The 144,179-nt window shown below is 43.4% G+C and overlaps 6 protein-coding genes and 2 long non-coding RNA genes across 10 annotated transcripts in view; 3 read left to right on the forward strand and 5 right to left on the reverse strand.

Annotated features, from left to right (window-relative positions):
- Positions 1 to 5,356: 5,356 nt before the first annotated feature.
- Positions 5,357 to 19,792, reverse strand: LOC306922720 (dihydropteridine reductase-like). The gene is made up of 7 exons (XM_079500517.1): positions 19,666 to 19,792; positions 19,442 to 19,534; positions 18,888 to 18,984; positions 17,560 to 17,700; positions 10,297 to 10,405; positions 8,558 to 8,641; positions 5,357 to 6,370 (listed from the first exon to the last, which is right to left on the reverse strand). The coding sequence occupies exons 1-7, from the start codon at positions 19,750 to 19,752 to the stop codon at positions 6,268 to 6,270; spliced, it is 714 nt and encodes a 237-aa protein (XP_079356643.1). The 5' UTR covers positions 19,753 to 19,792; the 3' UTR covers positions 5,357 to 6,267.
- A 5,532-nt stretch (positions 19,793 to 25,324) lies between these two features.
- Positions 25,325 to 28,096, reverse strand: LOC306922646 (ADP/ATP translocase 1-like). Its single transcript, XM_079500386.1, has 4 exons — positions 27,884 to 28,096; positions 26,236 to 26,716; positions 26,001 to 26,141; positions 25,325 to 25,737 (listed from the first exon to the last, which is right to left on the reverse strand). The coding sequence occupies exons 1-4, from the start codon at positions 27,992 to 27,994 to the stop codon at positions 25,580 to 25,582; spliced, it is 891 nt and encodes a 296-aa protein (XP_079356512.1). The 5' UTR covers positions 27,995 to 28,096; the 3' UTR covers positions 25,325 to 25,579.
- Positions 28,097 to 30,276: 2,180 nt separating this feature from the next.
- On the reverse strand, positions 30,277 to 40,352 carry slc25a43 (solute carrier family 25 member 43). The gene is made up of 5 exons (XM_079500259.1): positions 39,817 to 40,352; positions 35,904 to 36,145; positions 35,324 to 35,496; positions 32,972 to 33,106; positions 30,277 to 31,815 (listed from the first exon to the last, which is right to left on the reverse strand). Exons 1-5 carry the CDS (start codon positions 40,086 to 40,088, stop codon positions 31,603 to 31,605), a joined length of 1,035 nt encoding a protein of 344 aa, XP_079356385.1. The 5' UTR covers positions 40,089 to 40,352; the 3' UTR covers positions 30,277 to 31,602.
- Positions 40,353 to 47,537: 7,185 nt separating this feature from the next.
- LOC306922800 lies at positions 47,538 to 49,377 on the forward strand. The gene is made up of 2 exons (XR_013789966.1): positions 47,538 to 48,899; positions 49,223 to 49,377. It is a non-coding gene; the product is annotated as an uncharacterized lncRNA (long non-coding RNA).
- Positions 49,378 to 63,428: 14,051 nt separating this feature from the next.
- Positions 63,429 to 70,164, reverse strand: LOC306921975 (tripartite motif-containing protein 16-like). Its single transcript, XM_079499322.1, has 6 exons — positions 68,481 to 70,164; positions 66,608 to 66,703; positions 65,947 to 66,180; positions 65,319 to 65,475; positions 64,441 to 64,506; positions 63,429 to 64,289 (listed from the first exon to the last, which is right to left on the reverse strand). The coding sequence occupies exons 1-6, from the start codon at positions 68,847 to 68,849 to the stop codon at positions 63,775 to 63,777; spliced, it is 1,437 nt and encodes a 478-aa protein (XP_079355448.1). The 5' UTR covers positions 68,850 to 70,164; the 3' UTR covers positions 63,429 to 63,774.
- Positions 70,165 to 74,205: 4,041 nt separating this feature from the next.
- Positions 74,206 to 96,516, forward strand: LOC306921743 (transmembrane 9 superfamily member 2-like). 2 transcript variants are annotated; one of them, XM_079499020.1, is made up of 18 exons: positions 74,206 to 74,556; positions 75,589 to 75,656; positions 75,770 to 75,863; positions 76,019 to 76,146; positions 76,733 to 76,862; positions 77,880 to 78,007; positions 78,810 to 78,918; positions 79,038 to 79,117; positions 79,986 to 80,091; positions 80,360 to 80,410; positions 81,556 to 81,688; positions 82,832 to 82,951; positions 83,075 to 83,132; positions 84,286 to 84,445; positions 85,381 to 85,532; positions 86,917 to 87,028; positions 89,413 to 89,584; positions 95,469 to 96,516. In XM_079499020.1, the coding sequence occupies exons 1-18, from the start codon at positions 74,413 to 74,415 to the stop codon at positions 95,534 to 95,536; spliced, it is 2,013 nt and encodes a 670-aa protein (XP_079355146.1). In that variant the 5' UTR covers positions 74,206 to 74,412; the 3' UTR covers positions 95,537 to 96,516. The 2 variants fall into 2 exon arrangements, with proteins under 2 accessions (XP_079355146.1, XP_079355147.1); XM_079499021.1 differs by lacking the exon at positions 80,360 to 80,410.
- A 4,428-nt stretch (positions 96,517 to 100,944) lies between these two features.
- Positions 100,945 to 102,273, reverse strand: gpr101 (G protein-coupled receptor 101; the record flags this gene model as incomplete). Its single annotated transcript, XM_079499441.1, has 1 exon — positions 100,945 to 102,273. The coding sequence occupies one exon, from the start codon at positions 102,271 to 102,273 to the stop codon at positions 100,945 to 100,947; it is 1,329 nt and encodes a 442-aa protein (XP_079355567.1).
- A 3,557-nt stretch (positions 102,274 to 105,830) lies between these two features.
- The window catches only part of LOC306922851, a 171,727-nt gene continuing 133,378 nt past the window's right edge, over positions 105,831 to 144,179 (forward strand). The window contains exon 1 of one of the 2 annotated variants that reach the window (XR_013789971.1): positions 105,831 to 106,113. This is a non-coding gene — a long non-coding RNA (uncharacterized lncRNA). The remainder of the gene's footprint in view (positions 106,114 to 144,179) is intronic. The other variant, XR_013789972.1, reaches the window with a different exon arrangement.

Below are 144,179 nucleotides of genomic sequence, written 5' to 3' on the forward strand. Positions count from 1 at the left end.
TCATGCTATATCAGGCTCTGGTGGGTTGCAACACCTTAACCCATTTTGACCTGGGAACGATTCTACAAAATGTCTTCTAAATCATGACAGTTTTCTGAAAATCCCATGTTTCTATGTCAGTGGTGCTCAACCTTTTTCATGTCAAGGACCCCCAGAATTATCTCTATTGGGCCACGGACTCCCATCTCAAAATGTGTTGTTCCAGGGACCCCCCAGAAGCCAATATTTTAGTTAAAAATGTTCGCTCTGAAATATATTCAAAGATTTGCGGACGCTTTTTCACGACTTTTCAAAAATAGCAGACCTACAAGCTCGTAGCGCGCCACTCGGTGGCGCGCTATGAGCTTGTAGATCTGCTATTTTTCAATAGCTTAAAACACCAAAAGGGGTTCCCGCCCAGAATGGGCTAAACATGCGATAATCTTTGATCAGCTCAAACCCTTACTGCGATAAACACCGCGGGGGATCCCCATGGGCAATCACTCCAACGTTGGCATCGTGGGAGCTAATGTATGCGCTGGCGTCTTGAATACGCCGCAGGGCCTCGCACACACACACACACACACACACACACGCGCACACACACACGCATGCACACGCTAGACTAGATGAATTGCAATGCCACCACGTATAAATACACATCATCCACAGTAAGCTAGACCGCTCCTATTAATCCTCGCTGCAGTGATTTATTGCAGTGGGCTCCTCAACGGCCCACCCCATATATACCGTGGCCAGCCAGGAGAAATTGCAGGAGTTTAAGACTGAGACCCAGTAAACGTTCTATCTATAGTCTATTTATGTGCATTGCTAAGTGTGAATATATGAGTCAGCAACAAGAAGGTTTTTTTTAATGCAGTTGCGGAATGGACGAGGCTGTAAACAAACAAACAAACAAACAAACAAACAAACAAACGCGTTACCTGGCTGCTAAATGTATGTTTCTGTTGCCCCCCCCCCCCCCCCTTCCTTCTCGCTTTGGAAGGTTTGTCATTTTGCCAAGGTGAATGGGCCTGGAATGGCTAAGCAGTCGTATAAAGATCTGTGCTGAGAAATCAGAATGTTAGTGTTTGAAGGTAGGTACAGTGGCGTGCACAGATAGACACTAGGTGGTGCTAGTGCACCTGCCCTTTGCCCTCTGGACAGCAATGTGACCTTTTGGGGAAAAAAAGGAGAAAAAAAAGATAGGTTTTTTTGTACAGTGTGGACCATGGTGATATTAAACAATTCTTGATAAAAAAAGCTTCTAATATATTGTTGTTGCTGCGAGAGTGAGGTCTAGCCAACACCAACTTGGGATTCCTGGATCGCTGCCCTCCACAAATTCCTATCCAACAATCAGGTTCTTGAGCTCTGCAGTGTTGTTAGTCAAGCTGTCGCACCGCAGCACGTCTACATAGGTGCGGTACGCTTCTTTCCCCTCCTGGCTTTGCCCTGGGTTGGCTTCCATAGAGTCAATTTACTTGCCTCAAGTTCTGGGTGCCTGACGCAGTGCCCTGCCAGCCTCATTCTTATCTCTCTGACTTTGTCCGTGACGCATGGTAGGTCCCCATAGAGGTCCACATTTCTGATGCGGTCCGTCCATGTGACACCTAGTGCCATTCGTAGCATTCTTGTGTAGACTCCATCCAGGGCTTTTTCCTGTTGTACTGTGAGGGTCCATGTGTATAAATTATATATTATTTATGCCCCAAAATCTATAATTCTCACTATTAACCCTTTTAGACCTGAGGACGATTCTACAAATGTCTTCTAAATCCTGACCGTTTTCTGAAAAATCCATGTTTCTATATCAGTCGTTCTCAAACTATTTCATGTCAAGGAGCCCCAAAAATATATACAGTAAGTATTTGGCTGCCGACCTCCATCTGAAAATATGTTGTTCCCCAGAAGCAAAGATTTGAGTTAAAAACGTTCGCTCTGAAATAATATATATTCAAAGATTTGCGCTACATTTTCACGATTTAAAAAAAAATAGCAGATCTACAAGCTCATAGCGTGGCACCGAGTGCCGTGCTATGAGCTTGTAGATCTGCTATTTTTCCATAGCTAAATTATGACATGATGCTTAAAACACCAAAAGGGGTTCCCGCCCAGAATGAGTTAAGCCAAGGCAACCGGCCGGTTCCACGCGCTGCACAAGGTGCCCTTTTCTTTCCACTTGAGCACCTGCCCCTCTAAATGTCTGTGCACGCCACTGGGTGGGTAGTTAGGCAGGTAGGTAGGTAGGCAGGTAGGTAGGTAGGTAGGTAGGTAGGTAGGTAGGTAGGTAGGTAGGTAGGTAGGTAGGTAGGTGTTACGAGGTCCTGCCATGTGCATGACAGCACCCGTTCAGTTCCAAGAATAAACTCATCCATTTGATTAACAGAGTGGTTCTTGTTGGGGTGGGAGAAAAATAAATTCTATGGGCTCCATGCCATTGAGGGTTATGAATGAGTGCCATCTGGTGGTGGGATAAGACATGACAACTTCATATAAATCAGATCCATAATGGTGATGCGATAAATTGTATGTAAGTTGTATGCAGTTTATAATAAAATAGTTTTCATAAGAATCATTTAGCGATGATGATGATGATTACATAGTAGATAGATTGTATTTTAACTCATTTGCTTCAGAATTCAGTTTAATTACTTGCCACAAGTGACAGTATTTTATAGTCTTAATAGTATTTCCATATAGACTAACCATAACCATAACCAACCATAGATAACTAACCCACATAACTAACATAACCCATTCTGAACGGGAACCCCTTTTGGTGTTTTAAGCATCATGTTATACGTTAGCTATTGAAAAATAGAAGATCTACAAGCTTGTAGGTCTGCTATTTTTTTTTAAAATCGTGACAATGTGGCGCAAATCTTTGAATATATATTCATTCACAGCGAACGTTTTGACCTCAAATCTTTGCTACTGGGGGGGTCCCTGGAACAACATATTTTCAGATGGGGGTCGGCAGCCAATGTCATATATTTTGGGGGTCCTTGACATGAAAATGTTTGAGAACCACCGACATAGAAACATGGGTTTTTCAGAAAACTGTCAGGATTTAGAAGCCATTTTTAAAATTTCGACGTCAGGCCTAAGTGGGATAACTAACCATAACCATAACCAACCATAGATAACTAACCCACATAACTAACATAACTAACCATAGCTCCACAGCTTTGATTCCTGCAACACCCATTGTGTCCATCAACAGCTGTGTGTTCCACAACATACAGAATCTGGGGGGAATATAGAGTAGGAGAAAAAAAAGTCTCATAAAGTGTCCAAATTCAAAGCTTAATACAACATACGTGTCTTTATTTTTGACGATTTATTACTGTAAATGTGATACAAATACAGAGAGGTTACTAACGATAGCAAAGACTAGACACAATCACCAGCTCGTTGACACAAACACACTGTACTGTATGAAAATTAACAATATTATAATTATAATAAAACATATGTTTAAAATGTTTTGTTAAAGCACTTGAACCCCCCGCATCGCTATTCAGGGAGAAACATTCACCAAAAAGTACCAATCTACAAGCTCACAACAAATGGGTTGCGTTGGAAAGCGCTGAGCTTGTAGATCTGCTATTTTTGGTGTGGTGAATCGAGAGTGAGTGTGAACTAAGAGCGTACCGAATGCACAAAAAATATATGTTAATAGCGTTTAGAAGATTTAGAACACTTTCCTGGAGGTCTTTATGGGTGTAATATGTGGTTTTAGATATTTTAGATTTTAGCAGTGAGCCCAGTGTCTCTGATGTCATGGACACTGGGCTCACTTACTTCCTGGACTACATGTTGTCTCAGTGAGTCAGCCCCCCCGGCCATGCACTACCAACGAACTCCGGGGAGCACTTCCAGGGGGACCCGCGCTCCGTGGGTCCCCGAGTACCCACCTTTAAAAGGAGGAGCAGTGCCCCAAAGCATTATGGGAATTCTAGTCCAGGAAGGAAGTGAGCCCAGTGTCCATGACATCAGAGACACTGGGCTCCACCCAAGAGGAGAATTAGCAAGAGAGGCCAACTTTGCTTTACTTCCTGTATCTGCGTGAGGTGGGCGGTAACATTATTAGGAGACAGGAAGAATGTTGGAGTCTATTCATTTCCAATGGGAGAATGAACGTGAACACAGCTTCTGAACCATTCCTTAACTCCATGGTCACTGAACTAAATACTGGACCAAATCATCACAAGGCACACAATATTTACAAGATATTCATAGTAAAATGGCTTCTTTTAGCGAGACAAATCAGGAGAAAATCTACTTTGTTAATGACATTTCTTTATCCCAGCAACAAACTCTCGCGAGATTTGAGATGAGTCTGGAAGCCTCTCTCTGTCCATCTGCAATTTCACGGACAACACATAGGGGGCTCTGACCCCATATTTAAGATGATAATATGTGAATATTATAATGTAAAATGAATGGACATAAAACGATTAGAAATTATCCTTATGTGCCCAAATTAGAGCTGGCATACTTGGTTTGCATATTGAGACAGGCAGATATGTAGGCACGGTTGAGGAGGATAGATTATGTAGTCTGTGTGATCTAAAGGAAATTGAAAATGAAAAGCATTTCGTTTTTTATTGTCCATTCTACAACTCTATTAGGGAGAGACTTTTTAATGAGATAGATCCAAATCATGAATTTATATTGTTGGAGGACTTCGAGAAACTAAAACGACTATTTCAAAAGTACACCTTGTCAGTTGTTTTCAATGTACTTTGTTAAATGACTTGTCAGTGTTGTTGTCTTCTTCTATCGGGTTTCATGGCGGTTGGCAAACCTAAATGGTGCATTACCGCCACCTACTAGACTGAGTGTGGAAACAGTGTTGTTGTCAGGGGGGAGGGTGGAGGTCGGGGAGAAGCAAACCACGCCTACTATATTTAGGAGACCATTTGTAGGCTTTGTGTACCATTTCGCCTCTAGTGGCTCCAATGAAGTTGGCCCATCTTCATACATAAACCATCTTTGGCTCCACTGCTGGGCCCAGTGTCTCTGATGTCATGGACACTGGGCTCACTTCCTTTTGCTTTGGGGCACTGCTCCTCCTTGTGGATAGGGGGGCTGACTCACTGAGACAACATGATGTGGGCTCCACTGCTGAATCCTGACGTCACTCGCTCATCCCCTGGTTCTGCCTGGTTCACGGAAGTAATTTCTCTATGGAGAATAACATGGGCTCATCTTTAAATCGTTTCATATAAGCATTGTGGTCCCAAAAATAAACAAGCTGTCTCGGACGTTATTGTCAGGGAGGTGTCACTGTATTGTTTACGACGGTCAGTCACTCGTATATGATACAGTCTGTTTCTAGCGAAAATGTAACTAATTTAGTAGTAGTAACAATAGCGTTTTCCCTCAGTCAGTTGATTCTTCATATCCATGTGAGAGTAACGGCCGGGATGACATTAACATGTTTATTTTTCAAACACAGTTCTTATATGAGGCGGTCTAAAAATCCCCCTATGGAGATTACAATGCAAATAAAAAGTACATGAACCCGTGGATTTGCGGCCCTCTACCGATATTGACATCAGACTTCGGTGCTCTATACAAACATACAATTACACAGACACATGTTTACATACGTCAGGTACTATTTCTGTACATATGGAAAACTACAGGCACAATGTTGTTCAAATGTGTGTTTGTTTTTTTATTCAAGGTGGGTTTGATGTGTATTAAGGCTTCCCACCACACTCAAACAATGAAATGTCACAACCGAACAAAAACAAATTTTATTCCGTGTTTCATTCATATAAAAGAAAAATAAACATGAAATCACCCCAATTAGGGCTGGCTTGACGAGTGTGTCTGTAATGTTGAAGTTAAAAAGCTAAAAAAAAGAAGAAATTTGAACAGCTATTGTAAACCACAGCTAGATGGCACTGTGAGGCAGCGTATTTGTAAGGACCTGCGTCCCCATTCTCTGCCACCCCGTCTCACCCTCTAGGCTATAAACACTTAGTCGAATGACCATGTTATACAGCAAATCTTCTGTTGCCGACACGTTGTTCTTGTCACACGACACTGTCGTTCAACAAAGTGTAAAATTTGCCTTAAAATACCATCTCAACCTGCTTCCCTCCTACCTACCGCTCCTCTTCAATATCTCCTTGTTCACTCTCCTTTTCTCTCTACCCTGCCTCCGTCTCTCCTTCTCTGTTTCCCTCACCCCCGCCTTCTCTCTCTCTCTCTCTCTCTCTCTCTCTCTCTCCACCTCCCATCATCTCCACAGAGGTGTGTGTGTGTTGTTTACTGTGTGGCTACAGATTCGGTCTCTCCTCCAGAGGTCAAGAGCTGCATCAGGCTGCCGGAGGCGGGCCGGTTCGCCCCACAAGCCCAGCCGAAGAACATCCTTGGAGCGAGAGAGAGTAAAAAAAACAAATAAAATGTTAAATAATTAAAAGTAGATCCAAGATATGTTTTTTTTTTCTTCTTTTTTTTAAAGAAACATTATACCCTTCTTCCAACACGTCACTCCACCTTATCTCGTCATAAAGAGACAAGAACTCCCTCCAGATTGTTTTCCAGGCATTCATCTCTTTTCTCAGGGATTATCACACTGGATCAGATCTCTAATCAAATCCCCCCCTCCCCTCCCCGCACGCGTGCACGCACACACGCACGCACAGAGAGAGCTCTGGTTTCTAAACTGAATGGAAGTCAACAGGGAGTCTGTTCTGTATGTCTCGATGTGCCAGCAGCTTACTCTAGTCTGGCATTAATTCAGACTCCCACGTTTGCCGTTTCTAATTTTAATCAGTCAGGGAAATCCAGAGAACACGATATCTCCTGACACAACAAATTCTATTTTTGTAATTATTTTTTTAACATGATGTAGCCCCGATATTGTCACTTTGTTGTTTCCAAAGCAGGACAGCCTCTGTTCTGAATGGAAGTGATTATTTAATCGTATAGGCTAATTGATTAATTGTTCCTATTTGTCTTTATATTATGATCGCTGCTGGCTCCTAATCCGGTTGGAAATTGGTGTTGTTTTGTGTCGTGCATTGTCAGCAAAGCCACAATGTATAATTTAACCCATTTTGGGCGGGAACCCCTTTTGGTGTTTTAAGCATTATGTTATACTTTAGCTGTTTAAAAATAGCAGATGTACAAGCTCATAGCGAGCTTGTAGATCTGCTATTTTTGAAAAATCTTGAAAATGTGGCTCAAATCTTTGAATGTAGCCTATATTCTTTCAGAGTGAACTTTTTCAACTCAAATCTTTGCTTCTGAGGGGTTCCTGGAACATCATATTTTCAGATGGGGGTCTGTGGCCAAATACATATAATTCTTGCGGTCCTTGACAAGAAATATTGAGCACCACTGATACAGAAACATGAGGTTTTTCCGAAATTTTTCATCATTTAGAAGACATTTTAAAAATGTCGACGTCAGGCCTAAACGGGTTAAGCGGATAACATAGTCAAATTAATATCATCAGTGTGTAGTAACAAGTAACAATAGATAAGCAGATCACTTGCGTTCTTAAAACTGAACATATACAGTAGGGGAGATGGAGACAAACCCAGCATTCTGTGTGGATCAATTTTGCCATCTAGTGGTGAAATAGTGACATTTCACTCCCCTGTATATTATGTTTTTAGTCACATATTAACCCATTTAGGACATTTTTAAAAATGTCTTCTAAATTCTGACAGTTTTCTGAAATACGTGCTCAATATTTCATGTCATGGACCCCAAAAATGATATGTAATTGGTCGCCGACCCCCATCTGAAAATATGTTGTTCCAGGGAACCCCCCAGAAGCAAAGATTTGAGTTAAAAACGTTCGCTCTGAAAGAATATATATTCAAATATTTAGGCCGCATTTTCACGATTTAAAAAAATAGCAGACCTACAAGTTCATAGCGCGCCACTCGGTGCCGCGCTATGAGCTTGTAGATCTCTTATTTTTCAATAGCTAAAGCATAACATAATGCTTAGTTAAAACACCAAAAGGGGTTCCCGCCCAAAAAAAAGAATATACATTCAAAGATTTGTGCCGCATTTTCACGATTTTTCAAAAATAGCAGACCTACAAGCTCATAGCGCGCCACTCGGTGCCGCGCTACGAGCTTGTAGATCTGCTATTTTTCAATAGCTAAAGCATAACATAATGCTTAAAACACCAAAAGGGGTTCCCGCCCAGAATGTGTTAGAATAATTCATAATCCTAGTGAGCAGAAGGTGTGATCAGCCGTTATTCTGATCAGATGATATGTAGGCACTGTGCGATATAAAACCTGCCGAGCATGGTGTTACAAGGCCACTGTCCGATATAAAACCTGCCGAGCATGGTGTTACAGGGTGGTGTTACAGCATGGTGTTACAGGGTGGTGTTACAGCATGGTGTTACAGGGTGGTGTTACAGCATGGTGTTACAAGGCCACTGAAATTGGTCAGCCATGTTCTAACTCAAAATACTCAAAATATGAACGCTCAGCCCTGGACAGAACTGAAACATTCTGAAACACAGACAGTGTGTGTGTGTGTGTGTGTGTGTGTGTGTAACGGCGATGACATCATCAACACTCACTCCACGATGTACTCCAATGGGGTCCAAGAACCAAAGTCTGCGTCAGGCATGAATTTCCTGTTCATCGGCGTATCCAAGGTAACCCTGTCAAAATGAAACCAGATGATAATCAGGGAGGAGAGGAGAGGAGAGGAGAGGAGAGGAGAGGAGAGGAGAGGAGAGGAGAGGAGAGGAGAGGAGAGGAGAGGAGAGGAGAGGAGAGGAGAGGAGAGGAGAGGAGAGGAGAGGAGAGGAGAGGAGAGGAGAGGAGAGGAGAGGAGAGGAGAGGAGAGGAGAGGAGCAGCTACAGTACCAGACTGCAGCATTTCACACTGTGTAAAAGGCACCTTGCATATTCAAATAAAAACATATTTATATACAGTAACACACACTCAACTGTGTGTTGTTGTTTTTTTACTCAGACATTCATGATTAGAATTTTGCGAATACATTGTCGGCTTGAAGAAGCTTGATGGACAATAAAAAGCATCAAGAAGAAAAGTATTTTACACGTAAACAGTAAAAACATCATGTTAAGTAGGCTTTGTAATGCATGCACACACAGTCAAACAAACACACACACGCGCGCGGTCGCGCACGCACGCACGCACACTACTGCTCTGCTCTGGGTTTGCTGTTGCAGAAATGCAAGTCATGGGCTAATGCTGACCAGATGTGACAGCTAGCTGGAGGGGTGGACTTCATTCAGCCTCTGCATGATTGCTAGATACATGACCGGGTAGAGCGCTGGAAAATACACTCCCCCCCCCCCAAAATACTCCAGAACTAGCTTCTCACGATGACAATGCAGAAATACCGGTCTACATAATGTGAACCAATCAATAAGGCCACGTGAAAGAAACACAGATTCCATATTCCTCTTCTAACTCTTCTATATGTATTTCTTAACCAGTATGTACGTTTTATATTATACATGATCGTTTAATCTATTCTATAGGGACACGTGTTGCATCCGATATTAAAGCGCTGTGGTTTTGATCTTTGCACACTTTACTATTGGTTGCTATGTTAGAGAGAACATGGCTAAAGTGAACAAGCCATAGCCCATAACCAAAATGTGCCATTATTTGACTTGTTGTGGCTGTCTAGTATTAAAGACCTGGTGCAATGGCTATTTCTGCAATTTTGTTTTGAAGTTTGAAGTCTGAAACGGAAAGCTGTACGTTTCTGATCGGAACGTCGCATCCCTCCAGGCTGTTGGGACATATAGCTCTGTTACATGCGTGACGCATGCACGCGCATGCACATTTATTTCTTTATGAACATGTTGCAATTTGCATTATGTTGAAAGTGAGATTTAAGCAATATTACACGAGAGGGGGTGGTTTAACGCCATTAATGCACGCCTGCGATGCTGCAGGAACGAGCCGCACAACAGTTACCCTTAAAACTAAGAAAATCGCTGAAAAAACATATTTTTTTAATGACAGATGTAGTCACTAACCCGACCACAAATGTCCCAAGAAACTAGCTAGCCTAGCCACCGAGTTTGCTGCGCTCTGGGAGAACAGAGCAGCTGAATTCTTTGTTTCGATTAGGTGTGGAGTGGTGCTCGTTTGAACCACGGCTAGAAGGCTGTTTCAACCAATCAGATTGCTTCCTCGAAACGACCTGTTGTATAATTGCTGAGCCACCCCAACTACTCTTAGACAATAAAGCATGATTAGAATAGTGCTCTGGATCAGAAGCAGTTATGCAGACCTAAATGCTGCGTGGCATGCGCTGCAAGCAGTACTCACGGCAGTATGGCCACAGCGGTAGCCCCAGAGGGAAGCCCACCGTCGTCTCCAGCTAGACTCTGACACAGCTGATGCACAGCAGCTTTAGCCATGCCATAGCCCACCATGCCTAAGGGAGACAAAGACACAACGCAAACATACAATGTCAGATGTTATCGTTTTCCGAGGGAAGCTCGCCTTCCAAAAAGGGACAGAAAACAACAGTGAGCATCATTCACACACACACAGCCGTGGACAACATGCATTTGCAACATTAGTGAATGTGAATAATGACCGCTTTAGAATGGGTCACAGGGGTGGGGGACTGTGGAGAGAGGTGACTAAAGACAAAAGATTTGCTGACTGGCCTTTCTCTCCACACTATTTCACTGTATGTATGATGGCTTGAACAAGACAACAAAACAAAACAACATCTTGTAGAATATGAATCGCTAATCATTAATTAATTGTTTGTATGTTATCTCTATCTGTGCCCTTTATTTGACTTTGAATCAGAATCGGGAAGCAACTCTTTATTTCCAAAAGCAGGTTCACAACAAGGAGTTTGTTTTAGTGACAGCTCCAATGTTTAAACATGTAACCAACAGAGTACTGTACCTGCAGCCCATTAAGACCTGAGGCCTACAAAGAATGTCTTCTAAATACTAAAGGTTTTCTGAAAAACCTATGTTTTCAGTGGTTCTCAAACTTTTTCATGTCAAGGACCCCCAAAATGATATGTATTTGGCCATCAACTCCCCCATCTAAAAATATTTTGTTCCAGGGATCCCAGGGATTTGAGTTTGCTTAAAATAAAATTGATTTGCACAAATCTTAATGATTTCAAATATATATCCAAAGACATCTAAAATGACACAGATTTCCCAGTTTTAATGGCTTTACAGGAACCAGACAGTGCAACAAGATATTACAGAACATCCAGTCTGGCAGTGTGCCGCGGGTTCGACTCCCGATCCCGACAGCCTTCACTCTCTCCCCATTTCCTGTCAGCCTACTTTCATCTATCCCTCTATCAATAAAACAAATCACACCCGTGTGAACTGAGTGGTGTAGGGTCTTATATAGCCTGTCTGACGTAATGAAATCATGTCTGACGTAATGAAATCACACCCGGGTGAACAGGGTGAACATAGCAACCATGCTCATTTTTTCTGCACAGACTAACAAAGCCAGTTGTAGGAGTGGTTTACACCACTCAAAAAGAAAAAAAGGCGAGAGCAAAAACAAAACAAATCTTTTAAAAAAAAAAAAAAAAGAACATCCATCCATCCAGGCAGTAGACTACACAAATACCAAACCACTCGCCCCTTTACCAACTCGCCCCCGCATTTTTTTTAAATGTAGTTAACAGTTAATTTAGTATTTCCCTCCCTCTCTGAAATTATCTTGTATACAGATTTATTTGATTGTATAGTAGTTGATCTCTATACTATACTAAAAATTTAGAAAGACCAACAAGCGACAGTGACTGCTTAATTAAGTTAATTTAGGACCTTCTAGCAGTTAATTTCGTTTGTATTAAATACTTCTATGTAGCCCATGTTTTGTAATGGCATCATCATGCTATTATGCCTGTGGATATACAGAGTGAACTTAACAATGATAAATGAATATGATAATACCTTTTATATAATCACCAACTTGAATTATGTTTGTTATTTACAGCTAGGTAGAGTAGTGGGGCGAGATGGAAAAGGGGCGACCGTACCTGTTACAGACTACACTAGATAGCAGACAATACTCTTGTCACATGATTGTATATTAACTAATTTAGCTGGGGACCCCCTTGTACTCCCCCAAGGACCCCTGGGGGTCCCGGACCCCACTTTGAGAACCAAGTTCTTAGTCCATTTAGACCTGAGGCCGATTTTAAAAACAACTTCTAAATCAAAGTTTTCTGAAAAACCTCAAAAGCGTAAAAAAATAAATAATAATAATGTTGCTACAGTATATACCGTATATAGCAACAACTACACAAGGAGGTGTTGAAACAACAAATACTGTAGGTGTTCCAGGTTGAAATGGATTAAAGTAGGATATTAGATAACAAATGTTGATCAGATTAGAAGTGTACGTAGTAGATTACATTAGATTAGCTCTGATTAATTAGCTAGGGTTAAAACCGACCTGCTGCTTGATCTGTTGTATGCAGTGTTTGTCTATGGTTTACACACCGTGACACCGACTTATTCCAGAGCCCCAGGCTTGGCTTAATTGTGTGAATGCTTTGTACTTAAAAAAGCATCTGGAATCAATAAGTGGCCATTTTCCATTTAAACAGGGTTTTAAAAGAATGCAAAGATTTTCTCCCACCCCCTACGCCAATCACATGACGGACATACCAAGCGACCTTTGAAGAATTGACCAATGGGAGAAAGGGGTGGTGTGTTTTTTTTTTCCATTTTGTTGCTAGGGTTCCCAAGGGGCAAAAATCCAAGGCAAAAAAACCCCAATTGAATATTATTTTGCACTGTACAATGCAAAATAGTTTGAATGCCTCCAAACAGCACATTTTTAGAACTTTTATTTAGGCAAACCAACAATTGGCTTAAAATCTTACAGACTACACTACAGAGCACAAAAACTCTTCTTCTGGCAGCAACGGTAAGCATGTGATCAAGTCAAATATACACGTATAGAGAATGAGAAGGGGTCGCATCATAATCACCTGAGCACAGGCAGGTGTGTGGACTGGTCTCTGATAAATAAATACATCAATAAAGATGGAAACTGAAAACTCATGCACGCACATACTGTACAAATATAGGCCTATACATGCAAAGACATACATGCAAACGTGCACATTGTTAATTTGTCTAAACAAAAGCTGTTTGAAAGCATTCAAACAATTATTTTTGGATTGTCCCTCCTCAATTGTTTTTTGTTTTTAACATAAAATCTGTGAAGTGGAAGGAAGGAATGATGGGGGGGGGGACGTTCGCCAAACATAGCCGATCTACATGCAACGCATGTAGATCGTTGTGAGCTTGTAGATCTGCTATATTGAGTGTACCAAATGCATTCTGTACAGGTCCATTTCATCTAAGTACAGTAAGTACTGAAATTGCAGCTCAAAAAAGCTAATTCATTCTAGTATGACAAAGGGCAATTTCACGATAAATTCAAATCTCTGTGATACGATTATTGTGAGCGTTATTTTTTTTTGATCCTGCTAAATGATAATGATCACGATTATCGTCCCATCCTTATTTCTATCATTTATATGCAGTCAGTGTGTCAGCCAGCAATCAGTCAGACTCAGCATATCAGTATGGACAACTATACTGTAGGACATTCACTTCTAGTCATTTTTACTAGTTGACTAGTTGCCTAGTTTACTAGTCGACTAGTTATTTAACTACCTATTATGTTTTTTTGTACATTGGTGACTATAACTATAATCTACCTGATCTTGAGGCCTACAAAATCGGGATTATTATTATTTTGTTTTTCTTATCAACTAGTCAACTAGTCGACCAACAAGGTCGACTAGTGGATTTACTAGTCGACTAGTTGAATAGTCGACTAGTTGCTTAAAACCCATTTTGGGCGGGAACCCCTTTTGGTGTTAGCATTATGTTGTGCTTTAGCTATTGAAAAATAGCAGATCTACAAGCTCATAGCGCGCCACCGAGTGGCGCGCTACGAGCTTGTAGGTCTGCTATTTTTTGAAAAATCGAAGAACGACTGACATAGAAACATAGCTTTTTCAGAAAACTGTCAGGATGTAGAAGACATTTTTAGAATCTGATCTCAGGTCAAAATGGGTTAATATTCAGGGTAAAGAGGAAAAGAGGGTTATTTTCCATTATCATACTAATTCATTATAGCCTGGTTTCCAGCCCATAAACCCCGCCCACTCCACTGAGTGAACGGCTTCAGGAAGCTTCAGAGTCTGATAATCAGGCTAAATTCAATCATTACCAACTGACTGTCCACTTTGAAAATAAATAAAAACACTTCAAATAAATGTGATTAACAACCTGTACTACCACAAAATGTTGTTGTAACGCGGCTCACGTGCAATAGGCTAGACGTTTGAGACACCTCCTGGGGTTCAAGCTGAATTCCACATCATACATATTAGGCTAATAGGTCACAAGGTCACTGGCTCACATGGTTTGTTAAACCGTTACTTGACTTCACAACTTTCAAATCCTCCTTTTCCAGTCTGACTTTGTCGTTTACAATGAATGAGCCTGATTCTGCTGTTGTGGCCGCTAACTCTACGTCACTCAGCTAAATGACAAAACTTTGTAAATGTGAAAGTTATATTTAAAAAAAGAAAAACTCAGTTTACGGTCGATCTATGTTGCCCTAAGTTTGTCAAGGCAAACTCCTCCCCTGCTTTCCACTGCAGACCATCGATCTGGTCATTAGATCAACATTGTTGTTTGCTCAACATGTTTGATCAAAGCCTACTGAGAGGGGGAGGGATCGGTACAGAATACCACCGTCTGTCCCTGTGCTTCTCTACTATGTCTGTTGGGACAATTTAGGGCTTTTTCATTCAATATTTGTCTCTTAACGTTGCCTCGTGTGACCTGGTATTAAAACAGAATTTGTCTACATGACTTTTGGGGTAAATAAATTAAACACACAAAGAATGAACATGTTTCAATGCAAATATAAATGTACACCTATTCTAAAACAATCAGTCTTGGTAATGGTTGCAGGTGTTCCTACTTCTATGTAACGTCCAGTTCCCTAACCTGGTTCAACTACTGGTATACAGTTATGTTAGGATATGAGCCAACATGTCAATAACGGTGCATCCCTAGTTTTGGAATACAGAGTCATTGTTTTTTTTTTAAATTCAGTGTTTATATAAGCCTTTTTTCAGAATGGACAAAATTGTTATAGTTTTTGAATACATGTCGATCATCGGTTATATCGGCCATCACAGCAATTAATTATATCGGATATCGATATCGGCCAAAATGTCTCATCGGTACATGCCTTGATCCCCCCCCCCCTAATCAGAGCAGACACGTGTTTACTTGTACTGTGAAGATTCACATGACATCAAAACATCACTAAATGTTAGTGTACACCCATGGAGTGTAGGAGCTCTGCAATCCCCTGACGACAGCTGCTCTCCATTTGAACAAAGCATCGCAACACCGTGTCCTGTCTGCGTCCACATGTGAGGACTAGGATAATATGGTGAACTACAACAGCTGAGTCATCCCCCAACACAACCAATGGGATTGTCTGCTGTGCTGCCGACTGCTGAGCGAGAGGGTTTGTATTGTACTAACTGTCGTACTATACAGTGTATTGTAGGATCTAAAGCACATCATATAGCCAGCATGGTTAGCCTGGCCTTGTTCTGTTATCCCACGCCACCCCACTTCGCCCCTCATGTGCTATGTATGTTGTGTGTTCTGTCCACTATGTTGTGTATGCGGCGTGTACAGAATACATAAGTACAATGAGTTTCCCGGAATGTGTTAAATGTGCAAAACATAAACACGTCACATGGATAAGATTGGTTACGAGGGGAGGGGGGGGGGGGGGATGGGGCCATCACATGAGTCCACACTCCACAGCAGCTTGAGTGCAGCAGGGAATCAAATCGGAAGGTTTATGTCCCATGGCTTCAATGGACAAGAATGCAATATAGAATATAAACTGAGGTCTGCGTTTTGACAGAGTGAGTCTCAATTAATTAGTAATACAGCGAGTTAATATATCAAAATAATTGGAATATATATTCTTTCAGAGCGAACGTTTTTAACTCAAATCTTTGCTTCTGGGGGGGTCCCTGGAACAACATATTTTCAGATGGGGTTCGGTGGCCAAATACATACAATTCTGGGACTCCTTGACATGAAATAGTTTGAGAACCACTGACATGGGTTTTTCAGAAAACTGTCAGGATTTAGAAGACATTTGTAGAATCGTCCTCAGGTCTAAATGGGTTAAGTTATACTGTAGCAATGGATTCTTCTTGAGGTACGGCGTGTAGGATGCAAGCTGATCGGTTGACACTTTTTTCAGCACTGTGATCCCGTTACTCTCTCTATACACAAAGTCCTCAGTTAAACCAACACTGGGGGTGTTGCTGTGAACAAGGCTATAGGAGGCCCACTTTACACAACCACCAGAGATTCATCAGCATCAGTCTTGTGTCTTGTTTTCTTCCTAATTGTCTGGACCGTTTCCCATGCCACTAATGACTATGTCAATGACTATTACCATTAAGTGGGCAGACTACTTGCCTTTGTATTTGTTAAGCTTGTTTCTTTATTGAACCGGACAATAGGAAACATTAGAGGAATAAATCACAGGATGAACCCATATACTCCACAATGCATCAATTGGTCAGTGTTTTATGACCATCTCTATCTCCTGATGTTGTTTGTGGGTTTGGCAGTGGACATGTACCGCTAGCCGCTGTCTGTCAAATTATCAAAAGCTGATGGTGTCTGCAGTGGCTCAGCTCCGTGACTTAACCACTTCAATCCTATCTAGTCTACTTTGTTGACTGGAGGCCACACAGGTGCCGCCTCTTTGCCGTTCCCGCACAAAGCCAGCCACGGCCATACAGTGCTGACGTGCCCATGATGAGCAAGACACTTACGGTTTATGCTAACCCCTAACCGAGCGCTCATCAAAGCCATCTGAGTAGCCATCAGCTGGGTGAAGCTGACAACGGATTAACACGGTTTCCATTACAGTAAGCCCAGAAAGGTTATCATATGGATATTGGATATTAGTAGTAGTACTAGCCAATATCATGTAACAGTGGTTCGCAAAGTGGGGTCCGGGGACCCCCAGGGGTACATGAGGGAGTTCCAGGGGGTCCCCAGCTAAATTATATTTAGGAACCAAATGGACCCTTAGGGTCTGTAACTCAGAGATTGTACACTCTCAGAGTTACAATATACATTGGGGTCCCAGAGCTAGAAATGCTATTAAATAGGGGACGGTAGCCTAATTCAGGCCCTTGAAATGAAAATGCTTGAAAATCACTTCTATGGTCGTAAATATCTTCTCTTATGGGGGTCCTTGGCATATGTTTTCAAATGTGGGTCCGCAGGCTAATTGGTGTCAATTTGGGGGTCCTTGGCATGAAAAGGTTTGGGAACCCCTGATGTACCGTGTACTGTACACATTATGATATAATAGCTATAAATCCTGACCAGTGACATTTAAACAAATTTGCTTTAATAGCCTGGCATTGCGTGGGCTCACTAACACGGTTGTGGGGAACGTATCAGTGATCCTACGTGATCAGTCCATCTGCTTGTTCCTTACCACTTGTGCCGGCGAGGGATGCCTTAGCCCCGGGAAGAGTCAACAGACCTCCAGGCTTCAGGTGGAGAGCAGCTAGATGGCTGGAGACCGTGCACGTCCACACACTCTGCTTCCACATCATGTCTGTGTTCTTGTAGAAGTCTAATGCAGACACGTATGTGAAGTGTAAGAGTACAGTTTAATAATATGGATGCAAATAAAGGTGTTAAAAGTTCCATTGCGAACAAATCAATTCTAAAAATGAGTGATGTATCGGCCACATAATCGGACTCTGCAATCGACATTAACTGATGGCAGTAGCTGATGTTTATCTGTTACATTTTGCATTGGCTATGTTGGTATGTTGGTTATCTGTAGTCTGTGGCAACTTGCAAGCTGTAGATTCTGAACATTTATTTCTTGTATTGAACATGCATTTGTTTCTCTGGCACAAAAGGGGGAAATAAAAACAACAAAAGCTAAATAAACATTTATCGATATCAGTATCGGCGGTCGGCTAAATTGTTATTTTAAACATCGGTATTGGGCAAGGATTTCCATATCAGTGTATTCCTAATAAAACATATTTTTTGGGGGACATTTTTGATCTACAAGCTCGTAGAGGAGGAGAGACCCGCACACCGCCACTTGCTGGTTCAACAGTTTTAATTTAAATAAGAGTCTACACGTTTTCTGCTCTGCCAGGACCTATACGCACCTGCTGTAAAATGAAACCGGGTGTGCGGAAGTCATCTATCCAATGATCTACAAGCTCGCATTTGCTATTTTGTATAAAATAATATAAAAGGTGTTTATGTGTCTCACTGTCAGACAAATCAATTCAGTCAATAATTAAAAGAAATCTATTTTTTAACCCATTTTGGGCGGGAACCCCTGTTGGTGTTTTAAACATTATGTTATAATTTAGCTATTGAAAAATAGCAGATCTACAAGCTCATAGCGCGCCACCGAGTGGCACACTACGAGCTTGTAGGTCTGCTATTTTTGAAAAATCATGAACATGTGGTGCAAAGCTTTGAATATATACTCTTTCAGAGCGAATGTTTTTAACTCAAATCTTTGCTTCTGGGAGGTGGTCCCTGTAACAACACATTTTCAGATGGGGGTCAGCGGCCAATATCATATATTTTTGGGGGTCCTTGACATGAAATATTGAGAACCACTTATATAGAAACATGAGGTTTTTCAGAAAAAAAGACATTACATTTCGGCCAGGCCGAAATGGGTTGAAGTTGATTCATTGATACGTATATCCTTCTCGATTATTCAATGTAAAGGCAAAAAGGACATAATAAGTGATGCTGCAACGCCGTGCATCCTGCTCTGACCTTTAGAGCTGCAGTTTCCTCCGGCCCAGCCTCCAGCCACACACAAGATGGCATCCACTTTCTGTTGCCCTAGCAACTGGGCCACATCTGCTGTCACCTAGAGATAACACGTCTTGTTATTAAGCCCAGAACCACACCAATGGGTCGCCATGAAACTCCCGTTTTTACCGTTTGGTTGCAAAGGAGTTGCATGGCGACCGATTGGAGTGGTTTTGGGCTTTTAGGCCACAAAGGTTTAAATATGCTGGACATGGACACCCTACCCTATAATGGACTGGGAAATTATTTATTTTATAAAAACCTATGAATTCACTGCAGGCAATAATTAAAATAGTTAATGTAAGAAAAATAGGCAAAGCCTACCACGATTTAGTGTTTTCCAACTTTTAGCTGCATGCTCGTAGCCTATACTTATTATGGACTCTCGGTCTGTCATACAACCTAATCAATCAAAAAGCCAATTAACACTCATTTATTAAAGAAGTTGTTTAAATCTTAGTTCTGGCCACATTGGGGGAGCTTATGAGCAGCATGTTGTACTAAGTTGTACCTACCTGTCCCGCCTGCTCCGTAAAGCATTCGGACAACTTGACAGGCACATTTTCATCTGCGTCCTCGTTTGCAGTGATGTCGATGCTGGCGACCCACTATATTGAGTAAAAACAGTGTAATAGTGTAATTAATTACACATGAAAATAAAAGTTCGAGTAGCAACAAACAAAGCATGCAGTAGTGTAGCCTGCTGCCTACTGAACCCAACTAATCAACACTCACTCACCCATCCTTTGGATTTGAAATGCTGAACAATCTTAGAACCCAGTGCTCCTCTTCCACCGTAGACGATAACCCGCTTCTTCTCAGCCATGCTTTCCTCTGACGAGCTCTCTGAGCAATAAGCGTTAAGCTCAGCTGCTTTCTAGCTGTTCCAGCGCAAAGCAGAGGATATAAGAGAGAGAGAGAGAGAGAGAGAGAGAGGGGGGCGGGGAGAGAGGAGAGAGAGAGAGCGAGACGGGGGCGGGGAGAGAGGATGAGAGAGAGAGACAGAGAGAGAGAGAGAGAGGGAGGGAGGGAGGGAGAGAGAGAGAGAGAGAGCAACAGGTTGGCTTTAGCCTTTTGCTGTAGGCATACATTTAAAACAATCACACCTGTGTGAACTGAGCGGTGCAACTATACAATTTTTGTTATAGGTACTGCACTGTGCTGTGCTCTGTACTGTACTGTGATTATTTTTGGAAGAAATCTTTGAGAAATGACAGTTACCGCGTGGGGGTCCCCGAACATCCAGACCTCTGGGAACTCGCCCAGGGGGACGGGCCAGTTCCAGCGAGCCTTCCCGCGTCCGAAACGGTCGAGAAATGACAGAGTTATCGTGTTGCAGCTTTCCGTGCTCACGTGGCGTAGACTAGACAGGGACACACATAGCTGCGTAATGGAGTGGAGGCACCGCTCAAAAACAATTCCATAAATAAAGTAAAATAAATAAGAATAATGTCCATAGATAAATAAGAACAAGTTAAAGAAGTATTCGGTCAGATAACTCACGAATATATTTTACCAATATTTATTATAGAATGAGAATACAAGTGTGCATATTATATTTTATCTTGGCGTTCGGCTCTGCTACATTTTTCTCCCTGCTCGGCACAATTAAACACCATCATTAAACATTAAGAGCGCAGAGATAGATATACAATTTCAGAGCATACCTATTTACACGCACCATTGGGTGCAGGGCCAATAAGGCAATTATCCCGCACACCATTCTTTTGGTAAATAATTACTTTATTGAATAAACAAACAACGTTTCGATCTTGACAGATCTTCGTCAGGTCAGTATACAGATGAAACATGTGCATCTGTATCTCAAAAATGGGCCTTAGAAGTCACAGAATCCTGAGGTCTGAGGCGGAGGCATCGGTTCTAGGCTTAACTCTATGGTTCTAGGCTTGGTAGCAGGGACGTGCAGAGTGTTAGAGAGGCAGGGGCTGAATTTTGAAATCCTGTAAGAGGGCACTTTTGGACCAAAACAAAAAAAATGCGAAAATAGCTGATCTACAAGCTCTCAAAGCATCGCAAACCCAGCACTCTTTAGCTAGTGGAGATGCGGTGTACGACATGGATTTCTAAAAAAAAATGTTCAACGCAAAAATGCTGTGTTCATGTTCAGGAGACTTCGGGAAAAAAGCAATTCTCCTGAATGCTGCCTTCCGGCATGGCATGGAAAGGCGTGGCATTTGCATTTCTTTCACCATAGTAAATGCTGCATTCATGGTCTGGAGTCTGGAAAGGGCAGTGGTTTTACAGACAGGTTAAAGGGCAGCAGCCCCCTTTGATGTCTATGTGTGCACGTCCCTGGCTCCTGCTTGGTAGTCTGTGGTTTCACCGGTTTTGCCAACTCCTTTGTGTAGAAACAGGAACTCAGTTTGGCTCCTCAGCTTCCTGTGTGCTTTGAGTGTTTATGAGTCTTGAGAGATGACAATCTTATGTACAAGTCATATCGCTTATTAGAAGAATACATTGTAACAATAGAACTTAAAAAGTATAGAAATCATCATTTTTGGTGTTGGACCTGAGGAGAAAAGGGTATACACTGATGTTGGTGGAGGAAGAAGGGTACCCCCACCCATCCCTCTCTGCTGAGGCTTTCACTTTGACAAGATGCTACATGCTCCGCGTGATCTAGTCTTCTTCCTGGCTCCCAAGCTGTGGAATAAACTCCCCTCACAGACGGTATACTGCAGACTCACTCCCGAACTCCAGAAAAAGAAAAAACGGGTATTTGAAATCAACTGCAGTAACCCAGAAAATGCACCTTTAGCCCATTTTTAATTAATTTTGTAGTACATTTCATAATCCCAGTTCCTTATTTTATACACCAAAGTTGGTGCACTTGAAATGAAGGGTTTGAAAACTATGCTTTTACTAGCCTACAAGAGATTCAGATTCCTAGGAATGCCCTTAAAAAGTAACCGTTTTGAATTTTCACTACTACAGATTTTAATTCTACTTCTCTGGAACTTGGTTCTTGTTCCCACAGTTCCACCTTGTGGAATATTTGAGTAATTACAGTTTGTAGGGAAATATAGGTGAGCTGATTTGATACTAACCTGACTCCGCCAGATGGAGCCCAGTGTTTGATTGATTGATTGAAGAATTTATTAACAGTTTGCAGAATTACAGTACATTTCAAGCACAAACTTAATACAAAGGCTGTTAACTGTGAGTGGACGACCCAATTAAGCATTACACTTGTTTCCAATAGGGTCCACCATGTTCAAATCATCAAAACAGAGACGTACAAATAGACACTTCTATAGACAGAACAGGAATTCATCATAAAGGAGGTAAAAAGGGAAAAGAAACATATACAGTGAGGGAAAAAAGGGGGTGGGCGGTGGGGGGGATTCACGTTCAGCTCCGTTAATTTGTTTGTTTTCCTTGGAGGAGCTGCGTTGGGTCCCCAAGTCGGCTCCATGGCCGTACCTTGAGTTGGCTGTGTGTTGTTACAGGGGCCAGTTTCGAATTGCAGCCGTCCGTAGGTGCCCTTTGAGAGCGGTTTTGAAGGAGTCAAGGGATTCGCATGTCTTAATGACAGTTGGTAGGGCGTTCCACATTTTGGTGGCATAGGAGCGAAAAGAATTTAGTCCCTTGTTTGTGCCGAATCTGGGTTGTACATGGTTCGTTGCACTCCCTCTGGTGTTGTGGGTGTGGACTTCGTTAACATTAAGGAAGTATCTAGACAGGTACATGGGTATCTTGGTGGTGTATCGAATCTTGTGGACCAGACCCATTGCAAGATGCTGTACTCTGTCGTCGACCCTAAGCCATTCCAGCCTGTCGAAGTGGGCAGGGGTGAGGTGGGTTCGGGGGGCGAGTTCAAGTAGGAGCCTGACCAGTTTGTTTTGGGAAGTCTGGAGCCTGGTTTTAAGGGCCTTTGAGGTGCTGTGGTACCAGGAGGTGCATGCATAGTCAAAGAAACCCTGTACAAGGGCTCCTGTTAAGGTCTTCAAGGTGTTTTTGTTGACCAGTGAGGAGATCCTGTAAAGGAATCTTGTTCTATGGTTGATCTTTTTGATTACGTTGGTGGCCATTTTATCACTGGAAAGATTAGCCTCCAGGATGGAACCTAGGTAGGTAATTTCATCTTTACGTGTGATAACATTGTCACCCACTCTAACCAAGAAGCCATTTGCCTTGCTGAGATTACTATTAGAGCCAAAGAGAATGGATTCAGTTTTTCCCAGGTGTAAAGATAGTTTGTTATCAGCGAGCCAGGTGCAGATTCTACCGAGTTCAGAGCTGAGGGCCTTTTCAACCTGCAGTTTGTTCCTGTCCGAGACTAGCAGTGCCGAGTCATCTGCGAACAGGAACAAGTTGCAGTCACAAGCTGAAGTCATGTCGTTAACATATATTAGGAACAGTAATGGTCCTAGTATGCTCCCTTGTGGAACGCCACAGCTCACTGGGAGGGGGGGGACAGTGTTCCATTCACCTCCACCATCTGTTCTCTCCCCTCCAGGTAGGATTGCATCCAGCTCACTGATGTGCTATCGAAACCAATTGCCTTTAGCTTGTTAACCAGTATGGAGTGGTTCACGGTGTCAAAAGCCTTTTGGAGGTCCAGCTTGACCATGCCGCAGTATTTGCCAGCATCCACCTCATGTTTGATGTGGTCGCTCAAATAGAGAAGGCATGAGTCAGTGGAGTGGGACGTTCTGAAGCCAGATTGGAACTCGTACATTAATTTATTAGTGGCAAGATACTTTTCAACCTGTTCATAGACAATTTTTTCGAGATGGAGCTAAGAATAGAAATAGGGCGGTAGTTGCCGGGGTCTAATTTACTCCCTTTCTTGTGCAAGGGGGTTACTTCGGCCAGTTTGGAATCTTGGGGGACCTGTCCCTGTTTGATGGAGAGGTTTACTATGTGGGTGATGATTGGAGCTATAGAGATGGCTGAGTCTGAGAAATTTGGAGGGAATATTGTCATGGCCTGTGGCCTTGTGGGGTGTACCCTCTGCTGCATTGGAACAAATTGCTCTAATGCAGATTTCAGAGATTTTAAAGCAGGTCCTCTTCTTTGAGAATCTGTATTGTAAATATGGATTCAAAGTTTTAATACTAGAGCAAAACCTACTCACAGCTGTTCTATTCCATTCACCATAATGCCCCCACTGTATCTGTCCATGAGTTTAATGTTTATATAAAAAGAGAGTGTATCAGGTTCGATGTAGTAGTGGGAACAAATTGACATGCAACAGTACCGTTGTGACATGAGTCAACATGCAATTATAATATGCACTCTAAAATAATTCCTTTTAAGATGGTAATGAGCATCTTACTTTTATATTCAAATGGTACTCCCAAAATATTACATATAAATACGACAATAAAATGTACAGTCACAATATGCATCTGTGGCAAACAATTTCTCCTAGGTCCAGGGTAGGCATCTACATGCTTGTTCCCCAAAGGTTACCCATCTCCGATTGGATTTTACAGTATACTGTGGTACTATCCTTAACCATTACGCTGTGCTGATCACTTGACAAGACATGGTAGTTAAGCAGTCACGAGACTGCAAGGTTTGTAGCCAGCTACTACAGGACTGGCACTTAAATATGACCCCTGTGATAGTTGAGGGCATGAATACTCCACCGCTAGGCTATGTTGACAGACATTTGGCTAGAACCCCACACTACTTTACAACTGGTGTGATCATGAGTCATGTTTCATCACACTCCGAGTAGGATAGTCCAGACATGTCAACAGCGACTCAAATGTCATCCAGCACGCAACGCTACCCTTTACAGTCCTGTAGTTGATTATGTTCTGGGAACATGCACTGAATATTAGTGCGTTGTCCTTGACTGTTAGTGACTTTACTGAAAACAGGTGTGTCACTCAGGCAAGCAGCACAAGGTTAAAGTCCTGATTCACAGATTAAAGTCAGGAGGAGATAAGATATATGGAACAAGCCACACAGTGGCAAAGGCAATCCTGGTGCACACCACTATTCAGCTTTTTACAAGCACTAAGGGCCGATTCATACTCCTATTTTACCGCTGTTTCGGCGCTGTAGTGCCGAAATGATTTCGGCTCGTCAGAAATTTTCAGTAGCACCGAAGAGCCGACTTTAGGACGGTACCCGGCCCCCCGAACGTCAAATGACGTCACCGACTTTTATTCGGCTCTAAAATAGGAGTATGAATCGCGCCTTAAGGTCCTCAAATTAGCAAAAATGTGTATTTACAAGCATGTCACACTGCTGCAATATTCCCATGTTATCTCCAACACTGCAACACCAAGTCTGACCACCCTCAGTGAAACTACTACCCCAGGAGACCATCCAAAGAATCCAGCAGAAGTCTAACTGGGTTTCAGGTAGGGCTACTCATGAACAAACAAAAAAAACATTAAAACAGGCAGGAGATTCACTAGTAGGTTAATTGCTTTTATTAACTTTTTCCGACAATGTTCCTGTGTTCAGGGAATGACATTCTGGTGAGGGGCAATGACAAAATACTAAACAGAACATGGGCCAAGAAACAAATTCTAAATGGATTCCCCTGGTACAACTAGTAATAAAATACTAGCTGGTCCCTATAAATATTGCAGCATTAAGTCCTTCCAAATGTACAAGGTATGTTACAGTTACACTTCACGACATGAACAGTGGACATACAAAATGATTTACATGACTTTCTTCAGCTCGTCATACAAGACAAGCACAAAGGCACCGCCCATGCCTCTGAGCACATTGGACCAGGCTCCCTTGAAGAAAGCCTTGCTACCTTCATCACGGGCAATCTTCCTCCAGCAGTCCATGGTGCCACTGTACATGATGTCCGCTGAGGGGGAGGAAATACAAAGACTCATCACAAAAGTTGCAAGGTTTTGTTTAAGCTTAACAATGTTTCAGATTCAACCTTTACACGCACATCCAATCCCATAAATTGGGCAGGCGCTGAACATACGGATTAGAAAAGCCAAAAAAAATGGATTACACACAGTGCCTGTGTACATAGGCACTTTGTGGGTGCAATAATGTTTTTGGAAACTGGCACTAAAGTGCATGAGCATTTTGTCTTTTCCCCGTCAGATTTTAACTTACCTCCTTTGCGTCCAGACTGCATCATCATACGACGGCGGACGGTATCGAAGGGGTAGGAAACGAAACCGGCGCAGGCAGTCACAGTCTGAGCGATTGCCCAGCTGACAACAATGTGTGTGTTCTTGGGATCTGGCAGCATACCTGTGGAAAAATGATGCAAGAGGATTAGGACCGTCCAAGAGTTCAAACACCCAAAACCTGGTGGACATTTTGCCAAGAAATAATTTGAATTTACCCTTGGCTGTGTCATAAACGCCAAAGTAGGCAGCTCTGTAGATGATGATGCCCTGCACAGACACACTGAAGCCCTGGTACAGGCCCCTGAGGCCGTCTGTCTTGAAGATCGACGCCAAGCAGTTTCCGAGGCCACTGAATTCACGCTGTCCAGCCTTGCCGACGTCGGCGGCGAGGCGCGTTCTGGCGAAGTCAAGGGGGTAGACGAAGCAGAGGGAGGTGGCACCTGCGGCACCGCCGGAGGCCAGGTTGCCGGCGAAGTACCTCCAGAACTGGTCCTTGTTCACGCCGTCGAGGAAGATTTTCTTGTACTTATCCTTGAACGCAAAGTTGAGAGCCTGGGTGGGGAAGTATCTGATGACGTTGGCCAGGTTCCCTCTCCAGAAGGCCATGAAGCCCTGTTCCTTGGGGATACGATACATGCAGTCCATGATGCCCTTGTACTGTTGGGCAACCGAGATCTGTTTGCTGGCATGTTGTACCTGGAATAAGCAAAATGATTTGAGATTAATTTCAGCATTAGTGATTAAAAAAAGGCTGTTCTCAACCACCCTACTATTCAAGGGTCATAGTTTTGTATCACATTTTGAGGAGTCACAATTCAATCATCAATTTGAAGTTTAAACTGTGAAAACTTCAAAATATAATATGCAAAACAGGTAAACATGTTTTTACTTTTAAAGGAATCAATAAATACTGTTACAAGTAAAGGTCTGGAATTCAATTTACTAAAAGTATTGGTATCAAAATCTACCAAAAGTAGACTAGAAAGTACTCATTATGCACATTTCCAAATATATAAAAACTTTTGAAAATAGCATAGGATAGCTACAAGCTCATAGTGACGCATTGTGAACTTGTAGATCAGCCACTTTCAAATGGGCTGAAGCAGTTCATAATGTTCATTTTTTGAATAATCTAAATCTACAAACTAGTAACTAAAGCGGTCAAATAATTGTAACGGAGTAAAGTACAAACTTAAGTTACACCGCGCTGACTAATAGCCATGCATATGGCAGACTGAAATACTAGTCGTTCAGTTCAGGCCTACTACGCATAGCAAGCCCATTAGCCTACTACTAAAAACTTCATGGCAGCCATTGACCAAATTCACAGCCCCGCCTCCTGCATGTAATTTGAGCCTCGACGCACCATGCCATGCGCCGCTAGTACAGACTGGCAAACTTTCAAACATGGGGACCGACGCTAACCCCTTTGAGTTGACCTTGGTGGTCATTTGACACGAACAATGTGAATTCAATAACGTATCAGTCAGGAAGTGTAAAAAAAAAAATAGCCATTAGCCAACACAACTGTTCATTTTTGCCCCATTAAAAAAAAAAAAAACATTTCCCCCTCTTTTCAAGTTGTTCTTTTCTACGAAGCACATTATTGTTGCACCTGTGATATTGTATATAAAATGGGGCCTACAAATACAAGCTTAATTATCTTCAACCTTTTAGACCACAGCAAGAAACAGGAAGAAGTCAATGTCGAATTACATACAGCTACAGCCCATGAGCTAGCTGACGTTAGCATTGAGAGACGGTTGCACAATAAGGCTCATTCCGAATCCCAAATACCCGCAGTGGGAGAAGAGAATAAAGCTCCATTGTTCCCCAACAACTTATGTAACAAGTATTACTAACCTGGAGAAGGAGCTTCACTCTCTCAATGGGAGCAACAGCTGTCTTGGAGATGGCAGCGGATATGCCACCAGCCAAGAAGTCCTTGGCGAAAGAAATGGCCGTTTCGTTCATTTTCTCAGATGTTGTCAAATGTCCTCCCCGTTCAGACAGCCGCAGGACTCACTCAGGACAGGACCGGTAGGGTATGCCGACAGAGGTGAAGTGAACGCTCTGCTAGCTTTGACAGGGCGTTTAAGAAGGCTGGACGGCGAGGAAAAAAACGTGAGCCTCACACTCAGATTTAATTGGTTGCAAGCTGTGTGAAGTGAAGTTGTGGGCGGGGATAAAATGTCCTTGGACACATTTGGCTGTCTTCCTCATGACTCTCAAGTCAGAGCAAATAATAGCAAAGTTTGGGGGTCGCAATTTATGGCACCACGTGACACAATCTATTCATAGGGCTGCTACTTGTTTTGATATTGTCAGTTTTAAATACACAGTGCCGAATTGGAGGGTATATGGGTTTATTTATCATCATGTCATGTTCTTTAACTGGATCAAGGTCAAATCAAATGTCAGCTTTGTGCAGCTGAGGCCCTCTCAATTGGGTCCCAATAGTAAGGAAAGGTCATCTCACCAGTCCATGTCCTCCAATCTTCAGTTTCTCATAATGATTTTATCTAATTGTACGTTTTTAAATGAATATACTAATCAAAGTTAAGAGAACCCAATTAACATGTGAGCCCAATTCCAGCAGTTTTCCAAAAAAATATTTAACATAATTTCACATAATTATTTTGAGAGAAAGTAAAAAATGCAGTTCAACCATTGTATGGTATTGTATGGTTAGTTGGAAAAGCAACACTTGCATGCAGGCACTTCAAATAGGATTAGTGACATTAACAGGTGTACACAGTTGGATCACAGGTGTCAGACAAATGGGGGGTAATATATAGATGCTGCATGTTGTTGTTGAGAGCTTACTGGTAGTTCTATTTTCCCCTTTTTTTTAACCCATTAAGACCTGAAGCCAAATGCCTTCTAAATAAGTTTTCTGAAAAGCCTATGTTTCTAATAGCATCTCTGTCGGGCAGAAACCCCTTATCTCCATATTTATCTCCACCAGGCCGAAGGCATGGCCGGGGAGAGAGCATGTTTTGCAGTCCGTCCGTGTGTGTGTGTGTGTCCATCCGTCCGTGTACAGCTAATCTCCGGCACCGTTGGCCCGGCAGATGCTAAACTGGGACTACCTTTTACGCAGAGCCTCGGTTTCGATGGGCGCTGATGGGACGCTTGTTTTACAGCGCCGGCTACTACCTACCTCAAACCCTAACCCTAACCGCAAGCACGGAGCAGCGCATCCCTCACCAACCTTAATCCGGTCGTTTTAACGGACCCCTCACCAACCTTAATCCGGTCGTTTTAACGGACCCCTCACCAACCTTAATCCGGTCGTTTTAACGGACCCCTCACCAACCATAATCCGGTCATTTTAACGGATCCCTCGCCAACCTTAATCCGGTTGCCTGTAAAACAAGCGCTCCCTCAGTGACCACCATGAGGCCGATATATACTAAACACATTACATTACATTACATTACTAATTACTACATATTTTAACCATACATCACGCAAATCGGTATACACTATCTCTATAGTCATGTGATCAACACGGATCTGTCCCGTTTGCCATATTCCATCCCGATTGGCTAAGATTGCCTTCTAAAGCTTGCAGGATTGGTCTGTTTCGAACAAAATGCCACAAATCATGAACACAGCATGCCATTTACGTGAATGCACATTCCTAATAGGCCGAGGACAAAATGCCACTTAATTTTTTTCAAATCAGCCTCAGGCGCTATAACAGGCCAATTCCTGTTTTTACCAATAATGTCACCGATCTGTGTACAGTCAACTTTGTATGCGCACTCCCTAGAGGGCAAGGAAAAACCTTTGCCCTGCATTTTTCACATCTGCCTGATTTCTTTACATTACTCGTAAACATTTTATCCATCATCACACAAATCGGTATACACTATCTATCACAAACACTCTTCTCCTCCTGGTAGAGACCTGTGCCCCAAGGGGGCACTTTTTCTAGTTTAACTTTGTGTTTTTTCGTAAATTAACACCCTATACTTGTTCATACTACAGCATCAAACAAAAAGTATCAAAAGTAGCAGATTCACAAGTTCAAAACGCGCTGCAAAAGCAATGTTTTGAGCATGAAGATCTACTACTTTTGAATTTGAATCCTGAAACGTAACAGCATTGGACACATGAGGTTTCCACCCGGCGCTATATAGCTCAGATCTAAAATGACACGTATGCTTTCCCTGTTTTAATGGGTTAAAACAATCTAAAATGACACGGATGCTTTCCCTGTTTGAATGGGTTAAAACAATCTAAAATGACACGGTTGCTTTCCCTGTTTTAATGGGTTAAAACAATAATAAAAACGGTTTTGTACATACACGGTTTCCACCCGAGGGCGACAAAATGAAAACAATCACTAGTGACCACATGGAAGACAAGTCTCACTACAATGCAATGCGATGGTTTATTAGAACCCCACAATGCTATTGTTGACAGTCCAGAATCAAGTATGTAACATATTGAAATGTATTTTCATACAGCATGATGATTTTTTTTTTTTTTTTAAACAACACGTCAAATTTCCAGGGTTTGTACAGGTGAAACATAGAGCAGCCAAATGGCATGTGAACAATTACTGTTCTACATTCATTCATTATAACATCAGCCTGAATGTCAGGCCAATACTGTAATGTTAGGAAGCTTACTGTATCATAGTAATAAACAAATCAAAGTCTGCACACCGGTTCTCAGCTACACTTCTTTTTTTTTTTAAATGTATTTATTGCTGCTGGTTCTTCCTGATAGAAGATCTTGTGATCGTGTGCATTGGATACCAATACAAATAAAGTGGAGCTGAGAACCGATGTGTGGACCTCACTCATTTTACTGTTGAACTTCTGTTTGTCCAGCACCTTGACTTTAGATTGGGATGTCTTTCTAGCCTAACTGCATTGTAACCTCATAATAATATCAGTCTCATCTTCTGGATTAAGGCCAAGTTGTGCAATTCTAAAAACACTACAAAAAAATAAAATAATAATAATAATAATAACACCCAAGGCACATTACAACCATGTAGCAAACCATGTTACTATGGTTTAAATACAAATAGTAGTTACAGAAATATTAAGAAAGATAAGAAAATGTATATAAATTAAAGTTTGTGCTTTGCACCATGTAAGGCCATGGTCAGACCAAGATTAGTAATACATTGAGAGATAATACTGTTAGAAGAATAACTGTTGTGATAGAGGTAGAGCTTTGCTGGCAGAAATACATGATAGTAGATGTCAAGTCAAGTACGTATAATATCATTGCCATGAACACATGAAGGGTGCAGTCACATCAAACTTAAATTCTGCCTATGGGGTCAGATTCTGCCAATGCTTTTCAATGGGAGTCTTTTTTCCCCCGCTTCATTTCCATTGGAAAGCAATGGCAGAATCCAACCGGAGATAGGCCGAATCAAAGTTCGGTAGGACTGCACATGAAAGCTGAAATTCAGGAGAATAGGAGGATTAGCTTCTGCCATAGAAGCTAGTAAAAGGTTCAAGGCCCATTTGGCCAGTCCATGTCTTATAAAATATTCACCAGTGTGGTGAGGAGGACTATATTCCATAGAAGACAAAATTCCTCGCGCCGTGTCACCAACGATTTTCAAAGGATGACTCCTGTGACCGAAAGCTCCTGTTTTTCACACGACGCTTCACCTCTTCCAACTCGTAGGGCCTCAGGCTTTGGTCTACCCCTGGTTTGCGTGTGTAGCTCAGCGGCGAGACGATGTACCCGTTGCGGTAAAGGCTTATCTGCTTGCACATCTCAAAGCAGGTGAAGAGAAGGCCAGAGTAGGGAACAATCTGTGGAAGAAAGGGGTAGACATTTTAGAACACTGGTTCTCAAACACTGGTGGATGGGTGGTCGGGACCCATTTGCACGGCTCAGTTTGTTTTTTGTTTCCTCCATTTAGTTTTTAATCCATTCTGGGCGGGAACCCCTTTTGGTGTTTTAAGCGTTATGTTATACTTTAGCTATTGAAAAATAGCTCATAGCGCGGCACCGAGTGCCTTTTTAACTCAAATATTTGCTTCTGGGGGGTCCCTGGAACAACATATTTTCAGATGGGGGTCGGAGGCCAATTAGATTATTTTTGGGGTCCTTGACATGAAATAGTTTGAGCACCACTGACATACAGTAGAAACATAGGTTTTTCAGAAAACTGTCATGATTTAGAAGACATTTGTAGAATCGTCCTCAGGTCTAAATGGGTTAATTACAGTTGTTTCAAAATGTGTGAATTTAAAACTAATTCAAACATTATTCAAAAGAATAATTTCATGACTAAATTAGGGAGAAAATAGCAGATCCTCAAGCTCACAACACGTTCTGAGCACTTACATCTTGGGGCCACAAAACCGCCATCAAATGACATTTGGAGGTGGAATAACAGAACAGAGCATGCTATGCCAGAAATAGAAGCTATGCCCACCTAGCGTTGTGGCATACCTTTATGAATTACACGTAGAGCTTTGCTTTCCAAACCCCATCCCACACCCACACACGTCTAATGTATACTCCGCCACACGACGGTATCTCTTGGCAAAAATACAATAATTCAAGGTAATGCTACATTCACACCGACGGCTACAAAGATACAGGATACCATTCATTTTCAATGTAAGCCAGCGACATACAGTCATATATATATACTGTGTATATATATATATATTAGTTGCTACAGAAGCTACAAAAAGGTTGAGCTGGTTTCAAGTTAAGTTTAACTTTGTATCTGCCAGTGTAACGCCCCTTGAACTCAGCTGAACACGTGGAACAGAGGTTGTAATTATTTAATGTAACAGACAAAGTACGATTTTGATGCATGTGACTGTTGTGACATCAAGCTCACACTATTGATATGAACGGCCATGTGTACAATCGTGTCTTACTTGACAAGTTGACATGAATAAACAAGTATGGCAATTGATAGCCAACATATACCGTCAAGTCAAGCCGTACCTTTATTGCATTGGCAGTAAAGCCACTCCAAAGTGAGAGGATGCCCTTGTTTTTCACCACTTGTCTAAAACAGTCCACCATTCCGTTGAAATGAACGTCAACTCCACCAAAATGGGGCAGCCGGGCACTCTGCGCCTGAGAGGAGAATGAAAATGTCAGTCAGTAAAGTGTCATGAGGTATCTAATAAACCAAACTTCAAGAAGAAGGTGGCATATTAAAAGACAGATTAAGTAAGTGCAGTTGGGTTCACGGCAAATGTGATGGACACAAACTCGGTGTATTATTACATTACTGTCATGAAGGAAAATGTAAGCTTCTGGTTCCACTGAGTAAGGCTCATTCATGGACCAATTGGTACATGATTAACTTGCAAAAGTTAAAATGTCCATTTAACATCACAAAGATACTCTGGTTTATCTTTTCTTTTTTATGTGGGCAGATCGAACAATAAGAACATTCAAATTTGTGATAGTTGTGAACACAACAAAGTGACTACAAAATATTTCAATGGATAATGTTGACCTAATAGCCTAGCATAGCAATCGGTAATATTCTGCAGAACAGAAAAAAACTTCAAGTTCAGTTATCACGGTTTTGCTGGGAATAGCATAATTCAGTTTTACAATCACACTGTATGACCTTTTGTTAAGGTACAGGAATGCTAAGCAAACTTATCAGTTAAACAATACCTAGGTTAATCTACTACTACAAAGATTGCGTTTCTATTGTCCATTTCTCACTGACACTTAACTCCGAGCTGTTGATGACAGAGGAACTGTGGATAAGTCTCACGTTATGTAGATATGAGAGAGTTTTTCATTGTAGTAACTATCACATCTGAAAGGTGTTTTGTTGTTTGATATACTAGAAACAAGTGACTCCCAACTAGCCGACTGTGTGAGAGTTACTGGCTATCTATAGCTTCAGCAGACCAAAGACTACATTTGCATTTTGCATTCTCAGCTGCTGTTGAACCTTGTGGTACGGTAGCTAATAATAGGCTGATAACACCGGAAGTAGTATTCTGCCCTTCGAAGACCTATTGTTCCCCATGTGTGCTGTCTGTCTGGGGAGTACATTTTAACCCGTGCTTATCCAGGGAGGACTCGCTGTGCATGCAAATTCTCCATCAGTAACACCCTACATTATACTCCCACGGTTATACTCATTCACAAGTGTGTGTGTGTGTGTGTGTGACACACACACACACACACACACACACACACACACACACACACACACACACACACACACACACACACACACACACACACACACACACACACACACACACACACACACACACACACACACACACACACACACACACACACACACACACACACACACACACACACACACCTGCTGATAGCCTAAGCCTATATTGTTTATAGTGTATTATGAGTTTTAGACGCACACAAAAGTAGAGATAAATCAGACAAACTTCTTTACTGCGCTGCGTAGCTAAACTAACGTTTGCTTAGGATGATATCTTCTTTTTTTTTAGTCCCTTATATTTTTGTTTCCTAAATTTTTTTTTTTGTAAACTTTTTTTACATTTCTTCACATGACATATACAACCCCCCCCCCCTCCCCCCTGATGATATCTTCTTTGATAGGAGGAGGAGGGGGGCATTCTTGTTGCATGCAGAACACAGCAGGCTACTGGAGCCATACTGCTATCACTGCTGTGCTGTGTTGCTTACCGTGTATCGTAAACAGTTAAACGTGTTGTTATGCAAAGTGGTAGCATTTGATTTGGGCACGGTACTTGACACGAGGGGGGCGGGGCGCACCCACCGCCAGTAAAACCTAGACCACTGGGTACTTGGTGCGTCTTGTGAGCCGTGACCCGAGGTCAGGTGCGTCTTCTCTTGAATCTAGGCCGGGGGACACGTTCTAGCATGCATGTGCGTGCACCGTTCCGTTCCATACCTACGCGTGCACATCACTTTTGTTTTGGTACCACGGCGTGGTACTGCGTTCTACGAGCATGACACCACTGCTTATAGCGCGTATGGTGCTATATACATATATATTTATATAGCACGGAAAATAAATATGACACTGATCCACCAAGTAGTTTGTAAGATTAGCTGTGGAAAGACAGACAGACACATGAAAGCGTGCACTGCACACACATGCGTGGATGGAGATAATTTTTCATGTAGTATTAATTTAATTTTCTGAAATTGAAACCCATCTAACTTCACTACTTTTCAAATTCAATTCAATTCAACATACTATTTCTTACTGTGATTTCAAAATTATTGTAGGCAAAAGAGCGAGAAACAATAGCCATACATGCAAATTGCATGCAATGAACAAGATCAATAGCACAGTAAACTTACTTGCATCTTCCTTTTGACCGTTTCAAATGGGTAAGACAAGGTTTGTGCCACTCCTGCAGCAACACAGCCAATAATGAAGTTCTGGAGTGAAGTTAAACGGAAAAGAGGCTGCTGGCACAGCTTGTCCAGGTTCATGTAAACCGCACAGCACCCAACAGAAAAGGGGAATGCTCCTGTAGTGAAAGAAAATGCAGGTTGCCAAACTTAAGACCTGAGGTCAATTCTACAAATGCCTTCTAAACCAGTAGTTCTTTTTCATAATTCCAGATAATTCAAAAAAATTCAAACACTTCTAAAATGTTCAAAAATAGCAGCACAAGCTCACAGCGTGACACAAAGTGAGCTTGTACATCTGCTATTTTTTAGCGCTAAAAAAAATGACACAGATCCTTTCCCGGTTTAAATGATTTAGATTAGAACACACTGAAGCTACATATTACAATTTCTGAATATAAGTGGTCAGCAATGAAACAGTCAACCTCCAACATTATCTTTATCATTGGGTACACTCATGACACAACCTTAGGATCACCTTATTGTAAATGAATGAATGCTATTTGTGTATTAATGTTTAGTTTACCTAAGACCGTGAGAGAGAAGCCCCTGTAAAGTGTCAGAAGTCCTTCGCTCCGGTAGATCTTTGTGAGAGTGCGAACCACACCGACGTACGTGGGCTCCCTGCAGTTCTGAACTATGAGCCTGGTCTCTGCCACCTCCAGAGGGTACGTGACCAGGGCGGCCGCTATTCCCGCCACACTTCCAGCGAATATAGCCCTCCACTGAGATATGTAGCCCAATTCATCCATGTGCAGGTGGACTATCCTGGAGATGGGAGAAAGCAAAAATATAAACACTCGGAAGGTGGGAACGAAAAAAAATCATACAGTCACGTTAAAAATTGTGAAAGGTGCATTTATATAGTGCCTTTTTGAGTGGTGGAACCACTCCAAGGAACAGCTTTGTCCCTATGTCCCAACCTATGTCCTAACCAGTAACCTATGTGACTATGTCCCTGTGTCCCGATGTTTAGAGTACCAATAGGGGGTGCTGTTGCACCACTCGCTTCAGACTGGTCTGATTTTATACAACATGTATATTACATTCACCCATTCACACACTGATGGTGGAGGAAACTATGCAAGGCACCAAACCTGCTAATCGGGAGCAGTTTGGGGTTCAGTGTCTCTTGCTCAATGCCTGGAAGAATTCTGCTACATTGTGCATTTGAATGTTGGCTTGCGGTAGTTTAACAATACAGTGACTTACAGCTAATGTTCACAATTACTGAATATGGACAAAATGTAAACACAGCGAGTCGCTGCCGGCTTGTACATCTGCCACTTTTGAACATGAAACATTTCTGAATAATTTTGAATTACTTCTTAACACAAATCTTTTCTTCTGGGTGGTCCCTGGCACAAAACATTTTCAGATGAGGCTCTGCGGCCAAATGCATATAATTCTGGGGTTCAATCTAAACTACTGATTTAGAAGGCATTCGTAGAATGGGTCTCAGGTGGGTCGTAACGGGTTAACAGCTGATCATTGTGTGGTAGAGGGTTGTCACGTGGACGTGGTGGGATGTCAGCTATATGGGGGATGGCCGAGAGGTGGCACCCGTGCAGCAGGCTTTTTGTAGAATGTATGGAATGTGTCTCAACTCTAATGGGCCTGGTTTTGCTTTAAAAATCCTGACAATCTCAAAAAAACATCTCACTCTTAATGCGGGATGAAACTCTAGGCTGATTTTGACCTTTGTGTTCCAGTTCAGGTTAAAAAGATGTAGGTGTGTCTGTCACTGTCAATGTGCTTTGACAATACAGTTGACTATATACACTTGCAAATTGGAACACCCATGGCTCTAGGCACATTAGGCCCAAACCGCACCAATGCAAGTCCTTGCAACTGCCACTGAGGAGTGAGGATACTGATTTCATGCAACTACATGCAACTACTCGCAACCGTTTGGTTGAAAGGAGTTTCATGGCGAATCATTGGTGCAGTTTGGGCCTTAACACACCCATAATTAATTGTATTTAGCTGCGTTGCTTACAAGCCTGCCATGATCTTATCGGCTGTACATAGTTTTTTAACCTGAACAAGAGAACAAATTACAAAATCAGCCTAATTTCGTGCCTGTGAAAAGACCAAGCTGTCTTTTCCTGACTGTAACTGTGACTATGTCAGGAGGTAAGGTCGGGTGACGTCACATTTCTTGGGTAAAAGTAGCTCCACACCACAGTACACACACACTGCACAGACTACAGCTGACTGTCGTCGGACTGCCACCGTTCTGCGCCTGCGTGAGAGAACATAACTCCCCTTACTGTAAATGAATAATGTATAAAGTTTTATCCCTTTACCACCACAATTAATATTTGCACATTTTTCAAATGTGGGAAACCCTGTAATAAAATAGGCAATTGATTCCTTTCCCACAATAGCAGAGTAAGTCTTTCTGTTTGTTTCTGGTGTCACGTTTACCCAGATGTTTGTCATTATGGGGCATTTGTGAAGTACATGCCAGTCTCTTGTCCACTAATAAAACCTGACTGCAACAGCACAGGACAGTAGGACACAGCACTGTACATATATAAAAAAAAGGTGCCACAGTGTTTAGTTTATAAACAGAAGAGCATGTTTAAATGCCATGATTTCAGGCTAGTCCTGTCCGCCTCGGCAGGTTCTGTGTTTTGTCGCTGGGACGGCGGAAGGTTTCAACGGCAGGCTGGCAGCCAGGGTGTTCTTGCTGGTGGTGGTTTCATTCATTGTGAACAAGTAGCATAATAAAGCAGAGTAGCCTACAGTAGCCTACTGTATGCATGATGCACCCTTACCTACCTGTTAAGCACCCAAATTAGCATTTCAATGCCTGATCTGCATGTGTACACGTGTTGGTAAAAGGGGACACGCAACGCGGTCCACCCCCCACCACCCCCCACAGTGAGAAAAACAGACGTGTTAAGGTGCCAGACTTGGATGGTTAGAGCGGCGCAATTACAAAGTCAATGCAAGACGAGAATTGCGCGAACGGGCGCGACCTGATGTGGCACAAACGGGACGAACCGAGGCGAATATATATTCAGGTCCAATTCCTCATGGGGGCCGAGATCCCTGGTCCAATTCCTCATGGAGGCCCTGGCCCCCCGGCCCCCACAGACTCTACGTCACTGAACTGTAGAATCGATCTAGTCAAGTAAAATCTTATGATATTCAGTCAACTAAAACTTAGACAAATGTGACTTGACTAAAACGAAATTGTCTCAGGCAGGGCATCAGCAGACAAGGTCAGGGGGGTTTCAAGCAAGAGGTCAGAGGTTTTTTCCGGGGGGGGGGCATCAGCAGAGAGAGAAGGCCGGGGGGGAGGGGGGATTTCAGGCGTCGGCAGCCAGGGACTGAAAGCAGACTTTCCGGCAGGGGAGTCGGCCAGGGGTCGTGTGATGACAGGGGTTTTTAGGCGGGGATATGCCGGGAGGGGTTAAGATATAGTAGGGCGTTGGCTGGGACAGTCGAGGAGAGAGGGGATTATTCAGGCATGGCATAATTGTTTTTAAGCAGGTTTGCAGATTTGTGTCATGGTTAAATATGATATCTAATATTAGGCCACGTACTGTTTATGAGGGATACTCATAAAACAGAAGAGCTCTTCTCTGCAGGAAGGAACATTGTGTACAGAACAGAACAATCATTTGCAGAGGGGATGGGGTGTGTGCTGTGTGGTGTTGTTTACATATGATATAACCTACACGTGCCTTCTTCACCCATCATGACGTAGGCTACAGCAATAACTACTCTATTAAAGTACTAACCTTGGGTACTAACTAGATGACACGTGTTACACCTCATATACTATTATTATTTATATCCCCGATAGTCTGTTTACAATCAATAGCTGTACCTTTCGGAGGGGTTATTTTTTTGCCCTACAATGACACCAAAATCGTCCGAGTAAATCTTAGCGTTCTGATTGGACCAATAGTGAAGGCGTGACACTCGCATTCCAGAAAACAGGAAGTAATGTATGTGTTTAGTAGAAGCTGCTAGAAGTGTGATCAATATTATGATCACACGTTGTTCCATTTTAAAGTACACAATGCATTTCCTTCATTTGCTGTCCAGTCCAAATTAGACACAATTAAAGACACAAACAACCATGCTTGCAGTAGTTGTATATGTTCAAGCTATTATCCACTGTTTCAGCTGACTTTCTACAAGACACTGGTAGCTTTTTGATTGATTGAAGCATTTAACAGTTTGCAGAGTTACAGTACATTTCAAGCACAACTCAATGCAAAAAACGGTTAACTGTGAGTGGACGACACCATAAAAAAGCATTACACTTGTTTACAAGAGGGTGCAGCTTTCTTTCTACCCCACTGTCCCCCCAGTAGTTAACAGTTTGAATGTGTCCCACAGGCTACAACCTATTAATATGTTTACAATATTTCATATTTATAATATTTGTGTGAGTGTGTCTGTCTGAATTCGCTTACTTTTTGTACGTTGCTACGTGCACCGCGCTGTAGGGAAACAGTCGGAGACAGGAGACCACATTCCCTTTCCAGAATCCCCGGAGTCCCTCGTTCTGGGCGACGAGGAGAAAAGTGTGCCAGAAGCCCCTCTTGCAGTGGAAAGTGCCCACCTGGCTCTTGATCTTCACCACCTCCAGAGGCGACGTGACGGTCTTGCTGAAAAACCCAGCGAAACCGACGCACAAAAAGCCCTGGTAGTTTGTCAGTCTGACGTCTTGTGTAACGGTTGCCATTATTATTACTTCTGTCTGCTGCCTGGCGCTGCTGCTATGGTGGCTGCGTCCAAAATCGCTTCTTCTTCTTCTTCATCCGAAGTGTGATGATCTAATCTTCTTCCAGGAACGAGTGGGACACAGCGGTTGTTTACCAGGATTAAGTTGCAGGTATCCGTGGTGTAATGTTGTTGTGCCTTCTTGAGCCAGCGGCGGGTATTATGTGACACTGTGTGGTGTGGTCTGACTGACTGACACAGACACAGACACGACACTAGTGGTCAGTGATCGTCATGACAGAGAGAGCCGAGCACGGTGATATTCCAGCAACATAACACTAGATGGTAGTGTTTGGTCCACTTTTGGTGCTCGGAACTTCTGCGTTGATTTGATTGATTGATTGATTGATTGATTGATTGATTGATTGATTGATTGATTGATTGATTGATTAATTGACTGACTGACTGACTGACTGACTGACTGACTGACTGACTGACTGAATACTTTATTAACAGTACAGTACTGTGCAAGTACATTACTAGACTAGTACGATTATTTATACAATGGTGCTAAAAGGATATAACACAAAAAGGCCTGAGGGCTTATTTCCATTGTGGACTGGTCCTGACTGTCAATTCATAGAGACATTTAAACTAGACATACAATAATACACCAGACATAACATAATCAGCAATAAAATGTAGCCTACAGTAAACAGTTGGGGGTGGTAGTGTGTGTGTGTGTGTGTGTGTGTGTGTGTGGGGGGGGGGGGGGGGGGGTAATTTCTGGTGTTGAGATTAATAGGACCAGTTAGTTACCATTTGCAGACAGATAGATGCTCTTTTGTGGAGGTTTTGATGGAGGGTAAGCAGTCACGCTTTCCGATGGCTGTTGGTAGAGCATTCCACATTTTGGTGGCATAGCGGTAGAACGTATCTGACCTCGTGATTGATTTATTGATTGATTGATTGATTGATTACTTTATTAACAGTTTTCAATTTGTAGAGGTCGGGGGAGGGGGGATTTCAGGCGTCGGCAGCCAGGGACTGAAAGCAGACTTTCCGGCAGGGGAGTCGGCCGGGGGTCGTGTGATGACAGGGGTTTTTAGGCGGGGATATGCCGGGAGGGGTTAAGATATAGTGGGGCGTTGGCTGGGACAGTCGAGGAGAGAGGGGATTATTCAGGCATGGCATAATTGTTTTTTAAGCAGGTTTGCAGATTTTTGTCATGGTTAAGTATAGCAACAACAAAAAAGTTGCTGCTGGCTGTTTCATTCTGTTATTTACAAACAATAATCAGGATTTGTATTTGCTGACAAGGCATCCAGAAAGCACATAATAGTGGCTCTTGGGTGTCTGAAAAGCAGCATCAACAAAACTATTATTATTAAACAGGTCATTATTATTCATTAGTGTGCTAATCAACCATCTAATATTAGGCCACGTACTGTTTATGAGGGATACTCATAAAACAGAAGAGCTCTTCTCTGCAGGAAGGAACATTGTGTACAGAACAGAACAATCATTTGCAGAGTGTGTGTGTGTGTGTGTGTGTGTGTGTGATCACTGATGTGATTGATTTAAGCCAGCAGTCAGATGTACTAGGTGTTATAATCAGCTATCGTGGCACCAGTGTGTGTTCAAGCACTTATTGGGATCCATACCTTCTCAGGTTGTGACTAACATCGCCTCACCAGGCTTTCCACCTCGGAGGAAAGCCTGGTCTCTGTTCCAAAAGTGCTGTGTGATCCGGTCTGGAGCGGATGATATCCTTACGTCATGTTGTAGTATTGTTTTATAGTCATCAGGATGATATCGTTACGTCATGTTGTATTATTGTTTTGTAGTCATCAGGATGATATCCTTACATCATGTTGTAGTATTGTTTTGTAGTCATCAGGATGATATCCTTACGTCATGTTGTAGTATTGTTTTGTAGTCATCAGGATGATATCGCTACGTCATGTTGTAGTATTGTTTTGTAGTCATCAGGATGATATCGCTACATCATGTTCTAGTATTGTTTTGTAGTCATCAGGCAGGAACAATCAAACGGGACTTCCTTTTCCCTCAAAACGGAAGAATAACAATAAAAGCTGTCGTAGCCTGTAGCTTTTATTGAGAACAATCGATTTGAGGGAAAGGAAGTTCCGGAAGATTGATGACTACAAAACAATACTACAACATGACGTAGCGATATCATCCGCCCCTGACCAGATCATAAACCCGAAATGGAATGGTGCCCAGGCTAGGTTGTGACTCTACCAGAGCTTTTCATGGCAAATGCATTTTGTGTTGCTTGTTGTGAGAAAGATTAGATTAGATGTCCTTTATTATCCATCCAGGGAAAATCATTTTGCGTGGATCAATGCATACATTCAAGACAAGACAATACATAATTTTATACACCACAATTAAAACACCAAGCAAAGTTGGGAAATATGTTTCTTTTTTTTTAAGAAAGCAATGTCCTCTCCACACTTGGGGAATGCCCTAATGTGTTTGTGTGTAGCTTTCATGTGTGTGTGTGTGTGTGTGTGTGTGTGTGTGTGTGTGTGTGTGTGTGTGCATGCATGCAATGATGCACAATGGAAGCAATTAGCACACCGAGTCCAGCTCATCCAGGCACGCACGTGTGTGTGTGTGTGTGTGTGTGTGTGTGTGTGTGTGTGTGTGTGTGTGTGTGTGTGTGTGTATTCATGAAGGGGGGGGGGGCAAGTCCAGTTGGACCAGTTGAGCTGGATCAGGTATTAGGGAGTTTGTGTTTATTAATTAAGGAGCCTGATGGCTGTGGGGATGAAACTGGCACTGCCCTTTGCCTTCTTGAGAGAGGCACCATTATATCTTCTATAGAGAGTATGCACATGCATGCTTTTCCAATCAGGACACGCCCCCCTCATCTAGACTGAGTGGCAAAACCTTGAGCAGCATGGAGTGTTGGAGTTTGGAAGCGCTCGTTGGAAATCACTCAACCGTCCTGCGTACCACCTGTTTCTAAATGTCACATAATGCAGGAGGCAGCAAAATGTTGTGTTATTGAAAACAAGCACTTCCAAACTCTGACACTTAGAAAAATAATCAAATGCAGGGCATTTCTTGACAGAAAGTAGCTCATAATGTTTCTATGGTGGATTTTCATGAAACTAAAACTTTGCAGATAGAAAGAGGATAATTCAAGCTTTTCGTACAGCTGCAATGTTGGTGAGTTTAACATTGTTTAATGCAATCAGACAGGACTTTTTTGTTTGGATGAATGGGCTGGCAAGGCCAGAAAGTAGTTTTTTGCCACTCAGTGGGCGTTCCCGCATAACTTCCAGGTACGATGATGTCATGCGCATACCCTCTATACCTGAGGACAGGACCTTAGCAGGAGCTGAGTTTATGAGTTGGGTCTCTCTCGCTATATCTTTCCTGCTTTCTTCACTGTCCTCTGGTGGGACAGCTCTGCCCTTCAGAGATGCTGAAGTTAGTTAGTTGCTGCGAGAGTGAGGTCTAGCCAACACCAACTCGGGATTCCTGGATCGCTGCCCTCCACAATTTCCTATCTCAACAATCAGGTTCTTGAGCTCTGCAGTGTTGTCAGCCAAGCTGTCGTGCCGCAGCATGAAGGGGTTAATATGCATTAATTAATAATGCATTAATCATAAATGAAATACACTGTGCATCTCCACATTCATGAACACTGTAGAAAGCTAATTTGATGTATTCAGATCAAGTATCTTGCATGAAATATCATAAAACTCTATTTTGGGTGGATCTTTTGTGTTTTGGACATTAAGGGGTTAATAACTAAAAATGCCCAAGGGATATCACTGGGTACCCTCTTGAATTATTAAGAGGTGACCCCAAGCTACAAGAATCGTTTTAAAAAAAAAGATCTGACAACCACGTTCACCCCAACGGCTCCTGGACTATAATTAGGTTACCTGAACATGTTATCTCCCATAAGTCGCTAGCGGTACCAGAGTAAGTCCATTCCTTTGTAATGCAGTCTTTTGCCACATCCTCAGATCCTTTACAGTTGGAAATGGTGTGCCACACATCATGGCGTTTAGAACCACGTCTGCGTTTTAAGTCAAGAGCATGGCCACAGCCCAGCTGTCTACACACCACATGTGAATCCTCCATGTCCCAGTCCCTATACCGATCAAACGTAGGTCTCCACACTTTCCAGAGTTCCATCTCCAGTACACCGTCACAGTAACTTGTTCCTCCCACCAACCTGAACTCTGTATACAGATAGACGACAGAATAAACAGTGAAGGAAAAAAAGAGAAAGAAAAAGTAATGATTGATGAAAACCTTGTGGCTACAATCAATAATGTTCAGTTGTTTTGAGTTTAGTTATCTGCCGCGTGGTGTGTTGAGAGAGAGAGAGAGAGAGAGAGAGAGAGAGTGTGAGTGTGTGAGTGCAACTGGTTGGCTTATTTGTTGAAGGACATGATTTGCTGCTCTTTATTTGATATTCACTGGGTGGGAATTAGTAACATATGTGTAGAACACACATACCACATGCACACACACACAGACACCATAATAATTAAAAAAGCGTATAGTTGATATTTTACCTGAACAGGTCAGTCCAACAGCCTGGTTAGGTGAGCAGGTGTTTCTAGTTGAGTTTGAGGTTTTACAGTCCAGGATAACGGACTCGTTGCCTTCACAATGGAACCCTCTGGTCCACATTGGAACGTTCCCTTCTCCATAGAGCGCCGACTGGAGGACTGCATGAGTTCCCCCGCCAAGCTGCCTGCACACCACCTCTGCCTCCTGCTGGTCAAAGTCACCTTCACACACTGAGACCCACGACTGGTTAGACTTCACCTCCACTCTGCCTGCATATTCACTAGGCCCGTTCACCAACCTCACAGACTCTGGGGGTGGGGAGAGAGAGAGAAAGAGTCTGGAACACACAGGACACTGTATGGCATAATTTGGCAAAACAGAATGGTTGGGATTGAGGGAACATATGACTGAGGGAACATATGCATGACCCCGATTTGGGAATGCTATGTTGATTCATTGAATAAAAGGACCACAATGGAAACAAGTTCCCAAGACTTGTTCTGTTATCCTTTATAGCAGTATATAGTATTCAATCAATAAAATAAAATACGAGGGGGAGTCAAAACCTTTGATCGGCTGTTACCAGTGGCGTGCACAGACATTTAGAGGGGCAGGTGCTCAAGTGAAAAAGAGGGCACCTTATGCAGCGCGTGGAACCGGCCGGTTGCCTTATAGTGAGATTTATAGATTTTGGGGCCTAAATAATATTAGAAGCTTTTTTTTATCAAGAATTGATCAATGTCACCATGGTAGACATACTGTACAGTGTACACTGTACAAAAAGTTATTATTATTATTTTTTTCAAAAGGGCACATTGCTCTAGCACCCCCTAGTGTCTATCTGTGCACGCCACTGGCTGTTACTGCGTCATCTGAGACTGCTGGTGAGTGACCACCTCCACCCGCTTCAGTCCGTGTACCATTGATGAACATGCCCTTCGCACATCTTGACACCCAGGGCAATGCCATGACAGACAGACAGACAGACAGACAGACAGACAGACAGACAGACAGAATCTGTTATACCCGAACAGATCATCTTGGTGATTTTAGGGTCCCAGCTCCATTTCCCGTCGATATTTTGCGTCGAAACGGCAGTGCCACAGTCCAGCAGTCGACACACTTCGTGCGCCGTCCTCAGATCAATGCCGTGATCACGATCCTGAACCGTAGCCCACTTTCCATCCTCTTTCTTCTCCAGCGTGCCATCACAGTCACTGGTACCTCCCGCCAACCTGAGCTCTGTAGTATAGACATGAAGATGTTGTTGAGCATATCAGAGGGCCACTACACGAGGACGTCGCGGGCTGTTCCCCGCCTAAGTTTGTGAACGATATAAAACTTTACTGCGTCTACATTGCGGTTATGTTAATTATGTTTGCCTTACACACGAGACCGGTAAACTGCTCCGTTTTCAAGATAAAGATGCAGTACACATGGCTGGCCTGTAGATGGCCACAAAAAAAAGAAAAAGCTTATTCTAAAAGTAGGCTATATGAAAGTGTTGGTATTTCACACAGGTGTTGCCAAATAACTAATTATCTTGATCAGATGCGCATATGCGTCATATCAATTTAATGAGCAGAGCAGTGCTGCTTCTCTCTCTGAGTGCACACACTGACTGACCAGCTAAAGTGTATGCCTACTAAACCATAATATATGACAAACCTTGGATTAATTCTTCTGAAAACAGCAGCAAGCACAAAGTAAGTGTGAGAGAGAGAGAGAGAGAGAGCGTGCGCACCAGGGCCGCTTTAAGGGTAGCGAGTGGTGCGGCCGCACAGGGCCTCGCGCATGCGAGGCCTCGCGCTAGGCAGTGTTTTTTTTTTTTTTTAAGAAACAATAATCGCATCGCAGCCCGTTCCGTCGCAGTTGATTTTTCACCTATTTAAGCTGCGGTCGGTTTGGAGCCGCCAAAGGTCAAATATAACACTTTCCCTCTATCTGTGATCAGCTCCTCACACACAACTCCTCTCTCGTGCATGCCTGCTCAATCTCAGCAACTGTTTGCGTGCGTGCGGGCTGCAGATCGGCTATTTTTGGAGAAGAGATTTATAGACATTATGTGCAAATATAAAATAGCTGTGATACTTATATGTAAGTGGTTATGGTGAAATAAACCATTAACACTGGTTAGTTTGGAGGGGGCGAGGGGACTATGACATCACCGTTTCAGCAAATTAGGCGGCATTCGCTGTACACACGGAGACGTGAAAGTCGCGTCTCCAAACTTTCCCACTCTGGAAGGTAGTTTCAAAATTAGCTGTTAAAGTCCCCCAAAACGCTGTCTCCGTGTGACAAAAAGGGCAGATCGGCTAATTACTTGCCCCAGAAACACCGAAATCGTCCTCGTCTGTACAGGCCCTACTGCAGTCTATATAGCCTGGCTCCTCCCATAGATGCCTTTCATTGTTTGCAGTGGTGGAAAAAGTACGCCATTGTTTTACTTAAGTAAAAGTACCAATACTGCAATTTAGAACTACTTCGTTCGTAAAAGTACGGAATTGAAAATGTACTTGAGTAAAAGTACAAAAGTATCGGCAGTATCGTTGCAGAATGTCCCATTTCACAAGTTCAAAATGTGTAGAAAATCTATTGAAAATACGCGACGCATTGAAAGCTTGTAGATCAGCTATTTTCAAATGGCCGAAATGTATAGGGTTGAAGTGGTTAATGTATGTTTTTATTAAATCAAATTTTAAATCGCCAAAGTAACTAGTAACTAAAGTTTTCAAATAATTGTAGTGGAGTAAAAGTAAAAATTTTGGCTCCGAGATGTAGTGGAGTAGAAGTAAAAGTATTGGAAATTGGAAAAACTCAAGTAAAGTACAAATACCTCAAAAAGTACAGTGCTTAAGTAAAAGTACTTAGTTACTTTCCACCACTGATTGTTTGTTACCTAGACAGATCAACTCCACTCTGCCATTATGATAGATCCAGATCCCAGAGGGAGCAGAGCCACAGTCCATCTGCCTACACAGGTTCTTTTCCTTCATCAGATTCCATATCTGATCACTGTTATACAGATGTGTCAACCCTCCATCGTGTCTCTCGAACAGTTTACCAAAACAGTTGCTGCTTGGTTCCACCCACCTGTAATCTGATAGAGACAACAGGAAAAAAAACAAAAACAATCACACCCGTGTGAAGTGAGGGGCGCTCTTATCATCATACATCATCTCATTCCGGCCCAATCACAATTTGCGTACTCACCTTCGTCTTCAATGTTTGTGTTTTATGTGACGGGGTCGGTTTTGATTGAGCCAGTGCCAGAATGGTTTCTGAGAGCTGGTGATTAGGAAATCACCGGCACCTGCTTAATTGGGTGGAGCCTTGCAGTGCAGAGAGAGAGCAGTCCAGAGAGAAGCAAGTTGTTTTGGTGGAGAGGAGCAGAGGGCAGAAGAAGGAGCTGGCTGGAAGGAAGGAAGGAAGGAAGGAAGGAGAGCGGCCATGGACGGGGCCACCCGCTTCGAATGGGATCAGTGTATTGAAACGGGGAAAATCAGGTGCAATCAGGCCTTTCAATAGACTGAGTAGACGTCTACCCGTCTACTCAGGTGCTCAGTAGGTTGATTCCTTCCGATTGTGTCGGTTGATCTGTGCAGTTTAATGCATCGCATGCAGCTACTGGAGCGGTGCCGTGTCGTTAGTCAGAAGGTTCCTTGTTCCGAAATTACTATCCCTATCTCTAATCCTAACCTAAACATAACCGCAAGCACGGGAGCAGTGCATCTCTAATCCTAACCTAAACATAACCGCAAGCACGGGAGCAGTGCATGTTCGATGTTACGGCTGCATTGAAAGGAATGATCACCTACTGAGCTCCAGTAGCTGCATGCGATGCATTAAACTGCACAGATCAACCGACACAATCGGAAGGAATCAACCTACTGAGCACCTGAGTAGACGGGTAGACGTCTACTCAGTCTATTGAAAGGCCTGATTGCACCTGATTTTCCCCGTTTCAATACACTGATCCCATTCGAAGCGGGAGACGGGGCCAGAGTCGGGGCACCGAGGACAGGGACACCCTAGCCGTAGACATGGTTGCTGGACACCAGGCGGGGTGTGTGCCCTGTCCGCCCATGGTAGGACGTCTGTGGAGGCGCTGAGGGAGGACGCCAGAGGAGGGAAGGCCCGAGTGAGAGGACCCAGTGAGAGGACCCAGTGAGAGGACCCAGTGAGAGGTGGCAGACGGTGAAAGAGGGGATGCCAACTCAACTCAGCAGATCGGGCCAAGTTTCGACTAGCCCCTCTTTCGAGCCAAGTATACCCCTCTATGACCTTGAAGCTGATATTGACGGCGTGTGCACTGTGCAGTCGAATCATTGAATGGAATCAGTTTAACCATTATTTTAGTTATAGTTCTTATATTTTTATTGTCAGCGTCCACCTGTTTGGGAAAATTGATTCACTGTTTGTTTGGGACATGAACCTCTGCCCTGTGATTTTATTATTATACTGCATGCTTTTGTATTATTTTAACTTCAATGTACATAAGTTATTTTGTGTGAAATGATTGTGAGTTTTGTGGACAGTAGGCCATTGTAGACCAATTAAACTCACGTGAATTATTGCTTGACCCTTAAGGATCCCCTGGGAGGAAAAAGGACAGAAGGCTGCTATTGGACTATATGGACTGTTGCCCACCGAAGAAGAACTGTATGGACTTTGCCTAGAAGATGATGATTGATCGTTGTTTAATCATTTGTGTGTTTCACAATAAAGCTGTTTATTGCACCCTTGACCATGCCTTTTTCACTCTGCTCAAACCTGGTAGAAGAACCTGTATGTTTTGATGTCATTTATTTGAAGGGATTAAGTGGAGTCCTGGGCTCCACAACCTCCAGGTGGCGTAGTCGGCTACTTTAGCATAATGTACTTTTTAACCTTGCCACATTTACACAATGTTTGTGTTTACACACACACACACACACACACACACACACACACACACACACAAAGCTGGCCATTCATTGTCAATGACATTCAATGTTTGGGTTAAGACAAAGTTTGTGTTTACACAAACCCCCAAAGCTGGACATAGGAGGGGCTAGCAGCTCCTCAAAAAGAAAAAAGAGCACAGCGGAGTCTGCACATTTGAATCCACCGCGGTGTGCCTCGAGTGTACCGTCTATACGAACAGCATATGATGGGTGCGTATAGCTGCGTATTTGGTCCAGAAGCCCTGGTTGTCCCAGGTTCGATTCCAGGCCAGACCAGAAATGTGTCGATGTGTATCCCTGAGCAAGACTCTTAACCCCTAATTGCTCCCCGAGCGCCGGCTCTCTGAGCAAAAGGCTGCTCACTGCTCCTAGTTGTTATAGGGACAAATTGCACGTATGTGCAAATATGCAGTGAAAAAAAAGGAGTGGGGACTACCGGTATTGTATTTTTGTATTCTATTGGCCCGTGTTCGGGGGAGGGAAGCCGGGCGGGGAGGATTATATTTGTCACTGCTTGTACTCCTATTGGCTGGGGGCGGAGCCTGTCAGCAGAGAGTGTTAAAGTGTTAAAACTCATTACCTGCCTAGAACGAGTTATTTTACCTGAACAGGTGAGTCCAACAGCCTTGTCAGGTGAGCAGGTGTTTCTAGTTGAGTCTGAGGATCTACAGTCCAGGAGAACAGACTCACTGCCTTCACACTGGAGCTCTTTGGTCCACATTGGAAGATTGGCTTCTCCATAGAGCGCCCCCTGGAGGACTGAAGGAATCCCACAGCCAAGCTGTCTACAGACCACCTCTGCGTCCTGCTGGTCAAAGTCATCTTCACACATTGAGACCCACGACTGATTAGACTTTACCTCCACTGTGCCTGAACACACACTGGTCCCATTCACCAACCTCACAGACTCTGGGGAGAGAGAGAGAGAGAGAGAGAGAGAGAGAGTGTGAGAGAGAGAGAGAGAGAGAGAGAGAGAGAGTGTGAGAGAGAGAGAGAGAGAGAGAGAGAGAGAGAGAGAGAAGAGAGCATGGTGGCATGGATCATGGACTACCTTGCAGCATGTGAGACTGTTGCCTGTTTTCTTTTTTGTATCAGATAGATAGATAGATAGATAGATTGATAGATAGATGTGGGTTCACCTCAAGCTGAACCCAGACAAGACTGAGCTTCTCTTCTTCCCAGCTAAGTCCTGACCTATGCGGGAGCTAACTATTTCCGTAGACAACGCCCTGGTAACGTCTGTCCCAACAGCCAGGAACCTTGGTGTTGTCCTGGACAGTCAGCTCTCGTTTAAAACTCACATCACAGCTGTCACTCGATCCTGTAGGTTCACACTCTATAACATACGACGAATTAGATCGTTCCTCACCCAGAAATCAGCCCAGCTCCTAATCCAGACAACAGTCTTGTCAAAACTTGACTATTGTAATTCGCTCCTTACTGGCCTACCGGCATGTGCACTTAAGCCTCTCCAACTGATCCAAAATGCCGCAGCTCGTTTGGTCTTCAACCAGCCAAAATTCTCACTTGTCTCCCCCCTGCTCCGCTCCCTGCACTGGCTCCGGGTCGCTGCCCGCACAGAATACAAAACTCTGATGCTGGCATTCAAAGCAAAGCAAAGCAAAAGCAAAGTTACTATATTTACCCAGGGTAACTGGACTAAGCATCAGATACTTGTTTACAGCCAGGCCCTGCTCATAGAACATTTCATGGTAGTGGTTCAATGCCTTGCTCAAGGGCACTTCAGCGGTGGTAATTTTAACGTGCCGGTTCGGGGATACGAACTGGCGACCTTCCGGTATCAAGACCGCTCCGCAAACCGTTCGGCCACCGCTGCCAAAGGTATGGCTCCGCCATATCTTGCAAGCATGAATGAACCCTACAAACCCTCCCGCGCACTCAGATCAGCCAACACAGGAAAGCTGGAAGTACCCTCACTAAAAACGCCGGGACAACGCTCCACACGTCCCAAACTCTTCTCCCTTCTGGCCCCAAAACTGTGGAATGCACTCCCCGTTGCAATCAGAACTGCAGCATCACTCCCAATCTTCCGCCGTAGTCTGAGGCCCACCTTTTCAGACTCCATCATGGCCCATAGCACTTATCCTACCCCCTTAGATAGCACTTTTTAGCATTTGAAACAGACTTATAGCATGTCATGTAGACAGCACAATAATTGCATTGCACATCATAGTACATATGTATAGCATAGTATAGTATATATGTATAGGTTATATGTATAGTGTCATTATATAGATATGTTACGTTCTTAGCTTACGCATGTTTCATGATAAATGCATTTTATATATGTGATGTATTCCCATGCTTTTGTTCTTGCCTAATGTAAGTCGCTCTGGATTAAGAGCGTCTGCTAAATGCCTAAATTGTAAATTGTAAATAGATAGATAGATAGATGTCATTGTTTGTTACCTGAACATATCACCTCCACTTTAGTGGGTTTACCGTCGGGCTCAATTTTACTGGTTTTTGTTGAAACAGCAAGACCACAGTCCAGCTGTCGACATACTTCTTGTGCTGCCTTCTGCTTAAACATTTTATCATTATCATGCACTGGACTCCACTCTCCATCGAGCTTCTTCTCCAGTGTACCATTACAGTCACTGGCTCCTCCCACCAACCTGACATCTGTAGCATGGAACATGAGCATTTTGTTGAAGAGAGGCTGACCTCTCTGAAGATTTGAACCGCAGTTTGGTAACTGTTTTAGAGTATGTGTCATCGTTGAAGTCGTTGTTTGTTACCTGAACAGATCACCTCCACTCCATGACTCTTCGGGAACCAGAACCCAAATGACTCACTCGTTCCTGCTGAAGTAGCAGAGCCACAGTCCAGCTGTCTACACATGTGATGTGTTTCCATCAGCTCCCATATATGGTTATGACTGCTGTCATACGGATACACGGTTGTCCACTCTCCATCGGGTTTGTACTGTAGTGAACCAATACATTTACTGGTTTCTCTCACCAACCTGACCCCTACACAGAGGCAACAGAATAGACAGTTCAAAATAATATTACTTTGATTAGAAGTCTTCAAAATCCTGACAGTTTTCTGAAAAACCTTATGTTTCTGTATCAGTTGTGTTCAATATTTCATGTCAAGGACCCCAAAAACTATATGTAATATGCCTCCGCCCCCCATCTGGAAATAGGTTGTTCCAGGGACCTCCCCAGAAGCAAAGATTTGAGTTAAAATGTTCACTCTGTAATAATATATATTCAAAGATTAGAGGCACAATTTCACGATTTTTCAAAAATAGCAGACCTACGAGTTATTTTCAATAGCTAAAGTATAACATAATGCTTTAAAACACCAAAAGGGGTTCCCGCCCAAAATGGGTTAATAGGCCGCAATCTATAATATATTAGCTGTTGGTTGTTTTGCACCTGTTTTGCGCCGTAACAGGAGCCCTCATACAAGGTTACATACAAGACAGTCTTCAAAGTGATTTTGTTGACCAGTGAGGAGATCCTGTATACAGGACTCTTGTTCTTTGGTTGACCTTTTTGATTACATTTGTGGCCATTTTATCACAGGAAAGATTTGCCTCCAGGATGGAACCTATAGGTAGGTCATTTCATATCGTCACCTACTTTAACTGAGAACCATTAGAACCATCCATGGGAACCACAAAACAGCACAAATATTATATAAAGCTTCCAGATAACATCCAAAATTGGTTCAGGGATAGGGACGGGAGGTATGAGCTGAGAGGGGTACTAAACTTCAAACAACCTAGTGTTAGTACCACACTGAAAAGTATGTGTATCTCCGTTCGCGGGGTGAAACTATGGAATGACCTGCCGGATACAATTAAACAAAGTAAAAACATTATACAATTCAAAAAAAGGCTCAAAAATGCTATATTGGACAAATACAAAAGTGAATGACTGAAGCATTATTGATTTAACTGCTTGAGTTTTATTTTTGTACTGTTTGATTACTGTGTTCAATAATGTGTTTCTTCTTCTTCTCTGACTGTTTGTTTGTTAGTTGTTTTTTGTTGTTTTTTTTTTTGTTTTTTTTGTCTTTGTCTTTGTTTTTTGTTTTGTTTTTGTTTTCATTTTAAATTCCTCTTACAACTGTACAATGTATTAAGGATAGGCACTAATAAGCTCCCAGCTTCCGCCTATACCTTTTCGATCATGTCATATGAGTTTAAAACATTCATCTTGTAATGTACTAACGGCATAAGATCGAAATAAACCATTCATCATCAACCATTCATTATTGTAAGTTGCTCTCGATAATAGCGTCTGGTAAGACAGGTAAGGTAAATGCCTAAACTGTAAACTGTGAATATAAATAACCTAAAGTGTCAGGGACGTAGCGGACCATTTGGTTTCCCTACTCGTAGGATATTTCTGCTGCCCCTCCCTCCCGACAAGAGCGCTGCATTTCCTCATTCAGATCGGCTATTGTCACCGTTTGCGAGGACGCACACACGGCCGCTCGTTATTACGCGGCAGGGCCGCGGGGAAATTAATTATTATGAGGGTCGGCGTGTTGCCCTACTCACAGTGCGTATTGCACGAATATGTAGCGACGGCACTGTAAAGTGTAGTTGATATTTTACCTGAGCAGGTGAGTCCAACAGCCTTGTCAGGTGAGCAGGTGTTTCTAGTTGAGTTTGAGGCTCTACAGTCCAGGAGAACAGTCTCATTGCCTTCACACTGGAACTCTTGGCTTAACATTGGAACATTGGCTTCTCCATAGAACGCCCCCAGGAGGACTGGATAAGTCCCACAGACAACTGAGCCAAGCTGCCTGCACACCACCTCTGCCTCCTGCTGGTCAAAGTCACCTTCACACACTGAGACCCACGACTGATTAGACTTCACCTCCAATCTGCCTGAACACAGACCAGTCCCATTCACCAACCTCACGGACTCTGTAGAGAGAGAGTTTTCAAAAATAATTTAAAATGTACTTTTCCTAGATAGACAGGAGTTACATAGTTAGTTACAGATCAAGATTAGGAAAAGCAACTGTTTAAGTCATTGTTTCTTACCGGAGCAGATTATCTCCACGTAGACTTTCCAATTTCTCCCAATGGTTTTGACTGAAATAGCAGGGCCACAATCCAGCTGTCGACACACTTCATGCGCTTCCTTCACGTTCACCGCTACCTTAACCTTAGCCCACTTCCCATCATTTTTCTTCCACAGTGCACCACTGCAGTGACTGGATCCTTTCACCAACTTGACATCTGTACAGAGACAACAGAATAAACAGTGTAGGAGAGAAAGAAAAATAATGTTACCTTGATCAGAAGAAAACCTTTTTAGGCTACAATGTGTACATAATGTGTTGTTGTTGTTGTTGTTGGTTCATCTTTGTTTACCTGGTGTTGGTTTTGGTGTTGGTTGAACCTGGAGAGCTGAAGAGAAACAACATCAAATATATATGAGCGTGACGGTCACAGAGTACACATGGGGGGCATTAGGAGAGAGAGAGAGAGAGAGAGGGGGGGGGGGGGTCCCGCAGGTGGCAGTGAAGTGACAATTTAAGGACTTTTAAGAACTTTGATGCACCTCAATAAAAGAAAGAAAAAAACAAATGCCATTATACTGCATCAAAGTAATCAACAGTACACTATAACTGGTCAAACATTTGCTAAATTCTTAGATAATATAAGAGGCAAACCACGGTCGACCCAAACGCTCCTTAACACTGAATGTGATATGAAATGGAACAATTACACCACCACCCTAAAGACCATGCATCTTTGACAACTGCATTGAGTGATCTCGGTACATGGAAATTGATTTATTGGAGAACATAGGCTACATTTTGTTTTGATCGTATTGTTCCACTTTTTTCTTTGGCAATGTAAACGTATGTTTTCTCATGCCAATAAAGCCCTTGGAATTGAACTGAATCCGGGCCTTCTCTGTTGCTTAAGGTCAAATGCTTCTCAAACTTACTATTACTACTTACTACAACGTACTATAAATCAATAAAGTGGTTAAAATTATTGTGACGCTGTATTAACACATTTTCACCCATCCACTCTTGGTTTTTTTTACATTGCAAACATGTGACGTACGTGACAATAAAGCTGATTCTGATGCAGAATTTTTGCTTCTGACAAAACGTTGACGAGAAACTCTCAGAACTGAACATATTACGAGGCTACTAAACCACCCCCATGGTGAACAGTTATTTAGAAATCAACACTTCTTCTTCCACCCCCTGCCCACATGCATGGTATCAGCAGGTGGTGGATTGGATCTACTTACAATGCACTGAATGCAGCTCCATGGTTAGAGAGGAAAGGAGCAGAGAGGTCACACTCAGCCACAGTACCATCTTCATCCTGCTGTCTGCTCGGTCTCTGAAGCTCTACGGATACCTAAAGCCACTGTTTGCTCTGTGTCCGAAGCATAACTGCACACATTCACTAATAATTAATTGAAGTAGAGCACTCCCAAATGCCCCTTGCTGTCCCCTCAGCAAGCCAAAAAACCAAAGGCGACCGGGCCTTTTCGGTAATTGCCCCCAAACTCTGGAATAGCCTCCCATTGCATATCAAATCCAGCCCAACCATCGAAAGCTTCAAATCATCCCTAAAAACTCACCTTTTCTCCATTGCCTTCAGCTCCTAGTTTCTGTGATAGTTTTAAACCTCTTTGTAATTGTTATTAGTAGGCCATTTGTTGTTTCATGTTCCTTAAGATGTTGTTAAATTGTATTTTTAATTTTTAATTTATTGCTAAAAGTTTATGTGAATTTTGTATTTTATGATGTAATTTTTGAGTGGTGTTTTTTTGATTGATTGATTGAAGAATGTATTAACAGTTTGCAGAATTACAGTACATTTCAAGCACAAACTCAATACAAAGGCTGTTAACTGTGAGTGGACGACCCAATTAAGCATTACACTTGTTTCCAATAGGGTCCACCATGTTCAAATCATCAAACCATTAAGAGACGTACAAATAGACACTTCTATAGACAGAACAGGAATTCATCATAAAGGAGGTAAAAAGGGAAAAGAAATATATACAGTGAGGGGAAAAAGGAGTGTAAACCACTCCTACAACTGGCTTTGTTAGTCTGTCTGTCTGTCTGTCTGTCTGTGCAGAAAAAATGAGCATGGTTGCTACGGTCACCCAGTTCACCCGGGTGTGATTTCATTACGTCAGACATTACGTCAGACCACAGCTGATCAGGCTATATAAGACCTTACACCACTCAGTTCACACGGGTGTGATCTTTTATATGGAAAGCACTTTGGGTCAACTTCTGTTGTTTTTAAAATGTGCTATATAAATAAAGGTGACTTGACTTGACTTGACTATTTGTACAGCATGTTTAAAATGTGGACAGTTCAGAGTCCACATAAGCCAAATAGTGTGCGGGGGATTACGGATGGAAAATGTGCTTCTGTTCTAGCTAAATCCAGCTTGTTTACACAGATTGATTGACTGGATATCTTTAAAGGTATACAGGCAGTACGAGTTCAAAACACGCCAAATGGATAACACACAAAAAGCCAGAGGCTTGTGTCCATGTTACCACATTGAGCGCCGCCTGGTGGACAAAAGTGGTGGTGCTCATGGGTGCCTGGTGATTTTAGGCCACTATAGACGTGCATCCGCTTTTGGCTTCCATCTTCGATGCTAAAGCTTGGCATCAATGCTAGCGAGCTAAAATGAGGTCCACTCTTGCTCTAGAACGCCAATGTTCCCATCGCGCTCACCGGATAATCAGAAAAGACCTCCGGACATCGTCAATCTGTTCAACACCACGGACAGCGCATTAGTTTCAGAGAAAAAAGCTTGCAAAGGCGCGGCCTAAAAAAGGGCAGAGTACAACACTTTTTTTTTTCTAATTATTTTATCGGACCAAAACATTGTGTTTATTGTCATGATTTGTCATAAAAAGAGTTGGCTTTGTCCGTGGCTTAAAAGGTCTTTAAAAAAATAATTGTCATGTCGTCGCCATGAAAGGGGGCGGGACCGTGGCGCTCTATTGTAGGCCTACGTGTTGGCTCACTGGAAACACACTGCTGCACTAGTGTCCTTGAGTCAGCGCAGGCACACTTTAGCGCCACGAAGATGTTTTTAGACAGCTGGTGGATGGAAAATAAAGCTTGCGCACGGCTTCCATTTGCCGCGGGGACAAGCGTCTCCGGGAATCTGGCCGACTTGGCATTCTGCCGTGTGGGTGGAGCTTAATTTCCATCCACCAGCTGTCTAAAAACCAGGAAGAGACCTGCCAAGAGCGGCTTTTTGCCGTGCATGGAAGCCCAAGTGTGCTTACACCCAGTGGGTTCCAATTGGCCCTGTACGGGTGTGTAACTCTTTTTTTTCCCCTTATAATTTTTATCCCACGATTTTGTAACCCATTTTTCACCCCTGTGTCAATTATCTAATGTGATCCTGGGCTCTACACACCCTCCCCCAACCTGGGGAGAGCAACGGACTTGAACTCATGCTTCCTTCATGCCTGAGTGTCCAGGTTGCTCCTTTACACCTGACAGGGGGGAGTTTCCCTGGCTGGACGTAGCGCGTGGAAGGAACACGTTATTCCAACCAGTTCCTTTCTCCTCCATCAGGCGCCCCGGCTGGCCAGGGGGAGGCAGTTTAGAGACCAGGATTACTGCATATTTTTTGTGAGGGTATACCTACCCTAGGGGACACGGGGAGAACATGCAAACTCCACACAGAAATGCCCTTTCGCCAACCCCGCCTCGGGTATGGGCACTGATGACGCGGAGGAGAGGACACGCCGCCAGTGCATACAGAGTGCATACGAGCGGGAATCGAACCCAGGACCTTCTAGCTGTGAAGCGACAGCACTACCGACTGTGCCACCGTGCCCCGACGGGTGTGTAACTCTGAGACCCCTTTTCCACCGGTTGGTTCCCAATGGGAGTGGGCAAAAACTATACCTATATTAAATTGTTTATAGGATACAGTAAGTAAATTAATATATGATTCCCTTCCACAGTAGTAGCTTCTTTTTTTGGCATATTTTCCTATATAATGCAATTATTATTATTAATGCAATATAATATATTTTGTAATACAATAAATCATTGTCTTCGTGTAAGTAAAAAAAAAAGATGAAAAACTACATACTATAGTTCACAGAAGACATACAGTATACTGTTGTATGTCTTTTTTCCTGATTTTGAAGGATATAAAAAATCATGAAAAAACGACATAACATAATTCATGGTTTCGGAAGACATACTATTGTATGTCGTTTTTCATGATTTTTCAATTCAATTCAATAGCCTTTTCTTGTCTCCGAGGAGAAATTTGTCTTGGGCACCAAGAGACTGAGTTATACATTACATAAATACATACACACATACACACACACACACACACACACACACACACACACACACACACACACACACACACACACACACACACACACACACACACACACACACACACACACACACACACACACACACACACACACACACACACACACACACAGTTCATAGTACAAAAATACAGTTCATAGTACAAAAAATAATTATCCTACCCACACTGTGCAAATATATCAAGGTTCAAGTATTGCAGTATTGCACTCTCCCAATAGTTAGTTATCTGTTATTGAGTGCTTTGATTGACAGTGGAACAAAAGAGAATTTATATCTGTTTAGCTTGCAGAATGGTGATCTGTACCGTCTGCCAGACGGCATCAACTCATATTCCTTATGGAGGATGTGGTTCGGGTCTCGGGTGATTTTGAGGCCCTGCTTCCTCACTGTACTCTCAAATATCTCTTGAAGAGAACATGGGGGCTGCATGCCTATGATTTTCCTAGCCCTCTTGAATAGGTTTTGAAGTTGGGATTTGAGTTTGACGGACAGGTTACCAAACCATGTGGTGATGCCATAACGGATAACGGATTCTATGTTTGATTTTGAAGGATTTAAAAAAATTATGAAAATCAGGAAAAAAACGACATAGCCTACTATGGCACAGGTAAATCAGATGAAATCTGTAGAATTCCTATATAGAATTGTGCTGGTCTGTTCAAACACACTCTGTAGGAGGGTGCTGGTTCAAATCATCATGTTTTGACATGCCAAAATCTGCCATTGACCCCCATTCTAAATGTCTCAAATTTGAAAGCACTATATTTCTAAAACTATGAAAAAATGACATACTATAGTTCATGGTTTCAGAAGACATACTATAGTATGGAGTTTTTCCTATATTTGGAGGATTTAAAACAATAATGAAAAACATGAAAAAACGACATAATATAATTCATGGTTTCGAAAGACACACACACACACACACACACACACACACACACACACACACACACACACACACACACACACACACACACACACACACACACACACACACACACACACACACACACACACACACACACACACACACACAGAAAAACAAATCAGGGTAAATGAAATAAAGTTAATGAAAAAATATTCAATTTCAATTCAATTCAACTTTATTAGCAGACTCAGGTCCATAGGGATACATACACGGGGTTAACATACAAGAGATACAACAGGCAATAAAAATCATAAAAGAATGTAAAACAAATACATAACTTACATAACTTAACCCACAGGCAGAACATACAGGCTTTTTAGCCAGTGTACCCCTAATCTTGATTGATTGATTTTGATTGAAAATTGTATTATCAGTTTGCAGAATTACAGTACATTTCAAGCACAAACTCAATACAACGGCTGTTAACTGTGAGTGGACGACCCAATTAAGCATTACACTTGTTTACAACAGGGTCCACCATGTTCAATTCATCAAAACATTTAGAGACGTACAAATAGACACTTCTATATAGACAAAGAACAGTACAGGAATTCATCATAATGGAGGTAAAAAGGGAAAAGAAACATATACAGTGAAAAAGGGGGGGGGGCGGTGGGGGGGGATTCAGATTTTACGGGGGCCAGTTTCGAATTGCAGCCATCCGTAGGTGCCCTTTGAGAGCGGTTTTGAAGGAGTCAAGGGATTCGCATGTCTTAATGACTGTTGGTAGGGCGTTCCACATTTTGGTGGCATAGGAGCGAAAATAATTTAGTCCCTTGTTTGTGCCGAATCTGGGTTGAACATGATTCGTTGCACTCCCTCTGGTGTTGTGGGTGTGGACTTCGTTAACATTAAGGAAGTATCTACACAGGTACATGGGTATCTTGGTGGAGTATCGAATCTTGTGGACCAGACCCATTGCAAGATGCTGTACTCTGTCGCCGACCCTAAGCCATGCCAGTCTGTCAAAGTGGGCAGGGGTGAGGTGGGTTCGGGGGGTGAGGCCAAGTAGGAGCCTGACCAGTTTGTTTTGGGAGGTCTGGAGCCTAGTTTTAAGGGCCTTCGAGGTGCTGTGGTACCAGGAGGTGCATGCATAGTCAAAGAAGCCTTGTACAAGGGCTCCTGTTAAGGTCTTCAAGGTGTTTTTGTCGACCAGTGAGGAGATCCTGTAAAGGAATCTTGTTCTTTGGTTGACTTTTTTGATTACGTTGGTGGCCATTTTATCACCGGAAAGATTAGCCTCCAGGATGGAACCATAGGTAGGTAATTTCATCTTTACGTGTGATAACATTGTCACCCACTCTAACCAAGAAGCCATTTGCCTTGCTGAGATTACTATTAGATCCAAAGAGAATGGATTCAGTTTTTCCCAGGTGTAAAGATAGTTTGTTATCAGCGAGCCAGGTGCAGATTCTACCGAGTTCAGAGCTGAGGGCATTTTCAACCTGCAGTTTGTCCCTGTCCGAGACCAGCAGTGCCGAGTCATCTGCGAACAGGAACAAGTTGCAGTCACAAGCTGAAGTCATGTCGTTAACATATATTAGGAACAGTAGAGACCCTAGTATGCTTCCTTGTGGAACGCCACAGCTCACTGGGAGGGGGGGGGACAGTGTTCCGTTCACTTCCACCATCTGTGCTCTCCCCTCCAGGTAGGATTGCATCCAGCTCACTGATGTGCTATCGAAACCAATTGCTTTTAGCTTGTTAACCAGTATGGAGTGGTTCACTGTGTCAAAAGCCTTTTGGAGGTCCAGCATGACCATGCCGCAGTATTTGCCAGCGTCCACCTCTTGTTTGATGTGGTCGCTCAAATAGAGAAGGCATGTGTCAGTGGAGTGGGATGTTCTGAAGCCAGATTGGAACTCGTACAATCATTTATTAGTGGCAAGATACTTTTCAACCTGTTCATAGACTATTTTTTCCATCACTTTCGAGATGGAGCTTAGAATAGAAATAGGGCGGTAGTTGCCGGGGTCTAATTTACTCCCTTTCTTGTGCAGGGGGGTTACTTTGGCCAGTTTGAAATCTAGGGGGACCTGTCCCTGTTTGATGGAGAGGTTTACTATGTGGGTGATGATTGGAGCTATAGAGATGGCTGAGTCTCTGAGAAATTTGGAGGGAATATTGTCATGGCCAGTGGCCTTGTGGGGTTGGAGGGCACTCAGTTTCTTAACTACCTCATCAGTTGTTACCATAACTAATTTAAAATCGTCTTTACAAACACCTAGGTTTCTGTAGAAGGTTTTAATGTGCTCTACACCAAAGAGCCCAGAGTGGGAGGGCACTCTCTCCCCATGCCTTCGGCCTGGTGGAGACAATGAAATAAAGTTAATGAAGTTAAAAATATTCAATTTCAATTCAATTCAACTTTATTAGCAGACTCAGGTCCATAGGGATACATACACAGGGTTAACATACAAGAGATACAACAGGCAATAAAAAAATCATAAAATAATGTAAAACAAATACATAACTTACATAACTTAACCCACAGGCAGAACATACAGGCATTTTAGCCAGTGTACCCTTAATCTTGATCTATAACGTGAACAGCTCACTAAGGGTCTTGAAAGCGCTACAATGATACTGTTTGTTGACACATCCAGCCTTTTCATAAACTTAAACATTAGATTTCTTAGAAGTGCTTTAAAAGTCCTCACTCCAGCAGTGACAACCATCTGGCTAGCACTGCCCCCTCTGGGTTGTTTAAGGAGTATTCTCATGGCATCATTATATGCAACTTGCAACCTGTGCATGCTAGACTTTTTATAACATGACCACAGGTGTGCAGTATAAAGCGGTGTGCAATATGCCTTGAACAAGGACACTTTCACTTTAGTGGAACAATGACTGAACTTTCAGGCAATAGTGTTTGCTTGAGCATACAACTTCCGACATTGTCTGTATATATCATATTGATTACCCGATGGTCGCAAAGTCCTCTATATGAATTAAAATATTCTTTCAAAGTCTAATTGAACTGGGGACCCCCCCAAAATAATCTAAATTAACTGGGGACCCCCCAAAATAATCTAATTGAACTGGGGACCCCCCAAAATAATCTAAATTAATTGGGGACCCCCCAACATAATCACATTTAAACTGTCAACCCCCAAAATAATCTAATTGAACTGGGGACCCCCCAAAATAATCTAATTGAACTGGGGACCCCCCAAAAGAATCTAATTGAACTGGGGACCTCCCAAAATCATCTAAATTAATTGGGGACCCCCCCAACATAATCACATTAAAACTGTCAACCCTCAAAATAATCAAATTGAACTGGGGACCCCCCAAAATAATCAAATTGAACTGGGGACCCCCCAAAATAATAGAATTGAACTTGGGACCCCCCAACATAATCACATTTAAACTGTGAACCCCAAAAATAATCAAACTGAACTGGGGACCCCTCAATATAATCATATTTGAACTGGGGACCCCCCAACATAATCAAATTGAACTGGGGACCCCCCAACATAATCACATTTAAACTGTGAACCCCAAAAATAATCAAACTGAACTTTGAATTGTAGGAGTTGAGGCATTATGTTTAGTTTGAATCAAAAACAGGTGTGTGTACTGTTGAATGAGAACACAATGTTGCACCCCCGGGGGGTCCTGACCCACAGTTTGAGAACCAGTGCATTACACTATAACCAATCTACAGACTGACAGAGGGCTCTGTAGTAACATCAACAAGATAACAGGGAATATACTGTAGAATGATTGATCTGCAAAGAAATGCATTGAGCGGAACACAATCAATTGATCCATTGATCATGATGGTGACACATCATTCTAACACACGCTTCATCTATAAGGGAGAGTCTAGAATCAAATGAAGAAAACTCAGTTTCCAACTGAATATCGTCATCAGTGTTCTTAACCATGTCTACCATGTCTTACACAGCTCTGCTGTATCTCCATAGACCCCCCAAAGCGTTATCCCTGGATAGAGAGGTTGTCTGAACGAGGTTTGAACTGTGTGGAGGAGGGTCATTGTGTCAGAAACACTGTAGAAGGACAGAGTACCTGCCTTGTGATCCAGGTACACCCCCACTCTGGAGGAGACAGGCCCTGACACTTTAGTCTCAACACTGTTGTGTATGATCGTGTAGTCTTTATCATAGCACTCTAAACACCAGGATTTATCATTGTCTCCAAAGCCGGTATGTCTGTCTGTGTCTTTATAACAGACTGCTATACGAGCCCATCTACCACTCCTCTCTACTTCCCAGTAACGACGTTCAGACAGACCCTCTTTAAACAACACCTGACGGTCAGTAAATCTCTCTACATGATCAGGGTAAGGTTGTTGTTGTGTTGTTGCAGTCACCTTCCTATTCTCCTCTGACAGGGAGAGACGTTTGCTTATTGTGTTGATGTCCAGAGACAGAGGAGAGGAATCTGTGAGAACACGACAAGAGAAAATCCAAACCTCATGAACCTCATTGTGTTTAGACTAGTTAGTCTCTCAGATCAAACTCATTAGAGCTTTAAATGACAACACATCAGAGTGAAACGTCAACGTTCAGAAACAACATCAACATGGACTCACATTGTAAGAAGTCCTTCCTGGTCTGAGGCTCAGCCTCCGCTGGATGTAAAACATCAACTGCACACACTGGAGACACAAGAAATGGACGTCATCATGACGTCACACTGAAGAATGGATCCAACTCAAGTGTTTGGTCAAAAGGTTAAAGCTATTACAGCTCCATAGTATCAGATCAGTCATTTCACGCTTGGTTTCATGCTGAAAATAGCAGACCTACAAACTCACAACTTGTCTCAGCGTGACGTGTTGTGAGCTTGTAGGTCTGCTATTTTCAGCATGCAACCAAGTGTAAAATCAGCTATTATGACACCATAAAGGCCTGCCAAAATACATTACATAAAAACATAAACATAAAATTGTATATTTAGTCGACTAAAACTAGACTAACAGTAAAATATTTCAGTTGACTAAAATGGGACTAAAACTAAATGAACATGAATTCAAAAGAGTATGACTAAAACTAAATCAAAATGTGCTGTGAAAATCAACACTAATTGGTTGACTACTATAACAAATAGCAGATATACAAGCTCATAGCGCGTCACTCTGTGCCCCACAAACATACTGTACGGGCCCCATACTACAGTATAGGCTTTAGTAGCCTATCCTTCCAAGACATACTTCCACCTGTTTACAATCCATTCAACACTTAGAAATGTACTGTACAGTAGAGCCTGCTTAGAAAAACTATAAACACATTGAAATGTCACCTCTCCTTTGAGTAATATTCTTACTTAATTATTACATGTTACTGTCCAATCTGACTGACAGCCAACCTGTGTACCATCAGTCTGTTCTAGTTCAAACATCTCCAGTTCCCTTCTGGCTTCATCCATCCATGTTTACTATGAACAACTAGAAACACATGTAAATGTCACCTCTCTCTGCTATCTGTGGCCAAGTTGTCTTCAGGAGGTTGTCTAGTTGGTCTCTCAGACCAGACACGACATCAGTCACTGTGAAGGACCTCAGAGGACAGATGAGCACACTGGGTGAGACTGGAGATCCAGTGGAACTGGAGAGAGACTGGAAACTCTGGAGAGAGACAAGCAGAGAGACAAGTAAACCACTTTAGACAGGGATGGAAGATCAATAGATTAGTGCATTGATCACAATTGGTGGAGTTGAGCTGATGTCCTCGTTCAATCAGTAACGACACGCACGCACGCACGCACGCACGCACGCACGCACGCACGCACGCACGCACGCACGCACGCGCACGCGCACACACACACACACACACACACACACACACACACACACACACACACACACACACACACACACACACCTAATCTATTAACCATATTGATCTAGATATATCTAATAATTTTATACTCTCAAAATCTTTAAAAATTATCTACAAGCTCGCCATCTGATGTTGTAGGTCTGGTGTGTCTGTAAAATGTTTGAATGATATGATGGAGTGGAATGAAATCCTGTACTATGAAGCCCATTTGTCCTAAAGGAGTGGAAACCAAAGTGTCAAAAAGCCACGCGTGGAACCTGAATGAAAGTGATGTTGTCCTCAGTGTTGGACAGCTCCTCCAGCTCAGCATGTCTCCTCTCCAGCTGCTCCAGGGTCTGTTCCTGCTGTCTCAGGAGAGCCTCAGTCGGAGCCACTGCATTCTGCTGCTGGTCTCTGATCAGTTCGTTAAGCTCACCACGTCTTCTCTGAATGGAGACCATCATCTCACTGAAGATCCTGTCACTGGCCTCCACTGCTGCTTCTGCAGACCTCTGCTTAACACACACACACACACACACACACACACACACACACACACACACACACACACACACACACACACACACACACACACACACACACACACACACACACACACACACACACACACACACACACACACACACACACACACACACCTTGTGTTGTCAAAATGTTCTGTGTACTTTAGTGCAGTGGACAAGGGTCCTCCAGGGGGTCCCCCAGAAAAATGAGGTTTAACCCGTTCAGTTCAGGAAAGCAGCAGAGTCATTTTAGATTGACGTCATAATCATTTCAACCATATTTTATACTTTGGCTATTCAAAAGCAGCAGATCTACAAGCCCATATCACGACACTTCGTGGCCTATAGAAATTACTGCAGCTGTTACTGAAACATTTGTGGGTTTCTGGCAACTATTATCAGAATATCAGCTCACGTTCAGGTCCTCCAAGACCTGTCTCAGGTCTTTCAGCTCCTTCTTTTTCTCCTGGATATTCTGCTGGACTTCCTCCTGACTTGTCACCAGCTGTTTCTGCAAGAAACAGGAAGAGAGAGAGTTTGACTTGTAAACATTGTGGACATTTTAATGTCGGGATACCAATTCTATCCAATGAGGATAGAGAGAGAGAGAGAGAGAGAGAGAGAGAGAGAGAGAGAGAGAGAGAGAGAGCTCACAAATTGTGTAACTTCCTCAAAATATACTTTTGCAGAGTCAGAATATTAATGGACATGAAATATGATTCATGAAAAGTTATCAATCCCTCCGTTTTTTGATTAGTCCTTTAGCCCATTAAAACCAGGAAAGCATCTTTGTCATTTTAGATAACTTGGCTTTCAAGAAACCCGAGGACGATTTACAATACAGAAAAATAAACAACAAACGTAAAAGCGACCTTGGGTCTCTTGAAAGTAACATGTTATTATTGACATTTTAAAATTTATAACAATTGTTTTTCAGAAAACTCTTTAGTATTTAGAACAGTGGTTTAGAACAAACTTGGCTCTCATTCTCAAGCAGATCTACAAGCTCATAGCACGGCACTTTGTGCCAAGCAGCAAGCTTAATTTTCTTTTCTTTTCTAAAAAATATTTTAACACAAATGTTCTCTTCTGGGGCTCACTGGCACAAAACATTTTCAGATGGGGGTCCGTGGCGAAATAAATGTGAATTTGGGGATCCTTGGCACACAAAGGTTTGAGACCTACATAACTACTGTTTTAGAAGGCTTTGTAGAATGGGCTCCAGGTTTTAAGGGGTAATTAATTTTTATTGTACAACACTCTGATTTGTACTCTGTCTCTGACATTGTTATTTAGTGTTGCTTCCATCTTTATGATCTCATGATTTGTCTTCAAGTGATGGTGGTTGTTGAGTCAAAACTCAGAAATGGACCACAAATATGGTCAGCATGACATCCCAGACCTAAAAAAAACTACATCTCCCAGAATGCAGCAGCAAGATGGCTGCTCGTTACCTGTTAGGAGCACCTTAAAAGGAATGGAGCTTCAGTCATTCAAACAAAAACCAGATGCAAACAGCAAAGACAACTCTTGGGTTCTACCTCCAAAGACGCCAATGGTCGGTGATATTGTATTTTATTTACACTTATGTATGCACTGCAGTACTGTTTGTTGTGGTTAAAATCTGGCTAATTGTGTTTAGTAGCTTCAACTGCTTCAGTCTGAAGTGTGGAAGGAACACATTAACTTGCTTGAGAGTTGGATTTCATTTATGTTAAAGTATCTCTTTACAAAATAAGACCAAGTTAGAAATGTTAAAATGATTTAAGAATTTAAAAGACTACTAAAATGTGGACAATTCATGTTAAAGGTTTAAAATGCCTTGTTCAATTAGAGCTGATCTACAAGTTTAAAGTTCAGCTATTTTCTTTAACTACTTTAAAATGCTAGATGTTTACTTAACTTGAATCATTTATCCAAGCTTAAAGGGTAAATGTTGACTTTAATAAGTTAATTTAAAAGACATTTCATTTAGGCATTCATTGTTTAAGAACACTAATTGTTTAAAAAGACTTGATTATTTAAGAATATTTAATGTTTAAAATCAAGAATGGTTAAAAAGAGAACCTGTTTTGAAAGGATTATCATTTGTTGTTTGGCATGTTATTAATCTTTGTTTCTTTGTGTTCGAAGGTTTTCAACCTAACTGAAATGACCAGCCAATCACCAATGAAGCCAACACTGAGCTTAAAAGTTGGAAAATAAAAAAATTATTGAGTTGGAAATTGGAGTTGTGTCCTTTTATGTCCTTTGGAGTGGAACAGAGTTGAACTTTACAGTGGTGCTACCTGTTTCTCTGCCTTCTCTGCAGCAGCTGACACCGTGTCATGGCCCTTGTGTTCATACATGGTGCACAGATAGCAGATAGACTGTTGATCTGTGCGACAGAACACCTCCATCAGCTTGTCATGACTGGAGCACATCTTCTCCTGCAGTTTGTTGGTGGCTGGGACCAGCTTGTGCTTCTTCAACACAAGAACATTGCAGTGAGGCTGGAGGTGAGTCTCACAGTATGAGGCCAGACACGCCAGACAAGACATGACAGCTTTACGACGTCTGGCTCCGGTGCAGAAATCACAGGCCACGTCTGCTGAACCGGCGTACAGCGGAGCAGCGGCGGCAGCAGGAGACTGAGCTCCTGTACTGCTCAGTTTCATCACCACCTGGAAGTAAAGAGGAGGGGAGGTCACTCACTGAGGACAAATACAACACAGTCATTGACCTGGAAGTAAAGAGAAGAGATGGGGAGGTCACTCACTGAGGACAAATGCAACACAGTCATTGTGAGCTTCATGGTGATAAACTGATCGTAACATTAGCTTAACACTGCTTCAGAACTTTGCATCTAACTATAAATACGCCACATCACTGTCGGTGGCATACACCGTTCTCCAGAAATACCACAAAAGGCTCTGGTCAGGCTCTCCAAGTGGCCCTAATGAGCCCAATTCCCCTCACCTGTGCAATTTCCATCCTCTGCCTCAGCCAATTTATTGCCATGGCAACCCCACACCTGCCAATTGATTACTTAACCAGTCCACTTAGTTTGCACTCTTCAGGCACAGGCAGACATACAGCTACAGAGATCTCCATATACAGTAGGGACACAGACAGATAGTTAAAACGGGTGCTATGACAAGTTGACAACTGGTATTATTAGGTTCCCAAGTTGCATCGTTCTCAAGTAGGCCGATGGGCACATACAGGTCTAGTTGTATAAAGCTAGAGTTGCCTTGTTAAAAATGTATCCTACAGTGTAAGCATTTAGCAGACACTCTTAACCATTATGTTTGCCCTAATATACATGGGCAACTGGTGGCCCAGGGGCCACATGCTGCCCCCACCTTCACTTAATTTGGCCCTCAGGTTAATATCAGAATACTGATATTATTGATTTCAGCTGTTACAATTCTAAATATGCAAACATGACCCGCTTAAATTATTTCAGTCAATATTAGTAGCTTAATTAGTATTACAATGTTATTGTCTTTACGTCCAATGTATTTAGTTCATAAAGTTAACATAACTAGGCATTTGAAATTAAATACAAATGTTACTTTTCAGGATTTCAATTCAAATATTAGCAAAAATAGCTTATCTACAAGCTCAAAAAGCAGCGCAGTGTGACGTGTTTTGAGCTTGTAGATCGGCTATTTTTGCTGATCTACAAGCTCAAAACCTATAAATATATATATATATGTTTACAGTGGCTAAACAGACTGTGATGCTCTATTAACATTTTTTGTGTGGACCCCCTGGAACCACTTCTGGGGGTCCCCAGACCCCACTTTGAGAACCACTGGTCTAATACTGTATCTAAATAGCATTCTTAATATTATGGACAAACAATGTAGCCTATATCATTATCAACATACAATGTGAACAAGTAACCATATAGCCTACATCATGTGCATAGTAGAACTGCTGTAGCAGAAAATGTAGTTTTATGTGTGGTTGTAACTTGTAAGGTCATCTCACCTCAGCCAGCATGGTGTTCTTCCTCAAAACAGGTCTAGGACTGAAGCTCTCTCTGCACTGGGGACATCTGTAGACTCCAGTCTCCTCATACTGGTCACGGGTGTCCCAGTAACCTTCAATACAGCTGCTACAGTAACTGTGTCCACAATTTAGAGTCACTGGTTTCTTTAGAAGGTCCAGACAGACAGGACAGCAGAACTGGTCCTGGTCCAGCTCACATCCCTGTTGTTGTTCTGCCATTTTGACACGCAGCCACACTCACACTGTTGTGTTCTGAAGAGAGACTGACAACAGAGAGAAAAACAACAGCTCTGACTTTAGTTTCCTCTGAAGAAAACTAGGAGAGGCAAAGAGGGTGGAACTTCCTGGATTTTTGCCAGAGGCAGTGGTTTAACTGGTTTTAAGTAGACACAGACAGTATCAGCTTGTGGTTGAACTGGACTCTCTCTCTCTCACACACACACACACACACACACACACACACACACACACACACACACACACACACACACACACACACACACACACACACACACACACACACACACACACACACAATGGAGTTTTTCATGTTTTTGGAGGATTTAAAAAAATCATGAAAAATACAGTGGCTCCAGTGAGCCACTGTGCTTGCTGTGTATAAAAAGCCAAATAGATAATGACAGAAAAGCCAGAGGCTTGTTTCCATTGTGATTCATAAACATTCGAACATGATAAACAACAGCACAACAAACGATATACAAATCTCCTGTTATTTTTTCGTATCAATGTTGTTACTCAACAGCAAAAGGAAGACTGTGTTATGGCAGGTAGCAAGTAACTCAGTGGGTTAGGACTGGAGTTAGGACAGTGGCTACATGATCTGGAGGTTGTGGGTTCAAACCCTACTCAAGTCATTACTTTAAAGACCCATTTCCAAAAGAACAACTTCAAAACTGTAAAAACAAGCAGTGTGTAATGGCTGGTATATGGCGCTGTGGGCTAGTCATACGAGACACCACAGGATACCCCAAAAATTGGGGGTGCAAGGCTCATGAGCATATAAATATTCATATAAAAAAAATAAAAGCAGCACAATTTCAACGGCACACATTAGAGCACATCGAGCACTAAAAAAGGAGACCATTTGAGTGCGATTTGGAGCCAAAAAATTGGGGGTGCAAGGCTCGCAATGCTCACGACCTATAACTTAAATTATCTCAAAAATGATACCAGCACAAATTATTAAATTTACGGCACAATTCAGCACAAATGCAGCACTAAAGAATGACACCATTTTTATTTATTTTTTCATCATATGGAAAATCACGGGGTGCCAACTTCACGGACCATCCACTTAAATTCATGTAAATAACTGCCAACTGGTGATTAGGGCTTCTTTTTGAAGACCCAGAATGTCCTATCCAATTAGTAAAAGGTGTTTTGAATTGAGGATGGACAGTGGACACTGAGACATTTGTGTAGCTCTCTATACTACCACTCGGTGGTCACACAGTGTCAGTGCCACTGTTTCCACCTCGGCAGAGATTTCCTTGCAGTCGAGTCTACTCGATGGATCATTCATTGATTCATAACTTCCTAATATGGAGAAGTACTGTTACTGTACTGTACATGTTCAACTGTTTCTTGTTTATCACATTCTGTAAATTTTCCTGTTGGAAATCACTTACTTGGATCAGGATGTCATGTTGATGTTTACCTATTTTATGTAGTGTAGTTTTTATTTTGTTCTGTTTTTTATTTTAAATTGTATTTTTAGTTGTACATTTGTATTGTATTTGTTTTATTCAGGACCCCGGGAAGACTAGAGGCTCAGTCATGTGTCTCTAATGGGGATCCTTCAATAAACATAAACATAAACATGTGTCCGTTTGTTATCAGACAATGCTCTCTTCCTTCTTTATTCCAACGAGCTCTGAGCTCGGAATGTGGTTTTACCTCACTTCTGCTTTAATAATGTACATTTACTGGTGTTTGTTTGGCCAGAATATCCACCTCTCATTTCCCTGCACACCAACATGACCCGGAACCCACGTGTTGTCGTGCCTTTATTTACTATTCCATTGTCATAAATATTTATATTTCACTGATTAATCATCTGAATGCGGATCTTCCCCTTCTGTCAGACTGCATAGGCGCATTGTTGCCATCTACTGTTCAGAATCAGAACAGCTGATTTCGATTTACTGTTTTTTGATTGATTGATTGATTTATTGATTGATTGATTGATTTATTAACAGTTTGCAGAATTACAGTTTGATTGATTGAAATTTGTATTAACAGTTTGCAGAATTACAGTACATTTCAAGCACAAAACTCAATACAAAGACTGTTAACTGTGAGTGGACGACCCAATAAAGCATTACACTTGTTTACAAGAGGGTCCACCTTGTTCATCAAAATATTTAGAGACGTACAAATAGACACTTCTATATAGCCAAAGAACAGAACAGGAATTCATCATAAAGTAGGTAAAAAGGGAAAAGAAACATATACAAGTACAACTCAATACAAAAAAACGTAACTGTGAGTGGACGACACCATAAAGCATTGCACTTGTAAGAGGGTCCACAGTTTTCAAAACATTTATAGACGTACGAATATACACTTCTATATAGCCAAAAACAGGAAATCATCATAGAGGAGGTAAAAAGGGATTAAAAACATATACAGTGAGGGGGTGGGTGAGGGCGAGGGGGCCAGTTTGGTTTCAGCCGTCCGTAGGTGCCCTTTGAGAGCATCCGGTCTAAAGCCCGCCTACTGTATTCGGATTTTTTCCCCCACCCACATACATACAAACACAGAGATGGCTTCCGTATCTGCTCTAGATCGGATCAGATCGGATATGCAAACTGCAAAGTTTAATTAATTACTGCATGAGTGGACCTTCCGGGCGATGGGATGACGTCCTCGGATCTCCTGTGGCCAGTGTTGCCATGTCTGCATATTATCAGAGACCTGGGGCATGTTTTTTTCCTGTAAAGTTGCAATTGTAAATAATGTGTTTTTAATTGGCTGTGTGTGTGTGTGTGTGTGTGTGTGTGTGTGTGTGTGTGTGTGTGTGTGTGTGTGTGTGTGTGTGTGTGTGTGTGTGTGTGTGTGTGTGTGTGTGTGCGTGTGTGTGTGTGTGGGGGGGGGGGGGGGGGGGAAGGACATACTAAATCCAGGTTTAGGTTTGGGTATAATTTTACTGAGGTTAGGGTTAGGGTTAGGTATAGTTTTACTGAGGTTAAGGTTAAGTTTAGGTGTACAACACAGACTTCCCAAAACAAACTGGTCAGGCTCCTACTTGGCCTCACCCCCCGAACCCACCTCACCCCTGCCCACTTTGACAGGCTGGAATGGCTTAGGGTCGACGACAGAGTACAGCATCTTGCAATGGGTCTGGTCCACAAGATTCGATACACCACCAAGATACCATGTACCTGTCTAGATACTTCCTTAATGTTAACAAAGTCCACACCCACAACACCAGAGGAAGTGCAACGAACCATGTACAACCCAGATTCGGCACAAACAAGGGACTAAATTATTTTTGCTCCCTATGCCACCAAAATGTGGAACGCCCTACCAACAGTCATTAAGACATGCAAATCCCTTGACTCCTTCAAAACCGCTCTCAAAGGGCATCTACGGATGGCTGCAATTTGAAACTGGCCCCCGTAAAATCTGAATCCCCCCCACCACCCACCCCTTTTTCCCCTCACTGTATATGTTTCTTTTCCCTTTTTACCTCCCTTATGATGAATTCCTGTTCTGTTCTTTGACTATATAGAAGTGTATATTTGTACGTCTCTAAATGTTTTGATGAATTGAACAAGGTGGACCCTCTTGTAAACAAGTGTAATGCTTAATTGGGTCGTCCACTCACAGTTAACAGTTTTTGTATTGAGTTTGTGCTTGAAATGTACTGTAATTCTGCAAACTGTTAATAAATATTTCAATCAATCAATCAATAGGTTAGGTATAGTTTAACGCGATCATAGTCAGACCTGATTGCTTGTTTCTTTCGCAGTCGCAAACCAGACCTGGCAACCCCGCCTGTGACAGTCATGAGTGGAGCCAGGTCAGCAGAGAGCAGCAGAAGGAAGGAGGAGGAGGCGGCTAGTATTCACCACACAGCGAACAAACGTTGTTTTCTTCTAGTGGAATTCTGGAAGTAAGAGCGGATCAAAAAGTCGCAGTTCCACAAGAAGATCACCACGGAGCCGCCGAAGCGCTCCGTTCCTTCCGAGACACACAATGAAGAGGCGGATAGAATCGGATCTAGTGTTTATATTCCTGTTGTTGTTATGTGCGTGCAGTGTGTGTTGCTCGGCGTTCTACCTTCCGGGTTTAGCCCCCGTGAGTTTCTGCAAAGAGGGCGAAGGAGGTGACGACTGCCAGGTAAACAAGGAACTGTCTGAGAAAACTGCTTTTCTTCTACTTTATATACGTGTGAATTCACGTGTAGGCCGCATCATTTAACATGTTCGTTATTGTATTCTTTGGCATTCTTTATCCAGCTTTTAGTATTAGCTTAACGTTACCTTGAGGTACCGTTTAGGCCCGAGACTGACTGGATCGGAGAACTATTAGCTGGTCAGCTTGTCCCAACAACTTGGCATCAGATAACATGCAACAGTATCGGCACAATGCTCGGGGCGCTTAATATAATGTTACGTCAGTGTTGTTAGAGAATAGATATCTATACCGCAAACAACTGGGAATGAATCTATGATGTTTTGAGTTGTTTCTGGCTCTTCGGATAGACAGCGGGTCATAAGGTGCTGCTGGGCCATTGATACGTGTCCAGAAAATAGATTTTTCATTCAAAACAAAGCTGTGATTATGTGGGTAACTACTAGTAACACGGGGGAAGGAGAAGTACCGGCAATCAGCGCACACCTTCATGAAGATGCATCGGTATGGTATCCATAGCAGTAAGCAGCATCATCGGGTCCTGACTGAGCTCGGAAGTAGAGCACTTATTATGACCTGCTTTATATCTATGGCTCGGCTAGCCTAAGATGTAGACTCTCGTGGATGTATTCGATCGATTCTGACATTTTGATTCATTTGATTCAAATTCAATAGATTGAACATGTCAGAATCGATCAAATACATCTACGAGAGTCTAAATCTTAGGCTATGGCTAGCAGGCTAGGTCACTAAAATGATCTTCCACTGTCCACATGTTATGTAGGTGTATGAATGGATCTCTAACATGGGTTTACGGTACTGGGCCAGATAGAGCTCACGTATACATAATATAGAACGAGGTCCTCAGTAGGTCGTCTACATTTCATGAGCTTTCATTAGTCAGGTCTCACCTGACAAAAATGGTTATTTGTACAGTACCTCCATGCAATAACCAAGTAGGCAGGTGCTCTCTAAGTGGAGAGTGGATACTAATTTGACCATTTCCCCCCTTTACAGACTAACATCCAGCTGTTTGTAAATCGCTTGGACTCAGTGGAATCAGTCCTGCCTTATGAGTATGACGTGTAAGTAACAGTAGCTGATATAAGCTGTTTTATTTTTATTTATTTTTACTTTTATGAATGCCTGCATGTCAGCAGCCCATAACAATTATTGAATTCTTCTTAATTTGTTAAAGGTTTGACTTTTGCAAAGATGACAAAGAGAAGAGGCCGTCGGAGAACCTTGGGCAGGTGTTATTTGGTGAAAGAATCGAGACTTCACCATACAAGGTGAGAATCATTCTGGAATATATTTAAAAAAAAATCTGTAGTGTTTATTTATTTTTTATTTCGTATCCTTGTGTATTCAATATTCTGTGAATATCTCTTCCTGGAAAGAGAAGGTCACACACCGCACATATCTCTTCCTTCCACATTTTTTGCAGTTCAACTTCAATGAGAAAGTGACGTGCAAGGAGGTGTGCACAAAATCGTATAAGAAGGGTAACGAGGATGATGCGGCCAAGCTTGATTTTCTCAAGAGAGGAATGCAGTTAAATTACCAGCACCACTGGTAAGTTGCTTTTGGGTGTGGGTGTCTTGTCCTGTGGGTGTGGCGTATATATTCAAATGGCATGTCATTGTCTGAAGCCGGTCATACTAGTATCACTGGTAGTAATGCAAGATGTCAAATTTCTCTTTTAGGTCTCGAGCTAAAATGTCTGTGGACCACTGATATACAGTGCAAAATAAGAGTAACCTGACTGTGCAAATGGAACAGGGTTCATTTGGTTCCATTTATACACTGTCAAAAGAGTTAAATGAACCCTGATGATTTTACAGTAGAAATTGTGTCGTAGTCCTTGAAATTCAAATGGTTGAGAAACTCTGGTCTAAACAACATGCCATCTAAATAACATTCTTAACATTTGTGGTCATCAAGCAAAACTAAATGTTAATCACAAACAATCGTGAACAAGTAACTAACATACAGTATATTTGCAATGCACTGTATAACTAGCATCTTCAACAGGCTGTTCCTAGAAGAACACGCATGCACATTTTAAGTTATTAAGCAGTTTTTTCAGTTCAACAAGGTGTCATTTGCATGAAAAGAATGCAGACCAGTCTGACAATTAGGCATACTTAATCAATTTCAGGATCGTTGACAACATGCCGGTGACATGGTGCTATGATGTAGAGGATGGTCAGAAGTACTGTAATCCCGGGTTCCCCATTGGCTGTCTTGTCACTACGGATGGCCGAGCTAAAGATGCCTGCGTCATCAATGTGAGTCCAATTTCCCCTGTCATTCATAAACTCTCGTTCAGCCTCTTAACCTCTTTAGCCTTGTTGATTAATTAATTTGACATGGTAGATGTCCCTGGTGACCTTTTTTGTTGGACAAATCATTATAGGCACACAAAAAAATGAAACATTTTCGAAACTTTTCATATATAGTGGAAATTGCAGACCTAGTATGAAGTCTCAGCTGTGAGCTTGTGGTTAGGCCTAAGTGGAGTCTGCATACTTTACAGACACCAGAGTCTATTTACGTTACCTGTAAGGTCACATTCCCACCTAATACGGTAGACTCGATGCGAATGGGTGGAGAAGTTGGGATTCTTGCACGCACTGTTCCTTTGGGCATAGAGGCACAGCTCAGCGCACTGAGCACAGACGGACAAAGTCCCTACTCCCCACACACCACACGGTGACAGCACTCCATGTTTACGGCACGCACAGACAGACAGAATATTCTGTAGGCTACACTGCAGTGTTATGCGTTTCCTTAAGCAATTGATTAATGTACTCGTCCTCATCAGGGCTTCGTCCGATCAGGGCTTCAGTCTCCTCATTCATTCTATCCACGGTAACGGGATGCGCTGCGTAAAATATGCCTTCTCCGTCTCCAACTGTGTTTAGCTCCTCACCCGCCACATTGTTTGCTTCATTTCCTTTATTTGCTGCGGATTGCATTCCCACCTGCACCGAATCGTAATCAAGTGCGATTGGAAGCGAAGCAAAACCCCCGTTTTTGGTCGGAGTAGAATGCGGTTCTTTGATGCGCATTAGGATTCGAATGAGCCTTCACACCTGCCAAACGAAATGCACTTTCCGACAAAGTGCAGCAGGATTCGTTTTAATCGCAGTAAAGCTTTCTGATGTATCAGATACTGTATGAAAGACAAATTAATTATGAAAGATATTAATTGTTATCTATTATGATTTGTACTGTATTGTGTTACACTATGTGCGAAATAAAATGAAATGAAATGTGAAGGTCACCTAAATGTTGTTTTTCAGGCTGACTTCAATAAGAAGAACACCTTCTACGTCTTCAACCACATAGACATCAAGATCACATACCACAGTGGAGCAAATGAGGGATGGAGAGGGGCTCGGCTGGTAGCCGCCACTCTGGAGCCAAAGAGGTTAGTTTATTGACCATGACAGTCCTACATCATGTTGCTGTCGGGCAGAAACGTCCATTTATGTTTTTCATATGCCCTAGTTCGTCGTACCACATTGTTGCACAGAAGTAGCGAAAATAGCCAAGTTGTGACACATTGTGAGGTTTTTGAAAGGGTCTGTGTTTTGTAAATATTGAACCAATGGAAGGTATTAACAAGAGCTTGTGACTAAATAATACCTATACTGGATCCATTGGAACACAGGTTAGTTTATCCATTTCCTGAAAAGGTTTTGGACATACAGTGTTATAATGATAATGTGTTACGGTACCATGAGAGCGCTATAGAGCGTCGCAGTCCCGCCCCCTACCATGGACCAGGAAATGAATCCCAATGCATTTTTCCCATAGACATTTCAAAAAGTATTTATTTAAAGACGGTTACGCCGCGGACAAAGCCAACTCGAGTCGTGACAACTCATGACAACACAAACAATATTTTGGACCAAACAAATAATTACAAAGAAGAAAAACAACAACAAAAGTGTTGTAACCTGCCGTTTTTTTCTTCTTTCTAATTATTTGTTCGGCCCAAAAAATTGTGTTTGTTGTCATGATTTGTCACGACTCGAGTTGGCTTTGTCCGCGGCGTAAACGTCTTTAAATAAATACTTTGAACGGAGAATCATTTCCTGGTCCATGGTAGGGGGCGGGACTGCGACGCTCTATAGTGCTTTTCTGCTTTATCGTGTTGCTTTTGGTTGGACAGCGCTCAATAAGGCCTAGACTTCTTAATGAGTGTTCCATGCATTCTGTGTTAACAGCATCCAACATAAGGATCCGATAACGTGTGAAGGTGGCCCTCCCACAGAGCTCCCTGGAGAGTTTGACAGCGATGTGCAGATAAAATACACATACTCTGTCTCTTTCGAGGTAGGACATAACATGTCTTCTTACTACACCATGAAACCTGCGGTTGAGGCTTTTTCAAATGGGCATTTGGGGGCCATTACATATTTTATTGCAGTATTTATACATCCTCTCTTTAACAGGAAAACAATGACATCAAGTGGGCCTCTCGGTGGGATTACATCTTGGTCTCCATGCCACACACCAACATCCAGTGGTTTAGGTATGAGTGATTCTTCCATTCCTTTAACCACTTAAACCTCCAGGGTTCAATACTACTAGGTACGTTCCTTTGTTCCCTCAACAGTACAATTAAACAGCCCTTAATCCGGAGAGGGTGATAATTGGCACTGCACGTAATCATACTGGCTTGGGCTGCTCCTTCCAGCACGGAATGTTGGCCGGGAGGAGTAGGACGAAGGCTGCTGCACCTAAATGAAATGGTTAGGCGCACCAGTGCAACCAATGTACAAAGTTAGCTTGGAGTCCTCTTAAATCTCTTTGCTGAAAACATTTTTTGTAGGGATGCAAGGGTTCACGTGGACAGGTTAGTCCTGTTACTTAGTACGGTCTGGTGCCCGAGACGTAGATTGATACAAAACGACAGAGATTAATGATATCAAAACCGGTCGCATCGCTCCACAGCCTAGGAGCGCCTGTTGCGCAATCCTCGCTGTTGCGCCACAGTGAGACGTCATCGAAAATGTCCCCCCCCCCCCCTGTTTAGCCGACGAGAACGGAAATCTTAAAACGTTAACTCCCACCTAATTATAAAAAAAAGGTTATGTGTTAGACGGGCCTCCACTGTCCAGTCGCTAGTCGCGTTAGATTTAATCTTACCTCCCGTTGTTGTCGAACGCATCGATAGTGTTTTGGCTACACTTAGCTGCTACAGTCACATCCGGAACAACATCCGGTCCGTCGGTAAAAGTGCTCCGGGTGCTATAAACGCTGGGCACATTTTATTAATGGATTAAATAACCCCGGGCAATAAATGTGTTAAGGAAATTCTGGCTTGTTGTTGAGGCCTTTTGGGTCGTTGACACTCATTGGCTAATGGTGCGGTTTGTTTTGTTTTGTTTGTATTTCAGCATCATGAACTCCTTGGTGATTGTCCTATTCCTGTCTGGTATGGTGGCCATGATCATGCTAAGGACCCTGCATAAGGACATTGCCAGATATAATCAAATGGACCAGGTATTGCAGATTAACCCATTACATTAGTACATAAGAAAAGATGTGTTGAAGGTCCACTTAGTAAGAGTTAGACTAATTTGAAATACAAAATATATATTTGCAACTGAAAGTCTGAAACTCAAAAGAAAAAGAAAGGAGTGAACAGCAATGCAATGGGAAAAAAGGATATTCAGTTACCCTATGTTGCAAGTAGATGGCAACAGGCAGGTTAGTTGGCTATTTCTATGCAGAATACTCAGAATTGTAAACCTTTGCTAACACTTCACAGGCAGACATTATAAAAGTTCCAGCACCACCAGGAAAAACCTCTGTGCCCTACGTATGTAACCTTGTTGAAAGCCATTTTATTCACAGCCCCTTGTGGTGTTTCGGTCAGCTTATGGGTGGTTGATTTCTCGATGGAGTGCACATGGTAAAATATGGTGTGGCTTTCTTTCCTCATTTGCAGGACAGTATAAAAAATAAAATCATCAGCATGACCGGCAGTAATTGTTATTCACACCATATTTTACAGCCTTCGGCAAAGCAGCGTACTGACTTGCACCGCTATGCTAGTGTGTGTGTCAGACTGTATTTGTGAGACATGGTGATCAAGTGCCTGGTGATTGTCGGCTGACCACTGTAATCACTGTCTGGTGATTGGCTGACCTCTTTCTTATGTTGTTTAACCCTAGCATCCCTATAGTCTCCCTATTCTGCGGGAAACATTTTCATGAAAATAGCAGATCTACAATCTCACAACGCGCCGCTGCAACGCGCTGTGAGCTTGTACATCTGCTATCTTCGGTGAAGAGAGTTGGAGTAGAGGTAAAAAGAAAATCACACCCATGTGAACTGAGTGGTGCAACTCCCCTTTCCCCTCTCCCCTCTCCCCCTGCCTCTCTCTCTCTCCCTAGGTGCTGCCAGACTTACTAAAGAGCCGCGCACGTTCTCGGCTGTGCGCAGCTTCTTTTTCCGGGTTTTAGACAGCTGGTGGATGGAAATTAAGCTCCACCTCCGCGGACGACTTGCGCGACGGCCAGATTCCCGGAAACGCTCTCCTCCGCGGCAGTCGTCCGCGGAGGTGGAGCTTCTTTTCCATCCACCAGCTGTCTAAAAACTCGGAAAATAAGCTGCGCACAGCTTAAGATGTGCGCGGCTGTCGACCGTTTTGCGCTTAGGTGTCTCTCTCTTTCTGTGTAATTAGCAGGCAACAGTGCAACACTATCTCTCTCTCTCTGTTTCTGGCACAACAGCGCCACTTTTACTCAGTCAGGTGAGGACGGTCCTTAGGGACGGACGGACATTGCGGTTCCTTGGAGTGGTTGCACCACTAAAAAAAAAAAAAAAAAAAAAAAGCTGCCCTGGGGGACCCCGGCCAACTCTATTAATTTACTGGGTCCAGAGGGTTTTAAGTGATTTAATGTGTCAAGAGCTTCCCTGATTTCATCTCGTCTTCATCCCCCCCCTCCCGCCCAACAATAGGAGGATGCTCAGGAGGAGTCCGGGTGGAAACAGGTGCATGGAGATGTTTTCCGTCCTCCCAGGAAGGGCATGTTGCTGTCTGTGTTCCTGGGACAAGGCACCCAGATCTTCATCATGACCTTCATCACCCTCTGTAAGGACTCTTGTACAACAGTCGGTTCTGTTTGGTTAACCCATTTTAGGCGGGAACCCCTTTTGGTGTTTGAGCATTATGTTATACTTTAGCTATTGAAAAATAGCAGATCTACAAGCTCATAGCGCGGCACCGAGTGCCGCGCTACGAGCTTGTAGGTCTGCTATTTTTGAAAAATCGTGAAAATGTGGTGCAAATCTTTGAATAGATATATATATATATATATATATATATATATATTCTTTCAGAGCAAATGTTTTTAACTCAAATCTTTGCTTCTGGGAGGTCCCTGGAACAACATATTATCAGATGGGGGTCGGTGGCCAATTACATATAATTTTTGGGGTCCTTACCTTGACATGAAATATTGAGAACCACTGATATAGAAACATGAGGTTTTTCAGAAAACTCATGATTTCTTTTCTTTTTTTTCCTTTTTTTTCTCAGGCCTAAATGGGTTAATATTCATATACACCGGCTTTAGAAAATAATAATAAAACTTTATTTGTATAGCACCTTTCATGACATGAAATGCAGCTCAAAGTGCTTTACACAAAAAAAGAAAGGCAGGGCATAAACAATACAGTGAGGACATGAATAACATTTTTTTAAAAAGACAAATAAATCAATTAAAAGCAAGGGTGTAGAAGTGGGTCTTGAGCTGAGCTTTAAAAATGTCTACAGAGGCTGCCTGTCGAAGGTACAGTGGGAGTTTGTTCCACGCCGTCGGCCCGTAGAAGCAAAAAGCTGCTTCCCCGTATTTTTTAGTTGCCATTTTTTTAGGCAAAGCGAGCAGGCCAGCTGTGGAAGACCTTAGGGGGCGGTTTGGGACATATTTCGGCAGGCAGTCATGTAGGTAGGAAGGTGCGAGACCATTGAGAGCTTTATAAACAAGTAAAATAATTTTAAAATCAATCCTAAAAACAACCGGACAACATTGGCTTAATATATTTGTGTGTGTATATATATATATATACTTTCTGCAAATAGCCGCCATGCAGTGCATGCTTGATAATGCCGTCTAAGGTTGCCAAGCGAGCCACAACCAGGGCAATCCAGCACCCTTGGAGCTAATGCATGAATGCACCCTAAGTAATGGCTCAGTGATGGTGGCACTAATGACACGTTTGTCCTGCGTTGCAGTCCTGGCCTGCCTGGGCTTCCTATCACCGGCCAACAGAGGGGCTCTGATGACCTGTTCTGTGGTCCTCTGGGTTCTGCTCGGGACCCCCGCCGGCTACGTGTCTGCACGCCTGTACAAGAGTGAGTACTACGGTTTACCCCCGTGTGACAAAATGTGATGCTGAAAGTCATTTACATAACATAGCTGCAACCTGACTTCTTTCTGAGCCATTGCCATTTTCTGAGCCAATTTTCTCTCCTCAGCATTCGGAGGTGAAAAATGGAAGACCAACGTCCTCTTGACTGCACTCTTGTGTCCTGGGTAGGTTAAGCTGTCCACAGTGTCCATACTTGATAACATCAAAGGGGAAAAGTCCACCCATACACAGAATTTAGACATCCAATGATATGAACTTGTCTCCCTCCGCTGGAATTCAGAGCATCGAACTTGAACTCATTACCCCCTTCTTACTTGCATGAAATGCCTGTAAATTAGTGTTCCATTTAATTCTGGCATGCATATTCTTTATCGTCCAATCGTCCATCTCACATCTGCCCACCATTTCAGATTACCTGCGTTGTACTTGTATTCACACGAGAGTGTGAATGAAATCTAAATACTTTATAAAAAACAATGCTGGTGTAAGAGATTTGCTTTGGGCATGAGTCGGATATAGTTCACATAATGATACTTAAACCATTTTGGGCGGGTGTTTTAAACATGTTATAATTTAGCTATTGAAAAATAGCAGATCTACAAGCTCATAGCGTGCCACCGAGTGGCGCGCTACGAGCTTGTAGGTCTGCTATTTTTGAAAAATCGTAAAAATGCGGCGCAAATCTTTGAATATATATTCTTTCAAAGTGAATGTTTTTAACTCTGGTCTAAATGGGTTAAACCACTAAGGAGGACAGTGTGGGCAATCTGGGGCTGGGCATGACCCTTGGAGAGCCTATGCTGGCAATTTATGTTAATCTTTTACCCAGATATATCCAGTGGAAAAGGCACTTAGGTTGTCATCATTGAGTGACAAATCCTGGGGATGCTTCATACACAGTGAATAATGGAATATGGCCCAAGTCACTATGACAGAACCAATGGTTCAACTGTATATAGGTGAATTGTATGATTCAGAGTTGTAAGCCAAATAAAACTCATTTGGATGCAATCGCTCTAACAAGTATTCTATGAGCGCACAAATCGGTCACCAATTCAATGGAAGAACTCCACACAGCAACACAGGTGATTTCTAGTTGTTTGTAGATTTTTTTTTAGAGTTGTAGAACTGTCCAAGAACAATGGAATGGCACAATGTACATTTAGTTTTAGGGTGGATTTTCCCTTTTCTTTACAGATCCATTCTAATATTCAGTTACTTGCCTGGAGTACTGGACTGACTCCCGCTTTACCTTTCCCTCTCTGATTACACCCTTCTCTCCCATGTCCCTTCTCTCCTTTTATATTGCCTCCAAAGTATTGTTTTTGCTGACTTCTTCCTGATGAACCTGATCCTGTGGGTGGAGGGCTCCTCGGCAGCCATCCCCTTTGGCACTCTAGTGGCCATTTTGGCCCTATGGTTTGGAATCTCTGTGCCCCTCACCTTCATCGGTGCCTACTTTGGATTCAAGAAACCAGTAAGTTTGGCCTCCGTGCATGTAGACAAGAGTCGTGTTCAAACACACTAGATGTAATGACCAGTTTGAAAGATTTGAACAAATCTATAATTAAATGATGCTACTCAAACTTGTCACCCTCTACCTAGAGCCTGGGTGGGATCCCCTTTTGGTGTTAGCATTATGTTATGCTTTAGCTATTGAAAATATCAGATCTACAAGCTCATAGCGTGCCACCGAGTGGCGCGCTACGAGCTTGTAGGTCTGCTATTTTTGAAAAATCGAAGAACGACTGACATAGAAACATAGCTTTTTCAGAAAACTGTCAGGATGTAGAAGACATTTTTAGAATCTGATCTCAGGTCAAAATGGGTTAAACAGAGTTTAAAACTGCATTTATATTGCTTTGGGTTTTCTCCAGACCTGAATCGCCAGGACATTGTGACGTTGTTGTCAGTCATGTGGCTATGGCTAACCCGGTTGCTAACCAAACAAACACAGTCAACAAGCGCTACTAGCATGTAAATAAAAGCGGTAAAATATGTTGGATGATGATGTTTATAAAACCTGTCGTTTCTGTAAAGAAACTATTTATCATAGGTCGATTTAATAGCCAGATTGATACGGCCGTGAGGCACCGCAGTGCATAATGATTAAAACACCAAAAGGGGTTCCCGCCCAGAATGGGTAAAATAAAATAAAGTTCAGTTCATGTGTTTATTTCTATCAATCTATCAAAAAGATTTAGAAAATGTTGCACGTACACATCCTGAAATGTGGTATCAGTCAGACTACCTCTGTCCCTCTAGATGAAATGTGGTATCAGTCAGACTACCTCTGTCCCTCTAGATGAAATGTGGTATCAGTCAGACTACCTCTGTCCCTCTATCGTCTGTAGTCAGACTACCTCTGTCCCACTATCGTCTGTTGTCTCACAGCACATCTCTCTTCCACAGGCCATAGAGCAACCGGTGCGAACCAACCAGATCCCCCGTCAGATTCCCGAGCAGTCGTTCTTCACCAAGCCCGTCCCTGGCATCATCATGGGCGGCATTCTGCCCTTCGGCTGCATCTTCATTCAACTCTTCTTCATTCTCAATAGCATCTGGTAAGAGCACAGCAACACTGAATCGTCTCTGGCGCATTAAGGAGTCTTTTTTTTCTTTTTTTTGAGTGGTGCAACCACTCCAAGGAACAGCTTTGTCCCTATGTGACTATGTTTAGAGTACCAAATGTGACTATGTTTAGAGTACCAATAGGGGGTGCTGTTGCACCACTCGCTTCAGACTGGTCTGATTTCTTTTGTCTTTTAGGTTTCAAAACTTCCAGAAGAACCTTTTATTAATTTATTTGAAAATTTCAGATAGAAAATGTTAAACATATATTATATATTTATATTCACCAAAACCACCAATGTTTAAGAAACACTGCTTGTGTGTTTAGCAGCTTACCTGTGGAGTTCTTGTGTTTGGTTCACAGGTCACACCAGATGTACTACATGTTCTTGTGTTGTGGTTCACAGGTCACACCAGATGTACTACATGTTCTTGTGTTTGGTCCACAGGTCACACCAGATGTACTACATGTTCTTGTGTTTGGTCCACAGGTCACACCAGATGTACTACATGTTCTTGTGTTGTGGTTCACAGGTCACACCAGATGTACTACATGTTCTTGTGTTGTGGTTCACAGGTCACACCAGATGTACTACATGTTCTTGTGTTTGGTCCACATGTCACACCAGATGTACTACATGTTCTTGTGTTTGGTCCACAGGTCACACCAGATGTACCTCATGTTCTTGTGTTTGGTTCACAGGTCACACCAGATGTACTACATGTTCTTGTGTTTGGTTCACAGGTCACACCAGATGTACCTCATGTTCTTGTGTTTGGTTCACAGGTCACACCAGATGTACTACATGTTCTTGTGTTTGGTTCACAGGTCACACCAGATGTACCTCATGTTCTTGTGTTTGGTTCACAGGTCACACCAGATGAACTACATGTTCTTGTGTTTGGTCCACAGGTCACACCAGATGAACTACATGTTCTTGTGTTTGGTTCACAGGTCACACCAGATGTACCTCATGTTCTTGTGTTTGGTTCACAGGTCACACCAGATGAACTACATGTTCTTGTGTTTGGTCCACAGGTCACACCAGATGAACTACATGTTCTTGTGTTTGGTCCACAGGTCACACCAGATGTACTACATGTTCTTGTGTTTGGTCCACAGGTCACACCAGATGTACTACATGTTCTTGTGTTGTGGTCCACAGGTCACACCAGATGTACTACATGTTCTTGTGTTTGGTCCACAGGTCACACCAGATGTACTACATGTTCTTGTGTTTGGTCCACAGGTCACACCAGATGTACTACATGTTCTTGTGTTGTGGTTCACAGGTCACACCAGATGTACTACATGTTCTTGTGTTTGGTCCACAGGTCACACCAGATGTACTACATGTTCTTGTGTTTGGTCCACAGGTCACACCAGATGTACTACATGTTTGGCTTTCTGTTCCTGGTCTTCATCATTCTGCTCATCACCTGCTCCGAGGCCACCATCCTGCTCTGCTACTTCCATCTATGTGCAGAGGTTAGCACATTTTTCTGGAACTAATTCCAGCTGACATACTAATAATAACCCATTTAGGCCTGACGTCGAAATTTAAAATATGTCTTCTAAATCCTGACAGTTTCTGTATCAGTGGTGCTCCATATTTCCCCCCCCCCCCCCCCCCCATCAGAAAATATGTTATTCCAGGAACCCCTCAGAAGCAAAGATTTTAGTTAAAAACGTTCGCTCCGAAAGAATATATATTCAAAGATTTGTGCCGCATTTTCACGATTTTTCAAAAATAGCAGGCCTACAAGCTCGTAGCGGGGCTACGAGCTTGTAGATCTGCTATTTTTCAATAGGTAAAGTATAACATAATGCTTAAAACCCCAAAAGGGGTTCCCGTTCTGAATGGGATAACTAAGGCTACTAATAATAAATGATACATTGTATTTGTATCACACTTTTCACAGAGAGTGCTACCAGTCACACATTCTCCTATATTCAATTCATAACAGGTGGTCTAAGCACAGAAGAATACTTACCAATTAAGACAAAGTTATGCGTTTGTAGAGCTGCTATTTTTGAATAGCCAAACTATAAAATTATGCTTTTTAGCGAACATTTCAAGTGAAAATTCAGTAATGAGCCCAGTACATCCGCGTTCTGTTCAAACACCGCAGTCGGAGCCTAGATTCTGAGAAAAGGGTTTAAAGACCGCGTTACTATTTACTAATGCCGTTGGACGGCGGGGGTAAAGGCAGAGCAAAGCCAAAGCAACAGGGCCGCTGCAAGAAATTGGATAATAGCGAGACAATTCTGAATCAATATATAAACGCCTTACCCAGCGTTTTTAATAGGCATAATAATAATAATTGGTAGTCTTAGGCATCCAATGTGTTAATTACATTAAGAGTTACAAAAATAAATGGTGAGATATCTTGCTTGGTTGCGCCTTTGATTGGAAATTGATCATCCTCATTGACTTGCATTGCATGGTGAAATGATGAAATCACCCTTATCATAAACGGAAATGATGAAGTCACCCGTATCATAAACTAAAGCAAACAAAGCAGATTCCGCCGATGTATATAATAAAACCAAACCCAGTACCGGGTTAAAAGTTACATATTACAAATGGCTAAATCAACATGGTTTTCTGAGGGGAAAAATGCTGTACTGGGTTTTGTGGTATTACATATACTGTAGGCAATTTCATTCAAATAAAAAGCCTCGCCAAATTTGCTAGTTGCATCATGGCAGGTAAATACACAACGGTTTCATTACACGTTAACCCATTTTGACCTGACGTCAAAAAAACAAAAAGTATTCTGAAAGAATATATATTCAAAGATCTGTGCCGCATTTTCACGATTTTTTTAAAATAGCAGACCTACAAGCTCGTAGCGCGCCACTCGGTGGCGCGCTATGAGCTTGTAGATCTGCTATTTTTCAATAGCTAAAGTATAACATAATGCTTTAAAACACCAAAAGGGGTCCCCGCCCAGAATGGGTTAATGTTGGTGTAAGTGATATTGTAGCAGCTTGTTGATTTGTAATGTTGGAAAACCTCCAATGATGACAATGTCATTATGTCATGGCCAACATGGGGACACAATGTTGAAAGTGTGTTTGTGGGTTTTATAAATATTGAGCTAATAAAAAGACTAAATTAATAACTAGTCTATTAGATCCATTTCCGGAGAAGTTTCTGTTTTGGACATACACCCCTAGCCTGTGTCTCAATTCATCGATTTTGCTGATTAAATGTCGCTCTCGCTCAGTGCAGTGTGTAGGCTGCCATTCCTAGATCTCATGTGAGGAGGAAAGAAATCATATTGTGATTATTATGATTGGTTAATATGTAACCTTATTTTCAGTACATTATGTCCATCTTATGTTATTCATCTCTGTGCCCTCTGATATTTTACATGATGTAAGCGCCAAAATGTCTCTCTTAGGCCCGATAGCTATTGTTTATGGTACAGCTTGTCCTTGTAACGTGACGGTATTAAGTATTTACCATGGTCCGATTCCTTGAGTTTGTGGCAGAACGACTGTACCACAGACCTGTGCGTACTAAATGAACATCCCCCTTGTCCACTCGTGTATTAAAAGCACCACCACCACCTTTTTAACACATTGTGTGCCCTTTCAACATTTTCAAAATAGTGACCCTGAAATATACTCTTCTGAAAGAATATATATTCAAAGATTTGTGCCACATTTTCACGATTTTTTTCAAAAATAGCAGACCTACAAGCTCGTAGCGCGCTATGAGCTCGGTGGCGCGCTATAAGCTTGTAGATCTGCTATTTTTCAATAGCTAAATAATGCTTAGTTAACACAACCGGGTTCCCGTCCAGAATGGGCTAAGAAAGTGTGACGCTGAGGTTTGTTGCGTTTTGTACCATATCATCCAGGATTATCACTGGTGGTGGCGCTCGTTCCTGACCAGTGGCTTCACGGCGGTCTACCTGTTGATCTACGCAGTCCACTACTTCTTCTCCAAGCTGCAGATCATAGGCGCGGCCAGCACCTTTCTCTACTTTGGCTACACCATGATCATGGTCCTCATCTTCTTCCTCTTCACAGGTGAGTCCATGGAGGAGATGATGCCCATTGCCCAGAGTAATATAGTACATTGTGCTCACAATGCGTCGCATGTGCGCTTGTAGATCGGCTATTTATACGTACTTGTACAAACAATGTCACTCACCACTCTCTCTCGACAGTTCACCAATGTTACGTAGTGGTTGTATATATCCATTTCCATGGTAACAAGCCGTCCACGTTCTCACATTGCAACGTATTTTCATACAGCATATCCAGCCGTCATCGGCAGGGTTAAGAACGTAATCACTCCCAGTCCCACGCCAAACGCATATTCCTCCCTTCTGTTTGACTCAGTTTTTAGTTTCTCTCAGACTCACTAGCTGCCTGTTGGCAGCTTTAGCGTAGCTGCCTGTAGGAGACCACTGTGTTGTTGTTGTTTTACCAGGAGGACCCAACTTCATAGGCGGCTAATCTGTGCCAGATCATGGAAAATTATGTAATATTAAAATACTACCAACGCACGCACGGCGAGATGCGCCGAGATGCGTTTTTAAAAGCTATAATAATCATATAGATAGATATGCTTACCCCCCCTAGGGGTCGCGACCCACGGGTTGAGAACATCATACTGTAGCTGGCCACATGAACTCCGAGATCCACATTGGAGCCGCATTACACATGTTTTGATTTTTTTTTCAATCACATGGCAAAAATAATAGTTGATTAATTGCCGATTTGCAATCACGAGACCTGTACTATGAACTCTGATGTTCCTGTGACATCAGATACCAGGATGTAGTCTGCATTACTGTTTGCTTCCTTGCTGGAAGCCAAGCAGTAGCACCTGTCACCTTTTATTTGCTTTAATTCACACCTTTTATTTACTTTAAAGGTGTGATGCTCATAATAAATGAGCACAGTGTCAAATGTGGTTGAAGAGTTAATGTACCACTTTGAACCGTCAGTCCGTCGAGGAAGTTTGCGGAAACTCTTCTCAGGGTCTGCTATAAATCCTGACAGATTTCCAATTAGGAATTTAGGAGGTCTGTGCGGCAGTCATGTTTTTTTTTTGTGGCTTTAAACTGAGAAATGCTTGTCATGAGACGAGTGCCAAGATGTATTAACTGCATTTGTTAGCTTGTTTCCTCCAAAAGATAATTTTACATAATCTGCTCTCTAGGCTAAATGCTTAATGTTATGTGAGAGAGTGTCAGACAGAGTCTTTTCAAAGCCTTCTGGTGTATGATAGGCATTAGTCACTGTTCTTATTGAAACTCTAACAAGTTGTGGAAGCTCCTCGTCACCCATGCGCATAGGGCTGTCATAACCAACGGCGGACTGCCCCTCCCCCCCAGCTATTCATTTCAATGGAAGTTGGCCACTGTGTTTGAAGGGTTTAACCGGTATGCGCGCCTTTAAAACCCGCTCGCCCACATTTCTTTCCGCCGAACCTCACGTGCGGTTCTTATTTGTTTGATTTGAATAAAGCCCTAACCACAACCAACCAACAGTCAACGTGCAACAAGACATATCACACCGCAGGGACAACGATAAAACCGGCTCAAAGAAAAAGGAATAACAGACCATTTAGCCCAAAAAAACGTATTTTTGGTGAACGAAACGCTCTACAAAAGTATACATTAACGTATAGACCCAGGAAATGATACCCAATGCATTTTTCTCATAGAAATTTCAAAAAGTATTTATTTAAGGACGGTTACGCCGCGGACAAAGCCAACTCGAGTCGTGACAAATCATGACAATAAACACAATATTTTGGACCAAACAAATAATTACAAAGAAGTAAAACAACAAAAAAGTGTTGTAACCTGCCGTTTTTTTCTTTCTAATTATTTCTTTGCCCCAAAAATTGTGTTTGTTGTCATGATTTGTCACAACAAGAGTTGGCTTTGTACGAGGCTTAAAATAAATACTATTTGAAAAGTCTATGAGGAAAATGAACGGAGAATAATTTCCTGGGCCCTGGTAGGGGGCGGGACTGCGACGCTCTATTGCGGTTATGTAATACCTGTGACAGGCCTATCCATGCCCCCAATAACCCTCTCATCATAGGCATTTAGATTTGCTCTTGCCATCTTCATTCAAAATGTAGGCCAACTGGACCTGCTCAACATTTTCTAGGGTTTGTATTGTGGCGCACCTGTCCTGTATGGAAGCAGATGCTTTTGTGATGGTCTCTCCACTCAGTTATTCAGGGTTTTCCTTTCATTTGATGAGCCAATGCCTCTATCAAATGCTTTTGTTGTCTTCTTTTGATGAAAAGACGCAAAATAACCAATGTACCTGTTGTTGTTACCATGAATAATAATAAGCCTATTAAATGGCCAGTATCCCTGCTGCCCTTGGCTATGGCTGTTATGGCAACATGCCAGGGCTGGCACTTGAAAATGTCACTGTGGAACTGTGGGTGCATGTATCTGTATCCAGCACAACAATGCTATCAAAAGGCTCGGGCTGCACGGCGTGGCCCCCTCCTCTCTTCTATCTCCATGCTAGAAGAGAAAGAGATGGACACAGGTTGACATGGTAACGGCACTCCTTGGTCCTTTCCAGCCTCACTTGTTGTTGCTTGCTTTGCACACCCACACAGATGCAGCTCAGACTGTGCAAAGGGATGGTGGTGGCCTCTAGTTTCTGGGCAGTAAGCATCGATTGTGTATCAGCAGCGCAGTTGATGGCCTTGTAGCTTTGACACACGGCAGTGGAATCGGTAAATGTTGGCGCTAACTTAACGTTAGCCTGATGCAGGAAATGGGGAGACAGAGATGGGGAGTGAACGCAGCAAAGGCCGTCGGGATTGGGACTCGAACCCACGTCGCGCTGTCGGGGCTACATCGGAAGTTACCCGGACTGTTAGGACAGCGGTCAGGGCCAGAACAATGTTCTCCAAATAAAGGGGAAGAGGCTGCATTATCATTTTTGCCAGTTAGATATAGTTGACATTATTAAGAAATGGCATGGTGTTCAGCTGAATGTTGCTGACACAAAATTGTGAGCATCACATCTATGATGCCCATGTCTTATTATAGCTCCTGACGTCACTCGCTCATCCCCTGGTTCCAAGGGGTTTGCGGAAGTTCTCCTCTATGGAGAATAACATGGGGTCATCTTAAAATCGTCTCGTATAAGAATTGTGGTCCAAAAATCAACAAACTGTCTCGGTGATATGGTCGGGGAGGTGTGTCTGTATCCTTTAGTCAGTCACTATATGATAGTGTGTAACTAATTCAGTAGCCGTAACAAATAGCGTTTTCTCTCGGTCAGTTGATTCTTCATATCCATATGAGTGAAACCGCCGGGATGACATGTTTATTTTTCAGACACAGTTCTTATATGAAGCGATCTAAAATCCCCCTCTGGGATTACAATGCAAATAAAAAATCACACCGTGTGAACTGAGTGGTGTAAGGTCTTATATAGACTGATCAGCTGTGGTCTGACGTAATGAAATCACACCCGTGTGAACTGGGTGACCATAGCAACCGTGCTCATTTTTTGGTATGAACAGACAAACTAACAAAGCCAGTTGTAGGAGTGGTTTACACCACTCAAAAAGTACACAACACCCGTATACTCTAGCGATATTGACATCAGACTTCAGTGTTCCAGTCCAGGGGTTCTCAACCTGGGGATTGCGACCCCTCAGGGGGTCGCCAAAATATTGTTAGATTATTTAAAAAAATCACACCTGTGTGAAGTGAGGGGCGCTAATATATTAAAGTCAAACGGTGCCAACACAAACATTAAATTAAATTATCTTTATGTTAATGGCATTTAATGTTTGTGTTAGATTACATAGATTTTCCCTTCATTGTCAATGGCGTTTTTAAAACAAACATTGAACTAAAAACAAACATTAAACCTGTGTATATAGGAGGGGCCAAAAAAATGGAAATTAAGAGTTTACATAGTAGTACATGCATGAACTTTCCTTAATGATTATATCTGATTTCAGTATTTATGATTTTTTTCCCCTCTATTATTAAGGTATTTGTAGCAGTCAGTTTGTGTTGGGTTGGGGAGGGGGGTGGGGGTCGCGAGACATGGCCAATGCATTTCCGGTGGTCCCCAGCCAAAAAAAACCCTGCTCTAGTCTATACTGAACTAATAATAAAAAGTCGTTTTCAGTTGAGTGTGCCAAATTACTGCCATTAAACAAGAGGCCAGCAGATTCATAGAACTTGGTAACACGCCGATAAGCCGTCGCCCAGAAATGAAGCACTGAGCACCATCATTTCACATGGTCTTCACACGGTGACATCCTCACAAATGTTACACTGTCATTGGGCTAGATAAGGTTGGCCACTAGGCAAATCGTGTCACCACAGCATTACCAAGACACTATCTTAAGAGTGCAATTGGAAAAGATGTCAGAAGATCATCTCCAACGAAGAAATAAATCCAAGGGTTCAAGGAACTGATTTTCCAGTTCTCTTTGACTCCCAGTGTTGATCTAAATCTACATCTGCCCCATTTCTCTTTTTTTTTAATGTAAATCCTTCCTTTTTACCTCCAAACTTTGATGGGAACTTAATTCTGGAGTGAGCTATGTTGGCTCCCATTGAGCAGTCGGATAGGGCTTTCTTCTCGCACAGATGAATTCATCCTCTCCCAGGATTTTCCTTTTTTTTTTTTTACCAATTAAAATGTTATCTTGCTGCTCTCTAGAGAGGAGCGGAGGAAAATGTGTTATCTCCAGATCCCCCCCAGCCTGACAAATCGAAGCCCTGGTGCTTTGGCAGACATTGTGGATTCACTCCCTGTTTCCTGCCAACCTTCTGAAAGGGAATTTACCAGGCTTTTAGCAGAAGGAAATTGGTGACACTGTGATGGTGATCCAGCTGCAGTAAGAGATGTCACCGAGTTATTTTTGGTATTTATGCCAATGAACTGTTAAACCCCTCCCCAGAACCGTGACCCCCACCCACTCCTCTCATTCTCTGTCATGATTATGTTTTCTTTGTGCATTTCTGGCCCCCACCTCCCAGAGTTGCATGAGATCTAACGTCCCTATTCTGGGCATATAATCATAATTTGCCAAAAATAGCCGATCTACAAGCTCACAATGCATTTTGTCGCATATTTTCCATTAACAGATTTGATGTGTTTGTGTGAGTGGTACAGGGTTTTTGTGGTTGACTCTCAATGTGGTGCTTGTGCTGATCATGTCATTCTTACCTAAAACAATCTTGAATTTACAGTTGACAATGTTTCCCCCCCCCCCCCCCCCCACCAGATTTTCTTTCAACATAGGGTTTTCAATGTATGCAGAACATAAGGTGGTTAATATGAGCCTACTGTAAGAGAGTTTAACCGTCTAGCATTAAATCGCGCATTGCCATGGTTTTATCGTGCGTAACACTTATTTTGAAGAGCCAAATATCCGTAACCGGATGTTACAATGACAAAAGGCTGTGTGTGGTGTCTTGACCGGTTGTTGTTCTCTCGCTCGGTGCAGAAAAAACCCGACCGCGAGAATCACAGCTGTCGGCTGTTGAAAAACCTTGTTTTCACCAGAAACGACATTCATTGCGCCGATTTGGAGATACAGACATTTGAACGCGGACCATTGAATGCAAGTGAATGCGCGCATCTTCAAAATGGCCACGGCCACTGTCCCACTTGGACTGTTGTGCTAACGAACAGTGGCTAACGATACGATCGGATCAAAACATGGATTAAAGAATATAAACCCCTGGATAACGTAGCTACGTGTCTGGCAGGCTAGACTATTAATTTAACACCATTTTCTACGGTTCTGGCGGGCTGCGTGTTAATATGTTATTCTGTGACAAACTACACCTGCATCAACTTGTGATGAGGTCGGATTGGCCCATATGAAAAGATGGCTCCCTCCCCTGTAACACTTAATTAACATTTGCTTTGTCTTATTTCTCCCCAGGTACCATTGGTTTCTTTGCCTGCTTCTGGTTTGTAAATAAAATCTACAGTGTAGTCAAGGTGGACTGAGGTACAGGAGAGACTTGACTCATCTCTCCCAGTGACGGCTTCTTCTTTGCACTGGTTCTGAAAGGAAGCGAAGTGAGTGGACTCTTGACTAAAACATCGTTTATCTCCGAAATGACCCTGAAGAGCCCCGTCCTCTTGTTGTGCTCGAAAAACCTACATTGCCGTCAACATTGTTTTTGTTTTTCAATAAGTTTGTGTTCACTTTTGATGATTAATTCACTTTTTTTGAGTGGCGCCTTGATCATCGGGGTGTGTTCCAAAGATCTGGCTGTCATCGTGCACAACTTGTTTTGGGGGTTTAACAGGAAAAAGTTTAAATACTTTTCATTTAGCTTTTTCTAATGAGGAAAATGTCCGTTTATTATTTTGCTTTTCTATTCCCGTGAATCTGTTATATTTGTGATTTTTGTTTTATTGGTTCGCAACCTCTGCTGTAATGATTATATATATATGTAAATATATATTGATACTTAACGTAAAGAATGTCACCATTATGAAACTGTCTTTAACAAATGGTTTATGGTTGTGGGCGGTAGAGACAGGGGGTTATAGATTATCAACTATCAACAGCCTCTCTTATAGTTATCTCACAATGTACAGAATCTCTGTGACCATATTGCTATTATCTCATCATATCGCGTTCATGTTCTCTATTAAAACGGCTATATTTCAAATTTACATAGAAAAGCCAAGACTTAATCTTGGCCGTGAAGCACATCTGTACCATAGAGGATTAGGCGGATACTACTATGTTGTGTATGTGTAAGTTGATCTCTCAGCGATTCATGTTCACTTCATGCGGTTTGTAGATGAAGTACATACCAGTACGCAGTTGCACCGGTTAATGTTATTAAAGTGATTTACAGACTGTAACTACAAAAAAAACACTGCTGCTTTTTTTTTTGCTTCTGGCAGTGTGGAGTCATCACCCAAGGTGATAAGATTTTTACTTGTAATAAATACATTTAATCAATTGGAAATGATTTTATTTTTATTTTATACATGCCAAACTTCAATTATTATTAAGGACCACTTCACCACTTTTAAACCACTTTTAATCTTCATGTCCTCACTAATAAAATGGCACAATTTTGTTTCCTACTCGGTCTGTGTCTCATAGGAGGGCCGTGGGCAGTTCAGAAACCCGTCCACCAGTGACATTATCGATGGGGAATCCAAGCTACTGAAAAGTTGCAATTTGAAAATGGAAGCCATCTTGCTCATGATAATAAAAATCAAAATATTCGTTTTAAAACATTGCCTGGCGATGATGTCACTGGTGGACGCGTTTCTGAACTGCCCACAGCCCTCCTATGAGACACGGACTGAGTAGGAAAAAAATGGTGCTGTTTTAACATGAGCATTAGTGAGGGTCGATTATATGAAGATGGGTTGAAAAGTGGTGAAGTGGTCCTTTAACCTATTATAAATGCCATTAACTGTTAATATGTACTTGCTGTACAATATTCATACAAAACAATATTCAACCTCATACAATGGGCTTTATCCTTCTACTTTTAAATATGGATGCTTTAAAGCGGTGGCGTCGTCATTCAATATTGATTGAAACAGATTTCAGTAAAGCACATTGACTTTTAATAATGAATTGTATACAGACAACTTTGGATGTTTGACAATGGAAAAATAATTCCTAATCACAATATTATTCACAAAAATATGCCATTTGTAAAGCACTTATAAAACCTTATCTTATTTAACTATATTACATAATTGTGTGTTCTTTAAGGAAAAGAAACAAATCGACAACAAAATCAAAAGCAAGGACACACGGACGGAGTGCAAAACATACTCTATTGATACTAAATCAATACTTGGTGGCCTCTGGAATGTTACATGGTTTTCTAATACACTTTTGATTGTCAACTATGCTATATATCTCCCCCCTAGTGGTGAGTTAAGCTCAAATCACTATACACACATTTAGACCTGACAACGATTCTACAGATGTCTTCTAAATCATGACAGTTTTCTGAAAAACCTGTGTTTCTATATCAGTCGTTCTCAAAACATGTTCATGTCAAGGACCCCCAAAAATATATATTGGCCTCGGACCCCCATCTAAAAATGTGTAGTTCCAGGGACCCTCCCTGGAGAAAAGATTTGAAAAAACATTCGCTCTGAAAGAATATATATTCAAAGATTTGCGCCACATTTTCGCGATCTTTCAAAAAGCAGATCTACAAGCAGGTCTACAAGCTCATAGCGCGGCACCGAGTGCCGCGCTACGAGCTTGTAGATCTGCTATTTTTCAATAGCTAAAGTACAACACAATGCTTAAAACACCAAAAGGGGGTCCTGCCCAGAATGCCCAGAACACTGGTCTTCAGTTGTGGGTTTCTTGTAGTTTCTTCTTCACCATCTATAAGAGCCACTGTTGGTAATAACAAAGTTTGTGTTCTCCTGGTGGCTCATTCTGTTCAACACATTAAAACCAGGAAAGCATCACATGTTTTAGATTTTAGCTATATATATATATCGTCTCTGTAGAAACCTCCAAATGTCCAAAACTGTTTTCAGGATCCAAATTCAAACGTTCGCAGATCTACAAGCTTGCGGATGTGTCACTTTTGATGTTTGTGTGTGACGCTTTAGTATGATCAAGTAGGCCTTAATGGCGTTAATTTACGAAGAAAAAAACCCACTGTAAGTTAAAATATGGAGATAACACGCTTCTGCCCGGCAGCATACGACATATGGGCAATTGGCAACATTGGGAAAACTGATTTAAAGGCATTTGTAGAATGAGCCACATCCAGATTGGAATCTGATTTGTTTAAATGAGTCATGTGACCTGTTAAGACTCATTTAAACCAATCAGATTTCAATCTGATTCAGGCTGTATTTGGCTGCCAGTGTAAATGGGGCCTTTAAAATGGGTTAATGTTTCGCTGTGGCATCTCTCTGATGCGCAAACACTTGAAAAGCTACAGGTCTCCTTACTGTCAGGAAAAAAGACACTTGAGATCCCATAGCAGCTATAAATTGACCCTGTTAACACGGTTAATACATTACCTTTCTATTAGCACTGATGCAATATAAGCACCAACAGTCATTCACAGCAAATGTAAGTAACAGTAAATACTTCATGGCTTTAAGCAAACTGTATCCTTAAAAAATATGAGGTATCTTCAGAGTTCCATATGTTTACATGTGTTCAGTGGGTCATCATCATGGCATAGATATATTAGAGGAGATGCTATGGCATGCAGCCTAGTATGTATGACTTCTATGTATGAGTAAATGTAATTACTTTTGCCATCTGTTCAATACAAATATGGGTCGTCATCACTTGTTGAAGAAATAGAGTCCGCAACGCTCGTAAGGAAAACTCCCAAGAATCCAGGAATCATTCATGAAGAAGAATCCCAGTGATCGAAACGTTGAATTAATAAACCCAGTGGAGCTGAGTTTGTACTGCCGTCTGTCCAGCTCCTGGGCTAGTGTGGATGTGAGTGTACTATCACCTTCGTCATCACTTGTTCCCTATGCATTTGTTCTGCCAGTGAGTACTACAAAGTAATACATTTAGTGTTCTTCCACACAGAAAAGGTGTCATTGCTAAGGTAGGAAAATACTTGTTTTCTAAATCGCCGTGTGATCCGGTCTACACCGGATGGTAAAAAGAAAAAAAACTCGTATTCCCGTTTGTGGCTCTTCCGGCTTTATTGGCGTCGCTTTGTTTTGGTCCCCCACTGTTTGTTTTTAGTCTCGCGACTCTCGCCAGTCGCTATGATTTGGAATAAAATATGCATATAGCAAACAAATTAATCCAAAACGTACTTGAAGAAACATGTCGGCTTTTATTGGGTACCCAATAAAAGACCCTAAATTACCATGACCTTGATCACAGGGAATTTGGGGTACTCCTGATTTCGGTTTGTGGTTTCCTGCCTGATGACTACAAATCAGTGACTACAACATGACATGAATTACCATCCACTCCCCACCGGATCATAAACCCAAAAAGGAATTCTTCCCAGGCTACTTGTAGGAGCACAATGAAGTACAATGACATGGCACATTAAGGAAAGAAGCAAATTGGGCATGTACGGGAAAGTAAACCAAATTAATACTGTAAATGAAACGTACAGGTAGAGCAGCCTGGCATGGCCAGACTCATTTCACTATTTGTTCTGGCAGATTCGTCTGATTTCCAGGCTAATGAGTGCTTTCCTACTGTAGGTAGCCCACTCAAAGACACAAAAACCACTAAAATGTGGTTATGGATTATGTTGATTTTGTCATGGAAAAATGAAATAATTACTGCATTTGTAAACAAAAATGGATAATATTGAATCAAAAGCAGAGCTCATTCATTCATCGGGCATAACTCACTTAAACGTACACAAGATCCTGAGCTCTTTAGTTGCAGAGGATGGCTGCTTTCACTGACACATGGACAGTGCATCCCGTGACCTCCAACTGTTTCAGTGTCAATAGGGAATCCCAAGGAACAAAGTAGGAAATGTATAGGAGATAGCTGCACACGTCACCAAGTTAGCAGAAACTGTGGCCAAAAGCTAGACCAAATTTAAAACAACCACTCTGATGACATCAAAACAATTTCTACCTCAAGCCTATTTATAGTAGTGCACTCAGAGACTTAGATTAGATTAGATTATAAGACGTAACGTATAATAGAACACCTCTCAGACTCTTAAAAAAACGTAATACCTTGTCTTGGACATTATTTTGGTCCCTTGTTCATTAAACCTTGAACTCAGATTCCGATGCCCATTCTGAAACATAGTAACATTGTCATAGACTGTAGTGAAATGTATATACTTTATGGAACATACATTATAACATATACTGAAACTGTCATACTGTTTTTGACATGAATGTCCAGAATAATGAATTGTTGTGCTGATTTGTATAGAAAATATATGACAACTGAGAAGTTTTAACCCATTTTGGGTGGGAACCCCTTTTGGTGTTAGCATTATGTTATGCTTTAGCTATTGAAAAATAGCAGATCTACAAGCGAGCTTGTAGGTCTGCTATTTTTGAAAAATCGTGAAAAATCTTTGAATATATATTCTTTCAGAAGACCTTTTTTGTCAGGCCTAAATGGGTTAAAGCTATTCACACAATAGCATGGTTTTCTTATAGTTCTGACCAAGCAAAATAATTGTTTGTAAAGGATTTTATAAAGGCAAGTCTTATGAATCCATATTGTCAAAATAGATGAACCCATATCCTACGGTAAGCTATGTTAGCAGTTCCACTTGTTATTCATTGTTTTCCCCCAACCTTTAATGGTACTTGAACATTATGTTGTCCTAAAAGCAACGTTAAATCATAGAACCCTGTTTTCAATATTAGCTTAGTTGTGACTTGGTGGATAACTCAACTTTTCAGCTGAGTGGTAGACCGGGGACTGTGCTTCACTTGCTGTGGACTATGAGCTCCCTCTCTGAGCTCAGGCTGATGGAGGTGGTCTCTTTACGGCTGTCCCCGGACCGCCTGTCCGCGGTGGGAGAGGACGAGGTGGTGCCCTCCTCCCAGGTGCGTAACGGGAAGACACGTGCGGCTAGGCTGGGCAGGTTGGGGTGCATTCCGCTGGCCGTGCGCCCGTCCGTGGCCGTGAGGCAGCTGTCCGCGGCGGAGCCCTGCCTCGGGCAGCCGTGCTTGCAGAACGGCCCGCACAGCAACGCCAGGAACTCCTTCCTGACGCTGCGGTGCATGTAGCCGTAGATGTAGGGGTGTAGGCAACACTGCAGGAAGAACAGCACGAGGGCGAGGGAGGACAGCCAGGTGGGCACGGCGGCGCTGGAGCACATGGACACAGTGTTTAATATGCTGTACGGGCCCATGCCCAGGATGTACGAGGCCATGATCACAAACACCACGCGTGCTGCCTTGCAGTGGTAGTGGAACCGTCGGTGCCGTACTCTGACCGGGTAGCCCCCGGCCGAGGAGGCACCCTCGGGTGGAGTGGCCTGTGGGAGCTGCTGGGGGACGCCGTGGGGACAGGGCGTCTGGGAGTCCGGCTGCAGGTGGGGCTGCGAGTGGGCCGTCTGTATGGGGTGCACCAGGGCGTTCTGCCTCCGGGCGGCCCGGAACACCATCCAGTAGCAGCCGACCATGACGAGCACGGGCAGCCAGAAGGAGAAGGCGGCCACCACGGTGGAATAGGACAGGCTGGACGACCACACCACCGAGCACACGTTGTGGCGGCGGTCAAAGTCGATGGCGCCCCAGCCGTAGAGCGGCGGGGTGCTCTGGAGGAGGCTGACGACCCAGGTGCAGGCGATGAGGTTGGTGCCCAGGTGAGGGGTCATGCGCGTGGGATAGGACAGCGGGTGGATGATGGCGAGGTAGCGGTCCACGGAGACCACGATGATGGTGTTGACCCCGGCGAAGGCAAACAGGTGCATGAGCACCACCAGGGCCTGGCAGAGGCGGGCGTCCAGGGGCCAGACGCTCGGCACGGTGGCGGCGATGGTGAAGGGCATGACCAGGACGGTCTGCAGGAGGTCGGCCAGCAGGAGGTTGAGGACAAAGCGGTTGGCCACGTGGAGGAGCTGGGGTTTCCTCTGGAACACCAGGAGGACCACCACGTTCCCGAACAGAGACATGCACACGATCAGGGAGATCAGCGCCATCTTCACCGCGCTGTTGGTGACCGCGGACCACGCTGCAGGCCCGGAGCCCGGGTCCCAGGGCACGTCGCTGAGGTTTGCGCTCACACTGGGTGGCTGGAAGCTGGGCATGGTTTGGGCCTATACGTGTTGCAGGTGAGGCGCATGTGTGGCCGCGGCTCCAGAAAAGTCTTCTTCACCTAATGTCTCATACACAGTCTTCTCTAAATCGTCATCTGGAACAAGAGCAAGAGGGAATGGGATGGGGGTTCAGATGCAAGTTATTATTACGTTATTTTGTATGTATAGGCCTATGACAGGTCTGACAGCGCATGTCTAAGAAGTAATTCACTATTTCTCTTGAGTAGACCTATAGTGGATTTCATCTGAACAATCCAACATGCTGTGTGTGTGTGTGTATAGCTAATAAAAAGATACAAAGGTTCAGCAATAGCTAGGCTATATTCTAATCATTGTGCACATATAGAAGCACTATTCAAAACGATGCAAATGCACAACTACCATGCCGATTATTATCACCACTAATTGGTTGATCTTCATCTCCCAATTAGTGATTAATCCATTAAATCCACAAAAGCATTATTCCTCCTGTACTTTAGGCGTCACACATATATAGACCAAGTAAACCGGCTATTATTTATAGGCGACAATATTATGAATGTTATTCTCACCGAAATTCCAATGATGTTCACTGTCAGCATTGCACATAATCATGAATTCGTCTGCATGCATGGATTGATTCGACTGCATCTAAAGAAATTATATGTCATCAGGGAAAATATACATTACCGCGAAATAGCCGTTTTCTTTTGGCACGAATGAGTTTCTTTTTGCTTCATTCGGTGTTTTTGTTGTTGATGTTGATGATGATGATGATGCTTCGGTGTCTGGTGAGCCGCGGCGCTAAGGATTTCCATCGCTTTGCCGTGCACCCATTTTAGCCGTCGCTCCAGTAGTCAATGGCAGCCCCCCCCCCCCCCCCCTTCACGGCTCAACTAAGCATATCCATAATGTCTTCACCCAGCGGGGGGGTCGGGTCTTTCATTTAGATAAGCATCTCCTTTTGGATTTATTTCGCCAGAGATCACTCACTTCCTACAGCTCTGATTCCGTCTAGGCTGTGCAAAGCAGTGTCTCCCATATGTGTTGCTGCACCTGCACTGAAAGAGCTCTTCTCTTCTCCTCCTCCAGCTGTAATCAGCTGTCCCCCCCCCCCCTCAAGGTTTTGCTTTGTCTTGAATGGAATTTGAAATGGTGAATCTTAACTGGTGGCACATTGCAAGCGTTTTCTCTAGCTGTGCTTGCACATTTCCATAAGGGCACCGTTTTTTAATTCTGACTAATGGAGAGAGGGATGAATTTTCACGCACGCACGCACGCACACACACACACACACACACACACACACACACACACACACACACACACACACACACAATTAAACAGCTATTTAGCTTTATTGAAACAGAGCTATTCCTATAACATTTTCTTTTAATCTCACAAATCTCAGTGGCAACAGTGTATCTGAGGTTAATCCAGTCCAATGATGAAGTGGTCATATATAGGATGGAAATAGCAGGGACAGGAGGCAAGTTATCCATTCTGTGACACTGCCACATAAATAAAGATGTTCATGGACGACTTATTCATTTTCTGTTGACAAGGTTTGCTCATAGAGGGAGCTGTTGGGAAAAAGCCTGTTAGCAATAGTTCCAGGAAGTGAGGTACCGTACCAGTAACAGCTATAAAAGTACAGGAAGTGAGGCGGCCGTATAGGGCGGCTGTGGGCAAAGAGATTCTGCCATTGACGAGATTCTGCCATGCACATGGCTGCCATCTTGCCAGCAAGGTGCTAACTAGGTGCAACTTCCTGTTGAAAGCCCATTCATCCAAACAGAAAAGTCTTATCTAATTGTATTAAACAATGTCAAACTCACCAACATTGCAGCTGTACGAAAAGCTTGAATTATCCTCTTTCTATCTGCAAAGTGTTTGTTTCATAAATATCCACCGTACACATGTTATGAACTACTTCCCGTCAAGAAATACCTTCTTTTTTTTTATTAAGATTTGTTTTTGGCTTTTCTGCCTTTATTGATAGTATCAAGTGAAGACTGACAGGAAAGAGGGAAAGAGAAGGGGAGAGTCATGCAGCAAAGGTCGTCATGAACGGACTCGAACGCGCCGTCAGGCCAGAGCCTACAGTATATGTGGCATGCGCCTGGACCACTAGGCCACCGGGCAAGAAATACCTTGCAGGTGATTTATTTTCTAAGTGTCAGAGTTTGGAAACGCTCATTAGCAGTAAAGCAACATCTTGCTGCCTCCTCCATTATGTGCAAATTCAAAACAGGTGGTATACGCAGGACCGTTGAGTGATATACAACGAGCACTTCCAAACTCCAACACTTTGAAAAAAAAATCACCTGCAATGGATTTCTTGACAGGAAGTAGTTCATAACATGTCTACGGTGGATTTTTATTAAACAAAAACTTTACAGCTTTTCGTACCGCTGCAATGTTGGTGAGTTTGACGTTGTTTAATACAATTAGATATACTTTTCTGTTTGGATGAATGGGCTTTCAATGGGAAAGTGGTTTGTCAAAGAGACTCTTTTATATTAAGGCCAATAATACTAATCCATAATCAGAAATTGATAAAAGAGCATTTCTGAGAGTTTAATAGCTCTGAATCAATTCAGAGCTTTTGGCCAAGGTGAACCTATGGCCTCCTGACTTGAATTGGTTGGGTGAGGAATATACTTTTGACCTGCTTGAGCAAAGCATTGCCTTTATATTTGCTGACTTTATAGATTGACTTGATTTTGGAAAATGGAAGATCTACAATTTTTGGTTCGATTACTTTTGGATTACTTTTGGGATACTTGACTCATTGCAGATTGAAATGAAGTAAGGAACTTTGCGTTGCAGGACTTCAAAAATCGTATTTTCATTTGTATTTTGAAATGATTGATTGTTCAATTATGATTAATCCTATTATTTTGTTGCAATACAATAATACTTTGGTTACAGTAGGCTATGAAGAATTACTGACACATGTACAGGACTTGTATTTATTTTAGTTCTTTAATACCAGTAAGACGCCCAGTAAGACGCCCTGAGGGCGAGAAGTGACCTCGTGTGCACGCATCCGCCTGGGTGACGGGCGGAAGACTGCTGGGCGAGCGCTGGTGCTTTGGCATGGGGGGATCAGATCAACATATGGAATTAATTCTGTACTGGCCATATATGGAGCGTGTCTTGAAGTGTACAGGGTTTGATGAGGTCAGATCAACATATGGAATGTCAGAACAGGTTGTGAGACTGCCACATAAATGTGTGAAATAATGTATTGCCTGTCCTTGTATGAGTATTGAAAGAAAATGAAACATATACTGGGGAATAATAAGGGAATATATTGGTTAAATTAAACTATGGTTGAATATTTAACCCTGAAATGTAGTGTACAAGAATATATGGTGTTTGGTGTAGTTGAACCATGGTCATACATTTTCTGTTGACAAAATTACAAAGTTTGATCACAGGGGGAGCTGTGGGGAAAAGCATGTGAGCAATAGTTCCAGGAATAGTTCCAATTCCAGGAAGTGAACTGCCAGGAAACTATAAAGGAACAGGAAGTGAGGCGCCGAGCCTGGGTTCCATTTTGGGGCAGTTAGAAGAGTGTTAGGTGTGGTTGTCACTTGTTTGTCAAACACACATCTTTTCAAGCCAATACTAAGCAAATATCAGAACTTAACTCAAACCGATACGTAGTTTGACCGAAGAACTTTGGGTAGGGGAAGCAGAAAAGTTTGTTTGGACATTTCTGAGGATTTGTGCTCTGGACAAACAAATCAGAGCTTGTGAACGAAGGAACAGCAAGAGCGGAATGGAAATATAGCCGCTCTCTCTTCAAAGGAACTAGCAGAGGACTCCTGACTTAAAGGTTGGGTGAGAAGGATATACTTTTCTTTTTTCCAGTGAGCAATGCATTGCCTTTTTGTTTTATAACTTTGGGGACTACTTTATTTAACAAAAGAGAGGATCTACAACTTTTGGAATACTCATACTGATTTACTTAGATTACTTTTTGGGGATTACTTTGGGATACTTTGACTCTGGGACACCTTTAAAGGGACATTGTAGGGGAAATTCTGAAGTGAACATTTACATTTTGAAAAGGGATTGATTGTTCAATTGTATTATTTTGTTTGATCTACCTTAATTAAGACATTGCAATTTAAGTTAAAAAGAAATAGTTTGCGTTTTCCTTTTGCTCTGCAATACAGTTCATTTCCAGTATAAAGACTTACTGTTGCAGGTACAGGACCTTTATTTCTTTACTTTATTTAATATAACTCAGACATATAACTTTATGGTTCTGATTGTTATACAGTCAGCTCCATATATGGAGCTCTAAGGGTGGCAGCGGGTGCAGTGTCTTGAGTGTACAGGGTTTGATGAGGTCTGGCTATATATGGCGCGTGTCTTGAGTGTACAGGGTTTGATAAGGTCTGGCCATATATGGCGTGTGTCTTGAGTGTACAGGGTTTGATGAAGTCAGATCAACATGTCAACATGTCAGAATAGGGTCAGCTCCATAGGCCTATATGGAGATCTAAGGGTGGCAGCGGGGCAGTGTCTTGATTGTACAGGGTTTGATGAGGGATCAGGTAGGGCTGGGCCTTAATTTTCGGGCCTGTTGAGAACCAGTTTTCGCCGGCTGCCGGGCGCGGCTGCACTAATTACTTTGGGGCGGGCCCGTCTAGAGTTTGAATGGACAGGTATCGGTCAAAAGGGAGGAATCGAAGAGGAAGGACGGGTGGGGTGGGATCAACATATGGAATGTCAGAACAGGTCAGCTCCATATATGGAGATCTAAGGGTTTGAGGTCAGATGTAGAGTTGCTGGCCGGCTCCATATATGCAGATCTAGGTGATGATCCAGTCTACTCTTATCCAGGGTTAGATGAGGTCGGTGTCGTGATCTTCATATATGGAGACGGCCATATATGGTGGCGTGACGTGTCACGGGGCGTGATGTGTCACGAGGCGTGCCCATATATGGAGGTGTGATGTCATCAGGTGTGACCGACGAACCGACTGACGGGTTTTGCAGGTTTTCATAACTCGCATACAATTTTATAGTTCTGATTTTGTTATACAAATTAGCTATACCAAATATACAATGGACTGTCCATGTCATATCATGGATGCTTCTATCATTTCCAACCCTATTGACTATTATGGCTGAAAACACAAATCACGGTTTTGACTTTTTAATTAATTCATTGTTTAATTAATTCATTTTTGCCTTTGTGCCCTCAAATAATTTACACCTCCAAACGAACGGCCCAAGTGGCCTTGCCCATAAAACGCCGACATTCCAGGCCTGCCTGACAGCGTTGGAAAAACAAAACGAGGACACTTTGTGCGAATGTATGCCGCATAGCTGTGGCAAACATGTGGCATAATAATTAACACGAGTAATGAGCCCTTATTTCAAGTCTTTTCTGTACCTGAGGCATCAAAACCTCCTTTGATTTGACTGCATATGAGATGGGCCGTAAGGGGCTGTGAAGGTGTTCCCCTTCTTGATGGTGCACGTGGCGCCCGGGTTCAAAGGAACACCCGTGGGGCCACTGCATATACAGGATTAGTCTGGGTCTATACAGTATGGCAGCCATGTCCCTCAGGCACGCCTTTCTGTCTGTCAGTTTTGTCACAGTATCTGTCTATCTGCCCATATGTCTCTCTCCTTCTCATGTGCCATTGTAGGCACGTACGCACGCACACACACAACACACACACACACACACACACACACACACACACACACACACACACACACACACACACTCACTCATTCAAATCTGCTCTCTCTCTCTCTCTCTCACTCATTCAAATCTGCTCTTTCTCTCTCGCACACATCACTCAGATGTCTCTCTCACACACACACACACACACACACACACACACACACACACACACACACACACACACACACACACACACACACACACACACGTATTGTAAATGTACAGTAAGTAAGTAGGTCAGAGAGACTTATTGTCGGTATCAGCCAAGAACACTATAGCCTACTCTCCCCGCTTCAATTCACTAGACCCCTGGGAGATGATTGCTGAGGTGGAGCATATGTTTACAACACCTACCATCAGCTATCAGTAGGCTACTCATCGCACGACTTGCCGCACTCATACATACATACATACATGACTAAACTTATGGATCTTTGTCTTGTTGAAACATTTCTTTCTGTACCTTTAAGATGTGTATTTGAGTACCCTGTTCTAGGGTTTCATGGCCCTTTAAGAAGTGAGCTTGATTGAATACTTTGAGCGGCAAGAACGGAGTCAATTAGTAACGCTCGTCGCTCAGAACGGAGATGAATAAAAGGACGGAGATTTATTGATATCAAAACCGATCGCATCGCTCCACAGGCTGGGAGCGTCTGTTGCACAACATTCGATGTTATTTCCGGTTGGGACGTCATCCAAAATGTTTCCCCCCCATTGTAGCGGATGAGATCGAAAATCTTCAAACGTGAATAACTCTTGATCTAAGTAATTCCGTCCAATTCTAATCAAAGATTATGTTTTTGACGGCCCATCCCGGTCCCGTCGCTAGTCGCGTTAGAATTTATCATACCATACCTCCCGTTCTTTGTCGATCGCCTCGGCAGTGTTTTGGCTACATCAAGCTACTTAATTCAGCTACTTCCCAAAATGGCGCGGAGCCACCGTGGTACGATACAGTGGTACGATTATACTATGATGGGCGATAAAACAAAATCACCTGTGTGAAGTGAGCGGTGCAACTGTACCATGTGGGGGTCCGAGGGGGGTCCCAGCAACATCCAGACCCCCAAGGATGTGGCCAGTTTGGCGGCCCGAAAGGTCGAGAAGTGACAGAGTTACCGTATTGCAGCTTTCCGTGCTCGGACATACACATGCATACATACATGCATACATGCATACATACATACATACATACATACATACATACATACACACACACACACACACACACACACACACACACACACACACACACATACACATACACATACACACACACACATATACACACACACACAGCTGCATAATGGAGCGGAGGCACCGGTCAAAAAGTCCAAATGGCTTGTTTCCATTGTGGCACGCATGTGTATTGAATTAATCAAGGAATTTAAAGACAAATCCAATAATATCCAAGACATCATCAACACTATAGCAGCAATAAACTAATAACTAATATATGTACAGTAAACAGTTGGGGGGAGGTACAAAAAAAGGGGGGGGGGGGGGAGACAAATGGAGGCATGACACAACCTATTACTAGATTAGTAAAACAATCAATCAATCGGTCAACTCTGTTGGAAAGGTGGCCACGGTAACACCATCTTAAAATCTACCTCCAAAACGTTCAGCATCCTCCCTATAGTTGGGTAATTTCCAGAAGTTCTGTGATCTATCGTGGAGAGCGGAGGTCAGTTTTTTTTTCTGTGGATTTGTCATCTATGAAGGTTAAATAATAAATTGAGTTTGGGTCACAAAAGTGTGTAGATTGTATCGCCTCATGTGCAAATTAGATAGTTTAATATATGACAAAATACCACTTAACCTCAAAGAAATTGAAACAAAAGATTTCTCGGTTGATTCGGGTACCTCTAGCCATGCTTAAGAACATACAGTAACGTACATGGACTAGCTGGCTCATCCTCCAGTGCCAGATTTAATCGACTGGAAGATGAGACACAGGACATGTCACTAAGTCAGACACCAGAGCTAGGGGGACGATCAGGCAGACCACTTTTGGACAGAATGCCTCCCTCAGGCCGACCGTGTGATGGAATATCCTCCCAGTCACTCTAAAGGGAATTAAGCCCCCTCCTGTGTACCTTTTTTAAAACAACATTAAAATGTCCCAAATTAAATATGTGAGGTTTTACATAATTAGATTAGGTTTTAACCCATGCAGGGAACATGGGGATGACGCCGTTTTGGGATGACCCCGTTTTGATGTGGGGACTATATGGATGAAATGTATCTAAAGAAAGAAAGAGAACTCCTCAGAGGACACTTCACCCCAGCACTACTTTTCTTCCTTGTATCATCAGTACTTAATTGTTAACTATTAGATAGTTGTTATCCAGATACAGTACAATATTGGTTACTTGCTCACATATGCTAAATATGTTAAGATAGTGTTAAACTTATTATGTTTAGATAGATGCTAGGATTGATGTTAAGCTGCGATCTATAGTTACTTCATAAAACAATTGTTTTGAGCTTGTTTTGACCTAATTTTCTTCCAATTCCTGGTATGAATTCATATTGATGTCGACTAGTCGACTAGTAAACTAGGCAACTAGTCAACTAGTAAAAATGACTAGAAGTGAATGCCCTAGGGACTTTGAATTTTGGCAAACATTCTGGTTCGAGTTTTACATCCATGGACCATCATGGCATCTCCCATACAGCAAGAGTTCAAGAGCACCACCTAGTGCTAATACAGAAAATTACATTTTGTTTAGGCTTTCATATAGCACCACCACACCAAAGTCAAAAGTAATGTGACACTGTCTGTCAGCAAAGTCAAATGTAACACTTTTAAAAAGAACAGTTCTATGTGTTGCCACTATTAGTGGGCAGCGTGGGCTAATAGCTAAGGCTACATATCAACCAAATAAATTGGCTTAAGGTTTTCAATGAATGGTCATGACGCATAAGTGCAAGACATTCTCACATTGGTATTAGTCAGAATCAAATGATGAGTAAGGGTCTGGGGAATTAGTAGCCTAATTAGTAGCCTTTAGGAATGAAGCCTGGGACCTTAGTAGTCTTCTCCCTCGCAACCTGTCAGCAACCATTGTAAAGTAGCCTACTGTATACTTGGTGTGTCAGTACTTTTCTTTAATAATGTACTGACTTAAGAATATACAATTGTGCATGTGGCACACACACACACACACACACACACACACACACACACACACACACACACACACACACACACACACACACACGGTTTCGTAAACAAACCGATAAACAGATTGAGAGCAAGCATAACACCACAGCTCCTGAAAGAGAGCATTTTTTTCATTTCCTCAACTGCTACAATGGCAGTTGTCTCTAGAGCCCCAAACAGTTTAGTAAGTAATTACTAGTGTGTTTTCCTCAGAAGGTGATTACTTTGCCACACTCGGAAGCCATTGTCACCGGCCGCGCTTTACACTCAATCAGCCCCACAAAGGGAAGAGAAGGGCCCGATTGATGACGAGCCCTCTGTGGCCCAGGGAGAATTTAAACGTACTTGTATGAGGCTCTTTCAGGAGATTAACTTGCTATAAGGGCTACCTGCCACGGACACAGTCCCTGTATTCATGGCGCAGACACAAAGACTTTTTTTTTTAACCGGGGCACAGCTGCATGAAAGCCAATGGTGAATGGGGATAATGGTCACAAAAGACAACAAACCTCAAGTGTAGAAGAAATAAAGTGTTCTTTAAGATGGAGCCATTCACAGCTCCTCTTTTGACCATTGAGGAGCCGGCCACTCTGCCACCTAAGGCCTCAATCTCATTATTTTCGGACAAGACGTGTTGTGGTGCAAACTGGCAAAGAGAGCGCGTCACTCTGGACCAAAGTGCACTTTAATTCAATCGTTCTATTTGACAGATTCCCCCTTCGAATGGGACGTCGTCGCACACCAGTGCACTGACACAATCAGGAGGCTCCTGGCATGGCGAGACAGTGGGCCTCTTTCCTCAAAGGGACACACACAGAAACACACCATAGACTTCTACACAGATGTATGGATGTCATGTCTTCTTTACTGAGATGTCTCATTTCTTCAACAATAGAATTCACATTAGTTTTCATTTTGCTTGAAACCTTGAATACGTCGTTGTTCTACTTTGTTCCCCCTGCAGTGCTCTATACTTGTCTTGCATTCTCTCCTTTTTGTCCCTCTATACCAAATATCTTAGCCGAAAATAGCCAATATACAAGAAAATTGCGATCTGCTATTCTTTTTTGCGAAATACTTGCCCCCAGAATCGGGGCACTGGGGTTCATATGGTTAAAATAGTCCAAGTTGGCCTCAAAAGCAGATTAGACCGCAGCCACAGGGGTCAGACTGTGCACCGTTCATTAAAAAGAGAGTGTGTGTGTGTGTGTGTAGAGAGAGAGGGAGAGAGAGAGAGAGAGAGAGAGAGAGAGAGGCGATGGAGGGAGACTGCATGTGTTCCTGCTTGCCTAAATGTGAAAATTGCTTTTGCCATTATTTCAGGGTTATAGATGAGAAAGCGGGAACTGAATGGATTTTCTTTAATATAACAGACATAGGACGCCACATACAGAGAGGCAGAGGGAGGGCCAGACTTCTTTGATTGTGCTCACAGAGTGGAAAGCCCGTGACAGGTGTGCTTTTGTATGCGCATGTGTATGCGAGGCTGAGGCCGTGTTTGCGTGCGTTCATGCACACACACACACATGTGGATGGGATGTGGTCGTGCACTTGCAGCCATAAGGTGTGCGTGTGTGTCTGTGTGTGTTTGTGTGTGTGCGTGCGTGTGTGTGCATGCATGTGTGCGTGTGCTTCTCGAGCATGGCTGGGTGTGCCTTAAGCTTCTCCAACTTGTGCTGCTGACACTCCCTGGTGAAAAGAGGGGCCTTCATTCTCACTCTTTATTGGACTGGTCCTGCACACGGACGCAGAGCCTAAACCTTTATTGGACTGGTCTCGTAACAGGCCGGACCACAGTACTGTCCTGCACACGGACGCAGAGCCTAAACCTTTATTGGACTGGTCTCGTAACAGGCCGGACCACAGTACTGTCCTGCACACGGACGCAGAGCCTAAACCGGGAGACTGGAGAGAATGTTTGCATGAAAAGCCAACGCAGTGGCAGGGAATTGAGAGAACTGTACTTCAAGTAAGTAGATTGACTCTTACTAGCCACGTCTATTAGGAATTACATTTAAGATGGAGAAGGACGTCTTTAAAATGGTCCCGTAGCTTGTTTGGAAATGAAGATGGTTTTGCTTATCTGATGTCTCCATAAAGTGTAAATTCAAATCTATGGATACCGAGGACGTGTCAACCGTCCTTGGTAAGTCATTAAGGTCAGGAGGACTCGGCTGTCTAATTTTGACATCAGTGAACTGGTCTCATGTCATGAATGACACTCAAAGGTCAGGGGTCATCTCATCCTGTAGACTAGTGGATTCTTAAACTAGGGATTTGTCCTAAAGTGGTGTCTGGATATCCTCTCCTTTCTATTGGTCGTCGTGTTAGCGAAAAGCATCTTTCATTTATTAAGGTTTCATTTAGAGGCAATGCATTTTGAATATCCAACTAAATATGTGTTTTATTTAGTTAGACCTTATATTGCAGGCAACGCCACCTTGATGTAAATGCTATGAGTTGCCACTAGATGTCAGAATTTGCCTGGTAACCGAGCTCTCCCCCCCTACACACACACACACACACACACACACACCAGGAACCTTAGGGGAAAGCTTGTGAGTAGCCTGCCTGCACATGGTGAGACAGCTTCCCCAGGAAGCCTGGGTGACATTTGCCTCACTTAATGACACAAGCTAATTAATCATTAGCGGTCCCAGAGGTATTCCTGTTAGGGAGGCTTTGTCGTGCCTCTCCCCAGTAGGGGGTCTCAGCTTCAACATGTTATGTATGCATAACCGCCTCGTCCCATGCTAAAACATCTTAATTCTTGCCCGTTTAGCTACTTTGACTGAACTGTACTAGCTCTTATTCCACCCTTCTCGTATAAAGAGCGGTGGCAGAACCAATTTCAGACTATTTAACCTCATGGAAGTAACATACCGGTAGGACACATTGTCCCTTAACCATATTTAACCCTGTCATCCCTTTTTTTTGCAGAGGTTAATATAGTTGTACATTGGGAGAAAAAGGTGAAACATAGCGATCTACAAGCTCACAATGTGTTGCATCGTGACACACCGTGTGAGCTTGTCAATTTTCTATTTTCACTATGCAGCGTATGACGAGTCCGACGTGTATATAGATAGGGCTTTGGTTCATCGAAGGCCTGCAGATCACAACTCACAGACATGTTGAATGACTGTGCGATTCTGCTCTCTCTCTGCTGCTTATTTCATCTAGGCCTTAATGCCGTTTACTTTTTTTGGAATTGTGTCAGTTTTGGAAAGAGCCTCTGCGGTCAAACGTGCATGGATGAAAGAGGATCACTGTCTATAACTTCAAACAAGGAGGATTGTTTTTGTTGTTGCAGATCTTCTTGTCGAGCAACAGTGGTAATGGCGCAGCTGTATTTGAGCGTATGTGTATATGAACCCCAGCTAACGGGGCCATTTGGGTTATGACTAATTATCTCTCATGGGGTGAAACCCTCTCTAGATGGTCTTTTGAGTCCAAGAAATATGTGTGAAAGGCTTTTGTGAGCACAGAGAAAATGAAATCTGCCCCCTGTATGTGTTTCTGCCCCCTATGCATCATTACCGACCCCCCCACTGGGTTCCAGGCTTGTTTAGGAGAAGACAGCCCTGGTCATCACGTACTGAAGGCTCCAGGTGATTCACCCAGGTGCCCTTAACGCCCTGGCCTCTTACTAGAGCGGAGCTTTGGGTTGTGTGGGGGGTGTGAGGGGCAGCAGTGGGGGCCATCAGGGTCGCTTGGTGATGGGGCTGGGCTGCAGGAGGTCTCTCGGAATGTTAGAGGTTTTGGGACGAGACTCGAGGTACCCTTGGGGTAGCATGACCTCTGACACCTGCTTGCTAGCCCCAATTCTTTTTTGCTGTGACCTGAGAGAGTTGGGTGTATCGTGGGGAGACTGAAATATTATCTTGAAGCAGACTGCAGCGGCAGAGTTGCAAATATAAGCCTATACCAAATTGAACGCAACCAGATGCTTAACTATTCAGGAGAATTGCCCATTATTGACCGGGGAGGCCATATTGCTCTCATGTCATGCTCAGGTTGGGCAGGGGTCAGCGCCATGCTGGCTTGTGGTGGCCATTTTTGTCTTAAATTCAATTTTTGCCAGAGATTGCCACAGACATACAAAATGAGTAGACAATATAATATGACCATTACTGAATGACCACAACAGGTTTGTTTGTAACTCTGAGAGTGTCATTTGTACACTCACAGAATTATGGGGGTCCTTGCAAATGAAACGTTTGAGAACCACTTTAGTGGATTCCTAATGTGCCATACATACATAGTATGATCATAGTAGATCAGTGTCATACTGTATATTCTGAAGAAAACCTGGAGACTGACATTCAGTAATTGGGTCTTATGATCAAAATAAGAACATTATAATGGTGTGTAAAAAAGAAAAAAAGAAATCAAAAACTTGCAGCAGACTTTGCCACGGACACATTTGTCTATACAGACATGAACCCTGGAGTTGGGGACTCTGATCCTTCTGTGTGAATGTGGTAAGAAAATAAATGTTTTTTTGCACACATTATTGTAAATGATCCTTTCAAAAACAAAATATAATTGCAGTCTGCCTAACAGAGCTACAATCATCGCACCCAACATATTTTTAATGGTTATTTTCTTTCCGTAGGTCAGACTGGTTTGCATGTGCAGCTCCTCCATGAAAGGTGACATTTGTAGGCCAATTCAGGCAGATGAATTATTCCGTTTCATACTCGCGTCTCCTTATTGGTATGCAAAGGAAGACCGGGTGAGGCTTTAGCTCTCTTGCTCTGCAAGGTGCCATTTCATATCGCTTGGATATACACAGGATCCTTCATTTCCACTCTAATCACGCCAACATTGAGGACCATTGTAATTCTGACACTGGCAAGACTTTGTACCACATGGGGATATTCGGTAAACCTGACACCTGCGACAGGAAAGCGTCCTTTAAGCATGTGAACCCTGGCGTCCATATTCTGGGGCAAACATTGGGCGAAAGCAGCTGCTTGGGAAACGGATGGTTGTCGGTGTAGAGCACACACAGTCTGTTCGATGTTTGTTTGACATTTACGACGTTTGTAAAGGTGCAACGGGTTTGTGTCAAAGTATCCTTTAGCAAGACGCTGAACCCCTAACTGCTGCCCGGTGAGCAGGTTGGTGCCTTGCCTGGTATCCTCTGCCATCGGTGTGTGAATGGGTGAATGTATACTTATTACTTAGGAGCCACACAGTGGAACGACCTCGAAACCAGTGTCAAACTAACTGACAACCAATCGGAGGTCTTTTAAACGGCAGACAAAGGCATGTCTATTGGAAAAGGTTCGACGAATCCATGGAGCAGTGCCCTGTAGGCCAGGTGTAGCTATCCGTGCTGCGGTGTAAAGCTGCGCTTAATGGTACACCTCAGTAATGGCTGCGCCCAGGCCACTCCTCCGTGGAGTGATCTATATAGGATGGAGAAGGGAGCACTTGTCTTATGTTGTACTGTATATGTTACCTAGTCTCAGGACTTTCTTGTGTAATCCTCGAAATGTTGTACCAATGTGTTTTTTTCAAATAAATTAAATCAAAGCAAAGCACTTTGGATAAAGTCACGTACTCTAACCTCGCCTCACCAGGCTTTCCACCTCGGAGGAAAGCCTGGTCTCTGTTCCAAAAGTGCCGTGTGATCCGGTCTGGAACGGATTATATCGTTACGTCATGTTGTAGTATTGTTTTGTAGTCATCAGGATGATATCGTTACGTCATGTTGTAGTATTGTTTTGTAGTCATCAGGATGATATCGTTACGTCATGTTGTAGTATTGTTTTGTAGTCATCAGGATGATATCGTTACGTCATGTTGTAGTATTGTTTTGTAGTCATCAGGATGATATCGTTACGTCATGTTGTAGTATTGTTTTGTAGTCATCAGGATGATATCGCTATGTCATGTTGTAGTATTGTTTTGTAGTCATCAGGATGATATCGTCACGTCATGTTGTAGTATTGTTTTGTAGTCATCAGGATGATATCGCTATGTCATGTTGTAGTATTGTTTTGTAGTCATCAGGATGATATCGTTACGTCATGTTGTAGTATTGTTTTGTAGTCATCAGGATGATATCGCTATGTCATGTTGTAGTATTGTTTTGTAGTCATCAGGATGATATCGTCACGTCATGTTGTAGTATTGTTTTGTAGTCATCAGGATGATATCGTTACGTCATGTTGCAGTATTGTTTTGTAGTCATCAGGATGATATCGTTACGTCATGTTGCAGTATTGTTTTGTAGTCATCAGGATGATATCGTTACGTCATGTTGTAGTATTGTTTTGTAGTCATCAGGATGATATCGCTATGTCATGTTGTAGTATTGTTTTGTAGTCATCAGGATGATATCGTCACGTCATGTTGTAGTATTGTTTTGTAGTAATCAGGATGATATCGCTATGTCATGTTGTAGTATTGTTTTGTAGTCATCAGGATGATATCGTCACGTCATGTTGTAGTATTGTTTTGTAGTCATCAGGCAGGAACAATCAAACGGAACTTTGATCTTTTCCCTCCAACCGGAAGAATAACAATAAAAGCTCTCGTAGCCTGTAGCTTTTATTGCAAAAAATCGGTTTGAGGGAAAAGGAAGTTCCGGGAAGATTGATGACTACAAAACAATACTACAACATGACGTAGCGATATCATCCTGATGACTACAAAACAATACTACAACATGACGTAGCGATATCATCCTGATGACTACAAAACAATACTACAACATGACGTAGCGATATCATCCGCTCCCGACATGAACCCCAAATGAATGGTGCCCAGGCTACAAGTACTGTATAAATGGAATGGGGCCCAGGCTACACGTACTGTATAAATGCACCATTTACCATTCATGCATGTCCATAGATGAGCAGTTGCTGCACTGTTGCCACATTAGATGGTAAACTGAGCTGGTGAGAAGCAGTGGTGAAAGTAACTAAGTACATTTACTTAAGTACTGTACCTAAGTACAAATTTGAGGTATTTGTACTTTACTTGAGTATTTCCAATTTCCAGTACTTTTACTTCTACTCCACTACAACTTGGAGCCAAAATTTGTACTTTTACTTCACTAGAATTATTTGAAAACTTTAGTTAATAGTTACTTTGGCGATTTAAATTTTGATTAGAAAACATACATTAACCACTTCAACCCTATACATTTTGGCCATTTGAAAATAGCCGATCTACAAGCTGAGCCGATCTACAAGCTCTCAGCTTGTAGATCGGCTATTTTCAATAGATTTTGTACACATTTTGAACTGAAATGGCACATTCTGCACAATGAGTACTTTTACTTTTAGTACTTTAAGTACATTTTGATGCCGATACTTTTGTACTTTTACTCAAGTACATTTTCAATTCCGTACTTTTACTTGTAACGAAGTAGTTCTAAATTGCAGTATTGGTACTACAAAAACAATTGAGTACTTTTTCCACCACTGGCAGAATGCAGATATATAGAGCGTCGCAGTCCCGCCCCCTCAAGAGACCCGGAAAAGAAATCCCCGTTCATTTTCCTCATAGACTTTTCAGAAAGTATTTATTTAAAGACGTTTACGCCGCGGACAAAGCCAACTCTTGTCGTGACAAATCATATATATAAACACAATGTTTTGGGCCAAACAAAGAATTAGAAAGTAGAAAAAAACGGCAGGTTACAACACTTTTGTTGTTGTTTTTCTTCTTTGCAATTATTTGTTTGGTCCAAAATATTGTGTTTTTTGTCATGATTTGTCACGACTCGAGTTGGCTTCGTACGACACTTAAAAGGTCTTTAAATAAATACGTTTTGAAATGTCTATGGGAAAAATGCATTGGGATTCATTTCCTGGGCCTGGCGTCGTCATGAAAGGGGGCGGGACTGCGACGCTCTATAGTCTCTGTCTAGGAACACAACCGGGGCGTGTCCCTCCCGTGGGAGACCCATCTGCAGGCCTCTAGCGCAACTTCCTCCACAGCCAGCACCACTCACTGTTAATAATACACACGCAAACACACGTTTGTAGACAAATGACACACACACACACACACACACACACACACACACACACACACACACACACACACACACACACACACACTACACACAGACACATGTATGCCCAGACTGACTCAAAGCACATTCAGCAGATGCACAGTGTGCGCAAATGTACCTGCCTCCCTCGCGGTAGAAGAGCTTGTACCACAGAATTAATTCGGTTAACACCCCATTCCATCTCGGCAGGGGGGCCACAGGAAACAGATGAGAAGCTAGTCAGGTTGATCAGGAAACACCGAGGCTTACCTATTCCTGCGATGGATGTGACTCTACAAACTGTGGGGATTGTTAACGGTGAATCAACATCGTTTTGTGTAGAAAGTAGTGTTACAGACTTGAAAGAAGCTGCCACGGAAAGCGATGGCGGTGATAGAGGGAGGGGGAGGCGAATCACTTGTCGCTCGGCGAAGCTTTCCACCCCTCCTGATTCCTAGTAGAAGGCAGCCCATTCACCACTACATCTATCAAGCTCCACGCATGAAATTGCCTTTTCGAGTCAGCAAGTGGTGGATTTGTTGCAGGGCCTTAAGGATAGCTTATTTACTCACTTGTTTATGGTGAATCAAAGTGAGCAAAACTTTTTTCTGCTCATCCACCCTCCCCTTTTTGCAGTTGAAGCCTCTTAGCCGTAGCCCTTTCATGGTGTCAGGGGTGGGGCCAAGTGCTGCATGTGACTCTGTATCTCTGGGAACCCCGCAATTACATCTGGCACAACTCTGCATGAAGTAACGCTTTATAAGCCTTTGTGCATCTCGGCTTTGAAGAGCCGCGGCCTTCTATAAGTTAGCTTTTTGTTGTTGTCCCCCCGTCGCCCCATCCCCCCCAGCACCCAGCTAGAGACTGGAAACAGAATACGATGTGTCGTCTCCCTCATCACACAAAGCCCCAGTCCATTGGACACACCTTGGACGGCACAAAGGATGAAAAGCACAGCGAGGCTTGGACACGCAGGACCACGCTGCCAACCCAGATAAAGACGCTTCAAAAGTCGAGCGGTAAACAGCGGCTGCCTTCTCCTCCATCGCTGCCTTCCGTCCTTCCCAGGCCCCAGGAGTGATTTCTTTTTTTTTTAAATAATAATAATACACAAGAAGAGAAATATAAAGTTATGGACGGAAAAATGTGAAAGACATTTTTGTTTCCTGCATTTTGGACTTTGTGGGGACTGTGACTGTGATTAGACAGGACTAATGTTGTGTCTATAGGCAAAATACAGATGAGGGTACATTCCTGTATAAACATGTAGATTAATGTGCGTAAATGTGTGCTTTTGGTCAGAGTTTAGAATTGACCAAAAAACATCCCAGCTTTGAGCCCGGAAACCCATAAATAAATGCAACACTGCTACCCCATCTCAAATCCCCCAATCTCAAATCTGCCCTTCTCTCACAGCAGCAAGCCATGGCTGGACTGGTGTCATCCATTTAGCCAGAAAAAAATAGACGCCATTTTGATTCTCTGCATAACCACTTCTTAAAGTATAGGGTGAGTGAGTCTCCCTATAGCTGTCTCTCCAGATCTTTTGTGCGTTTTCAGGTCAGGATACCAATTTTATCCAATGAGGAGAGAGACCTCGCACAGGATTTAGATTAAACAAGTGAAAGTGGTGACACAGAAATGTGCAGACAAAATTGCAACTGGAACACTATAACGTTTAAGCTGATAAATGTCTCTCCTGATTGGCTCAAAAAATGTATTCTTTGTTTATTGAAGAGGTGGAGAGACATGCAGGGATACTCATGTACTGAACACTATACCATCAGAATATAATGCTTGAACCTTTTAACAAATTTTCTTTTTTGTTTTAATAAAACATTACCCTACCTTTATGCCATACTGAATATAGTCCGTCATATGACAAATAGCAATAATAGTTGATTTACAAGCTCACGACACATTGTGAGCTCTACTATTTCTGCCAGTTTTGACAAATCTTGAAAAAGCTTGCCTATAATGACATCCCTGGCGTGGTTCAAATCAATCCATTTGGCCTATTTCTGGCTTTATAAAAAGTAGGGAAATATATAATTTTCATGACCACACATTAATGTGTGTTATGGACTTGACTTTTGGCCTGCAGTGCAGGCTACAAAGGAAATTGTATTTTTTTTCATCAGCAGCCCATACTGAATTTACGTTGACTTTTAAAAGTGCAACTGAATATGATTCTGTTCTCCTCTCCAATGTCTTATTCCTGTCAGCATTTTAACACACAAAGCCGTTCAAAAATTGGAGAAGAGATGACTTTTCCCTGGTTGCATGCAGAGCTACCTCCTCCTGCCTCTCTCTCTCTCTCTCGCTCTCTCTCTCTCTCTCTCTCTCTCTCTCTCTCTCTCTCTCTCTCTCTCTCCCGCCCATCGAAACAGATGGCGTTTTATGCTGAGCACAATCAGGACTATTCAGCGTCAGGCTGAGCAAGCCCTCCCCACCTGCGCTTGCCTCGGCCCCAATCACAACTTAATGAACACGTTGGGAGCAGTCTGTTCCAAATTACTCCCAGTAGGAGCTGGGCCGACAGGTAAGCCCCCAACCCCCCACCCCTTGCCAGCTCACACTGGCCCCTTCCCTCCACCACCACCAACCCTTTTGCACCAATCGCACTGCCCACTCGCCACCGACAAACCCTGGCCCCTGTGCCCAGCCCCTCAACTCCGGCCCTTAATCAAATCAAGATTTGTATCTCGGCGCTGTCAGCATTCCAACCCCAGCTCAGTGAGGCTGCGTGTGCAGCGACAAGCATATAAGTTACATGTGGGGAGATGCGGATTGACAGCTCGATGTGTTTATGCGTTGGAGCTGAACTGCTTCTATTTGATATAGTCAAGAGGGCTGTTTTGCCATGTGGGTAAAGGGATATATGCTTAAACTATTTATCGTATCTCTCTATCCTACGCATGCAGTTTCACACACTCGCAAACACACTCTCTGAAAGGACATCTCCGGCCTCTGTAACTGCTCTGGTGTTCTGTGTTAACCGCATCAGGCCTATCTCTATGCCTAATCAGCATGTTTCCCCTGCTTCAAAGAGCACCGTTTACGCATTTTGTGTTCCGATCATTTGCACTCGCAGCTTCACGCAAGCCCTTGCGTATGGCACGTATGGCTCCTTTCAGTCATGTTTTATTCATGAATAAAGGGAGAGGAAATTAGCTATAATGTTTCTTTCCCTTCCCTTCTCTATGGCAAAACCGCTCCAGTATAGTAGTGTGTCTCTTCTCTGGTCGTGTGTGTACTACTAAGGCAAGGGATGGTTGTATGTTGTCCTGAGTGAGCGGTTGACACCAGACGTGTGCTGTGGCCAGGAACCCCTGACATTCCGATTCACCCTCCCAACGTCCCAGGGGACAAAAGAGTGAGACCGGAGCTGCGGCGGCCTGGTCCTGTCCCATCAATCGCCGCAGGACCTCAGGAACCGCAGGCCAGCCATACCCGCCCCGCGTGGGTGTCCATCACTGGGTTTTGACAGGAGTGCTGGCCTGCTGCCTGCTTCCTATGCACTGTGTCCCTCTGGTCAATCTGCAACTCAATTGGCCCAGCACTGGTGGGTGATGCTTTCTCCTTCTGCCGCATGTCAAAAAGAGCCTGGACCCACAGAGGAAGTGCAAATATCCTCTAATGGCCTCGATACAGATGGATGTGCCCATGACAATAGGCCACCGTGCCTGTGGTTTGGGGTTTTTTGTCAGTGAGCAACACAGAGAGGCCACCACAATAACACAACAAAATTATGCATGCAGGCCAAGTACCATTGACATGTTAAAAAGCCCAACCAGTTGCTATTATAATTGAATTAGCTCATTCCAGGGCAGTAAAACCTTTCTTAATGTGTCTTCTAAAGGCACTCTGGGGGCATAAGGACAGGTTTTAAGACAATGGATGGAGCTTGAAAAGTAATGGGAATTGGTGGGTCACCTTAGGGCCATATATCTCTCAGTGAATGAACACAGCATGCCATGGTTGTTTTTGGAAGGTGTTGTGTTTTTTTTGGGGGGGTGTACTTTCACTATAACCACTGATGGTAAAACAGTAAATAGTGCATTTTTATGGCCCCTTTTATCCAAAGCATTACGTTCACCCATTCACACACTGACAGCAGATGAAACCTTGCAAGGCACCAACCTAATCACCAGGAGCAGTTAAGTGTCTTGCTCAAGGACACTTCCAACGCAAAGAAGCCAGTTGGAACCAGGGTTCAAACCGGGAACCTCTCGATTCCCAAGCGGCCTGAGCCACTGACACCCACTGATACACTAGTATGAGTCATTTAACAAGATGGATCTTTGGTTGTGTAATCATTCAAAGAGAACGGCGTGCAATATGCCATGTGCAACATGCAAATGATCTTTGCGGCTCATGAGAATGGCAACGTTTGAGCTTTTCTTTGTGGAGAACTCTTCCGCGTTTGAACCATCACTCACACTAAGAACTTTTGGCAACGTCAACCGCTGTGAGTGACATCACAACTTGCCACGGGTGAATGCTGACCCGCCTGAGAAAACACTCGCATCGATGGCATTCACTCTGATCATTTCAGGTTTTGACTGGGATGTTTAGTTACGTCCAGGGGTGTCCGATCTCCCTCTGTCTCCTGTAGGCGTTCATTGAGAGTGGCCACTTTGTGTACAGCTGGCGCGTGTTTGGCCAGTAACGTAAAACCAGGAAGCCTTTGAAACTCAACGAAGGCCTCTTCGGGGAGGAGGGTTGGGAGTTCACTGTTATTTGGAGATTCAAAGCTTTTTCTCCTCGGACACACTGGGGCGGGTCAGAGATCCAGGAGCTGCCTAGCATCGTGTCTCCGAGCAGCTGCAGGATGAACTGGGAGTCAGTTAAAGAGTGTGTTTGCGTGCGTGCGTGCGTGCGTGCGTGCGTGAGTGCGCGCGTGCGCGCCTGCATGACCTGTTTGAAGAGTTGGTATCAGTTTCTCTTTGTTCGGGTCGGGCATCAAGCAGAGCAGGGCACCGCAGAGAGGGCCACCCGGCTTCAACAGTCGGGAAACAGCCATTCATTTAACACGGCCATAAGCCATGCATGAGGTGTGTGTAGCATTGCCACATTAATTTTTATATTTCCTCTAACCGGTGCCAATCTGCCAGCACAAACAGGCGCTGAGTGAGGGGGATTACAAAGCGCGACTCCAGCATTTTCGGGGCAGGTCCTCCATGTTAACAAGATGGTAGTTAATGGTACAGCTTTTTACAGCGGCGGTCACATGTATAATTAAGCTGCTCTTGTATTTGTCATAAAAGTCACCGGGGGGGTGCAGGAAATGTTGCAGGAGCTGCGTTCCACTTTGAACAGTGGAAAATTAAAACTGTCAAAACCTCACAATGCTGTTTTGACATCATTCCAATGTTTATGGATTTCCCTGTGTGCGGTCGAGGTGGTGGTATTAAAAAAATCACTTTAAGTGCTTCACCTTGTTTTTGTTGCGGTAACAAAGGTTTGCAATGTTTGCACAATGCAGATTTACCCTTCTGGGAGGTCTATAGCCTCCAGTGCAGCTTCTGTACCTTCTTGCGTAAATTGTCTGCCCACTAACTAACAGCAGTTCCTAGATGGTATCAACTTAAACGTCAACTCTGTTAGGTAGAAACATTAATGTCCAAAACTACTTTACTTTTCAGGATTCAAATTCAAAAATAGCAAAAGCAGCAAGTACAAATAAATGGTAAATGGTGCATTTACATAACGCTTTTATCCGAAGCCCTTTACATATATTGTGCATTCCATTCATACACCGATGGCGGAGGAAACCATGCAAGGCACCCACCATGCACATCGGGAACAATAGGGGTTCAGAGTCTTGCTCAAGGACACTTGACACTAACTCTGGGGGAGCCCACAGGGATCGAACCGGGAGCCTTGGGGCTGCTCTACCGGCCGATTTGCGCCGTTTTTCGAGCTTGCAGATCTGCTACTTGGGGCAGCTGTGGCTCAGGAGGTAGAGCAGGTCGTCCAATGATCCATGGGTCGGCGGTTCGTATCCCGGCTCCTCCTCCTGTCCACATGTCGAAGTGTCCTTGGGCAAGACACTGAATGTGGGAAGTGAGGACGCTGCATGGCGTCGACTGTTCGCCGCTTCACCTCCCAATGTATGAATGAATGGACCATTGTAAAGCGCTTTGAGTAAGCACGTAGTGCATAGAAAAGCGCTATAAAAATGCAATCCATTATTATTATTATTACTTTTGATACTTTTGTGTGGCGCTGTGTATAGTATGAGCAAGTAGGGCATTCATTTATAAAAGACATTTAATTTACTAGACTATTAACGGTGTATATGCTACTCTTTAACAATACACTTTTTCAAGCTGGTCTCATTCCACTGCCATGCCTCACTGGAAACGAGGAAGCTAATCCCATTGCCAGACTGATAACCTCTCACCCCAGATATGAAGTGTGGTCATGCACGCATTGAGCCAGGCTGAAACCACTGAACCCTAACTAGCCTCTCCAGCCTGAATGTGATTCTAGTCTGAAATCCCTAATCCGCAAGGGACCTTTTTTTTCCACTTTTTAAGTGTTAAAATAACACTCTTGATTTTACTGTGTGTCTGACAAATTACATATCAACGACAACATGCTTTTTTACCCTTTTTTTGAGAGAGTGCTCTGCTTTATTTTGGGGTCAGTCACAGCTGTGTACAAAGGATGAAGTGCTTACAAGGACTGCAGAAACATAAGGTGGCAGCATGTTGGCGGCATGTCAGGAGAATGTCATGCAGACGTCGCTTGCCAGAAGATAAAGCAGATGTATGATATCTATGGAGATGAGCCGAGGTGTCATGCCCAGCCTGTCACCCCCCCCCCCCCCCCCACCCTTCGTCACCTCCACTGCACCTAGTTCCCTCTAGTTCCCTGCCTTTGCTGAGGACTCTGTATCTATGCTAATATGGGGATCAGTGGACTATCAAACTCGTCTCACTTTATCTTATCACTAAGCTCTCTCCGTCTCTCTCTCTCTCTCTCTCTCCCCTCTATCTCCCCCTCTCTGCATTGCTGCATCCATGCTTCACTCATGCCCCTTTCCTCCCCACCCTTCCGTCTCTCACCTTCAGTCTGTTTCACTGCTTCTCCTTTGATTTAACAGAGTGACTCTGGAGATTTGGGATGGAGTCAGCCCAGATATGCCACTTTTTACTCCGTTTCCAAGTGACACAGCCCCCCCCTTCTTCATGTGCTCTCTCTCGGCGCCGTACCTCTTGTTGTATTTAATACATGCTTGACAAGACTATAGCTGTAACACTTCATACCCAACGTTCTGGACTTGAAATACAATTAGAAGAAGAACTCCGACAGATTTGTGCTGCGAGTGTTTTAGTTCACAAGCTGATCCAGAAAAGCTTTTTATACTCGATTCCCTCTGAAGAACAGTATCGGGGTGTCTTGTGAAGGAGAGCATCACCAATTTGTGAATTAATCTCTTAAACCCCAGCATCCCCTATATCACTGGCAACCATTATGCAAAAAACAAAACAGCAGATCCGCAACCTCACAAACACATTGCGCTGAGCTATACGCATATTTTTGGTTGGTGTGTATAGAGGGGAGAGAGAGAGGGTACTAGGGTACTCTATAGTATAGACCCCTGGGGGGATTCCAGTCAACAAAGTATACAAAACAAAATGATATCAAATCTACTGTAACCGTACATTATTTTTTTTGTCAAGAATGGGCGAGTCCAGACTGTAAAATCTGGTCTGATTTAACTACCGCCCTCCCCCCACATACACACACACACACACACACACACACACACACCCAGTTTGACCCCCCCCCCCCCCCCCAGCCTCTTTGTCTCCACTGAGCCCCCCAGCTCCCCCTGCAATCATTATTTCTTATCATGTATTTATTTGTTTAATCCACCCCTCCCCCCACACCACTTGGCAACCCGCTCCCATATATGCTGTCTGTCTGTCTGTCTGGCAGAGAGAACCCCATCTTCCATTCCGACCCCCTCCTCCTCCTCCTCCTTCCCCACCCAGTCCCAGTGTCAGGCCCCATAGCCACAGTGATGCCAATTCCGAATATTTACCGCAATTTTTGAGAGTTGGAGCAAAAAAAAAATGCTGAGTCGCGCGTTGCGTTTTTTTAGGCTTATTTTTTTAACCTATAATTGAGGCGGGTTCTACAAATGCCTTCTAAAAGCTGCAGTTCTCCAACGTTTTCGTGCCTGCATGCACCTACCAGTTGACTTTCAGGATTTTTCTAAAACGCTCAAAAATAGCAGATGTACAAGCTCGCAATGTGGCACGAAGTGACGCGGTGTGAGCTTGTAGATCTGTTGTTTTTGAATAGCCAACGACGCTTTTTTTGTTTTTAAAGCTGTTTTCCCGGTTTCAATGGGTCCAAAATGTGGTGGCTTCTTCTTTGGCAAATCTAACAAGCCAACATGTCTTTGATGTATAATTCCCCATAGGTTTGTGGAGGAGTGTAAATCTATTGACTGACAGAATTGGTCTGCATGGTGTCTACTTATTTAGCCTCTGGCTCAAGTATGTGTGTAATGCTATAATAAATAATCAAAACATAAATTATTATAGACCTACATAGTAATTATAATGTATGCATCTACCGCCGGTAATATTTTTTTTTATGAGCAATATATATGGCCATATTTTTTGGGCTTGTTTTTCAAGGTGCCATGTGGCTCATTTCTCTAACAAGATGTTGGCTTGTTTTTGGAGGTCGGTTGGCTTATTTCTCTCACGCGACTTGGCAACACTGCCAACAGCCATAATGGGCGGATGTTGAGCATGGAGCCCTGAATCTGCATGCGCCATCCGGGGTACAGAAGAGACCTCCACCTCCACCCCTTCCTTGGATCGCTCCTCCTCTCTCATGCATGTGGCCACCACCACTATAGCCAGCCTGTACATGCAACATAAATAATAGATGCATCATATGCATGAAGAGGAAGGGGTGGTGGGGGTTCTTAATTCATTATTAATTAGTCCCCTCCCAGGGAATCGGGGCTGGTGTGAGCAGGGGCCCTATACCAAACCCGGTTGCTGCAAACTGGACTTTCCTCTGGACTGCCCTCTGTAACCAATGGGGAGGGGGCAGTGACCAACTCCACACAGCCCTCTGTAACCAATGGGGAGGGGGCAGTGACCAACTCCACACAGCCCTCTGTAACCAATGGGGAGGGGGCAGTGACCAACTCTGTAACCAATGGGGAGGGGGCAGTGACCAACTCCACACCGCCCTCTGTAACCAATGGGGAGGGGGCAGTGACCAACTCCACACAGCCCTCTGTAACCAATGGGGAGGGGGCAGTGACCAACTCTGTAACCAATGGGGAGGGGGCAGTGACCAACTCTGTAACCAATGGGGAGGGGGCAGTGACCAACTCCACACAGCCCTCTGTAGCCAATGGGGAGGGGGCAGTGACCAACTCCACACAGCCCTCTAACCAATGGGGAGGGGGCAGTGACCAACTCCACACAGCCCTCTGTAACCAATGGGGAGGGGGCAGTGACCAACTCCACACAGCCCTCTGTAACCAATGGGGAGGGGGCAGTGACCAACTCCACACAGCCCTCTGTAACCAATGGGGAGGGGGCAGTGACCAACTCCACACAGCCCTCTAACCAATGGGGAGGGGGCAGTGACCAACTACAGCCCTCTGTAACCAATGGGGAGGGGGCAGTGACCAACTCCACACAGCCCTCTGTAACCAATGGGGAGGGGGCAGTGACCAACTCCACACAGCCCTCTGTAACCAATGGGGAGGGGGCAGTGACCAACTCCACACAGCCCTCTAACCAATGGGGAGGGGGCAGTGACCAACTCCACACAGCCCTCTAACCAATGGGGAGGGGGCAGTGACCAACTACAGCCCTCTGTAGCCAATGGGGAGGGGGCAGTGACCAACTCCACACAGCCCTCTGTAGCCAATGGGGAGGGGGCAGTGACCAACTCCACACAGCCCTCTGTAACCAATGGGGAGGGGGCAGTGACCAACTCCACACAGCCCTCTGTAACCAATGGGGAGGGGGCAGTGACCAACTCCACACAGCCCTCTGTAACCAATGGGGAGGGGGCAGTGCGCCTAGTCTCTGAAAATGGCTACGGGCTTCGTGGTTGTAAGTGGTCAGTGTTGTAATATATGGGAGGTTTGATCTGCACCCCAGTTTCTGTACGGAAGTATAGGCTACTGATAATTTAACCACTTGAGCCTTATTTTTTATACTTTCATACTTTTAGTTATACTATTGAAAATAGTGAAAATAGTAGATCTGCAAGCTCACAGTGCATCAAAGTGCCATGTGTTATGTGCTGCAAATCTCTATGTGCATCCCTGCTCTAATATGTAATAATAATATGTAACTAGAAAAGTCGCAGTTTTGAAAAATTGCAGTGTGGTTGCCACAGTCGCGTACATAGGCCCCTCCCACTAATATTGTCAGCCAATTACAATGTCACGTGACTCCTTGACTCTCTTGAAAAGTAATTTGAAATTTTCTATAACGCTTGAATAGTTTGGTCTTCTGCCCCTGCAAGGGAATTTATGTCTTTATAAACGATTGTAAAACATAGATTGGTTACGTATAACCAACAACAGCCAATTAGCTACTACAAACGTTATGCAAAGCTCGGCCAATCACAGCGGAAGTTAGGTAGGTTACTCCAGAATAATAATAATAAAGTGTGACACTAATAATACAATAGGCAAACATTTGGCGAAAATATCATTTGTGAAAATTTCACGGCATCATTCACAACCCAATAGATCGGCTATTTTCAGCAAAGACATTTGGTGTATAGGGTAAAAATTAGAGGGCAGAGAACAGCCCCCCTCACCAAAGTATATGGGTTCAGTCAAGAAGTCGATGTGCGGTACAAACCAGTCACATGTTGGTCATCTTTCTACTCTACTACGCCACAGTGTCCAACATTGAGTGACCGTTATTTTTCCAAAACCAGGCCCCATAATAAAATGAGCAAAAAAGCTGAGAGTGTGTGTGTGTGTGTGCGTGTGTGTGTGTGTGTGTGTGTGTGTGTGTGTGTCCTCAACAGCCAATAAGGGACGACCATTATTGGTGACTTAACTAAGGTACGTTTCAAGGTTGGTATAAGGTCAGCAGCAGTCGTACCCAGACAGACAGCAGAGAGCTCTATGGGGACTCAGAGCAGCAGTCGTACCCAGACAGACAGCAGAGAGCTCTATGGGGACTCAGAGCAGCAGTCGTACCCAGACAGACAGCAGAGAGCTCTAGGACTCAGAGCAGCAGTCGTACCCAGACAGCAGAGAGCTCTATGGGGACTCAGAGCAGCAGTCGTACCCAGACAGCAGAGAGCTCTAGGACTCAGAGCAGCAGTCGTACCCAGACAGACAGCAGAGAGCTCTATGGGGACACAAAGCAGCAGTCGTACCCAGACAGACAGCAGAGAGCTCTATGGGGACACAAAGCAGCAGTCGTACCCAGACAGACAGCAGAGAGCTCTAGGACTCAGAGCAGCAGTCGTACCCAGACAGCAGAGAGCTCTATGGGGACTCAGAGCAGCAGTCGTACCCAGACAGACAGCAGAGAGCTCTATGGGGACTCAGAGCAGCAGTCGTACCCAGACAGACAGCAGAGAGCTCTATGGGGATACATGGCCTACTTGTGTGCAAGGCACAAGTTGGCATCTTGAGAGAGTGCATTTCTAGTTATTATTGTAGCACTTAGCACACCTAATGTCTGCACCTTTTAACAGAGCAGAACATGATACACATCTATATGAAAATAAGGGGACAATTTGGTACTGACGATGAATGTTGACAACCTTGTGTTTTAGAGATATTTGTCGGGAACTCGGGAACCCAGCATGAAACCCCGGGACAATCCCAGGCAAACCGGGACGTCTGGTCACCATAGTTCAATGGCTGCAGCAAGAGCATGACTGCACTGAATATTCTTCTCTGAAAGCAGGACAGCTATAGCCGTGCACACAGACAGCTGACAGCCCATCAGCACCCTTTGGTTTAAGAGGCAGAGGGTTTGGCTGTGGAACAAGAGGGTGGGGGGAGGCAGGCTGGCAGTTGAGGGTGGGCTAATACAACAAATACAATCCTACTGACACAGAGAGCGCGTAAAGTCATTTATGCATGTTTGTTGGGGGTGGGGAATGTTGTGGTGGGTTATGTGGCTGCATGTTATTTATTTTTTTATGAAACACTGGCTACACGGTATAATCCTCTTGTTAATCTAAACTTGACACATTGCCAATTTTGAACGTAATCCCATTGTTCTATAGTGTGGCAAAAATACGTCTGTGTATTTGGAGCTTGCCTGTGCAAATTGCAGAAAGGTACACGCGGTGACATCCAACTGTAGGTATATAGAGTTTTACAAAAATATTTGCATTTATTGCAAGGCGAGAAACAGGCAAAAAACAAACAAAAAAAACGGTATGTGTGTGGCATGCATGTGTGAAGCAACCTTCTTCCTGTACCGCACCCCTCTCTCCCACCACTAGGTTGCACTGCTGGACCCCGAGCGTCCCTCTGCCCAGATTGAAGCCCCCTGACTCACCACAGTCAATGTGGCCCCCATTTAGGCCTGGCATCGAAATACAAAAAAATGTCTTCTAAAATCTGACAGTTTTCTGAAAAACCTTATGTTTCTGTATCAGTGGTGCTCAATATTTCATGTCAAGGACCCCAAAAAGTATATGTAATAGGCCGCCGACCCCCATCTGAAAATATGTCGTTCCAGGGACCCCCCCAGAAGCAAAGATTTGAGTTAAAATGTTCGCTCTGGAAGAATATATATTTGAAATTTGACCTACAAGCTAGTGCCGCGCTACAAGCTTGTAGGTCAAATTTCATGAGCTTGTAGGTCTGCTATTTTTCAACAGCTAAAGCATAACATAATGCTTAAAACTCCAAAAGGGGTTCCCGCCCAAAATGGGTTTTAAATGAGCCACACTATACAGCCTCATCCAATAGCAAACCACTAGACCACTCTCTGACATGTTATGTATATACTCAACCACACTGGCACACATACACACAGTACTGGATACGTGCCCGCTTTAGTCACATTGATATGAATGTACATAATCCTGTTTGTCTGAAACAGGCATGAAATATAAATATAACTGACCTAGATAATGTCATACTTGATCTCTAGCATCACCCCTGCATGTGTTTCCATGTGTTAATTCTTGCTTTCGGGACATTTGTTATACAGTGTGTGCATGATGCAGTGGTTGAGTAAAGAGAATAATAATTTGCATGCTATTCCCAAGATAAAAGTGTAAAAGTATTTTCCTCTGTCCTATATTCACCGGCGTAGGGTCCATTGGGTCACGCGGGCCGTGGCCCAGTCAGTTTAGAGCTGGCCCAGTCTAACTTCGAAGGGTGCATGCAAGCCGCCTTTGTTTTCAATGGTCCCCCCATTAGCACGACGGCAAACCGTTCTCACCTATCGGCCGGAGTTGCGCCACCCCCCCCCCCCCCCCCCACCCCATGAATTTGCCCAGTCCTAATTAAGGGGTTTGTAAAAGGGGTTCTTGAATTAGAAACGGTGCTTTTGTGTGGCTTTATTGAGAATTTTGAGTTAATAAGCTAAATAAGCATGCAGAAATAAAAAATACAATCAAGGACCATAGCGCCGCGGCCCAGCGACTAATGACAAGTACAGCATAGCACAGTATTGTACACATAGGCAGTATGGTATGACCATTTTAAAAGTGATAACATTAATTTCACCATACCATTATAGGTATAGCAAAGTCTTAATTTGTGACTTAAACAGTAGTGTGTGAATCACACAGCAATGCAAAGAGAATGTCCTATACTCTTAACTCCTTCTTATACTCTTAACTCCTTCCTAATCCGTTGTGTGTTAACAGGTTCCACTCACACAGAGGCCGCTGGTCTTGACTCTTCTCCCAGTCCAGTGTCCTCCATGCCTGTCGTCTGTTATAAGGCTGGAGAACAGCAGCAGCGGCAGGGGTTGTTTTGCTGACACGGAGAGAGAGAGGGCCCGGGTTCTGGAATGTTCTGGGCTTGAATGTTTGGGTCTCTGGGTCTCCATGCAGCATGGGGCTGGGCTGGGGGGGGGGGGGGGGATGGTGGATGGTGGCTGGGGCTGTAGGCACCACACTGTGCGTCTGAACTCCAGTCAACCCCTTGAATACCTCACCCCTGGGCAGGAAATTGAAATATTGTGCAGTATTGGCATGCATGGCGGCCATCTATCACAGGGGCCTAGTGCTGGGGGAACCTGGGGTAAGAGGAGACCCTCTGTAGATCAGAGATGGGCTGCTGGGCTAGGGTTCAAAGGTAAAAGAGGAGAAAACCTGGGCTAGGAAAGAGGATAGCTGCTCTTTGCAGAGGTCCACACACCCCGGCCAGCCTCCCTCCGTCCCCCCTGTGTTTCAGTGTGGTGCAGATCAACCCCCTGAATGTGTCTACTGCTGCCCCCCCCCCCCCCCCCCCCCCATCAAACGGAGCAATCAGTCTCTCCACTGCGCCCCACGGAGAGATGTCTGTGCCCCCGTGACACCTGCAAGCTATCTTCAATGTGTGTCAAAAGACGGGGAGACTTTTCAAGCCTCCGAGTGCTTTGCTTGTTCATTACTATAAAGGCCAGAAAATGGAGAAGGTGCTGTGCAAAGAGCAACAACCATCAGTGTGCTGTGTGTGTGTGTGTGTGTGTGTTGCAGTAATTCATTGCAATTTGGCATTGTTCCAAAACATCAACAAGTGTCGCATTGTTTGGAACAAACCCTAAAGTTCTTTTTAGTCTTTAAAATGCATGGCTTGGCACAGATGGCTATACTGGACCAAACAGAGACAGTCCACCAAATTAAAGTGCATGCCACAACGCCATCATATTGCGTAATACCCTGGTCACTATAGTCTGGACGTAAATACGTCCTCCGTCCGCCAGGAAAAGAAACAAGCCTGCGTATAATAACAACAGAGAGAGTTAGACGATCTCACTATGATTACATAAGAACAAAGATCGAGATGGGATGATGATGCTGAATGCCACTTTTAAAGCATATCCCGGGACGCTCGAGGTTTGTTGTTGTTATTTCACACTGCCGTTCGTTCGGGTCCGACAAGTAGGCTATAGGCTATAAAAGACTGCGTTCCGCGTGTATCACCTCGTTGTGAGTTCATCAGCACAGCCGCCTTGACCTCGAGTATTATTAACTCTCATCATCAGTCATGATCTGTCTGTTATAATAATTATGATTGTATAGTTCTAGGTATTGACCGGGGGGGGCTCGTTTTAGTATTCGGCTTGTGCCCACCATGCAGCCAGCCAAGCAGGAAGTGACATCAACGGGTCCAAAACTAAAAAAACAAAAAACAAATCTGTCGCAGGACGGTGTCTGTCTAGTGTCTGTCTGTCAGTCCGGCCGTGCATCAGGACAGGAGGTGCTTTGAGGAGGACGCCTCGCAGATCCACTGACTGTGATGCGCCCTGAGGGATGCAGGGGTTGGATGGATGCGATGGGGAGCAGATCAGAGTGCCACAACAGGCGAGACACGCAGCCAGACGCACTGACTGGAGGCACAGTGAGTCGCTGCTGCTGGCTGACTGCGCGCAAAAATGATACCATCAAAGCCTGATTTATATCTATAGACACTTGCTGCTGTCTATATATATATATACGACAATAGCTGATCTGTACAAGCTCACAGGGGCATCACACGGACGGACATGAGCTTGTATATCGGCTATTTTCGTGCGCAACGAACGAACGAACGGCGAGGCTGAGGCTTCACTCACTTCACTTTCACACGCAAGTTCAGACATGGTGCCATAGATAGATAGATACTCCACACAGTGACGCAGCACTATAGATGCGTAGCCGTAGATAGGCTAGCATGTTCCCTGTCTCAGGCTGTCTGGGCATAGTAGATCAAAATGCTGTTAGCAAACAGGGCTGCCGCGGTGTGCGGTTAGAAATATATAGATATAGAAAGTGTCGGGGAGGAGGAGTGTGATTTCGGTCACCCATATTATATGATTTAGGAGGTTATACTTCCCCATGGCTTGTTAATTGTCCGCATTTTGTGAGATCATAAATTGGAAATGATTTGAAGCGCAATACGTCATCAACTTTCTGGTGACCAGCGGGGTAGAGATTCATTTGAAAGCATTGTTGTTAAATCCACCCACCAAATCTAGCAGCACGGTGTTGTCATTGTCGTCCTCCTCGCAAGGGACGCTCTGAGCAGAGAGAGAGAGAGAGCGTCTAGACTAGACAGTGCAGTCACGTGGTCTTTGTTATTGAATGAACGCTCACTCATAAGGTGTGTGTGTGTGAGTGTGTGTGTGTGTGTGTGTGTGTTGCAAGATAAGATCGAATAACCGTACATGTTCCGTTTATGAAAATAAATTGAGGATATTTATTATGGCTAGTTAGAAAACATGTAGCCTGACTATCCAAGAAAATTAGCACATTAATGTCTCAAAGGAAAACATGAAATTGAAAGGAAATGTATGTTTACATTACATTTAACTTAAGCCTATAATAACTTATTAGGCTATATTTAGAACCACTCTCATCCATTTTGAATGATTGATTTAAAATTGTATTCACAGTATGCAGAATGGGTACATTTCAAACGAAAGCACACGTCAAAAACTGTTCCTGTGGACGACACCATATGATTAAGCATAAGGCCAGATACACTTGTTTCCAACAGGGTCCACCATTTTCAATTCATCAGAACATTTAGAGACGTACAAATACACTCCTTTAATAAAAAAAAATCGTAAATCACAAAATAAAGGAAGTAAAAAGGGAAAAACATATACATTAAGGGGAAAATGGTTTGTGGGGCGGTGGGGGGCTCAGACTTTATTTAGGGGGGCCAGTTTCGAATGGCAGGCGTCCGTAGGTGCCCTTTGAGAGCGCTTTTGAAGGATTCAAGGCATGCACATGTCTTAATGGCTGTTGGTAGGGCGTTCCACATTTTGGTGGCATACAGGAGCGAAATGAATACAGTCCCTTGTTTGAGCTGAATCTGGGTTGCACATGGTTTTCTGAACTCCCCCTGGTGTTGTGGGTGTGGACTAATGGTGTGACGTCTCGTTCTGCCTCTATTTAGATCGGAGCCTAATTTAACAGCATCCTAACAGCTGATTCATTGTTACAGCTCACATAAAAGTCAAAAGACCCCATAAAGTACATACATGCTACAGCACAACACCATTAAAAATTCTTTTAACTGTCGACGTGTGTAAATAATGTAGGTATTCAATCCACCGTACGTGTTAAATAATGCACAAACGGTATAGGTACAGTAGCGTTTCTACTACTGTATGCACTGCCCTATAGGATTATGGGACTATGTAACTCACCCTGCATGCTGTTGCCTGTGCCTGCCTGTCTGGAGCGATATCTTTATTATTCATGGTTGCGTGTAGACAGTGCTTAATCTCTGGGTTGACTATTGGCAGCCTGTGGCTCAGGGTGCAGAAGCTGTATAACTGCATTGGTAAGCCCTCACTTATAGCACCGTGGAGAGAACAATGCTGAGTAAGGGGCTCAGGCCATGGCAACAACAGTACCTAAACACCCATATCCCAGCCTGGCCCTTTGGGTCCAGTAGTATAAAGTATATGGTTTCTAACCTTTTCTGGATCAGGGCCAGCCATGCACTTGAAAGAAATGGTAGACGGCGGGCAGAGGTCATCAATATGTGTCCGTGGCTAATTCTCGATTTTGTTTTTACACACCATTGTAATGTTCTTATTTTGGTCAAAGTCTCCAGGTTTTCTTTAGAATATATGACACTTAATTACTATGCCACTTATGGCACATTAGGAGTCCAGCTATATTTATATAGCGCCTTTATCCACAGCGCTTTACTATGATTGTGCGTTACATTCAGTCGCCCATTCACACATATACGCCGATGGCAGGGGAGACCATGCAAGGCACCCGTGTTGTTTTTGGCAGCAAATTTCTGTTTTAGTTATAGTCATAGTCTCTTGAATAGTTTTCATTTAGTTTCAGTCACATTTTAGTCACCTGGAATGCTTTAGTGTTAGTCTAGTTTTAGTCTACTATATCATAAGATTTTAGTCGACTACATCTATAGTTGATTTAGTCGACTACAATGTATTTTGTTGGGCGTTGATGCCGTCGTAATGGCTGATTTTACACTTGCTGAAAATAGCCGATCTACAAGCTCAGCTTGTAGATCTGCTATTTTCAGCATGCAACCATGAGTGTAAAATGACTTATAGGCTACTGGATCTCTTGTCCACTAATCCCTTCCCAACATTTTAGTCTAGTTTTTATTTGTTGACAAAATCGACAGTATATATTTAGTCATGGTTTTTAGTAATCATAGTTTAGTTTTTATTTAGTTTTTATGTAGTTTTCGTCAGTGAAAATAGGTAGTCGACGAACATTTTTCGTCATAGTATTAGTCGACGAAAACAACACTGTTCAACACTAACTCTGGGGGTGCCCGGGATCGAACCGCTCCATCCGGGGCCACTGCCTCCCCCAAAGCGTTCGTGGCCCACCCGTCTGACCACCGTGCCATGTGGGTCAAGGTTTTAAAGACAAAATGCCATGTCATTAATTTATTGTATTTGATATTATTTAAAAAATATATATATCGACATGCATATTATAAATAAAATCAGTGTAAATGGTGTTATGCCAATTATTTGGAGGCCCCGCTTGCAATACCCTCACGGGCCACCAGTGGGCCCTGGCCCACAGGTTTGTGGGATTGGCTGCGGTGGTAGTAATTAGCCGTGCTAGGCCCAGCGAGCAGGGCCATATATATTGTTCATGGTGAAAGGAACTGGGCAGGGGGTCTATTGGCGGTCAACAGGTGCTGTAGGAGGAAGGCGTCAGGCGGCTCGGGCAATGGAAACCAGAGATGGGGCCAAACGACAGTGTCTCCAGCTCCCTGAGGTCAGCTCCTCTCTCTCCCACCCCTGGGGGTCCCAAAGCACTGCAAGTTCAAGAACGTTTTCCTCCCTCTGACAGATCTCAGTGTGTGTGTGTGTGTGTGTGTGTGTGTGCGCGCGCGAGCACGCTCGTGTGTGCATGTGCTGTTCGCGTGCACGTGCATGCACAGGGACGCGTGATGGTGTGTGAGGATGCAGGGGTGTGTGACACGGAGGTGAGGAGGTCAGGGGGCCATGTTTTGAGCTGTTGTAATCATCTGTCTCCCTATATCTAGCTCACCCATGCTCAAAGGCCTCTGGGAAGTCTTTGGCACAAACTCCCATGTGTCTGCTAGCATTACGGCACGCACTCTGAGGTGCTTTGATTGCCCATCTGTGAAAAGACAATGGGATTGAAAACAAAAAGAGTTCCCTAATGTATCTTTAGTCTCTCGACTGCCCCGGAGTTGCGTGCGTGTGTTTTTTAGCCGAAAAATCTTTTTAGAATATCGTGTGTAAAGGTTAACGGTCTTTAGAGTGTGGAAAAGCATTGTTTCCGACCATGTCACCCCCTCTCGCCCCCTCCTTGCTTCCTGGCTGTTCTGCTTGAACTCCATAATCCTGGTTACAGCCATTACAAATCCTGCTGTCTTGACTTGAGAGCCCAGACAGGAGACGGGCTCTGTAACTTGGTTTCATTTAGCATTCCACCGGCCTTTATGGGCAGGTGTTTGACATTACTGGCACAGTATTTATTGGCAACTTTAAAGGCAACTTTTTTTGCTTACCTCTCAATTAGATAAGTACATGCACACGGCACGCGCGCACACACACACACACACACACGCACGCACGCGCGCATGTGTGTACAGTACAGACATGAACACGCACTTGCACTGTACTCACACATTGCATTAATATGTGCAGCAGGCGCACATGCGTGCCGCTCTGAAGACATAAACACACACATGCACACTCAAGGCTTTAACATAGGGTCGACTGTACACGTATACTGTATGCAAGTAAATATCACACAGACAAACTATAGAACCTTCACTTTCTAGATTATTTCGTCACTGTCGGGCGGAAAGTTTGTATGTACAAAACTGTTACTTTTCAAGAAATGGAAAAAAGGAACGTGTGTTCCAATGAATCCAATGTAGTTGGTTTGATTGATTGAATACTTTATAACAGTATGTGACACAAGCTGTTAATACTATTCATTAGGTAAACTAGACCGGTTCCCCAGCTGGAGAGCATGAGTTGCTAACGATGGAAGTTGGAGATCCATGCCCCGCCCGGCTAGTACCCGTTCCACCCGTCTGTCTGTGTCCCTTTTATGCCCATATATGGAGATTTCTGTATCTGTCTCTTTGTGTCCCCTTTATTCCTATATATGGAGTTCTGTGTCAGGCATGCCCAAATATGGAGTGTTGTGATGTCAGAACAGGCCAGCTCCATATATGGACCCTTGGCAGGGGTCCTGTCCAGAGCCCGGGCAGAGGCCTTTTTTTGGCGGTTCTGGACAACCGTGGGTCCGACCGACTCGACATCCGGCACTGCACTCCCTGCGGGGTTGTGGAACGCGCTGAAGTCGGTGGGGCGAACGCTTTTGGAGTTACGTGCATCACAGACGTACACACGTACAGATGAGACGTACATAGAGACGTTGTGCATTCATAGATAGATAGATATCTATAAAAGTAAAACCCACAGACAGAAATGAACAGAGCTTCAAGCTCGGTTATTTTCGCTACTTTTGCGTGTGACACTGTCTGTCACACGACAAAGTTTAAAATAGGGCATTCATTTAAGGGGGGTGCGGGGGGGGGGGGGATTAAAAAAAAGATTAAAAATGGAGATGCAAGGTTTCTGGGCGATTTATCTCATTCATCACATACGCATAAGGCCAACTCTCCTTCAGCCGTCATTAAGGCTGTGTCGCCGCTGTGTCATGTACTGTACACGTGACGGCTGGGAGAGGTGTGTGTGTGTGTGTGTGTGTGTGTGTGTGTGTGTGTGTGTGTGTGTGTGTGTGTGTGTGTGTGTGTGTGTGTGTGTGTGTGTGTGTGTGTGTGTGTGTGTGTGTGTGTGTGTGTGTGTGTGTGTGTGTGTGTGTGTGTGTGTGTGTGTGTGTGTGTGTGTGTGTGTCAGTAATTACAGGAGCTCACCGGGGCCCGTGTGGCTGTGACGGGCAGCTCTGAAATCAAGGTGCAGCCCTGAGGAGAGCCGAGGACCCCGGCCCCTGTGCGCGGCCGGCATGCAGCCCCTCTCTCTCTCTCTCTCTGCTGTTTGATTGCTGGCAGCTGGGTGAGCCGTGTCAAGTGGCAGGCGAGGAAATGTCGAAATCCCCGATAAAGTGCAGCAGAGCCCTTAAAAAGCCATGAAGCCTGGCTGTAATGAGGAAAGTGATGGGGTCTGGGGGTTTTGGGTGCAGTGCTTAAGCATGGCAGGCGGCAGTTATACCTTGCTCGCTCTCGACTATGGTGTGTGTGTGTGTGTGTGTGTGGGGGGGGGGGGGGGGGTGTGCTTGTGGGAGAGGAGAGGTGAAATTGTTTAGTATATTTGACTTTTTCTAATCCTGGATTTAGAGGGATCCACCAAAAAAACCCAAGCATGTAAAACCATGCGTTAGGTCAGCTAAACCCATGATACAGAGGCGGCCTAAATCCTCCCTGAGGTCACCGTCGGACCCATACGGACATAAATCATGAATCTTACAGTACACGCAGCACCACGCCTCCCCCATGTCTTCCCATGCTCTTGCTCCCTTTGAAAGTTGCATTATACGACCCCGCTATTCTCAAAAGCCCCCACAATTTTCAGGGCTTTATTTGCCATAAATATCTCCCTTAGCTTCAGAGCTAGTGGAATAATTCCACCGATATTAACAGTGTGCGTTCCGGTGCAGAATGATTCCCGAGCCGCTGCAGCAGTTAAACGCATTCCTGGTTTTGTGGAGGTCATTATTCCTGCTTCTTAATCACCCCCTCGGCTTTTATAACCTCCCCGAGCCGTAGTGTGTGGCTGGAGGGAACCACATGTGGGCACAGACCAGGAAGTAACGGCACCGCCGAAGCCCTCCCCTTAGTCTAAACTAACCGCAGCTTACCCAGCGCCATGTTAGCAGAGGACGCTAACCACACTGTAAAGCCCCTTAGGGTCTTCATTTAACTCTGAGGGTGTACACCTGGAGACATTAACACTCGCACTTGAATTTAGACCCGAGGACGATTCTACAAAATGTCTTCTAAATACTGACGGTTTTCTGAAAAACCCTATGTTTCTACATGTCAGTGGTTCTCAAACATTTTCATGTCAAGGACCCCCAAAAATATATGTAATTGGCCACCGACCCCCATTTGAAAATATGTTGTTCCAGGGACCTCCCCAGAAGCAACGATTTGAGTTAAAAACGTTCACTGTGAAACGTTCACTCCGAGATATATTCAAAGATTTGCGCCACATTGTCACAATTTATCAAAAATAGCTAAAGCATAACATAAACACCAAATGGGGTTCCCATCTAAGAATGGGTTAATAGTACACTGTACTGTGTATACGAATGGCGTTTAAATATACAGTATAGGCCCAGGGGTGGGCAACTGGCGGCCCGGGGGCCACATGCGGCCCCCACCTTCACTTAATGCGGCCCTCAGGTTAATACTCAGAATACTGATATAATATTGGTTTCAGCTGTTACAATTCCACAACATGCAAACATGACCCGCTTTAATTACTTCAGTCTAAATTAGTAGCTCAATGCTCAACACAAGTATAATTAAAGGCATTTGAAATTACATCAAAATGTTAATTTTCAGGATTCCAATTAAAAAATAGCAAAAATGTAAGATTTCACTTCAAGTATAGCAAAAATAGACGATCTAAGCGCTGCGACACGTTTTGAGCTTGTAGATCGTCTATTTTTGCTACGACAGTAATATATGGCCCTAGGGAGTGAGAGTGGAAATATAGTGGCCCTCTCCATCGTCAAAGTTGCCCACCCCTGGTATAGGCCAATGTTAAATTAATTGAATTTCAATATAATTGTGAATAGTGCAATGTAGACTTTATGAATATTAAATGATCATGGAAATGTACATCTCAAACATGCATTTGAAGAAAAAACTATCCACTCGTATCATTTATCTCCATCTTTCTTTCCACCAAATCACTGTCACAGCTGCTGAAAACAACACAGTAAAAAGTCAAAAGATGTACCCAAATTGACCCTTAAACCCATTCTGGGCGGGAACCCCTTTTGGTGTTAGCATTATGTTATGCTTTAGCTATTGAAAAATAGCAGATCTACAAGCTCATAGCGCGCCACCGAGTGGCGCGCTACGAGCTTATAGGTCTGCTATTTTTGAAAAATCGAAGAACGACTGACATAGAAACACAGCTTTTTCAGAAAACTGTCAGGATGTAGAAGACATTTTTAGAATCTGATCTCAGGTCAAAATGGGTTAAGGGTCCATTTGTACTCTGAGATTAATAGCAAAAATGTTGCTGTGTGGAACAAGGCCCTTACTTCATACTTGTTATAATGATCATTATATTTCCCGTCTCAGTTTTTACTACAAAGCATGCTATTTATATTAGCAATGATCATCAGAGTTCAACAGAAGGCCTCCCCCGGACGGTGCTATATGGATATTGTCCTGGGTTATACGGTTGTGATGAGGATGCAGGGGGTGATGAATGGCACAGACCTGAAGCCAGAAGCTGAGGCCCCCAGTGGATCACGGCAGAGAGGAAGCGTTTCCCCCGCGGAGGCGGTGCGCACTCCATCCATCACCCCGTGCTTTACCTCTTCGTGCGTTCTGCCCAGGTGCTGAGAATTGAAGCGATGATTAAGAGAGTCGATTAGGCCGTGCTGATGTTTGCCCAAAGAGCCCGGCGAAACCTACCCAAGAGGGCTAGTGCTCCTCATAGCTCCCAACTAACTATCTATTTAAATCAGCTAGCCTTTCTTTTTAGCCCCTAGCCTATAGCCTGTATAGCTGATGGTACGTGTGAAGTGGCTTGTCTGAGGGGGCGGCGGGGGGGGTAGGGGGGGGGGGGTTGGTGCGCAGTGGAACAGCTGGGGCTCCCTTCAGACACCAAATAAACGGTTGCTCGCCGTGATGGGTGACACGCTGTCAGGGGTGCCGCTTGATGATATAATTTACCTAGGTCACAGCCACGCGTGGTGTTTAAGGGGAGGGGGGAGGGGGACCGGGTGAGGATGACGCCGAGGGTGGGTGGGTGGGGGATGATGCATAGAGACCCTCTCTCATGCCTGTTTACCCCTATCCCTGATGGCACCCTGCCTGAAGCTACAGCAATTATCACCTTGGAGGAATGTGGGACCCTTGTGTTAAATTCCCTTTGACCCCCCTGGTGGAAAAGGTCAGGGAGGGGGGGGGGGGGGCTCACTCCGTTGGGGTGGGGTGTGTGTGGGATGCTTACAGCTTGCGGGTGCAGGGAGAGGTTGTGTTGCGTGTGTGTGTGTGTGTGTGTGTGTGTGTGTGTGTGTGTCCGTCCAGGGAGATTCCCTAGCTCTCCATCCTCCTTATGCCCCCCGTCGTGTCCCTTAGCAAGGCAAACAGGATTTGCATGGCATGTTTACAATGCAAATTGCTTGTTGAAGACCATAATTTGATTTAAGGACTCGGTCGAATGTACTCTTTAGAGCGCGGGGGCTCCGTATGAGCCCTCGAGTCTTCAGGTGTTAGTTTGACACATGAGAAACATGTCTTTAAGCCAGTTGTTGTTTTTTGGTGCATAAACATTTAACTACCTCAATTTCTTTGTCTGTCTGTCTGTCTGTTTGCTTTGGGCCCGCACCTCAATGAATTAGCTCCCCCAAATGCCTGGCACGTTTTGAAGGCCTCGGCCATTTGAGATCCTTAATGTGTTTGTTTGTGTCAAGCTGTTTTTAGTACACAAGTGTAAATCTGAACTTTACAAGAGAGTGGAGGGCGCACCGTAAACCCTGGCTGTTTTAGTTAGCATACGTGTGCACATATAGGAGAAAGATTGAGTGAGGGAGTGAGAGAGAGAGAGTCAGTCAGGATGTATGGCTTTAGAGTTGGAACGTGTTGTGTTTCCATGTCACACACTCTAGGAAAAAAT

Source organism: Electrona antarctica (genome assembly GCF_951216825.1).
Source record: "Electrona antarctica genome assembly, chromosome: 1".
Classification (NCBI taxonomy): Eukaryota; Metazoa; Chordata; class Actinopteri; order Myctophiformes; family Myctophidae; genus Electrona; species Electrona antarctica.

Excerpts from the sequence above, each read along its gene's own strand:
- LOC306922720 (XM_079500517.1), bottom strand. The coding sequence starts at position 19,752 with ATGGCTGAGAAGAAGCGGGTTATCGTCTACGGTGGAAGAGGAGCACTG. Across the intron at positions 19,535-19,665 it reads ATTTCAAATCCAAAGGATGG|TGGGTCGCCAGCATCGACAT; the intron begins GTGAGTGAGTGT and ends TACTCAATATAG. Across the intron at positions 17,701-18,887 it reads AGGAAACTGCAGCTCTAAAG|ACTTCTACAAGAACACAGAC; the intron begins GTCAGAGCAGGA and ends TGTCTGCATTAG.
- LOC306922646 (XM_079500386.1), bottom strand. The coding sequence starts at position 27,994 with ATGAACGAAACGGCCATTTCTTTCGCCAAGGACTTCTTGGCTGGTGGC. Across the intron at positions 26,717-27,883 it reads GAGTGAAGCTCCTTCTCCAG|GTACAACATGCCAGCAAACA; the intron begins GTTAGTAATACT and ends TGCTTATTCCAG. Across the intron at positions 25,738-26,000 it reads GCAGTCTGGACGCAAAGGAG|CGGACATCATGTACAGTGGC; the intron begins GTAAGTTAAAAT and ends CCTCCCCCTCAG.
- slc25a43 (XM_079500259.1), bottom strand. The coding sequence starts at position 40,088 with ATGGCAACCGTTACACAAGACGTCAGACTGACAAACTACCAGGGCTTT. Across the intron at positions 36,146-39,816 it reads CACGTAGCAACGTACAAAAA|GATAGTCCACCTGCACATGG; the intron begins GTAAGCGAATTC and ends TCCCATCTCCAG. Across the intron at positions 31,816-32,971 it reads TTACTGCCAATGCAATAAAG|ATTGTTCCCTACTCTGGCCT; the intron begins GTACGGCTTGAC and ends TTTCTTCCACAG.
- LOC306921975 (XM_079499322.1), bottom strand. The coding sequence starts at position 68,849 with ATGAAACTGAGCAGTACAGGAGCTCAGTCTCCTGCTGCCGCCGCTGCT. Across the intron at positions 65,476-65,946 it reads ACAACATCACTTTCATTCAG|AGTTTCCAGTCTCTCTCCAG; the intron begins GTTCCACGCGTG and ends GTCTCTCTCCAG. Across the intron at positions 64,507-65,318 it reads GCCACAGATAGCAGAGAGAG|TGTGTGCAGTTGATGTTTTA; the intron begins GTGACATTTACA and ends TTGTGTCTCCAG.
- LOC306921743 (XM_079499020.1), top strand. The coding sequence starts at position 74,413 with ATGAAGAGGCGGATAGAATCGGATCTAGTGTTTATATTCCTGTTGTTG. Across the intron at positions 74,557-75,588 it reads AAGGAGGTGACGACTGCCAG|ACTAACATCCAGCTGTTTGT; the intron begins GTAAACAAGGAA and ends CCCCCTTTACAG. Across the intron at positions 75,657-75,769 it reads CTGCCTTATGAGTATGACGT|GTTTGACTTTTGCAAAGATG; the intron begins GTAAGTAACAGT and ends AATTTGTTAAAG.